The sequence below is a fragment of the Anguilla anguilla genome, chromosome 2 (assembly GCF_013347855.1).
Source record: "Anguilla anguilla isolate fAngAng1 chromosome 2, fAngAng1.pri, whole genome shotgun sequence".
NCBI lineage: Eukaryota > Metazoa > Chordata > Actinopteri > Anguilliformes > Anguillidae > Anguilla > Anguilla anguilla.
This window is the reverse complement of record NC_049202.1, coordinates 24735518-24879696: the sequence shown is the minus strand read 5'-3', so window position 1 is coordinate 24879696 and position 144179 is coordinate 24735518. Positions and strand designations below refer to the sequence as shown.

The 144179-nt window shown below is 42.5% G+C and overlaps 1 protein-coding gene across 1 annotated transcript; it reads right to left on the bottom strand.

Annotated features, from left to right (window-relative positions):
- Positions 1-30124: 30124 nt before the first annotated feature.
- On the bottom strand, positions 30125-117969 carry LOC118219076 (gamma-aminobutyric acid receptor subunit pi-like). The gene is made up of 10 exons (XM_035401939.1): positions 117768-117969; positions 113268-113346; positions 73206-73318; positions 69713-69780; positions 69362-69579; positions 69060-69142; positions 38125-38262; positions 37647-37799; positions 37008-37201; positions 30125-30788 (listed from the first exon to the last, which is right to left on the bottom strand). The coding sequence occupies exons 1-10, from the start codon at positions 117934-117936 to the stop codon at positions 30465-30467; spliced, it is 1539 nt and encodes a 512-aa protein (XP_035257830.1). The 5' UTR covers positions 117937-117969; the 3' UTR covers positions 30125-30464.
- Positions 117970-144179: the final 26210 nt, after the last annotated feature.

Sequence of the window (144179 nt, the reverse complement as noted above, 5' to 3'; positions counted from 1 at the left end):
AGAAAACTCAACTATATCACTCAGAGTATTATGTAAATGTACTATGTATGCGGCCATATCTGTGTCAGAGACCCCCCTGAAATTAAACGGCCTGTGTAAAACAAGACTATTAAATCGAGGTCTTGCCACTATCGTATAATCGCTGACCACACCACCCTCTCTTACCAACCTTTCTATATCCACATTGTCTAATGCCATGATTAAATGAAGCGTCGGTGCAACCGGCCCCGTTTTACAGAGTATGTAGTGTGTTATTGAAACTAGCAATATCATCAGGCGTACGGTAAATGGAAACATCATTCATGAGGCCGTCTGTTAATGTGTCTGGGTCTCGGCCGCTATCCTCTACATCTAACAATGCGTTAATGGTACGCAGAGTGTTTTTGAACTCTGCAATAGACATAGCGTGTTCGCATTCACCATCTGGGGTATCAAGCCTTCTACGTTTGGTTGGCTGTGACACTGTGGTGTCCATTTGTCTATTTGTTCTGACTCGCAACAAAATTTTTACCTTTTAGTTATTTAATGAAATTAAATGTGTTCCGACAAAGTGGTTTCATAAAAGAAAATAAAAAGCATAAAAGACCTCTAAGATTCACACAAGTTAGCCTAGTTAAAAGAGACCTGCATTAAGAACATCAACTACGGGAAATGTTTGAAAGACGGCTTAAAACATCTGACAATGCACCCCAATCCACTTTACACAATGTGAAAACTTCCCGGATAATCTTTGTCTGATTGTTCAATGTTCTAGTCAACTCCTTGTATCTACGCTCCCATCTCTGATTAGCATCAACCAATGTCTGTATAGCATTCTTTATCCCAACAACATTCTCTGCCAGCTTTTCAACGATCTTGCATTGCCTCTCAAAAACACACACGTTTCTGTCAAACAATTCCGAATAATGATGGAGTTCGCCAATAACCGTGTTGCAATCATCAACTATATCCAAACACAACCGATCATACCTTTGACGGGAATCTTCAACATGTTCTTGGTTGTTGCGTAATCCAACATCGTCGGAATCATCCGCAAAGTCTTTAATAATTCCCCCCAGCGATGCGCTTTCCGTAGACCGATTCCTTGTGTCAGTAGGTGCCGGTAGGCCAATATCATTGTTCTCCTTCGAGTCCATTTGTAGATCCCCAAAGCCAGCTTCATCCCAGACTTTAATTTGTGTATCTGTCGATGTTATCCAAATCCACAGCCTCAGTTTGTGGTGTCTGTTCACACTCTTCAGACAGGCCGGGGTCTCCTAGCATGGTATCCACTGTGTAAAGATCTGCAATTCAGTGTAATAATAAATACTGTGGGTAGTTCAGCACTATCGATCTAGATTTCTCTTTTTCACCCAGTTCGATATTAAGGTCACAGTGTGTAGGATTAGTGGGATCTATTTGGAGAAATGAAATATAGTATTCATAAATATGTTTGTCGTTATCTGTAAGTACGCCGCTTGATGTCACCATCCTACACAATACATCTTTTAAATGACCATGATTATAGGCATTTAGATTTGATCTCACCTATGACATTGTCCTCCAATGAATTTGAATGCTTTGCCAAAACGCCAACCTCCGCATCTGTAGTCTTGTGCACAAGATCTTTCCGCTTAGAACCCCCTCCAGCTTTACCATCAGCAGGCGCAGGCCTTTCCAGTGATTGGCCTGAAAGCTTTCTTGACTCCCCTCGCTGCGGTCACTTGAACCCCGGCAGAGTGATGGACCAGATTTCGCAGACCTATTAAATCGCATTCACCAGCGTTAGTAATAGAGTTTTATCACCGAAAATGGGTATTCATGAAAAAAGAGATAGAAGAATAGGTCCACGCTTACCAAGAGGCTGCTGTTCGGGCACCCCTTGATCACACAATACAGGGGTAATAATATCACCAGACACTGAAAGGTATAATAAAACAGCTTTAATTAATAGCAAAATAATAACACTTGTCAAAATGCTATTTTCTTTCATAGACACAAATGAATAGACCATACTAACCAAGAGAGTCCAATCCTTGAATTTCATTGATTGCATTAATGGTATCGCATTCAGCAGCACCTATCAAATAAATAGGCTACCTGTTAAATAAAACAAATCAGACATAATGCTAAACATGCAATTCTAAATAAAACAAATTCTGTAAGAACAAATAAATCAACTCACTCAAAGTGAAAGAATCCATCATAAGCTTCTCAAGATGCGCTTGCCACCAGGTCAACTCGATAATTAACCTCACGGGTCCCCAGGCATTACAGCCAACGACATGCCCCGGACAACACACAAAGCCAACAGGTCGGGCCGACACATGTTACTACATGCTCGGGCAACACACAAATGTATAGTGTCATATAAATGTATAGTGTCAGAAACCTCACTGGCAAATGGATGTCTCCTTTTAAACACTGACTGGGGAGGTGTCAGAAATCTCACTTACAAACTGACCTGTCAATAAAACTGACCTGTCTGTCAAACTGACCTGTCAATCAAGCTGACAGGGGGGGTCATATATCACAGGGGTCATAAATCATTTTTGACAGAAAGTGTAGGATATTTACTAATCTCTTGTTTAATTCAGTGAAGTGAAGTGAGTGTTGGTGACTTCATGATGGAAGTCGAAGCATTTGGTCCTGGAGGAGAGAATAATGAAGACGAACACCCCTGGCCGTACCTAAAGGAGATGGTTCATTTTCTTGGGGCGAAGGAATCATCATATCTGATGAAATGTCTCCCAAAATGTTTACCCAAAATAACTGAGATATTGGCGTTTAAGAACTCGCCATCAAACTTGAAGAATCGTGTTGAGGTAAGTCGAGCTAGCGTTAGTGTTAAATAATGACAATCAATGATTAAATCTATTTTAATGTAACAAATTTGTAAATATCTGGGAAAGACTAGTTCAGCTTCTGCGCATTTATGTTCGTTTAAAAATAAGCCTTTGTGCACAAGAATTGCGCTTCCCAGCAGATATAGAACAACTGGTCGGGCTAGAGCACATAGGCTAATAGTTGTCAACTCTGGATTAATCTAGAGCACTGTATGCTAGACGTGGACCTGTTTTAACTATTTATTTACTGTGCACATCACAGGCACTATATCCTAAATCACAGTAAGCCGAAAGTGCTATGACATGTTACCACCCATCACAGGTAAGTGTAAACACCTCACAGCTAGACCAATGAGGGTTTGTAGCTGGAGGGGAAGATACCACGTGTTTTCCCTTGGGTGGTGTGATTCAAAACCGGAGATGTTATTTATTTTTCCTCTGTTCGTAGGAACAGGGCACAATTATACTTACGAATACACTGGTTCCGTTGCCACGGGTCAGATATGAATGCGTTGCTTCATATCCCGCTTAAGACTGGCCTGAAACGGACCAGTAACATTCTTGTTACTCTCCGTTCACAAACGGGGCTATGCTGTCATCAGAGATATATCTGACTTGTCGCCGGACTGTCAATATTCCAATGGGAGCATCAGAATATTCACAAATGAGCAGAACAACACATCAAATATATCCATGACCACAGCAAGTAAGCGTAGCAGTTACTATGGTTTACTCTCGTAATAATCTGACTCCAAATTAAATTAGAATTTAAAATTTGGTTTTAACCTTACGTGGATTACACTCGACTCTATCTTGTGCCATCATTCCTCAATATATGCTCCCGGGATTAGCACTATTGTTAAATCTCAGTTCGGTGAAGCCTACAGAGGGTAGGAGGCTGACCCACCATAATACATGCCTTCCTTTGTGCATAGATAGTTATGAGCCCAGGACAGTGTGCATTTTTCGGGCTCCTTAAGGCGAATTTGACAAGAACTGGCGTATAACGCCCATGGGTCCAAAACTCCAGAACCAATGCAACACCAAGCGGGCAGATCATGGTCGCCTGTCTAACTTGAGGACCTCACTAAAGACTTTCGCTGTACTAGACCCCTGATCAGTAGGTCCTAGTCATAATTGTCCCCCTGAGTATTTAATCGGAATTTCGGCTGAAAAGAATATAAAATGGATTAGAGTCATGAAGACCACGCAAGTTAAAAATAAGAAGAATTTATTAACAGGCAGGTAGGTCATTAGCTTCAAATTCACAGTCAATTTAAAATACGGAAGGTTTTAAAACATAAATACAGAGTAAAAAGTTCTTACCCAGCCTGTTTAGCTACACACGAAATCACAGAGTATGCGCAGTGTGGGAAGTCGATTGCGATCTTCCCTGTTCAGCTACGCACAGAACACAGAGTATGTGCAGTGTGGGAAGTCGATTACGATCTTCCCTGTTCAGCTACGCACAGAACACAGAGTATGTGCAGTGTGGGAAGTCGATTACGGTCTTCCTAGATTGCTTTGTCTCCCTTCCTTTTAAGCCAAATCCCGCGTTTGATCTAGGCGGCATTGCCATAAATTAACCTGGACGAATGATAAAATCTGGAATTTAGGCCCCCACCGTTTGGAGGCTGTTGTCAAAACAATTAGTGGGGAAATTGGAAAAAGGAGATGATTACCAGAGAGGACATTCCATTGGGATAGTTTTTTCCTGAGTTTCTGAAACTATGTTTTATCATATTCTATTTGGTATGAAACATATTTCATTCAATTTCTCGAATTTCCCTGAATACGTCCATACCAAACATGTCAAGGGGATGTAATATTATGGTGCAGTTGTCATGAAAATACCCTTTTGTTGAACCATTTTACATGCAATCCATGTTATTACTACATAAGGCATAATACAGCAATATAATGAAAACATGTGCATGGTTTGTCAGGTTTTACGGGGTTTGTGAATATGATAAACAGATGGTTTAGAGTCCAGATCCAGGAAAGAAATAAAAAGTGAAATGACAGAGGGGCCCACATAAGGGCACTGTGGTACTGTCAAGAGCAGTTGCCCCACCATTTTGCCAGAGGCCTGATGATCTTTTCACCGTTAATGGCCCCAACACACACACACCCACAACCATAGACAAAGAGACTAGTTCCCCTTATCTTAGTCTTGTCCAGATGGCAACATTCCAGAGAGCCAACGGCTTGCTCACACAACCATATACAACTAGTCCAGTTCCCCTTATCTCAGTCTTGTCCAGAGGGTAACATTCCAGAGAGCCAATGGCCTGCTCATCCAGAGGAAGTCCGAGTAACCTATTGTTTTATCACACGGCTCTCGGGTCCTTTGAAGCACAGGATGAGTCCCAGCCCCCAGGCTCGTTAAAATGCCAGCCTTTTCTGGGTCCCAGTTTGACTCCCGTCTACATAAGTGTGTGTGTAATGTCCGAAATGCACCGTGTTACCGGCACGCTCACTTCCCCTTCCCTCTCAGTTTCCAAAATCAAAATCGTATAGCAGTTCTCTTTTATCGTCTCGTTTCGAGATCCACCTATGGGGAATGACATCTGGTCATAACTCCTCAGAAGCATCCAATTGCACCAAGTCTGGCTCTCACAGACAGTAGCGCGTCCAATGCTACAGGAGACACCGCCCTCCTGTAGAGCATATAGGATGCTGCAGTGCTGCTACTCATCAGGTCACATTCGCTTTTCGCGATCGTCCAAACTGAGCTCACAGCCTTGGCCTTGCATCTCACAAGAACCTTATCACTTGATTGGCTAAGATGGCACCTCGGATGGCTGCCTCGGTGTGTTGGTGCGCATTGTTTTGCCCTGTTTTGTTTGTAAATTCAGTGTTTTGCGATAGTATCCGGAACTATTTCACCAGAGAAGAGCTCATGAATATCAGGGAAACAACTCCTGTGGATTTATTTCCCATTTTTTTTTTTCCCAACTTTATTTCCATCTGTGGAATTACTGGTCATTTTGGTCAAAGGTACGCTCACCCTTGTTCACGCAGTGAAATGCCGGAGGAGGGGGAAACGTGCCGGTGCGCTCGTGCAGACGTGGTCTACGCACTCTGTTACCGGGAATATTTCTCTCTAACGTGCGATCACTGTGCAATTAACTGGACGAACTTCAGCTACTGGTGGAGAAGAGCAGAGACTTTCCTTCATCTTCCGTTTTGTGCTTCACGGAAACTTAGCTGTGTGAATCGATACCGGACTCTGCGCTGCAGCTGGCAGGCTTTCAACTATTCAGAGCGGATCGCGACACAGAGCTCTCCGGCAAAATGAAAGGTGGAGGTATTTGTTTTTATATTAACAGTGGCTGGTGTAAAGATGTTACAGTGATTATGCATCACTGTTCTCCTGTTCTGAAAACTTTTTTCATTAAACTGTAAACCCTTCTACTCCCCCCACGAGTTCGCTTCATTCATTCTGGTCGGTGTTTACATTCCACCGCAAGCCCTCGTGCAGGAGGCACAGCATATGCTCGCCGACCAGATGTGTGGAGCGGACAAACCCGGACTCTTTCGTTATTGTCCTCGACGACTTTAACAAAGGGAATCTCAGCCACGAACTGCCTAAATACCGCCAGCTGATTAAATGCCCGACAAGAGAGGAGAACACTTTAGATCGCTGTTACACTACAATCAACTGTGCCTATCACGCCGTCCCCCGCGCTGCACTGGGACACTCTGACCACATCATAGTCCACCTGATTCCTGCATACAGGCAGAAATTAAAACTCTGCAAACCTGTTGTGAGGACATCTAAGAAGTGGACAAGTGAAGCTATGGAGGATCTTCGCGCTTGCTTGGGCTGTACTGACTGGGATGTTTTCAGGACTGCTACCAACAGTCTGGATGAGTACACAGAGGCTGTGACGTCATACATCAGCTTCTGTGAGGACAGCTGTGTACCATCACGCACCAGGGTTAGTTACAACAACGACAAACCCTGGTTTACAGCTAAACTCAGACAGCTAAGGTTGGCAAAGGAGGAAGCATTTAGAAGTGGGGACAAGGACCGGTTTAAGGAGTCTAAATACAGGTTTAGCAAGGCGGTGAGAGATACTAAACAACTGTACTCTGAGAAACTTCAACAGCAGTTCTCAGAAAACAACTCAGCCTCTGTCTGGAAGGGCCACCAACTACAAACCGAAAGCCCCCCACTCCACTAATGATTTGCGCCTGGCCAACGACCTGAATGAGTTCTACTGTCGATTTGAAAGACAATGGGACAGTCCTGACACCATCCCCCGTGACCCCATTCACCAGCTCCAGACCTCCTCCTCCCCCATCTCAGCAGGGGCCCGGGCCTCTCCACAATTGCCCACCTCAGAGGCCCCCTCCCCCTCCCCTATCACAATGACCACTCTCTCCCTCCTGGAGAGGGACGTTAATAGACTATTCAAGAGACAGAACCCCCGCAAAGCAGCTGGACCAGACTCTGTCTCTCCCTCCACCTTGAAGGACTGTGCCGATCAGCTGTCTCCGGTGTTCACAGACATTTTTAACACCTCACTGGAGACATGCCATGTACCAGCCTGCTTCAAGACTTCTACCATTATCCCCATCCCCAAAAAAACAAGGACCACAGGACTCAATGACTACAGACCCGTCGCCCTGACCTCTGTGGTAATGAAGTCTTTTGAGCGCCTTGTACTGTCCCACCTTAAAACCATCACGGACCCATTCCTGGACCCCCTGCAGTTCGCCTACAGAGCCAACAGGTCTGTGGACGATGCCGTAAACATGACCCTCCATTTCATCCTCCAGCACCTGGACACTGCAGGAACCTACGCCAGGATCCTGTTTGTGGACTTCAACTCCGCCTTCAATACCATCATCCTGGCTCTACTACAGGACAAGCTGTCCCAGCTGCACGTGCCTGACTGCACCTGCAGGTGGATCACCGACTTCCTGTCTGACAGGAAGCAGCACGTGAAGCTGGGGAAACACGTCTCCGACTCCTGGACCATCAGCACCGGTTCCCCTCAAGGCTGCGTCCTTTCCCCTCTACTCTTCTCCCTGTATACAAACAGCTGCACCTCCAGTCATCAGTCAGTCAAGCTCCTGAAGTTTGCAGACGACACCACTCTCATTGGGCTCATCTCTGGTGGGGATGAGTCCGCCTACTGGAGAGAGATTGAACATCTGGTGTCCTGGTGCAGCCAAAACAACCTGGAGCTCAACGCTCTAAAGACAGTGGAGATGGTTGTGGACTTCAGAAGGAACCCAGCCCCACCCGCCCCCATCACCCTGTGTGACTCCCCAGTCGACACTGTGGAGTCCTTCCGCTTCCTGGACACCATCATCACCCAGGACCTCAAGTGGGAGCTGAACATCAGCTCCCTCACCAAGAAGGCACAGCAGAGGATGTACTTCCTGCGGCAGCTGAAGAAGTTCAACCTGCCAATGACGGTGCACTTCTACACCCCCATCATTGAGTCCATCCTCACCTCCTCCATCACCATCTGGTACGCTGCTGCCACTGCCAAGGACAAGGGCAGACTGCAGCGTATCATTTGTGCTGCTGAGAGGGTGATTGGCTGCAACCTGCCATCCCTCCAGGACCTGCACACCTCCAGGGCCCTGAGGCGGGCAGGAAAGATTGTGGCCGACCCCTCCCACCCTGGACACAAACGCTTTCAAACACTCCCCTCCGGCAGGAGGCTGCGGTCCATCAGGACCAAAACCTCACGACACAAGAACAGTTTTTTCCCGACTGCAGCTGGCCTCATCAACAAGACCCCCACTGACACTGTCTGTTATCCTGACCCCCATGGACACCAAACAGACAGCACCTGTACTTACTCTAACACTTTGTCCCCTTGCACTATTGTTTACTGTTTACTGTTTGCACTATGTTTATGTTATTGCACTGTTTATTTATTTTTGTTTATTTTATTTTATTTCATTTTATTTATTTTATTTTATGTTCACTGTTATGCATCGCCAGACCAAAACAAATTCCTCGTATGTGAAAACCTACTTGGCAATAAAACCTGATTCTGATTCTGATTCTGATTCTGACTTAACTGTCCGTAGGAGGACATATCCTCAGATCGGCCTCTGCCAGACGTGAAAGGTTCGAGAGTTCGGTCAGTGCCATAAAGCTCGCTAGCTTGCCGCCCTCACTCGCTAGCTCCCTTCTGTATCGGGCAGCCTATGCCTTCTAAGCCTGTCTCTCTCGAATTCTCTGAATAGCTACGCTTGCAAGCCTGCTTAGCCACTTGCGGTGCTCTCATCACCGCCAAAGATACCCATTCTCTCTGTGTCATGTGCTTGGGTTTTCATCATGCCCAGGAGGCCCTTGACACTCCGGAGAGTTGCAGCCACTGCCTGGATTTGCCCAGGAGGCTGTGGTGGCGGAGACTGAGAGTCGCTTCTACCCACGGCAACAACCTCGGTCAGGAGGACTCTGATAAAGAGGACGATTGCACTATGGCCCCTCGGCCCCCGCAAGGCCCTCTGACCCTGAGCTGGGCTGACCAGTTCGACCCAGACATGTTGGGCCTTCCCCTCCCCCTCTCTGGTACCCCTATACTGGAGGGAGAGGTGCCTGAGTCGGAGCACGATGACACGCCAGTTGCGTATAATGACTCAGGCGAGGAGGACGCCATTCCTTCCGCCCGGTTAGCACCAGCTATGGGGACGGCTAACGCCCAACCACACGCTGTGCTTCTGGAGGTGTGCGAGCGGGCCACCGCCCGCCTCCACATCGATTGGCCAGCTCTCCTAAACCCCGCCGATGAGGAGCGGAATGTTAATGACAGGAAATTCCTAGACCCTCCCCTGGCCCCTCGGAAACAGCTTTTCCCAGTCCTTCCTGCCTGCGCTAAACACAAGGCACCATTGGAAGGATCCCCTTGACTTCAAGTATGGCTTTTCCGGCCTAGAAGACATGGCCACCCACGCCATGGGGGAACCCCCAGCTGTCGAACCCTCCATAGCTCAACACCTGAACCCCACGCAGGGAGGGCTTTTTGCACCACCAAAGCCCACCCGACCAAATAAGATGCTTTACAGCCTCCATTCACCAAGCTTCCTCAGCCCTCGCTCTTCGAGCCCTCAATGTCGCCTCTCTACTCTTGGGTTACCAAGCCAAGCTGATTGAGATGGGGAAACAGCTCGAGAAGGGGACCCTTTCCCCCATACTGTGGCAAGAGATTGTCACTGTTAATAGCCTGGTTCTGCGCAATGCTTGCCAGTGTGTCCAGACCTGTGGTCGCCCTATGGTCCTGGCTGTAGCTGGTGAGCGAGCGCTATGGCTTAATCTCTCTGGTCTGCCCGACAATGAGAAGAGGCGCATCGCAGGTGCCCCAGTTAAGCCAGTCCAGCCTCTTTTTGGCCCTGTGCTGACTCTCATGCAGCAGCGGTGCGATGATAAAAAGAAAGACGATGAGGCCTTCAAACTCTGCCTCCCCCGCAGAGCTATGCCTCAGCTGCCGCCTCCCACGTGGCCCCCACAGCCTCCGGCTGTGAACCGCCGTGCCCATCCAAACCCCAGGGAAAAACCCTAGGCCAGCAGGGTAACCCCCTCCCAGGCCTAGGGGTAACATGACCTTCGCTGTGGTCGCAGCAAAGAAACCATCACCCACCCCCGCTGGCCCCAAGTGGAAGTGGCCTGCCTGACTAGCTTCCCCGCTGGGGGGGCTAAGTCCATGTTCTAGGGTGACCAGCCCTGTGGACACATGTTCATCTCCCCTCTTCAAAAAGAGGAGACTTCAAGTTCAGGGGGACAGCCCCTCTCCTCCCAGGGGTTCCCACCCCTATGTTTGCTGTGGTCAGGGCACCAGTTCCCGTGTCCCCCAGCCTCAGTCCCCCCTCTCAATGCCCTGAGAGGGAGACTCTATTCTAACCAAATTCAGTGTGCAGAACAACACCAGGCTATTTCTAATAAAGGCTTCCACCCTGAAAGGCCAAAAAAGAAAAAAACCGCGTGAAAAGATTCTCTTTAAAACACACGAGGCCTCACCTGGTTTCGCCACTAGATGAAGCGCCGACACCATTATTCGATTTGGCCTCACCTGGCCAAATTTCCCCGCAGTCCTCTACACCGGCAGGGGCTACATCGTAGCTTGGCGTGCTGTGTCAGCCCCAGAATGGGTCCTGAGCACAATAGTCAAAGGCCACAGACTCCAGTTCAGAGTGAAACCACCACGTTTCAACGGAGTCATTTACTCTCAAACCAAAGAGAGTACGGCCCATGTTTTAGAGGAGGAAATCTCTTCTCTCTTACACAAAGGGGCGATCCGTGTGGTTCCACGAGATCAAGCAAAACACGGCTTTTGTTCTCGCTACTTCCTGGTTCCAAAGAAGGGCGGCTCCCTACGTCTGATCTTGGATCTCAGGGTGCTGAACAAACATTTGAGGCAATACAACTTCAAAATGTTAACGTACAGCACTCTTCTATGCTCAATATGTCAGAACGATTGTGTGGCAAGTGAGTGCCACCCCTCCTGGTCCAAAACACACTCACGGGAGACACTGTTTTCGCTATTAGCACTTCCGTGCTCTTTTATTCAAGCTCTCGGCTTTTTTCCGGACAATCATTAAACACACAGGTTTTGTAGCCGTCTTGTCACCGGCGCTTCCCTTTTCTCCGGCTTCCGGTCTCACTTTTAAAAAACCCCAGGCTCACTGTTGAAAGCAATCAGAGGGAATCAGCGCAATTAAACAATTGACAATTATCGGCGCTGATTACCTCCAGCTGACAGTTGTGACGAAGGATCCGCTCCTCTCACACTCTCTCTCTCTGCAGCCGACGCTCAAACCACGCCCACCCCACCACAGATTGGTTCACATCAATTGATCAGAAAAATACCTTTTTCCACGTAGGTATCTATCCCTCTCACACAAAATTTCTCCGCTTTGCCCACTGCGGTGTTTGCTACACAGTTCTACCCTAAGCCCACGGGTGTTCTGTCTTTGCGTAGAGGCGGGTCTGGCTCCATTCAGACTAATGGGAGTCAGAATTATGATGTATATCGACGATTGGTTCATCATCGCCAATTCGAAAGTCAGAGTTGTGCAGGACACACAGCTAGTTCTGACACATCTATCGTCTCTTGGTTTCAGAGTGAACCTCCCCAAGAGCAAGCTCTCTCCATCCCAGAATGTAACTTTCTTGGGACTGGACCTAAACTCTGTGTTGATGCGAGCTCGGCTATCAGCAGACCGCATCTTATCACTCAGAGTCTGTCTCTCTCAGTTCAAACCGGGCTTGAGAGTACAGTATCGCACATGCCTGAGGCTGCAAGGGCTGATGGCTTCAGCCTCTCAGGTCCTTCCACTGGGGCTATTAAGAATGAGGGGCTATGAGGTGGATTTCATGCCTCCACCTCTGCCCCGTGGGCGACCTCCATCGCCGCCTCTCGGTGATACGCGAGTGCTACCAAACTCTGCATCACTGGGAAAGCATAGACTTTTACACTCAGGGAACCCCTCTCGGGATCAATCTCATGAAGAAAGTCGTGACAACAGACGAGTCCCTCTCTGGGTGGGGTGCCACTCAGGAGGGACATATTGTGAATGGGATGTGGCCAATCCAGCTACGCTCAGCTCACATCAATTATCTGGCGCTAAGCATTTAGATAGCTCTCAGATATTTTCTCCCCCGTCTAAGGGGACATCATGTGCAAATCTGCTGCGACAACACGACTGCGGTTGCATATGTCAATCGGCAAGGTGGCATGCACTCCCTCCAGCTCCACTGTTTAGCCCACAGACTGCTGGTCTGGAGCAGCCGTCACTTTCTGTCAACATGCACGACCCATGTTCCAGGCATTCTGAACACGGGCGCAGATCTGTTGTCAAGGGGAAACCCACTTTACGGGGAATAGCGGTTGCATCCACAAATTGTGGAAATGCTATGGCAGAGATTCGGCCATGCGGCCGTAGATCTCTTCGCCTCGCACAGAAACACCCACTGTCCTATGTATTTCTTGCTACGGGACGAAAACGCACCTCTTGGCGTGGACGCACTGGCCCACCCATGGCCCGATGTGCTCCTTTATGCGTTTCCTCCCCTCGCTCTCATCTCTCCCACTCTAGCCAGAGTGAGAGAACAGCGCTTGACACTGATCCTGATAGCACCCAGGTGGCCAAAATTGCCGTGGCTGGCAGTGATTATCCCTCTCCTTTATTCACAGCCATGCACACTCCCGTTATGCACGGACCTACTGTCTCAGGCGAACGTGGAAATACACCACCCCCGCCTGGAGCGAATAGGTCTTTGGGCTTAGCCTATGAAAAGTATACCCTTATTGCATTAGGGGTCCCCTCTCGTGTGGCTGCTACATCCAATGCACGAGAGCGCCCTCTACCAGGTCACTTTATGAAAATAAGTGGCAGGTATTTAAAGGATGGTGTGCCTCTCGTCAGTCAGTGCCTTACCAGTGCTCTGTTGCTGACATGCTGTGCTTTTTACATAACCTTATTGATAAAGGGAAATCCTTTTCAACCATTAAGGTCTACCTGGCAGCTATCACTGCTTGTCATGTTGGTTTCAAAGACTATGCAGTGGGGCAACACCCCCTCATTCGCAGGTTTATGAAGGGGGCTCGCCGTTCTCTGCCTGTTGCTAAAACGTACATCCCTTCTTAGGATTTATCACTGGTGCTGGAGGCTCTGTCTCTACGGCCATTCGAGCCTATAAATGAGATCGAGTTAAAATTGCTGTCTCTCAAGACAGCATTGCTGCTCGCTCTAGCTTCGGCTAAGCGAGTCAGTGACCTCCATGCGCTCTCAGTGCAATGTTCTCCCCTAATAAGGATAGGGTTTCTGTTAAGCCCAATCCGGTCTTCATACCTAAAAGCTTTCCAGCTTTCATGTGTGCGGTGTTGGAGCTTGCTGCTTTTCACCCATCGCCTTACTTCTCTCAAGAGGATCAAGGCTGCATATGCTATGTCCTGTGCATGTTCTCCACACGTATATGACAAGGACTAAGGCTTTCAGAAAGAGCGACCAGCTCTTTGTCGCCTGGGGCCCTCCCTGCAAAGGGAAAGCCATCTCTAAGCAGCAGCTGTCTCATTAGCTTGTGGAAGCTATTTCTATGGTATATGACTCAAAGGGGATAACACCCCCCTCGGGCCTGAGGCCTCATTCTACGAGGGGCATAGCTGCATCGTGGGCCCTATATTGTGGGGTCTCCTTGCAGGAGATTTGTTCAGCTGCAGGCTGGGCTTCTCCACATACCTTTGCTAGGTACTACCGTCTGGACTTCACCAGGACTCCTGTAGCTTATGCAGTTCTGGGGCTGAGCTCTGTGTGTAGCTCACGCATCTCCCCTCACCCACTTTGTGTTTAGTACTTCCTTACATGGGATGTGCCAGGCATGCCCTCTCCTCAAGGGGGGAGGCTGCCCTTGCTGTGAGCATAGGGCAATCTGGGAGTTGTCCATATCTCCCCATAGGTGGATCTCGAAACGAAATGATGAAAGAGAACTTTAGGTTACTATCGTAACCCCGGTTCTCTGAAACATTGAGCGGAGAGATCCACCAAGACTGCCCTGCTTGCCACGCACGAGAAGCGAATATGTTCACTGATGAATAGTAGCGCTGCAGCGTCCTATATGGTCTTACAGGAGAGCAGTGCCTCCTGTAGCATTGGATGCGCTACTGTCTGTCAGAGCCAGACTTGGTGCAATTGGATGCTTCTGAGGAGTCATGAGCGGATGTCATTCCCCATAGGTGGATCTCTCCACTCAATGTTTCAGAGAACCGGAGTTACGATAGTAACCTAAATTTTTTCGCCGAAAAAAAATTAAAAGCCTGTTCCAAACAGAGACCTATGTCAAATAGTGGGCCGGTTGCACAGTCGAGCAAAGTTTTACTGTAATCATAATCATTTTCACTATATGTTAACCAGACTAACACAGCGTTGCTGCACGGATTAGTGTTGATTAGCCAGCTATTTTAGTTTTTAATTGCATTTCAGCTGATTGAAGTGTAAGTGTTAATACTAAAGTAATTAGCCAGTCTAATTTCGTATTATTTTCATATTATAAAGAAAGCATGCACACCATGATAAGAGATATGCAGAACTGACATCAAACACACTGAAGGGAAAATGGTCAGAGATGGAGACTGCTTCCACCAGAAAGTTACACTAAGCCCACTTTACTTTCATCTCTCATGTATTTCAGGTATTGAGTATATCAAAGGGCACATTGAAAAACCCTCACTGCAGCTAGGCGAAGCCACAAGGTCCAGTTCATCGGATGAGGATGGTTACCTTTCCTCTCTGAAGTCATCTCATACACAAGAAACTTCCAAGCAGCTGGAAGGGTACTTAGCCTGTTCAGCGAATGGCATGAATTTGCTCCGGTCTTTTCCAGCTGTTTGCAAATTGTTTGTGAATTTGAACACACCCTTGCCTTCCCCTAAAGCCTGTGAACAGCTCTTAGGTACCACTGGACTTGTCTTCAGCCGCAGAAGAACAAGACTGGATTCTCAAAATTTTGAAAACCAGCTTCTTCTGAAGTTAAACCATAAATTCTTCAACTTCACATTATGAGAGCCAATACTTGATTTAAGAGCCTTTATTTAAGGGAGGAAGAGATAGAGGGAGGGATGAAGAATAGAGTGAAGGAAAGGAAGGCAGACATGGAAGGAGGGATTAAGGTTTGAGTGAAAGAAGGGAGGGAAAGAAATGGACGGCAGGAAGGGAGGGAGCGATGGATGGCAGGAAGAAGGATATAATAGAAGGAAGGAAAGGAGTGAGAAATTTAGGGAGGAATGGAATCATGGAGAGAAAATGGGAAGGAGGATAGTGTCATGGGTTTGGGGTGCAGTTCCATTTTTTGGCCTCCTGGCCTGCTTATTACCGCATTGGATGCACCTGTTTCCAATTATTCCCAATGCTGTGATTTCTGCCACCTGCATCGTGCAAGGCTATTTAAGACGCTGTCTGACTTCAGTCCTTGCTTCAGTGTCAACTTACGTTTTCATTGAGCAGGTAAGGTATTGCAGAGCCTGTTTAATAAATCTCCTGTTCTCACTTCTCAAGAAGCGTTCCCCCCCTTAGAAGGTTTGTATTTCGGTCTGTGTTTCTGGGCTTTGTGCCGGCAGACTTTTAGGGCTTTACCTTCTCGTTTTCCTAAGCTGCGTCTTAGGTTCTTGGGTATCTCAGTGTTCGACACCAAGTTTTCCTTTTGTTTTGGGTCTGAGCTGCGACTCAGTTACGTTGGGTTTCCCTGGTTTCTATCCCAACTATTTTTCGTTCCTGAGCGGTGCTCAGTGTTTTTATTTCTCTGTTACTCACCCTTGTTTTTACAGGGTTGTTTTCTGTTTGGCTGTTTTTTAAGGCTTGACAGGGAGTTTGAGTTTTCACTCCTGTCAGTCTGTCTTATTTTTTTCCCTTCCTTGTTTCCTCTAGTGGCTTATCTCCTCGGGGATAAGCTTTTCGAGTCCCTGTACAGTTGAATGTGGTCCTCTGACACTCCCCCCTCCCTCACAGTACACTGAAGCCTCATGGAGGCATCAGCGACTGCCCTAGACGTAGAAATGGCTACGTCTAGGGCAGTCGTCTCACTTCACCTACTTCCTTGCTCCTGTCTCTAGCAGCTATTCCTGTGCCCACACAATACTCCCATAGCAGAGAAGAGCCCATGCAGGTCGACAGCTCGACGCGCAGTTCAGCAAAGGGGTGTAAATCCGGGGAGGAGTTTTGCCGGTATTGCAAGCGCAAGGGGCACACCATTTCCACCTGTGCTAAGCTGCGGGCAAAAGACCAGCCTCATTAGTGGGGTGAAAGTCACTAGTGAGACCAAATAATGAGTCTAACATTCGCACATTCGTTACCGTGGAACTGGCGTGGAGAGGGTTTTCTGTTCAGGCTAACGCTTTTTTAGACTCCGGTGTAGTGGAAAATTTTATTGATGCCGGTTGGGCAAAAAAACTGAAGCTACCTCTCCATTTACTCTCTCATCCTCAACACATTACCGCGTTGGACGGTCGCCCGTTGGGTACTGGCCTTGTCAAACGAGTCACTAGTTTTTTAAAAATGAGCATTCTGTTCGATGGTCACGTGGAACGGAGTCATTTCTTTTTAGTGGATTCCCCAGCTTACCCCTTGGTCTTGAGCCATTCCTGGCTGCTTGAGCACAAACCGCACATCAATTGGGGTAATAGTTAGAATCCTTTCTTACAGTGGGGTCCCCAGTGTGGGGCTTACTGCAACAGATTATCTTCCCGTTCCCCTAATCTTCTGAATGAGACTGATATTGGGTCCGAGGGCGATGAGGCGGAGGTTGGGGTGTCCTTTGGCCGTTGTTTCTCTCCTGTTTCCGAGGAACGGGAGGAAAGCCTAGCATGGGACTCCGTTTGCGACTGGGGCCCTCCTGCAGACGAATGGTCCCGAAGTGATGGTTCAGATTCAGAGACCAAATCTAAGGCTTGGTCCTCCGCGTGTTCGGAGGATGTCAATTTAGTCGGTGCGATTTCATTTCCTCTCCCAACCAACGTTCCGGAAGTCTATCTGCCGCTTGCAGGTAAGTCTATCTTACCGCCGCCCAGACCCTATGACTGTGTGGTCGAATTATACCCAGGCACGGTTCCACCTAGGGGTGCTGTCTATTCCTTGTCTGTCCCAGAAGGCAAGGCCATGAGAGAATATATAAAGGAGGCGTTAGCCAATGGGTTCATTAGACCCTCTACGTCGCCTGCGGGAGCCAGATTCTTCTTTGTAGAAAAGAAAGACGGTAGTCTTAGACCCTGTATCGATTACAGAGGTCTTAATAGCATCACTATAAAGAACCGGTACCCGTTACCCCTCATGAATTCGGCTTTTGAACAATCTGCCTCTGTCTTTACTAAGCTCGACCTCCGTAATGCGTACAACCTTGTGCGCATACGCGAGGGAGATGAGTGGAAGACAGCTTTTAACACTCACACCGGGCATTATGAATACCTGGTAATGCTGTTCGGTCTCAGCAACGCCCCATCGGTATTCCAGGCTTTTGTGAATGATGTGCTCTGAGAAATGCTGGAGAAGTTCATTTTCGTCTATCTTGACGACATTTTAATCTTCTCTAGCAATCTCAGTGAGCACATCAAGCATGTTAGCCTGGTGTTAACTCGCCTTCTGGAGACTCGCCTTTTTGTCAAGGCTGAGAAGTGCGTGTTTCATGCGGAAACTGTCTCTTTCTTGGGTTTCATTGTTTCTGCTGGGAAGATCCAGATGGATCCGGAGAAAGTTTCCGCTGTACGGAACTGGCTAATCCCAGAATCGGTAAAGCAGGTTCAGCGTTTTCTGGGGTTTGCTGATTTTTCAGGCGGTTTATCCGCAATTTTAGTTCTGTAGCAGCCCCCATCACTGCTCTTACGAAAAAGACAGCATCGGCACAGTTTATTTGGACCCCTCGGGCGGAGGCGACGTTCGTTGAGTTAAAGAATAGATTTTGCTCTGAACCTTTTCTCCTTACTCCAAATCCGTCTCTCCCATTCGTGGTAGAGGTAGATGCCTCTGAACTCGGGGTCGGTGCCGTCTTATCGCAGCATTCTCCCGTAGATCAGAAGGTCCATCCCTGTGCTTATTTCTCTCGGTCTCTCTCCCCGGCCGAGAGGAATTATGACATTGGGGATTGGGAGCTGCTGGCTGTTAAACTGGCCTTAGAAGAGTGGTGTCACTGGCTCGAGGGGGCCGACTATCCCTTTACGGTTTGGACGGACCACAAAAAATCTGGAGTACGTCCAAACTGAAAAAAGGCGCAACTCGCGACAGGCCTGCTGAGCATTTTGTTTTTTGTTTTATATCGCCCGGGGTCAAAGAACAATAAGCCGGATGCGCTATCCCGGATTTTTGATAAGTCCGATGAGGACCGCCCACCGGAGCCAATCATTCCCGGCAATCAGATTCTTGCTCCGGTTATGTGGAGTATCGAGACTGTGGTGTGGGAGGCTCAACGTCTTGAGCTGGATCCTGGGGGGGGTCCTCCTAACTGTCTTTTTGTCCCCATCGGGGTACGGCCCCAAATTCTCAAATGGGGTCATTCTTCCCGCCTCACGGGCCACCCTGGTGTTCACAGGACAAGGGACTTTCTGGCCAGGCTGTTTTGGTGGCCAGGGATGGAAAAGGATGTTCAGGAGTTTGTGTCGGCCTGTTCGGTCTGTTCCCGCAATAAAGGCACACAGCTCTCACTTTTACGGGGCTTTTACGGCCTCTACTGCCCCGAGTCGCCCCTGGAGCCACATAGCCCTTGATTTTATTACTGGGCTACCGGCTTCTGATGGTCACACCATTATCCTGGTGGTGGTGGACTGTTTTTCTAAGGCTGCCCATTTTATTCCTCTGCCCAAACTGCCATCTGCACCGGAAACTGCTCGACTGGTGGTCAGTCATGTCTTCCGGCTGCACGGCTTACCGCTGGACGTGGTGTCGGACCGCGGCCCTCAATTCATTGCTCGGTTCTGGCGTGCGTTCTGCTCACTTCTAGGGGCTTCTGTCAGTCTCTCATCGGGTTTTCACCAGGAGATCAATGGACAGACCGAACGCACCAACCAGACTTTGGAGAACACTCTCCGCTGTTTAGCTGAGTCCAACCCTACCTCGTGGAGTCGGTACCTCACTTGGGTGGAATACGCACATAACACCTTGCGGAATGCGTCCACAGGGCTCTCTCCATTTGGGGCTCAGGTGGGCTACCAGCCACCACTTTTTCCTGATCTAGAGAAAAATATCAATGTGGGTCTGCGGGGCAATTTGTCCGGCGTTGTCGAGCAACATGGAAAAAGGTCCGTGCTTCTTTAATAAGCGCCACCGCCAACCGAAAGAGACTGGCCGATAGGCGTCATCGCCCAGCACTGTCCTATCGAGTGGGTCAGCGGGTGTGGCTGTCCACTCGGGACCTTCCGTTGCGAGTTGAGTCCCGTAAGCTCGCTCCCCGCTACGTGGGTCCTTTTAAGATCATTCGAAAGATTAACCCAGTCACTGTGCGGTTGCAGCTCCTGCGATCCATGAGGATCCACCCCACATTCCATGTCTCCCGTCTTAAGCCAGTACTTGCTAGCGCACTGGCTCCGGCTGATGAACCTCCGCCTCCTCCTCGACTCATTGACAGAGGTCCGGCTTATACTGTGCGTCGCATTTTCACTGAGAGATGGGTAGGCAGGGGTAGGCAATTCCTCATTGATTGGGAAGGCTATGGTCCCGAGGAGCGCTCGTGGGTTCCCCCCTTAGAAGGTTTGGGGAACTACATATAAAAAGTGCTGTAATTACTACATGGTGAAACCAAAATGTATATGAATACCCTTTAATAAAAGCTCTGAGTCTGTACTTTGACCACGTGTGAATTGTTTGATTACAAACAGAGAAAATAAAATATTAAATCAGAAAAAAGCAGAAAAATGCAGGTGGTTTTAATGTTGTGGCTGATCAGTGTATAATGTATAATGATTGGATAGCCCAACATCTGCAAATTAATAACTGGATACATGATTAGAACAAAGGGCACTCATGTATTGTAAATCTGTTGCTGGACAGAAGAATGCCCATGCTTCAGATATTTGTATGTGATTGCTGAGGAAATCCTTGATGTTTTAGAAATCCGTGCATGATTGGATTCCTTACTGTTGACACATAATTCTAATGTGTGATAGGATGGTACAGCACCAACATTTAAATCTGATCTATAATTGGATGGCACAGCATTGACCTATAAAACATCATCTGTACAGTAGTTTGGTAACCTCAGTTTTCCCACTTAAATTTAGCCTAAATAAATATAATAACAGAAATGAATATAATACATTGATTTAGAAAGAAGTTAATAAAAGTTAACTCAATTAAATGCCAAATTTACTGTGTGGAAAATGATGTTAAAAAGAACCACTTTTTCTGCAAATATTCCCATCTGGGCATATGATTCATAACACAGATATTTCATATGGAGAGACTGAGTAAATGAAAAATATAAGTTCTTATTTGTACAAGGTGCCCATCCCAAGGTAAGATGCTTGTATTGTCAAATATTGCCCCCCTTTGGTAGGAATGCGTAATAGCAAGACTTTGCAAGCAACGAGCCCTGTAGAACAGTGTTGCTCAACCCTGGACCTGGGGACCCACTGCCCTGCATGTTTTAGATGTTTCCCTGCTCCAACACAGCTGATTCAAATGAATGGGTCGTCATCAAGCTCTGCAGAAGCCTGATAATGACCCATTCATTTGAATCAGGTATGTTGGAGCAGGGAGACATCTAAAACATGCAGGGCAGTGGGTCCCCAGGACCAGGGTTGAGAAACACTGCTGTAGAATATTTTTACCAGTTTACAGCCATCTGCTCACCAACATGAATGTTTTCTAAAAATGAGTATTTAACCATTTATTTAAAAACAGATCATTTAGCCACGGGTTATCAGCTAACATTTACAGGAAGTGAGTAGTTCTTACAATTAATTGTCAGCCCTTGGGCTCAAACTTAATTTAGCATCAACCTGTGGTTTAAAATTAAGGTTTGAGGACAGAGTTGGAACAACGAGAACTTGTTGCTAAGTGTTTGTATTTACAATTAAAAATCTGTATCAGTGCACCATATAAAATAAAAGATTTGCTTATTGTACTGAATGTATCTTACCAGATAAATGTAAAGCATGCACACTACAGGGTCAACAAAAGAACTGCAGAAATTAAGTTAATAAAGCCAAATTTTATTACCAAGAAACATTAAATGAACATGCATAGATGTAGCAATACTTTCCAACGGTCTGAACAACCATAAGTCTTCTTTCGCAAGCTTATTAATTCATATTCATCATCCAAACCTTAAGGGGTTTGCAGGTTTATCTATAGCTGAGAAGGACACAACCTCCGGTCTGGCATCTGGGACACTGTGTTTGTGGATATCTGTGGATTTGCATATTTGGGTGTGTATATGCATGTGTGTGTCTGTGTATGTGTGTGCGCATATACACAATATGCCCTTGTCTGTGACTGTGCGTAGGAGTGTGTTTATGTATGTGTGAGTAGTGAGTGTGAATGAAAGTCCGTACATGTTTACATTTGACTGTTTAATGAATATTGGCCTGAATCTTTTTTTTTCTTTTTAAAATTTTTATTTTGTATGAATACAGAATTACACAATACAAATACAGTACAACAATGCATCACACAAACAAAAAATAAAATAAAATACATCATTCTTTATATATATACATATTTACATATAAAGGATGAGGAACAAGACATAACAAGACAGACAAGACATGATGGGTCAAGACAGACAAGACCAGACAAACAGGGCTGATGGGGCAAACTGCACACTGTGTTTTCTTGTAGGTTTGTTAGAGCAGAAAGAAAAAAGAAGAAGAAATAAATAAGTAGAAAAATAAATAAATAAAAGTAGAAAAGAATAATAATACTTATAATTATTGTATGGATGTGAGTCATATATTAGGAGCCATTTGTGGGAAGAGGAATCAGCTTTGAAAGTATTGTAGAAAGGGGGGTTTTCATAGGATTTAATGTTGTTTTTCAAAGATGCGGTAAGTTTTTCTAGATTTGAATGGTCTGTTAGTAGATTGAGCCAGTGGGTTATGGATACCTTGGTTCTGTCTTTCCAGTTCAGTAATATGGTCTTTTTGGCAATGGTTAGTGATATTAATATGAATGGTTTGAGATTTTTCGGTGTATGTAATGTAGAGATGTTGCCAAGTAATGCAATGATGGGACATAAGGGAATGCTGAGGCTGAGGATCTCAGATAGCCTGCTCATGACCTCCGACCAAAAGTTTTGTACGTGTGGGCAGAGCCAGAGGGCATGGAAGTAATCATCTGTTGCGGTTGGACAATATGAACATGTATTATTGGCCTGAATCTTACTCACACACAGTTATATTTTGAGAGAGAAAAAAACTTAAAAGCAGGGATTTGAAGATAATTTGTTTACATGTGAAGGTCTACAAAATGTATTTGTTTGTACATGGTATGCTATGTTATAAACTTATGGCTCGACTGGATTTGAGTTTTACTTTTAGATGAATGGCCTTTAAGTAGTGTTATTTATAGAGCAGCTTGCAAGTTTAAAAAATAAGTGGTAAGATACCCACATATCTCTTCATTAGCATGAATTATTAAATGCCCAGCAACTGTACTGACTGATATTCAGTTTTCAGCTGGATCCAACCTAATTAATTCATAAGAATTTTACTTTAAATAGAAAGCAGTCAGTCCCCAGAGAAATACTCTAAAGGAGGGGACTCACCTTCTGCTTGGGCAGGAGATGGCATACCCACCATAGATAGATGGAGGTCAGACCCTCGACTGATCAGATAACGAAAAATGTATAAAACCGTAGAGAACCATAGCGCTAATTCCAGATTTAAGGGAGACTGTATTAGCAGCTAAGGTCAGACTGTGAAAAACCTCTCTCTCCTGTGCTGCTCCTGATAAAATTAGCTTCTAAAAGAGGGGATCTCAATAATGGTCTTGGCAAGCTGCGGGGTCTGGTGCCGTTTGTTTTCACCTTAAAATCAAGTAATTCAGCTTCAAGAAATCGGGTCCGGTGAGGTAACTGAGTGATCCACAGCTTTAATTGATCAATTAAATGCTGAGTATTGACCAAATACAGCAGTCCCTGTAGCTCTCCAGGACCAGAGTTGCAGACCAGTCATCTATACACACATTTGAAGCCACTTGAAGAAGAAAAAAACAGGCTGTAATCAGTTGTATGCTTATAACTAATGAGCAAAACTATTGCTAAACTCTCAGAGACAGGAAGCAGAAAAATCAGCTTTTTGAAATTAGCATCTGTTTGTTTTCAATGTGATTGTTTGATATTAAATACTTTAAACAGACTCTATTCCCCAGAAAGAGAGCTTATTACCTCTAATCTATAGAAAACCAAGTGCAATCATGCAGAGTACAAAATATTTTTGTGGTCAAATAATGACATGATTTCCTCCATATTACATAGGAGAAAGACATTAATAAACATTGCTGTTGACATACTTAACTAGGGTTGCATGTGATTTTTAAATGACCTGCTTCTGAAAAAGTGAAGGTATCTAACCGGAGAAATATAGAAAACAATATTACATCTGTGGTTGGAAGATCATTACAAATCATTCAACAAGGATCATATACGTATATACATATGTATAACTCTGTCCCATTCTTACTACAAAATTAATTTAAAAAAGCAAATGTATGTATTTTGAGCCAACATAAACATATAAGTAATTAAATAACAAGTAAATTAAATAGCAAAAGTAAAATTGGGCACACATGGACCAAATAAAGAAAGTGCCAAATAAAGAAAATTCTGTTTGTGATCATAACTTAAAACCACCATATGTCTTTAAGAACTGTGCCAAATTAACAGTTATGAAACTAGGCACACTTGTATATTCATCCTTTCTTTAATATCATACTCTTAAATAGATTTTACACCCAAAACATGCACTGCATGCTGGGACTATTTTCCCTCTACTAAGTAGCATATGCAATATTTTATTCAACAATGTATTATATAAGTTCATTAACATTATAAAACTATTAATATAAGAGCATCATGAAATTGCATACTCGAATATTCCTAATGAAACAGAACCACCCTTTCACATTTTAAAATCTGTTTTCAAAGTATTGAATTGAAAATGACCTGATAAGGACATTTGTAAAAGAAAATAAAAATAAGAACCTTTGGTCCTTCAATTTGTTCTATTCAATCATATACAAGTGGGACGCAGCTGTAGTGTAACCTAGTGGTATCTTTTAAATCTCCAAAGCTTCATTCAACATGTAGTCAGATTTAGGCCACCTGAGCAAAGAGCATTGTACTTGTCAGCCACAGGGTTAATTCATATTTAAACACTACATAAATTCTATAGAATAGCTATTCTGACATTTCTAAAAGAATGCAAAATTTTCTACTATATAAATATGTAAGGGACCCATCTTTATCCAAGAAATGCACAAATGGAAAGACAGTGGTGTTCTCTGCATATTCCAACTATTATGATGGATATTTTATTCATATCTGCATTCAAACTCAAGTGACCTGAATATTGTAGTGCATAACACATAATTCTTCTATTGCTTTATTTTATGCCTGTGTTTCATGCACGATAATTCATTTTGAATGTTCATGAGCTTATGTCATTTGTGACTGCTAATGACATTAGAATTCAAGCTCTAAATGAAGCACACAACATGGACTTCTGTAATACTGCTCCAAGCCACTTTGTATGCATGGAAACAGCAGTGTGGCAATTTAGGGCAGATTGAAATCTCTTCACTATCTTTTGGATCAGACATTAACCAAAGACTCACTGTATTCAAGGCTCCATGGAACGTATCACAAAAAGTAGGATGCTCCTCAAGTGTCTTGGGAAAATGTCCAACCTGGGTCTCTTAACCTGCCCCCTCAGACTATAGTTTTATGCAGTGGTAACCAACCATGTTTCTCCCTACCATCCTGTAGCTTTTAATTTCAACCTTTACAAAGCAAACTTCCTTCAACAGCTAGAGAGTCAGATGTTAGTAGAGCCAGGTGTGCCAAATTAGGGTTGAAATGGAAACCTACAGGATGGTAGATCTCCAGGACCAGGTTTTGGCTACCAATGTTTTAATGGGATAAGATTCTCTCCCTCCTCACATCACGTGATATGTGATGAGTGTTCTGGTGGGTGGAAACTCACCTCCACCACCAATGTGTAGCCCTCCCACACATCGCCCATGGAGGGCTACACATTGGTGGTGGAGGTGAGTTTACACCCACTTCACAGTAAACCCCTTTGAGATCATGAAAATGCATTGTGCTTCATTAATGCACTCCAATAATAATAATAATAATAATAATCACTTTAAGCAAACAGCTAAACAGAAAAAAGAGTGCAGTTGTCCCTGCAGAAGACAATCCAACTGTACCTATACAAAATACAAAAACTGCTTTCATATGAGAAATAGACTGTACAATACTGTTGTACCAATGTAAAATAATAATTTTGTATTCATAGGGGAAGACAGTGCAGCTGTATTTATAGGACAGTGGAGATCCCAGCTCCAGTCTCAGCACATTGACACCACCATTACTGTACCTCCCTTCTGTGTGTCTATCCCTAACTCAGGTTCCAGTAGCCTGTGACCACATTTACATGGCTCGTAACCTGACACTTCATGGACAAAATACAGTTGAGACCAAAAGTACAATACATTTAGGCTAATGATATTCAAACTCAGTTTTTCACAACTCCGCCCATTTCATGACACCATACTTTTTTGTTTTGGCAAGTCAATTACGGCATCTACTTTGTTCACATCAGAGGTAATTTTAAAACAACCGATTAGAGACAGGTTTATTTCAGCTTTAATTCACTATATCAGAATTCCAGTGGGTCAAAAGTTTACATACACCAAGTTGACTGTCTCTGTAAACAGTCTGGAAGACTCCAGAAATTGATGTAATGACTTTTTAGAAGCTTTTGATTGTCCAATTTTCATAATTAGGAGTTAATTGGCACCTGTGTATTTAAGGGCCTACCTTTAACCTCTTAGCACAAGCTTAGGCATGCATAGATTGCTCAATTCAGACATTCTGTGCTTCTGCAACCAAATTATGAGTTAAAAACACAAACTCGGTGTTCTAGCTTTATTAGTAGACAATTCAGGACAACTATGCCAAATACGGTGTTTCGCAGCGCCACCATTGTCATGCTAGTCCTGCATATGCCAAGCACGCCGTCCCTGCTAGCCTCGCGAGCCAGTCTCTTTATTCACTTCGTTCAAAAGAGCCTGGCCGATGCCTTAACGTTCTAGGCATAAATGAAGGAGGCTACCTTCCCGGGACAGTTGTATTTTTCCAACCAATCAGAGTGCAGAGGGGCGGCGCTCCAAATGTGGTGACAATTTTGGCCAGGCGTGGTCTGAAACGTGCACGGGAAAAACATTACCGGAGGCAAACTTTTCCACAGACCAGCATCAGTTTGCCACTATTTGGGGAAAATGGCTAACGTTAACGTCAGAGCACCGACCAAACCATCAAAGTTTATCACCGAGATATACAGAGTCTGCGGTTCGAGGTTCGATAATAAAAGAAACGAACACAATTTATTTATCGGTGGTAAATTTATTTACTTCCTTTTTGGTTCAATAATTCCACTTGGTTCTCCATTATTGATTGTAAGTGGCAAACCAGCGTAAAAACCATTGCTTCTTCTGGCCATTTTTCTGGGTATTTATTTGGTAGCAGACTGCATACCGTAGGCCACGCTTAAAAAATTAAACTTTTGCCAAATCCTGTAGGCAAGCAAGTGAGTACATCTCTGTTCGATAACAGCATAATTCTGTTTTTAGCAGATAATTTGGGTTAGCTCAATAGCTTTGTCCGTTTTGCTGCCGTGTTTCAGTCGGGCCTTGGATTACAGCACATACGGAACAGAGGGAGTGTCAGGGGGGGGGGGGGGGGGGGGGAGAACCGGCACACTGAGACAGACAGTTCGATTAACGCATGTACTTTCCGGGGCAAAAGGGAGGAGCCTCAGCAGCAGAGGCTCCTCCCTTTTGCCCCGGAAAGTACATGCGTTCCTCCAGACTACCTCCCTGCACTTTCATTTGTAACTACAACCCCCACGCATGACACACTGGACAACAGTGTCGATCTGGGCATTCATAAAAATATTCTTTCACCACTAAAAATTTGTATTCTGTCGTAGCAACAAGATAAAGCCAACAATAGCCGAAGGTATGGCAGTACCGCTGTGAAACACGCTGCTCACTGAACACTGAAATAAACAAGATACATTTTTCAAAAATTATACCATGTCATTCTACTTTAAATATCTGTGACTAAAAATGGAATAAATATAAAACCTTATCATTGGTTTTACGCGTAGAGATGTTCCTTTCCAGACGGAGTGGTCATATATTGTCTTGGACAATCCATTTGTGAAATATACGCTCATTTGTGACGCCTGGGTACCTTCCAAAATACCTGTGTAATACCACACGTGGTTTTCGGTGTTGTTATCCGTTGTAGTACAATCTGGCTTGATCGACAGTTAATCAAACAAATAGGTGACCCGAATATGCTTTCTAACGATGTATAATATGTCTAATTTTACTTTTGGAATAGCGTTTTATAGCTCAGCGTAACTGGAAGGTTTGTCTCATTATAGCTGCATTACACATTCAGTCTGTGGTAGCAGGAAAATACACTGCACCTGGCGAAATTTTATCGATGACTTTCATTATTTCTTGGAAAATACTATTAGTCTTGAGAAATTCTGAGTATGGCTAAGGCATATGTTTTCTGATATACCTAGCTAATATACTGTTTAGAAGTTTGTTCCAGTTAGAACTGGAAAGCGACAGGATTCATTCTGGCTCTGTCTATATCTACTGAACACAGATAAGAATTCATCATCCAAATGTAAGTGTTACTGGTGAAAATATTTTGGTTATATACGTTATTCTTGAAATTGAGTGTCTTTAAATAGGTATGGTATTTTAGAATGAGGATATTTCACACTGTAACATAAGCGTTCATTGGTTTGCTTGTAGTTTGTGTTAAATGTATGTAGCGGATATGACCTCAAATGGAACATTGCCAAAACATAGTGGACGGTTGAATATTGTTTCAATGTCGCCCCATCCCCATACAGAAAAACATCACATACTGTAGAATACAGAAAAACATACAAGAGTTAATAATTACACATTTAGGTACTGTACCACAGTATGATAATGTGTTTTGCATTATTTTTTAAATCTGATATCAATGTTTCACCTTAAACCATCATAAGGGGCACATGTACATGCTTTATAATGGACAAAAAGCATTTTATTCATTTTTGGAGAGATTTTGGATATGTTTCAGGACCCTTAGATATTTAAAGCCACTGTACTGATGGAAAGCTTGTAATTCCCACTTGAAAATGACAGTCAAACAGTTGATTTGCAGTGAAATACATGATTATGTTGTGATTTACAGCAATGCATAATTTAAACATTTTGGATAGATTTGGAGACACTGGGTACACTCCTTACTTTTTGATTCATAGATCTTTAGTAGTTCTGCATATCCACCCTTAGATTTTATGAACTTGTGGTCAAGGAGTTTTTGATCCAGGACATGTATAGTTTAACCTTCTGTATATATGCAATCTCTCAGTATTTCATTGCAAACTAAAAAAATGCAAATTCACCGTGAACCAATGCACTTGTTGTACGTCGCTTTGGATAAGAGCGTCTGCTAAATGCCTGTAATGTAATGTAATGTAAGTTAGTATTGTAAATGGTACAACTGTCTTGCTTAATTTAAGCCATTTTTCAAGTCTCTGTGATGCTTACATCTGGAGTTATAAAGCTTTAAATAGGGTACCCCCTAAATGGGCAAGGATTGGTCAGATTGGGCATTTGCGCTAAGGGGTTAAAGCTACTGCCTTTTTGCCCTTGATACCATGGGAAAATCTCTAGCAACTCAGCCAAAACCTCAGAAAAAAAACTGGACCTCCACAAGTCCGGTTCCTCAATAGGAGCAATTTACAAACAACTGAAGGTACCACATGCATCTGTACAAACAATTGTATGCAAATATAAAAATATTGAGACCACACAGACACTGCATCATTCAGGAAGGAGGCACAAATTAATTTCCAGGGCTGAAGGCCTGAAAGGCTGTTGCGCAAGGAAGAAGCCCCTACTCCAAGACCGCATAAAGCCAGAATTAAGTTTGCAGGTAATCACCAGGACAAAGACCTAGCCTTTTGGAGGAGTGTTCTCTGGTCAGATTAAACAAAAATTGAACTGTTTGGCTGTAATGATCAGCACTATGTATGGAGGATAAAGGGAGAGGCTTTTAATCCGAAGAACACCATCCCAACTGTGAAGCATGGGGGTGGCAGCATCATGTTGTCGGGGTGTTTTGCTGGAAAAGGGACTGGTGCACTTCAGAAAATACATGGCATCATGAGGAAGGAGGATTATCTAGAAATACTGAAGCAACACCTCAAGACATCAGCTAGAAAGTTAAAAGTTGGTCGCAACTGGGCCTTCCAGCAGGACAATGATCCTAAGCATACCTCCAAAGTTTTAACAAAATGGCTTAAAGACAACAAAGTGAAAGTACTGGATTGACCATCACAAAGCCCTGACCTGAATCCCATAGAAAATTTGTGGACTGAACTGAAAAAGCGTTTTCTGAGCAAGGAGGCCCATAAACCTGACTGAGTTACACCAGTTCTGTCAGGAGGAATGGGCAAAAATTCTGTCAAAGTATTGTGAGAAGCTTGTGGAAGGCTACCCCAAGTGTTTGACTTAAGTTAAGTAATTAAAAGGCAATGCCACCAAATACTAGCGTATATGTGAACTTTTGACCCACTGAAAATCTGATATAGTACATAAAAGCTGAAATAAATCAGTCTCTTAGCTATTATTTTGAACTATGGAACTTATGGAAATACTATGGAAATAAAGTAGATACTTTTCCTATGTTAAGTCAATTAGGGTATGGTAACATGAAATGTACGGAGTTGTGAAAAATTGAGTTTGAATGTCTTTAGCCTAGGTGTGTGTTAACTTTTGGCTTCAAACGTATGCCCATTAGCAACATATCTTTCACACCCATACTCATCTACATCAAGCACAGAAACACACACACACACACACACACACACACAGACTGTTAAAGTCTTAAAGATACAGATAATATGTCCAGTAGAGGAAGTTAATGAAGATAAAGGACAGAGGGAAAGAGAGGCGGGAGTAGTTATCAATATAGTGTGGATTCTCCACCCGGCAACAGTTGAGGAAGCAGAGCACCCTCTGCAGGACGGTCAGGGCTTTATAGCAGGGGCCCTGCGGCTCTGGCGGCCTCGCTGCCAGCTGCTCGCTCTCAGAGGGGCTCCTCCTGCTGGCCAGCACTTCCTGCTGCTTCCTGACTTGGAGGGTGCTGCTGCTGATGGCTGTGACGATCCCATTCATCTCATCCTCCCGTTCCTGCATCTCCTGTCCGTACTGTAGGGGGCGACACATATGCAGGTCAGGGACAGCGCGTCCACACACACAGAAACATGTCCACACTTTCTGCCACGGTGAAACTCACCCACTCGCACTAACACAGTAGCCCTTTTTGCACATGCTGCCTGAACCATTTGGCGGTTGTGTGGGAATAAGAGCCAGAGCTGACATTCTACAAAAGCTGCTCCAGCAATTTGCCGGCTCAAGACCTACTGTAGTAACATTTACAGAAATGTTTTTGCATTAGCATGACTGAACACAAATGCAACAAACGGATCTAGCGTGTAAAGCTCATCCATCTAGCTATGCTGTTTCTTAGTACTGCCTAAAATAGTAAACAGTGCAAGTACACCAAATAAATGATAATTAGGTAACTAGCAACACAGTGTATGCAGCCACTATTACATATCCATGACATATGCTTGTAGCCTACAAAAGTTCTAAAGTTTGCATAAGTGTGCATGCACATTAACCTCTTTGCGCAAAGCCCCTAGTGGTCGGCACGTTGGCGCGCCGAGATTACTGAACTCAGACATTCAGTGCTACTGTAACAAAAGTGGGAGTTAAAAACATAAACGCGTTGCTTTAGTTTCATTAGTAGACGATACACGACAACTATGCCGAATACGGAGTTTTGCAGTGCCACCATTGTCGCTCTGGTCGTTCATTTAACACGCACCCCCTCCCTGCAGTCTCATCTAGAAAACACCCCCCACCCTTGACATAATGGACAATATTGTCCATCTTGGCATTCATAAAAATATTCTTTCGCCACTAAAAAATCGTATTCTGTCATAGCAACAAGATAAACCCGACAATAGCCCTAAGATATGCCTATACAGCAGTGAAAACGCTGCTCACTGAATCACAAAATAAACGAGAAAAAGTTTTTAAAAATGATACCATGTCATTCTACAGTCAATATTTGGGACTAAATATTGAATAAATATACAACCTCACCATTGGTTTTACGCATAGAGATGTCCCTTTTGTGACTGAGTGGTCATATATTGTCTTGGACAATTCGTTTGGGAAATATACGCGCATGTGTGATGCGTGGGTACCTTCCAAATTCGCTGTGCGTAATACCACACTTGTTGTTTACGGCGTCGTCGCCCTTTTTAGTACAGTCTGGCTTGATTGACAATTCATTTATTCAGTAGGTGAGAGTATAAGCTTTCTAACGATGTATAACACGTCTAATTCTGCTTTTGGTATAGCGTTTTATAGGTCAGCGTAACTGGAAATATTCTTAGCATCGCATTCACTTCACTCTGTGGTAGCTGCACCTAACGAAACGTGGTCAACGATTTTTTTGTAATTTCTTGGAAAATACTATTATTATTGAGGACTTCTGGACATAGCTAAGCCATATGTTTGCTGATAGACCTAGTTGACATCGTTTTCTGGACAAAACAGAAGCGAATAGAACAGTATCATTGATACTCTCTCTGTCCCCATCTACTGAACATAGATGAGATTTCATCATTGCTATGTAAGTATTACTGCTCAAAATATTTCGGTTATATACGTTGTTTTTGAAACTGAGTGTCTTTAAATAGGTTAGTGGTGTTATATAATGTGGATATTTCACACTGTAATGGAAGCGTTGGATGGTAGTGTGATAGTTTTTGTGAAGCATGCAACAGTGATGACGTGAGAGTTGGAACATTGCCAAAACGTGGTGGACGGATGAAAATTGTTTCATGTCGTCCCATCCACATACAAGACAACATACGAGAGTACAGAGTATAGAAATGCATACAAGAGTTAATTATTACACATTTAGGTACTGTACCGCATTGTGTGACAATATTTTTGCATTATTTTTTAAATCTGATAGCAATGTTTCATCTTAAATCTTCATAAGGGGCTCATTTATATGCTTTATAATGGACAAAAAACATTTTATTTAATTTTGGAGAGATTTTGGATATGTTTCTGGACCCCTAGATATTTTAGACCACTGTACGGACTGAAAGCTTGTAATTCCCACTGGAAAATGATGTAACAGTGATTTTTTTGAGTCAAAACAGTTGATTTGTAGTGAAATACGTGAATATGTTGTGATTCACAGCAATGCATAATTCAGACATTTTGGATAGATTTGGAGACGCTGGGTACACTGCTTAGTTTTTGCTTCATACATCTATAGTAGTTCTACATATCCACCCTTAGATTTTATGAACTTGTGGACAAGAAGTTTTTGATCCAGCACATGTATAGTTCAACCTGCTGTGCAATCTCTCAGTATTTCATTGCAAACTAAAAAAATGCAAATTCATTTTAGATTTTTTGTCTAGACAATTGCATTTGTGGCACTTTATTTCTTTATTATGAATATAAACTAATCTGTGTTCGTATTGTATATTGTACAAATGTCTTGCTTCATTTAAGCCATTTTCCAAGTCTCTGTGATGTTCACATCTGGAGTTATAAAGCTTTAAATAGGGTACCCCCTAAATGGGAAAGGATTGGCAAGATTTGGCATGTGCACTAAGGGGTTAAAATTAGAGCCCGACCGATGCCAGATTTTTGGGTCCGATGCCGATCCCAATTTTGGAGAGTCCTAGCCCACCGATTACCGATGTTTTGACTGATATTTTGTCAAAAAGTGCAACATCAAATCAATTAGAAAAACTTATATTTTATTAAAGTTTCTATATTTAAGAACATTTAACTTACAAGCAAACAAATAAAAATAAAAATAAACACATAAAGAACTTTTTATATTTAAAAGATGATATTAAATTAAATATATATATTAACACCATCTTTAAGTGTGTGAAATCAAAATAACTCCACACCTTGCTTTTACTCCTTTCTTTTCCAGCCATCTATAAAAAATGAATTTAAAAAAATCAGTTTTCCAGTTTCAAACATGTATTTTTATGAATATTATTATTATTGTTGTTGTTGTTATTAATTTGTTATTATTATTTCTTAGTATCTATTCTCAGTAAATTAATTATATTTTCTTATTTTATTCCTACTACATGATTTCAAAGAGTAACGCCGGGCACCCACCGCACGCGTCGCGTAAGCGTCGCGTAAGCAGCACGGCGAAGCAGCACGACGCGGCGCGTATCGTGTCTCCACTGGTTCCGTTTGTGTCGCTCTATATTCCTAGTAGCTCTCGCAGTCTGCAGTGGGATTACATTGTGTATTTCACGTTTGTTCACGACTGTTGATTATGGGTTAAGTGAATACTTTGGTGAGAGACCTTTTTCAGTTTGTTAATTTGGTAACATTTCGTTAACTCGTAAATACGTGAGAAAGTAAACGCTTTCAAGAATTACCATAAACTTAAATCGCAACGTAGCCTGCATAGCAATCAGTCTCAAACTGTATTAATTTATTTGCTTGGTTAACAAGCGTGCCAATTTCATGAAGAATATGTAATGATCATAATTATACATAATCCGTAATCAACCATTGGGAATTCCCGTGTTGTCTTGTCATTCACGTCAAAACATTTATAGGATCAGATTTAGTAAAATCAGCTAATCATGAAAAAGACAGTAACAGTTTAATCTTGAAGGGATATGAACACCACAACGCCATGAACACCCGAAGCTTTGAAGTACAAGTGCAATAAAGGCTTGCTTACAACTTCATTTATAAAATAGGTGCATTTTCATCGGCAAGACCACTAAATAATCTGATTTTTTTAAAGCTCTGTGGATTATCAGATTTTTATTAACAAGCCCTTTTTGAAAGCACGGCGAACGAAGACATCGGAGAAGTCAAATAGGCTGAGCAATGGTTGGTTAAAAACTACCTTCCAACACTCGAGCTAACAAACCGCTGCTCGGTGCATTCACTTCTACGTCATTCAATAGGCTACGTCTTTCTGTGGTGTATTTTCAAATTTACCCCACCCCCTCCGCAAAATAAGACAGCGAAACTAAGTTTGCCTTTTCCCCAGGTTCCAGTTATTTATTTATTTTTACAAAACGAAAAGGCTTGTATTTTTTTTTGGTGCTTATAAAATATCTGGGAGGTAACTAGGGACACACCCCCAGTAATATAAGGATGAAATATAAATCAGAGCATGTATACCTAGCATTTTAGAGCATATTTCTGTGTATAAACAGGCCATCGTGACGCGCGACAAGCCGAAAAAATAGAACTGAAGCGAAAAACTACGCTTCAGTTCGCTTGTGTCGCGCGAGCTTCGCAGCCGGTACGCGACGCGTTCGCATCTGGTGGAGACGACGTCGCCCGCTGCCGTTGTAATAACAGTACTTCAACTACGCTTCAGTTACGCGCGTAATACGCGCGTAGTGCGCTCGCGGCCGATACGCGTGCGGTGGGTGCCCGGCTTAAGACTTCATCTAGCGAGCTTCCCTGTCCATAAGAATTCTGTGGGGAAAATAACTACAATGCCCTCTGACGCGTGACTAGATGACACACTTGCTCGCAATAACGCAGCCTCATTATTTCTTATTATATATTCTCAGTAAGTTAAATGAATTATATTTTCTTATTTTATTTCTACTACATGATCTCAAAGAGTAAGACATTATCTAGCGGAGCTAATGAGTGAATCAAGTGTAATGTTAGATGAAATTAAACTGACTGGATGAAATACGTGAAAAAAACTACAATGCGCTTTCGTGCAGGTTACCCGCGCTAACTGTTGGTTGATTCACTTCTCCAACAGCAATCCTTCTCTCATGTTATCACGACAAAGCTAGATAACATGGCTTAAAATGATCCACGTTAGAAGTGTTTTATCGGCGTTTTTACTGTCTGGTTAGCTTGCGTCGATGACGCGTGACTAGATGACACACTCGCTTGCAATAACGCCTTGGCTATTGACACAGCATCATATAGTAGCTAATATCATTATCTCAGATTTAAAAAAAAAAGAAATGTGTGATGCATTCAATCACCATTTTATTTTGGCTGGTTATTTATTTGAGAATACAGCGATGTCCTCTGAAAATGTAGATCCTACGCTGCTTATGTGCTCACTGCCACTTCATAAAGGCTTGCTAGCCAGCTAGCTTGCTAAAGTGAACCAAATATGTTAGCTAGCTCGCTCACTTGATAATGAGGATTCATAAACATAGTGGTCGTATAAACGCATTTAATTAAAAACTTTCACTAAATATACATACCTTTATTGCGGCAATCGAATCTGTGCAGGCAAGTCTTGCAGTGGAGAATATTGGATGAGGCATGAGTGACAAACATCTTATTACAGAAGTAGCGCATCAGCTGCTGCAGTTCACACTTGTACTAGAGCTCCCTCTACTGGATAATTCTAGTAAATAGCAATTACAACGTTTGAACAGACAAGTACAGATAAATAATCAATGTTTTTTTTGTTTATTATACTTATTTAAAAATCGGGACACATCGGCTGCATAACTGCCGATCCCGATGTCGTCAAAAATGTCAAATAATGGCCGATATATCGGCCAAACCGATATATCGGTCGGGTTCTAGTTAAAATATGGCAGGACATCAGCTGCTATGATTCACTTTCTCTTTATTAGCATGCTTCTTAGCTATTTTAGCTAGCTTCTCTGGCTAGTAGGACAAAGGTAACAAAATCATACATAGGTCAAGAGCATATACATTTTTTCAAACATCAGTTACTGGCACCATCATTTCAGAATGCCACTGAATCATGAATGCTGTCCAGTTAAATACCGGACAGTCCTTGGTAGTGTGAACTAAAGAAGGAACTGGTTTGCTGGAAAAGTTAATATGGTGATGTTCCATGTTCCATCTATTAAAGTGGCTAGTCACAATCTACTGAATAACTGCTCAGCCCTGTTCCTGAACACTGCTTATTCTGTCCAGTGTTCATGTGCTACCGGTGTTGTACTGCTCATTATGGTGATGATGATGATGATGATGATTGTGGTGGTGGTGATCATGATTATAAACAAAACAATTTTGAGTACTGATTCAACTCAAGTTTATTTGAGTTGGAGCTGGTTAAAAGGCACAGTACATTCACACTGTACATTTTGGTACTGTATGTAGTGAAGATGATGATGACAGTGATAAAGTCAGTGCTGGTGGTGATGATGTTGTTTATGGCAATGATGTTGCTAATGATAATGACAATGTTGATGGGGCAGTGATGATGATCCTGACAGTGGTGAAGATGGTAATGATGAGATGGAAATGGCAATGTTTATAATAGTGATGGTAATAATGGGGATGATGATGGTAATGGTAAAGTTGAGTCCTCACCATCAGTGCATTAGCTTTGTTAGGCTGGTGTAGGGTGCAGAAGTGGGCAACAGCGTATTCAATCAGAGCGCCAAAGATGAAACTGAAACAAATTCCCAGGTAGACATCAATGGCCTTGATGAAGCAGTTGGCATTGGGGAGAGATGTACGGGCACCCATCATCAGAGTAGTCATGGTTAGCACTGTGGTCACACCTCAAAAAAAGACACACAACCAAACCTTAGAATGAGCTCCCAGGACAGGAAACTTCACTGCTAGCTGTTTCATTCACAGTACATCAGTTAAATTTGAATCAGTTTATGTTGTGCTCCTAAATTATGATATCTAACAAGTTTTATTTTCATTCTATACATATACACCTATAAACCATTTAAAAACAATATAAATACAAATATAATGCAAATTTGCAATATTAAAATTCCCAAACTTTGTGGTTTAACTTGAAAGTAACTGATACTGTCATTACTTATCTATTACTTGAGCTTAAAATACCTTGTTCTCACAGATTGAATGCAGGTAAAAGTAGGCATTACATTTACTGGTATTTTTACTGAGCTAAACAAGCCATTCAAACATAATTATTTAGGAAGTCAACAGTCAAGTTACCTATGAATATTTGGGTGAGGACAAGAATTTTACCTATGCAGATTCGGGCAGGGACGGAAGACTGACTTATCCAGAAGGACACCCAGGACAGCACCACCAGCAGGCTGGATGGGACATACGTCTCCAGGATGAAGTAGAGGATGCTTCTCTTCAGCTCAAAGTGGAAGATCAGTCTGGGGTAGTGACCTGAGAGGTGGCAAGGTGGAGTTGGTCACTTTAATATTTTAAAGCTTCCTAAGGATTAATATGCATTAATATGCATGCCATTGAAAAATCCAGAATTTTTCAATGGCATTTACTTTATTCAAAATGTAAGGCAAGTTAAAGTGTGGAGGTTATTTTATGCAACAAACAACCAGAGACAGATTTAAACATTCATTTAAAATAAATCAAACAGAACTGTCAATTCATCAGCCTGAACCAGAATAAAATTTTAAACATCCGAAAAGTCTAAACTGCTATCTGTCTTTGTATGCCACAGCTTTAATCACAGACAGCTTTAATCCCCAACCTGTCTCATAGACTGCTTCCGATTCAGATGTGTAGTAGTCCTCCAAGGTGTATTGTGCCAGCTGTAGTGTGTCCAGACCACTGACGGACTCATTTCCTCTTGTCCAATAAAACATTACATCATTAACATTATATCCCCCTGAAGAGAGAGAGAAACATTTCAGTGCAGCAAATCTCCATGCCACATACACACATAGGCTATACTGTACAGTACAACACAATAAATCACCACGCAGCTAGTCACATACAGTGCCTTTCAAAATTATTCACATCCTTGATAAGCATTAGCAAAGAAGGCTGCATAAAATAAATACAGGCAATGAACTATTTTTGTTAAAAATGTATAAATATACAAATGTCTCACATGGCTAACTGTTTAACAGGGGTATAAAAGCGAGGTGACATCTATCAATATGGGAAAGACAAAGAACTCCAAATTAATAAGACAAAAGGCAGTTGACCTCCATAGGTCATGAGATAGTTACAAACAAATACATGTAAAAACTATCAAAAAGATACCACTTTCCATAATTATGCCAATAATTAATTGGTTGAATAACATGGGAGTGGCTGCAAATCTGTATAGACGTTCAAAAATATTGCCCTCTGTCCGTTTGATATCCATTCTACGATACAAATAGTACTATATGAGGATTTGAGATTAAGATAATGAATTCTCAAATGATTCATAGTTTGGAATATATACAATGGCCTTGTTATATGTAGTTATAAAGCACACATTCATAAGTTACTACTCTGCAAATCAAATCGCATGTATTCTCCATGTACCGCTGTATTTGTATAAGGGCACAACACAAAGAGCAGCTTTTGAATATTTGTGTGTTTGTAAACACAGTTTATGGTCATAGTGGTCATCTGGGTGTATCTAACTCTGTACTGTACAGGTATGGTATATAAAAGCCAAACTTATAAGAGCCCAAGTAAAAAATTTTAAAGAATTTTTTAAAGAATTTTCAGCAATGAGAACAGGTCATTCAGTTCATAAATTTGCCATTTTTCCTATTGTCTAGAAAGTATCCAGCACTGCATAAGGCCTAGACTTAAATATATGCCACTACCAACATATACCTCTAATACAACTCTAAAGGTCTCTGTCTATCTATCACAAAATCTAGCAAGCTGTTTAAAAAGCTTCTGATATTAGTGCAATATGTATCTTGTATGTATTGATTTTTGCGTATGTCATTGTTCTCCTGGCAGAATTCAACCTGCAAACTTTTGCACTTTATGACTTTATGACATGCCATTGATGTCAGAAACTTGACAATGTCATGACATCATACTCACAGAGGTTTTATCAATGTTGAAACTCAATTTTGTTGCATACAGTTTGACAAATAGTGAAATAAGTGTACCAAGCTTATCACAACAGTTAGACATACCTTGCAAACTACCACTTGGCTAACCCATATAAAAAATGGAAAGTGTGGTCTTTTGTTTTGATTGCACACACACGTGTTGTATAACATTATAGAGGGATGAAACACACAAATATAAACAAGGCTAACCATACTGCATGAACAGTTAAACCAGCAAACTATGTCTACTTCTGCACAGATGAACAGACATACATTACATAAGCTAGCTAATATTAAGATCACTTGTACTCTTGCTCTGATTGGATGTCCACAGGACCACAGCCTTTCAACCACCAAAACAGAATAGAAGATTGCTGAATGAAATGAAGAAGCAAAATAATCATAGCAAGAGGACATAGTCCCTATTTTGCCTATGATAAATTCTATAAATAGTGGTTAACAGAGAGGAAAGCCAAATATTAACTGGAGTCAGATAATCAATTACTTAGATAACATTCTTTAATCCTGTTGTGGTTCCATGAAGATAAGATTGCATGCTATCCTTCACAGTTCAAACACTTCTGATGTGTCTGAGTGGAATCCTACACAATCAAAATGCTACCAAAGAGTCAAATGAACAGGGGAGATGAAATTGATGTTTCAACATCAATGATGTCTTCCTCAGATTCAAAAAACACAAAATCACACAGACGTCATAGACATCAGGTGAGTGTAGTCTCACCTGTTCATCAAATAGTGTCTTTTGCTCAGAGCTTAATGCGCTCCAGTGTTCCTTATTTCGGACCAGTCCCCATGAAGTTGTTCGGGTAAGAAGTACTTCTCTAGTTTCATTGTCCTGGCTGTTGAGCACTTATTTAGTCCTGTTTTATTTAGCTGGCTTGAAGTGCGTTGGAAATCTTTCTTTTAATACAGTATAGCATGTCAGTAAGTAAGTTGCATTTATTAATTGGTTAAAGACATGAAAAGAGCTGGAGCAGGAGCCACACCTGGTTTGTGACTTCATGAAATCTCACCCAATTCTTTCCACATACAAAGGTGATTTTTTGGTAATGCATTGTTTTGCCTCATTTCTTTTCCCTATAGAGAGTTACAGACCATAAGAGGCAAAAAATGGGCCAGTCAGCCTCTTAATTGCTTAAACACTTTATCACATACACCGATCAGCCACAACATTAAAACCAAACTGCCTATTATTGTGTAGGTCCCCCTCGTGCCGTCAAAACAGCTCTGACCCGTCGAGAGTTTTTAAAATCATGTGGAAATAATTCACCCTCTAACAATATCTTAGCTTTTTATGGCCCAGTAGCAACTAATAATGTAATAAACTACCAATAGTGTAATAACTCCCAATAATGTAATCCATTTTCTAATTTTTTATGTAATAAAAACTAGGGATGAGCGAGTACACCATTATCTGTATCTGTTCAACCATAGACATATATACATAGACGCCGGATTGGCCTTTAGATCGTACGTCAACATCGCCACCATACTGGACCAGGCAAGACTGGCCTGAACACAAATACAAGTAAACGGGGGAGCTGCGGTTTTTATGGATAAAAGCACTATAACGTTTACATTTCTCAACCGATTTCAATGAGTCGTTTTTATATTCAAGGGTTTATGATCTACGTGGAGTACAAAAAACGTTTTATCTCCATTTACTTAGAATCTCAATAGTTAGGCTATAATCGCTGCTAGACGCTCAAGAGAGGAGTGTGTATCAACGTTAGGTTTACATGAACTGAATTACTTATGTGGTGGAAAATATTTCACTGTCATAAGGAATTGCCACAGTTAATTTTAACCTAAATTTAACCTGGCAGCGACGTTGAGGTATCGCAGCGACGGGCCAAAGCTAGTGTGTTGTTAGCCTTTACTGATCCCCGTATGAGGTTTATATGATACAGCTAGCATAAGCCAATAGCACTAACCCATAAAATTAGCTTTTAACGGTACTTGATCAGTTGAACGATAAAAATGAAAGCATTTGATTACGGTCAACAGCACCAAAAATTTCTGTTGCACCTTCAATAAACGGCAAAAGTCCCACTATAGGATTGATCATAGCACATCTTTCAGCTAGCGACTGTAATGAAGCCAGTGGTGGAGCCTGTACCAGCTCGCTTGGAAGCATATGAATCTATTTTATGTTTTTGAACTTTTGCATAATTTGGTTCATGCAGGCTAAATAAAATTTCCATTGCATCTACAGTATACCTTTACTGCACCTCTTTTTTCACTTTCTGCATAATATGACATATTGTTCAAGTGGTAAAACATATACTCACATTGTTTTTTCTTGGCTTTTAAAAGTAATCTTGATTCTATAGTAGTATACAGTAATTCATTTAGTTTGGGAAGTGGGCAGTGGCAATGACTGGGGGCGTGGGGTGGATGGGTAGGAGGAGGTTATACTGAAAAAGAATAGAACAGAACTTTAAAAAAAAAAAAAACTGAAGAAATGAACGTGAACTGGGTCATTCTCTGAATGCGGTGCCTTTTCTGTCCCTTAGACCTATTTTTATACGATCTATGCCTTAGACAGATCTAAAATTACTATTAAAATGTGGATTAAAATTGCTCCCAATGGGATGGTGGTTATTTTGAGCTGTATGTTTACTCTAACACATTTTTGAAAATACTTACTTTAAGGCGTTTTAATTACTCTCTTATAAGAGGATCAACGTGTTTTCCCCATGTCCCCTGGTGCTATGTGTCACCTGATGTATTGAATCTCTGTCATAAGAAAATAAAATACCATAATTTTTTTTCCCTAAAGTCCAGTCACTTGTTTGATATTTGTTAAACAAACCATGTTATATCTTTAAAAAAAAACTTTCATCAACATTATTGCATGTTTTCTGTCTGTCCCCAATATTGCGTTCCACCCTGTTAGTAGGTACTAATTCTCCTTTATGAAATTAGCCAAACCCCCTATGACATCAGTTTTTGTATGTGACATCACATTTGGAGGGAAATTCAGCTGGGACAGCCTGGTAATTCTTATCACTCCTCTTAATTTGAGATATTTTATGTTTTCTCATCATAGCCTTCTTGTCCCACTCATGTACATTCTACCCTGTTAGCACAGTTACATGGGAAATCAATATATAAATATACATTTTTTATTAATATGGAGCACATAATATTAATATAGAGCTTCAAGGCACTCATTGAGTTAGCATGAGACAGTTTAATGTTCATCCAGCCATGAGAAAGTCCCTGCTCTTTCAATCGTCTTTGATTGAAGAAATTAAAAGACAAGTATCGAAACTCCAAGACAGAGAGAGAGAGGCAGAAGATTGCTTGTATAGTGATGGGGAAAATAGTCAAAAAATACTGACTTCAGAAACACACCCAGGCTACTATTGGGTTTTCCAAAAAGTGAGCAAAATTGAGTGCGAAGATGCCTTATGGATCTCTAAGGGAAAACTGTGTCTCACTAGATTGCAGGAAGTGCATTGAAACATTTTTCTCAAGGGATGACGTAAGCAGGATGACCACTGGAAAAAAAACAAACCAAAACACAAAAGAAGAAGAAAATGCAAAAGAGATTACTGACCGACACCATGAAAAACATACATAGGAAGTTTATAGCAGAGTATCCCTACCAGATATCCTGTAGGCTTTGTCCTATTTGGGTAGTCCCCCCCCCACAGAAGCTGACCGAGACACGTGTATGTGCAAGACACATGAAAATCTGGGCCTAATGGTGAAACCCCTATACAATCAAGGACTTCTAGAGAGCAAGAATCTTGAGCAGGTGGCAGACTCCACGATGTGCAATCCCCAATCAAAATCATGTGCATACGGGGAGTGCCAAGAATGCCTGTATTTAACGAGAAACCCCCAAAGACCCCTCACCAATACGGAAATTCCTGTTGTCCAGTGGGCAGTGGAGACCAGCCAGGTGGATAAAAAAAGGTCACTGTCAAAACAGAAAAGATGAAGACGAACTGTTCAGCCAGTTTCAAGAGAGGCTGTTCATTTTCAGGCGTCACATTTTCAATATCAGGTGGCAATATTAAGCCTACAGGAAGCTAAGGAAAGACCTTAGCCAAAATGAGTGTCTAATACACGTAGACTTTAGTGAAAACTATGTGTGCAAGTATGCAAACGAGGTGCAATCCGTCCACTTTGGAGGAGGTCATCAGCAAGTGAGCCTGCACACTGGAGTTTTGTACACTTGTACACAAGACTCACTGCTGGCCTTCTGCACAATCTCCCCATCACGAAGACATGACCCCCCTGCAATATGGGCCCACCTTCACCCAGTCATGACAGTGATAAAGGAAAGGTTCCCAGATGTTCAGCGGCTGCATTTTTTTCAGTGATGGTCCTGCTAGCCAATACAAGCAGAAATTCAATTTCTTTTTGCTCTCTACTGAACCCTTTAAACAAGGGTTTAAAGAGGTTGTGTGGCATTTTTCGAGGCCAGTCATGGGAAAGGTGCACCTGATGGGGTTGGAGGGTCACTGAAGTGAACAGCTGACAGACTTGTACGCCTTGGAGAGGACCTCCCAGATGCTGTTGCCTTGTTTCAGAAGATGAAAACTGAGGAATCCTCTGTGGAGCTCTTGAGCTCTATGTTCCTGAGTCTGAGGTGGATGCAAAGGTGCAGGAAATGCTGGTGGTAAGTGTGCCTCTAGAAATAAGCATCTACTAATGTAATATATATGCTGTTTGTTTTTTCTTAAATCACCTGATTAACTTACACCATCTCTCTTTATAGGTGACACATCTCACTCCTATAAAGGGCACCATGAAAGTCCATGAAGTAGTGAGTGTGATTCCAGGTCTGATCAAGTACAGAGATGTGACCTGTCTCTGTCAGTGGAAGCAAGGAATCATGGACTGTCCATGATTTCAGTTGAAAGAGGCCAATCTGAACGCTGCCAAAGTTCCATCATCCTCATCTGATGTAACTGGACTAGACCAGAGGCTATTACTACACAGCATGTAGGCCAATGGTGTGTGGTGTCATATGACAATGACCCATACCCTGGGGTCATTATCAATGTGGAGAGGGACAATGTCCAGGTAAAATGCATGCACCGCAATGGCATTAACAAGTTTTACTGGCCAAGTCTTTGACCCGACATCAGCTGATATGCTGACAACCAAGTTGTCTGTCTAATGCCAGAGCTGCAGGCAATTAACAAAAGATCAGTGGAGGTAGAAAAAAATACCTGGATGTACATACAGAAACATTTTGAAAATGCTTAAATTTGGAAGTGGAGAGGTTAAGGGAGAAGGATGAGGTAAAACAAGGTAAAGACAAGAAAATGAAATGATAGGGCTTTCAGAGAAAATACTAGAGCTTTTTTAAAATGAGTTCAAGGTTTTAATAAGATGTGGTTATTTCAAACATTTTGCTGAACTGATATCTTTGTATTTCACTTTTTAACATTTTTATAGGAACTGCTGTTATGAAAATCTTATTATTATCATTATTTCCTAAATATTGTGATCAATTTTGGTGTCACTTCCACCATGATAAGACACCCGTCAACCCTGTTGGGTCACCCTGTTATATTGTTGTTTTGTTGAGATTATTAAAAAATTATACGATAAACTGTATACTGTTTGGACATTATATTGGACATTAAGTGAGCTCCCATGAATTACAAAAGTTTTTCATTTTGCTGTTATTTTGTCATCTATTTTTAAAATGTTGTAGCTCATGTAATAGATTGTTTATGGAGTTGTCGCAGCATTCATTAAATAACATTTGTTTTGAAATTCTTTCATAAATAAAAATGTATTTGGTACACAAGGTGACGTCATGTTATTTGTAAAATGCATGTTTTAATGTATTTAAGAATTTGTAATATTTACATTCAGTCCCCTGCATGTCCCCTAACAGGGTAGAAATACCACAAGGTACAATTCATACTTATAAGTTAATAAAATCTAGGGTTCAACAGCTTGAGCTCAACTACTCGTTTTCTGAACAATAAATACACCCTTTTGATAATGTAATGTTGAAAATGTGATCCACACAACTATATTATAGGACGGAGTGTAGCACAGTGGGTAAGGAACTAGACTCGTAACCGAAAGGTCGCAGGTTCGATTCCCGGGTAAGGACACTGCCGTTATACCCTTGAGCAAGGTACTTAACCTGCATTGCTTCAGTATATATCCAGCTGTATAAATGGATACAATGTAAAATGCTATGTAAAATAGTTGTGTAAGTCGCTCTGGATAAGAGCGTCTGCTAAATGCCTGTAATGTAATGTAATATTTTCAAAAAGTTATGAGATCCAAAAGGCACTGCATTTAGAGAATGACCCAACTAATTCATTTTTTGGGACTGTGAACTTAGTTCAAAATTCAAAATAGTGAACTATGAACGTGAACTAGTTCATTTTAATGTGTGTGAACTGAACTTTGAGCTTGCTCTTGTGAAGTGTGAACTTGCACAACACTGATTAGATGTGATGGGAGTAAATAGGATTTTTGCAACGTGTATGCCAGCTAAAAGGTATTGGCACACAGAGTTAGTGACTAATTAATGGGTAAACTGGTTACACTGTCTATATATGAGCAAACAGTATATTGCAGCCTTTCTTGTTGCCCTGTTTCGTTTCCCTGCTGAGGACCGGAACATAGCAGCCTCATTTCTTCCACTGAGCACTGAGCCACTTACTCATCTGCTGAACTCCAAGTCCTGTGCGTTTCCACTAATAGGCTTCACAGTGCACCACAGGAAATCCCAAATGACAAGACATGGGCTTTTTAAAGCAAATGACCCACAATTAATATCACTCACTTTGAGCAATACATTTTGTTAATCAATAATGCATGCTCCTTTAGACCTAAGCCATGTAATAAAATATACACCGATCAGCCACAACATTAAAACCACGTACCTAATATTGTTTAGGTTCCCCTCGTGCCGCAAAAACAGCTCTGACCCGTCAAGGTATGGACTCCACCTCTGAAGGTGTCCTATGGTATATTTGGATTTCTGTATATATTTGTATGTACTGTAAATTTGTATGTGATTGTGATACTTTCTTGTCTTTGATGCTGCAACAGTGCAAATTCTGCCTGGGAATCTTCTTCTTCTTCTTCTACTACTACCACTACCACTACCACTACAGGGCGACACATTATATATTTTCTGAAACGTTATCGATTCCACTTGGCCACAGTGAGTGAAACTAGGCGATCTGAGCGTATAGTTTCTATGTAAATTACGTCAAAAGAATTCAGCCTTGTTGTTTGCTACCTAAACTTCACAGCACAGTCATGGCCGTTATCATGATTGTAGCATAAAGTGTCTATTTTCAACCAACTGCCATATATGAGCGCGTAAAATCAACCAAAAAATATAGTTCGCCAAGTTGCGCTGTGGGTCTGGACGGTTTCGTGCTTGTTTTTATCTATAACAGAGACACCATTGACAGATAAAACAGGATTGATTGGAAGCATGTGTGTCACAAAAATGGCTTTGTTTCAGTAGAGGGAGCACACTATTAGGTATAGCCTCACAAACCATTTGATATTCTTTCAGTGACATTGCTGGTTGGAACATTCTCATAAAATTATTATGAGAATAAAATTATCCACAGAGTTTAACTGTTAACCCAAAAACAGGATGTTTTCCTTAAACCAAAGTTCCAAAATGAGGGATCTGTTTTTGTATGTAATATTATTATTAAGCATGCATTTATGAGGAGAAAAGTTATGTTTGTACAGGAGAGACCAGCAGCCGAGCACCTGTTTATGGAAATTAAAAAGTTTTAAAGGAAGCTTATTTACTTTGTTAGGGCATTGTAAAAAAAGAAAGAAAAAAAAAACATAAATATAGGCAATTTAATTCATATTGCACCTGTTGGCCTTTTAAAGCTTCAGACATTTCCATCATAGCCTTTTTTCTTAATGAATGCACCAACATTACATGGCTAAAATTATGTAACCTTCAACTCCTGCCACTCCCAGTCCCTCGACTCACTTTGCCCTCTTGTCTCCAAACCAGCACACTCCTCACCCCCCTGCCCATGGCTGACTGAGTCACTACGCTCCAGCAGAACATCACTGCGGGCTGCAGAGAGGAAGTGGAGGAAATCCCGATCCTCTGATGACCTGACCGCATATCATACCATGCTGGCTACTTTCACATCTGCCCTCACGTCAGCGAAAGCCTCATTTTTCCAATCTAAGCTCAGTGCATGTGTCTCTAATCCACGCAAACTATTCTCCACCTTCTCTTCCCTCCTCATTCCTCCTCCACCCCCACCTCCCTCTTCCCTCTCAGCAGATGACTTTCTGGCCGCCTTTGAAGGAAAGGTGTCTACAATCCGGAACTCCTTCGCCCATCCAGTGAGCCCCCCAACCCCCCGGGACAAACCCACAGCCACACTGACCTCCTTTGAGATGCTGGAGGACTCCGATGTATTACAACTCATCACCTCTCATCGTGCAACCACCTGTCCACTTGACCCCATCCCATCTAAAGTTCTCCAATCCATTTCCAGTGAGTTCCTTCCCTATCTGTCCTCCATTGTTAATTCCTCTCTCTCCTCTGGTCATGTTCCCTCTGATTTTAAGATGGCTCGTGTTACCCCACTTCTCAAAAAACCCACCTCAGACCCCTCTGATGTAACGAATTATCGACCCGTATCGCTTCTACCCTTTCTGTCCAAAACCCTTGAACGAGCAGTTCTTAAACAACGAACCTCTTTTCTCCATCAGAACAACCTGCTAGACCCTCACCAGTCTGGCTTCCGATCCGGGCACTCAACAGAGACTGCGCTCCTAGCTGTGACGGAGGCACTTGCCACTGCAAGAGCCTCACGCCTCTCCTCTGTCCTGATCCTTCTTGACCTGTCTGCAGCTTTCAACACGGTCAACCATAAAATACTCCTCTCCACCTTGGCTGGGATGGGAATCGCCAGGACTGCCCTGTCTTGGTTCGCTTCCTATCTTGCAGATAGGACCTACCAGGTCACCTGGAAGGGGTCTACATGGCTTTTCCTATCATTGTTATGCAGATGACACACAACTCTTCTTTTCTTTCCCCCCCTCAGCCACACAGGTCAATGATAAGATCTCTTCCTGCCTGGCTGACATCTCCACCTGGATGGCCAGCCACCATCTGAAGCTCAACCTCAAAAAAACTGAGCTGCTCTTCTTCCCGTGCAAGACCTCCTTACTTTGTGAGCTCTCAATCATGGTTGATGGCACCACAGTGACTGCCTCTCACTCTGCCATGAGCTTGGGGGTGGTCCTGGATGACCAACTGGACCTCAAGGAGCACATCAAGGCAACATCACGGTCCTGCAGATTCCTTCTGTACAACATCAGGAGGATTCGACCATACCTGACGACGCACTCCACCCAGCTGCTCGTCCAGGCTACGGTGACCTCTCGCCTTGATTACTGGAACTCTCTCCTTGCAAGCCTGCCAGCTTGTGCTATACAGCCACTACAGATGATTCAGAATGCCGCTGCCCGACTCATCTACAACCTTCCCAAATTCTCCCACGTCACTCCTCTGCTGCGATCACTCCACTGGCTACCGGTCGCCGCCAGGATCCGGTTCAAAGCCCTGACCCTTGCCTACACTGCTGCCAACAGGACAGCCCCCATCTACTTGCAGGACATGACTCGATTCTATGTGCCTGCTCGACCACTCCGCTCTGCGGCAGCAGGGCGCCTTGTAACCCCTCCCACCCGCCCAAAGGGATCACAGAGCTTCTCCACCCTAGCTCCCCAGTGGTGGAACGAACTCCCCGTCCCTCTCCGAACCTCCCCCTCACTACCCATCTTCCGCCGTGGCCTGAAGACTCATCTCTTCAGACTATACCTAGACTAACCACCACCACGCTGTATATTTCACTCTTTAAACCCCCCCCCCCCCCTTTTCATGACACTTGTTACATGTTGCCCCATCCCAGCACTTTTTGGTAATTTGTATTTGTCCTAATACTGTAGCTTATTCTTTTGCCTAGTTCGCTTTGCAGAGGTTAGGTCAGAATAGTGTTCACTGTGTTCTTGGCTAGAAATAGCTGTACAAAATAAGTATTGTACCTTACTGAACCTGTGTTTAGCAGTTGTCTAAGACCATGAAATGCACTTTTTGTACGTCGTTTTGGATAAAAGCAGCTGCCAAATAAATGTAATGTAATGTAAAAATGTAATGTAGATGCCCCTTCTAATTGGTGGGTTTGGCTACTACAGCCACACCCATTGCTAATAGGTGCCTACAATCAAGCATACAACCATGCAATTTCCATAGACAAACACTGGCAGTAGAATTGGTTGTAATGAAGAGCTCAGTGACTTTCAATGTGGCACTGTCAGAGGATGCCACCTTTCCAACAAGTCAGTTCCTGAAATATCTGCTCTGCTAGAGGTATCCCAGTCAACTGTAAGTGCTGTTATTGTGAAGTAGAAACATCTAGGAGCAACAACAGCTCAGCCATGAAGCAGTAGGCCACACAAGCTCACAGAACAGAATTGTCCAGTTCTGAACTGTGTAGTGCATAATAAATGGTCTGTCCTTGATTGCAACACTCACTACTGAGTTCCTGACTGGCACTGGAATCAACGTCAGCACAAGAACTGTTTGTGGAGAGCTTCATGACGTGGCATAGCCTGTTGTTAAATAAGGTGTTCTGAAACGTGGTGGTCTGCAGTCACTATTGCTTCTAGAAAGTTAAACATATAGTTGATTACAGGTTTTTTTCAGTTGTTTACCTGTTTTTAGTATTTGATAAGCATTAACAATGGCTATGGAACCTAAATCCCTTTTGCCCATAAACTGTCTTATGAATTATGGTTTTGCTAACCATGGTGGTTTTCAGGAACCTAACTCTCATAGGTGGCAAGGGACTGCTTAATTAAAATGTGGGTATTTTGAAACTATGCAAATTCATAAAAATTATAAAGTGAAATGAGGATTATTTTCAGTGCAAGCACAACATAAACAAATATATAAAAAAACGAAATGTTAATGGAACCTAGACTTATTTTATTTTGTGAAGTAGGCACAATATGTCATTAAATGTAATCATTGCCAATTGGTTTACTGAAGGGCTACCCAACCCTGTTCCTGGAGATCTCCTGTCCTGCAGGTTTTCACTCCAACCATAACAAAGCACACCTCATTCAACAGCTTGGGATTTCGAGCTGCTAATTAGTACTATCAGGTGTGCCACATCTGGGTTGAAATGAAAACTAACAAGACAGTAGATCTCCAGAAACAGGGTAGTGCAGCCCTGCTTTACTGTTTCTACATTTATAATCTGTTGCTGTAGTGTCAATACTTTTGTAATTTTCTCCATTTGAATATTTGTGCAGAAAAGAGCATCGGTCAAGTTGTAAATAATGCTATGCCGCCTTTCTAAGCCGTCAATCCCTTTTGTTAGTTGACAAGGGATGTCCACATACTCTGCCAGCCTCATGATTCAAGATTTTGTGATTTCAAATGGCAGTCTATTGTTCCTTTTTCACATTGTTTTGATGACAAATTGCAAGTTTTGCTAAACAAATTCACCATTGTATCCATTGGTGTACAGTTTATCAGGTGGTTTTTGTTGTACTCCTGCTTACATTCATTTTTTTTCAGCATGGTTGAAGCCTCCGTGTTTATACTAGCTCCCTGAAAATGTCAGTTTATAGACATACACCGTTGTGAAAACATGTTTTTCAGTACAATCCTTTGTCTGTTTACCACTGATCACTGCACTTTGAGTAGCTACCTACCTAAAGTGACTGATACCTTAATGACTCAAATCAAATTGCAGGAAACCAATTTCACAAGATGAGCTACAGAAAACTACAGAAAAACAATGTGCTTTTCCTGGCTGATAATTGTACTCTATATTTGAATGCCTACCAGTCTGGGTTTAGGCCTGTAGATAGTTCAATTTCAGTTACTTCATTAGTCCTCATTGACATTGTGTGCACCTAGGATAAAAAGCAGCACTGTGTTGTTTAATTTGTAGATCGGTAAAAGGCTTTTAATTCAGTGGACCATGATCTTTTAATAAGCAAACTGATACTAGAGGATTAGATCAATATACAGTCAATTAGTTCCATAATTATCTTAAAGACAAAACTCATTGTGTGGTGGTGGATAATGTTAGATCTCAGTTCCTGGACATTACTAAGGGGGTACCACAAGGTTCTATATTTGGTCCTTTACTTTTCACTTCATGTATTAAAAATATTGTCAACAATAAAATTGTAAGCTTCATTTTTATGCTGAGGATATGGTGCTTTACTCTGCTGCCCCTTCTGTTGAGGAGACACCACGTCTTCAAACTGCTTTTGATGTTCTCCAGTCTCTGTTTGACCTGAAGTTAGTGCTTAACCCTCTGGGGTCGGGAGCTCCGCCAGCGGAGCTCGACAAGATGAAATTAACTTTCGTTAACTTTTGATTAACTTCACGAGCTGTTATCATACAGACGCAACAAAAACATTGACAGAAACCTTAGAATCGCTACTTTCCAATGCGCCCATTGGCAAATAATATGAACTGTTTTAAAAGTTTTAAATTTGATTAATTAGACCATGTATGCTTTGTTAGTCCTTACTCATTACTATGTGAATTTCGCTCAGCAGGAAGTCCGGCCAAATCGCATTCACATGTTAACGACATTATAATTACTCTCCATAGAAGGGGACTAGGGGAGGGATAATGCAAGATCCATGTGAGAAATGCCAAGCCTGCGAAAGCGGGATAGAATGTCAAAGCATATAGCCTAATTCACTTCTTTTGAATTTTGGAAAATAGCACGGATGACTGGACTTCACATGCTTCATGCCTTGTTGGAGAGCGATGATGAAGACATGAACAACTCATCAGGACTGGTCCGCCCGGACACTGAAGCCGACACTGATGAAGATGAAGAGCGGTGTCATTTTGAACAGCGAACTGATCCAGCTGAGGATCAACTTCATGAGTAAGTATATTTCATATTGGTAAATATGTGTACTGTATTGCAACGTATCTCTGTGTTTGTAGGAATATCCAGCAATATACGCGTTTGTAAATTCCCACACTACAAACTATTCAAACTAATGCATCTCAAAATTATAGGCTAGGCTCTCTGTCTGGTTGTGTTAGAAGTAGCAGGTAGACTGTATTTTTTTCGATCATATTGGTAATAAATAGCCCATGCCTGGCGTGTAGTGGCGTGGCTGTAGTGTCCTCGCACAATCGATATTAGCACACTATGTAAGTTCGGGAAATAGCAATAAAATAACCGCTTAGCTAAACAGACCTAGCCTACTTCAGATTGAAGCATTGTTATTGATGAGTTGCGTGTAGTTGAGTTGGAATATAAATGTTTATTTAGTTTAGCTAATGTTGTTTTGTTGATAGCTTGCATTATTTGTAAATGTGTGCTGTATTACATTCTCTGTGTGTTTGTAGGAATATTCACTAATATGCGCGCTTGTAAATTCCCACACTACGAACGATTCTAACCATTGCATCTCAAAATTATAGGCTACCTCTCTGTGTCTGGTTGTGTTTGTTTGGTTCTTTGTTTGTATATGATGTAACTATGTCACAGTTCCTAAGTTTTGTTTTCATTAGTTAGTGGTTTGTCCCTTTTTTGTAAAGCACATTTAATTTTCACCTGTTGAAGGAAATGTGCTATATAAATAAAGTTTGTTTTGATGTCACATTTCCTAACAATTTGGTTTTTATTATATTTACAGAGATGCTGATCAGGAAACACGGCCTAGTTCACCACTAGCTAAGAGGCCACGCAGGCGTCACAAGAGTACACCAGTCTCATCTTATCTTCTATGCATATAGTTTACTTCAATAAATGTTCCAAAATCAAAAGATGTCTTTGTTTCTGTCTTCTAAATGGCTCATTGAGTCTTTGTCTTCGTGGTTGGAGGCATGCGGCCAGGTGTGAATAGCCTACTTAGCTGGCAGGTCCTCCTACCCAATGCATATTCATGACAGAAAGGCCATTTGCCCTCCCATTCTCAACTGGTGTTGAAAAATAGTAATCACAACACTAACTTTTAGCTATTTATTTTATATTTCTCATTGGATTTGTTAAAATATTTTGTCATCTTTTGATACCCAAGACCTTGATATACACATTTCAGTGATCCAAAAACTTTGAGACTATTGTTTAGTGTGTTTTATTACAACATTCCTGTGCATGTTCAAAACTACTGTTTACAGTTTGTGTGTTTTTAGAGCAATTTACAATCCACATATGATTATGACCTACTTACTGCTGCCATATTATTGTAGCTGAGTTTGTGCTGAAAACAGAGATATGAAACACTTTGGAATCACTGCATATAAAGTTGATGAAATTTACACAAATGTCAGAGCATGGCACAATCACCAGTGTGCCTCATTTTACCCTCAGACACCAGAGGGTTAATACATCCAAAATCCAATATATGATTTTCTCAAGAGCTTGTAAAAATGAAGCAAGTCATTTGAAAGTATGTATATTAAGTGGTGTCCAAACTGAGAAGAGTGAATTCCTACCCAGTACTTGGGATCTGGACTGATAATAATCTTTTAAATTACGTATAGATGAAATAACAAAAAAGTTGAGAATAAAACTTAAATTCTTAAATAGGAATAGAATTTGTTTTAAAATGAGACAGAACAAAAAAAGTTCAATCCTTAGTTTTATGTGTATCATAGTATGGAGATAATTATTATGTATACGTGCACATGCATGCAGCATCGTCCACACTAAAACGATATATGAAATATATGTTTTATAACAGGGGCTGCATATCGTACCCATCACTGCCATCTTCATCAGGCTATAAATGCCCCCCTTTGAATTTAGGAGGAAAGAGCATTGGTTCCTGTTTTTTATATATCTGGTCTGGGGCTGTATTTCATGGTTTGGGCGAGGACCCATAGTTCTGGTGAAAGCAAATCTTAATGCTACAGATACAATCGCATTCTAGACAATTATGTGCTTCCCCAACACTTCCAGTTGAGAAGTGTTGTTTTTGCCACCAGTTTTTGATTTAGTCATAGTCTAGTCTAAAATGCATTTTAGTTATGGTCACATTTTAGTCATGCCTTCTTCATTAATTTTAGTCAAGACAAGAATAACTAAAATCATATTTATTTTAGTCAACGAAAATAACAAAGTATTTTAGTCACATTTTAGTCCTACTTAATTTGTAATTCACATGTAATTTCTAGCCTCCAGTAGTTAAATGCCCTAAAGATAGTCTACAAAGGTAATGACTGGTACTCACAGATTATCTAACTAATTTAGAAACAACCTGTTATGACAGAAGCGTCTGCCCCTTTTACACAAGTGAACTCTGCTTCAAATGTACATACGGCATTGTCTGCCAGCAGTGTGTCGCCCTGTAATAAAGCAGCTTTACTTTTTAAAAAGACAATAAAGACATTAAAGATTAATGTAAAGCATTTCACTAAGTTTATTTAAAAACATATAGCTCCTTAGTATCAGAAAATGATACTAAATTACTGAACTAGTAGCTATTAAGCCACTAGTTCTGACTGGATGTTTAATGAAGTTACTTTTGAATTTTATTAACTAAAACATGAGCCAGTTTAGGCCCAGTTTACGCTCCGCGGACAGAGCATAGCACAGTGGGTAAGGAACTGGGCTTGTAACCGAAAGGTTTCAGGTTCAAATCCCGGGTAGGACACTGCCGTTGTACCCTTGAGCAAGGTACTTAACCAGAATTGCTTCAGTATATATCCAGCTGTATAAATGGATACAACTATGTAAAATGCTATGTAAAAGTTGTGTAAGTCGCTCTGGATAAGAGCATCTGCTAAATGCCTGTAATGTAATGTAAAGTCAGACTAGTGGGTTTCTGGAGCCTACATGAGTAGCTATACTTGATGTACTAAAAGTTGTAAAGAAGTTCAAGCATAATTCATCCGTAGTTAGTATATAAAAGGTAAGTGAGCACCAGCCACGTTCCTGGGTTAATGAAACTGTCTGCACAGGCGAATATGTCATTATTGAGAAATCATTGAAAATATATGGAAACAGGACCTTATTCCTGAACTCCCCTCAGTGCTAGAAGAACGTCAGACAACCCAAAAATACATCCCAGTTTAAGTAAGCTTCAAGTATTCACGCCTCTTTGTATATAAAGTTACCAATATGTCATTGTCCACTTCTAAATCCTTTGGAACTGCTCAGGTGTCTGAACCATTTGTACTGGTCAGGATGGATCTTGCGGGGAACTGACGGGAACTCCAAGAGGCAGTATGTACATATGATTAGCCGCGTTTCCACCGCAGGAACTTTACCCCGGAACTAGGAACCTTTTGAGGAACTCAGTGCGTTTCCACCGCAGGAACTAGGGTCTAAATTTAGTTCCGGGGGCTTTATTTTACCCCCAAAAAAGTTCCTGCTCGGGGGGTAGTACTTTCCAAAAGTACCGGAACCTTTGGGGTGGGGCGCAAGCGCTGAAAATTTCTGATTGGTCGACTACTTGCAGTGTTATTTGTTTTATTTAAACCGCCATGTTTAAAAATCTGCAGCCACAAACCGATTTATTTTCATAATAACTTCAAATCAAACTTGTATGTTATGCGGCGCAGTAGCCTAGTTTTGGTTATAGCCTGCCAACGTCTTGAAATTATAACGTGTGCTCTTCTGTTCTTTTCTTGCTTTAGTATTCGTTTTATAAAATGCTAAGCATTCGTGCTGGGACAGCATATTACGTACCAAAACATTCAAACGGATTAATTCGGTTGCTGAATATTTTCTTCCAGATTTTCTTTGTTAGCCCGTTGTAATTGACTCAAAACATTTGATACAGTTATGTGAGGTATGCGGTAGTTCTGCGTAATTCACATTGGTGATACAGTAATAGCAAACTGGAAATCACCTTCCGCACTTTTTGTCAGGGTAAAATAACAGGTTAATTCTAGTAATCGTCCCTTTAGCTTTTTCAGACTGCCGTAATTTTACTCTGCCATTCTTCAATTCCACAAAAAGACCAGGAAGACTATGGACTAATTTATGGTGCATGGTTTGCATCTGGAGGGCACACTTCGCTGCTCGGCTAGCAGTAACTTCGAAGGAAAGCAAACGGTGGCTGTACCACTACTAATTTAAATTTTCACGCAAGTCCGTGTTTTCGTTCTATTCTTGTCATTTTGCGATTAGCCTATATGGAATTGACGATGAGAAAGTAATCAAACAGCAAATTGTTTACAACGTGTGCATGTTTTCTGCTGTTGTTGCCAGTTATATTGGAAATGCGAATGCATTCTGTCGCCTCAGATGTCAAGACATGAAAGTGAATGTTCACATAAAAACATAATGAATGTGTTTGAGAGGATATATAAAACAGTTACAATCTGACTATTGGCCTGTTATATCCTATTTGTTGCATAACAACGGTCCAAGTTCAACTACCAACGACAGTTTTGCTTGACAACGATAAAATATGCCCAAACGGCTGCAGAAGAATATTTCAATTCCAGGTGATTAAATCGATAAAAATCAATAAATACAAAAGTAACCATATATAGTCATTGTTGGTAACCCGTTGTATATAAGTGGAATAAACCCCTCCGGGCTGTCCCGGTTATTAGAAAATAATGTAGGCTACTTCGGTGGTAGTATGGGGTTACAGAAGAAATCATAGGACAGATGGACCGACGATAACGTCGCTTTTTCATACGTCAGTGGGCTAATTTGCCTAATCTTCGCGGGACTTTAGACCGCGGTGGAAACGTAGACAACAATGGGCTGAAGGAACCTTTTAGTTCCTTGAAAAGTAGTTCTGGGTACTTTTGGTGGAAACGCGGCTATTGACTGAAATACAAAATGGGCCTAGGCATATCCATTAAAGTCTAAGCAAGCGTAGGATATAGCATAATGCATTGTGGATTTTGTCTACAGGATTGGGGCTCTTAAAATAATTATCACTGTCTGAGGAGGGGAATTTGGGAATAAGGTCCTTTCCTTTTATCCTACTACTTGAATAGCCAGTTTTTCACTGAAGGGTAAGAGTGTGTGTATGTATATACACACACACACACACACACACTCACCGGCCACTTTATTAGGTACACCTGTTCAACTACGACTTTGAACGTGGCATGGTGGTTGGTGCCAGACGGGCTAGTTTGATTATTTCAGAAACTTCTGAGCTACTGGGATTTTCACGCACAACCATCTCTAGGGTTTACAGAGAATGGTCCGAAAAAGAGAAAATATGAGCAGCAGTTCTCTGGGTGAAAATGGCCAGACTGGTTTGAGCTGATAGAAAGGCAACAGTAACTCAAATAACCTCTCATTACAACCGAGGTACGCAGAAGAGCATCTCTGAACGCACAACACGTTGAACCTGCTGAAGCAGATGGGCTACAGCAGCAGAAGACAACCCGGTACTAGCAAGGTGTACCTAATAAAGTGGCCGGTGAATGTATATATATATATATATATATATATATATATATTAATTATATATATATATATTAATAATAATATATTAATATAGCCATATCAATTCAATTACAAAATCAGCTTGCTACCACCTAAAAAATATTGCAAGAATCAGAGACTTTATGCCTAAACAGGACCCAGAAAAGCTTATCCACGCCTTTATCTCCAGCAAATTGGATTATTGTAATGGCTTATTTACAGGCCTATCAAAAAAGCGATTCGCCAACTGCAACTTATTCAAAATGCCGCTGCTAGAGTGTTAACAAAAACAAAGAAATTTGATCACATCATGCCAATTCTTAGGTCTTTGCACTGGCTCCCAATTAATCAGAGAATTAACTTCAAAGCACTGCTGCTTGTGTACAAGTCTCTAAAAGGGCTACGGTCTTCATATATCTCTGATCTTCTCGTGCCATACAAACCCCCCAGAGCCCTAAGGTCATCTAATGCTGGCTTATTAACCATTCCAAGAGTTAAAACTAAACATGGAGAGGCAGCTTTCTGTTACTATGTTACCAACAGCTGGAAGAAACTCCCAGAAGATATTAGAAATGCCCAAACTCTAACCACTTTTAAAACTAAGCTAAAACATTCATGTTCTGTGTCGCATATATTTAAATCTTTACGGACTGTTTTAACTGTTCTTTTTCCTCTTACGTATTAAGATTACGTATCATTCACAAATATCTTCCTACGTTTTTTCTTAAATTTACTCTTAAGAAAGGTCCTAAGAAAAATCTACATCAGATTCACGACGTGTTCTTAAACCACAGAATTGTTCGCACGTGTTCTTAAAATGATGAATCCCATCGACCTCGTAAATGTAAAGCGCGTGCCAGTTGTTCCTAATTAGCATAGGTAAACGCCCCGCCAATCCCCATAAAAGGGCATGAGACTGCAGGGCCGTGTGCACACACAGAAATCGAAAAGAAAAGTTGAGAGCAAACAAAGTCATTAATGCCCAAACAAAAATCTAAAGAGGGTGGAGCACCGGACTCCAAACGTAAGAAAAACTTCAGTAGTTCTGAAGTGGAGGTATTGCTGCAGGAAGTGAACAGCAAACGACCTGTCATATTTAGTGGATATAAAATAACACAAAAAAAGATGCATGGGATGCTATTACTCATTCAGTGAACGCTGTATCTGGAGAAGGGCGCACAACTGACAAAGTAAAGAAAATGGTTTGATGTCAAATCAGACATGGTGGGAGTGGGCGCAAGGAATTGCATGTTATGCATTCAAACGACAAAGCGCTTCTCGTCACATTAATACCGCTAATTAAATCAACCGGCAGTAAACTGCATCGGAAAAAACCCGTCGCTGCACAAAACACTGCACAAAAAATGTATTGCCAGTCATTTTGGTGTCACCCACCTAGTGACGCCTCTGAATAAGTGTTCTTCTTCAACATGTCCATGTGTTTAAAAAGTGTTACCTAAGTGCTTAGTTTATATTCAAAATTTAAACATTTGCTTTTTCAGTATAGACCAAACATTGCATAATTGAAACCCCCAAAAATAAAAGGTCACTACAATGGTTTGTTTTTTATCATTTATTTACAGATGAAATCCCACTGAGGCAACCACCCTCTGAGGCGGAACCTGGCACCTTAATGCTTTGTAAAATAATGAAAATAATTATTTAAAAAGATATTATAAATGATAAAAATATTATTGTAATTTAAATCCGATAATATTATACAACTGTAGAATTGAAGAAAATGCAATAACCAATTATTTTGCACAAACATGTCAGCGCTCAGTGTGCTCTTGAGTGTGTGTAGATTCTGATCTTACCTAAGAACAAATTCCAAATAGGAAAAAACATTGGTGAATGTCAGAATCTTTGTGAAAACTGCGTAAGTGGGTTTTAAGAAGAAAATTCTTCTTAAGAACGGTTGGTGAATGAGGCCCAATGTTTTTAATTCAAATTTTTTTTTTAACAACATTTTTATGTAAGCGCTTGAGTTGTTTGTTTTTAATTCTAAGATTGTTTTTAATTCTAATTTATTTTAACAACATTATTATGTAATGTCTTTCTATGTCTATGTAAAGCGCTTTGCCATGTGCACGAAAATGTGCTATACAAATAAACTTGACTTGACTTGACTAAGTTCCACTTAAGTGAAACAACATTTCCAGACCAATGAGTATATGTGCAACATCCTTAAAATGCTTAGTGTAAGTAGTCATGCCAATTTAGAGCCATAATACGAATACAATACAAATAATAAAATAAATAAATAAAAATGCATAATAATAATAATAATAATAATAATAATAACGCATTAAAATCATGGGGCTCAAGTTTAACAATCTAAGCACACGGTTTAAAGTGCATGGCGCAAGTGCATTTAGGGTGTGTCCAAATCCACTTTTGCTAGTTTAACGGCGGATAATCTGAGCACAAAGTAAGGCGCATGGTTCAAAGGGGTTGTACTTAGTCTCTTAATTAATCATAGGCATGTTTTGGGCGTAACATGAAATAAACCAATCAGACTGTCATCTCCCATTCCCTTTAAAAGCCAGGTGCGCTTGCACCTTGGCGGATTGCTATTATAATGGCGGATTTGCCAAGTAGTAGGAAAGAACGCTTCTCTGCAGAGGAAATGGATCTGCTCGTGTGCAAAGTGAAAGCGCGCGAGCAGGCCATCTACGACAACAGCAGGATTCCACCAAATATCATATCATGAATATTCTGTTAATATACATAATATAATATTAATATTATATTACCAATATTATGACTAACCATTATGACATGTATTTTTTTAAATACTGCGTGTTGTGCACCTGCCTATGTAGGCACATATTACTATCTTAATAATGCGGCCTTAAAATAACAGTAAAATACTGCGCCTATGACTTAAGACCAGGTTTTTGTCGGTCAATCGCGCAATCGCTTTCCGCTGCCTCAAGATAGCAATGCGCCAACAATGCGCCTGGCAACACCTCATTTTAAGACCAACACGCCCATGGGCCCTCAGATGGGTGCAAGTACATTTGCTATTTAAACAACGTGGGCGCTGGATGGGGAAATGACAACTTGCATTGCGCTTGGCGCCGCTTTCCGCTGGGTGTAAGATAGAGCCCATGGAGTCATATAGGTGGTATTCATACAGCTGGCTAAAAACTACAAAGCATGCTATAACAATCTGAAAATAATTACATAAAATATACAGTAGGTTGCAGGTTATTTGCAATCACTTTCAACATACTGTATGTAAATGTCACCCCCTCCCCCCAACACATACTTTTCTCTCCATTTTATAATGCATAATTGTACATACAGTATGTGTATAGCTGGAACCTCCACTATTGATTTGGAAGTGCACAGACAAGCATGTGCTCCCCTCTGAAGCAAGCCAAGCTCAGCTACTTATTACACTAAAACTCGCAAGTTGCTAAGAGCTGAGTTGGAGGAAGACATTTCATGTGCAACTTAAGAGGTGGATCAGAGATCCCGACCACTGGTGGTCGCTAGACAGGGATGTAACCCAACTCCTGGCTCAATTACCTCTCCCTGATCAATGCCACCACCACTTATATGTCACCCTGCAGGGAGACTGGAAACAGTTTGACATGGTTGTGATTCTGTCCTAGACTGTGGGGGCCATCCATACACTGGAAATGTGCGCTTGCCAGATGAGCCCCCCCAACAGCCTCTGCAAAACACTTTATTTCTCATGAAAGTCTCAGGGAGTAGACTATTCATTTTACAATGGTTTCATACAGATAATAGATAAATATGTAAACTAGGGCTGTCAAATTAATACATTAATTTTGATTAATTAATTACATAATAAAAAAAATAAAGCAAATTAACGCATATAATATTATTTAATGTTTATGTTAATTAATTGATGTACCAATGTTACTGTAAGTTGCTACATGTTGAATAGCACTACCTAAATTGCCAAATAACCCAACCATCGCATTTTGCCACACTTTCAGCCATTATGGGGTTCAGACACCCTTCAGCTAGAGTGGTCAGTGTGGCTCTGAGCCTCTGAGCAGCGCTAATTTCTAAACGACAAGAGCACTCAGGGTGCCACTGACACCACCGGAGTGAATTTGCGAACGCACCCCTCTGACACCATGTGTCGCACAATTCCAACCGGTGGTGTGTTAGTTGCGCATGTAAATAGTATTTTAAATAGTTAAACGAGCATGAAACCGTGCAGACCCACGGCACACCTATACAAAGTGTCATGAGTAAAACTTGGCTAACTATATAGCTAGCTAGCTATGGCATGTCCTCACCTCTATAGCGGTGTTTGTTGTCCTCTGTGTGTCCACACATCTGTATCGGTGGTACGCGCTAAGTAGGTTAACTAAAGTAGGGAAAACGCTAACATGTTAGGGTGAGCTAAAGTAGCGTTAGGCGATAAAGCTGTGCTTAAAAATCTTGTGCCAATCGAAGAGGTGATTTTGGGAGATGCATCTGCGCATGCGTCCTACTAAACGAAGCACCACCTGCGCATGCGTCCCACCAAACGTCCCTCTCAGGTTGTCCGTGAGTGAGTGAGTGACCACAATTTGCCATGCATAGCCCACGGCGGCAGTTCCTGCGCGCTGTGGGGAAAAGACTGTTATGTCCACATTGGTGCTTAAGTTATAATCTTATGTTAAATAATAAAAAAAAACTGTTATGGCCACATTTTAGGCTAAGTGATAGGCTTATGTTCAATGATAAAAAGACGTGTATCTGGAAAAATGATTGGAAATAAAACAATTTATTGATGCCCCCTTTTGATATTTCTATTCAATGCTTTACTCATGTGCCATTTGCTTTTCCAAGCAAATATTGATATATGCGATTAATTGCGATTAATTCGTTTAATTAATCAGCATATCATGTAATTAATTTGATTAAAAATTTTAATCGATAGACAGCCCCAATGTAAACATAACAAACGTTTTGTAATACAGTAAATTATCACAACAAACCGTTTAAAATGTGGTTTTGAACTAAATTACTGCACAGGCCACCATCAAAAGAAATAGTTTGGCAGTACCAAAGGCAGGAACATCAAATGCATCTAAACGAAATAGCAATTCTACACAGCTTCACATGTTAATTGGCTCTGTTAGGGCAACGTACATTGATAATAGCCAAGCAATAGATGCTACCATTGACACAAGAATCGTTGAATTACTAATTTTATTTAGATAGGATATATTTTTGTTTTGGGGAAGTAATGATTCCATTGTTCTCCAGTACCTCTAAGCACTGGTCCCTTTTTGAGACAGTGGTGCTGCCATAGTAGTGTGTGTTATTTCTGTGATTAATGCATTTTAGGCTTGTACTGTTTTGCTTATTAGCGGCTTTATTTCCATTCTAGTGATATTTTAGTAACCATAGCAGTAGCAGTCAACTGATTATTCAACTGATTGAGCAACTGAGTAGCAGAGTGCATTTCCTCAAGTGTGGCGTGAACTACTGGTGTTCATCTATATTAAGGTATGGATCATTTGTTATTAGCCATATTATTATGAGCTGCTGTTGTTATTTTATGCTTTATGTAATTTTTTGTTCATTGCACAGTTTTTTAGGGCGCTGTTTGTAAAATTGTTTGCTATTGGCAAACTGGCTGGGTGTGTTTCCATAGCAGTCATGTTTTAGTTAACAAAGAAGTGGTGTTTATTAATCAGTTAATTGAGCAGCTTAGTAGAAAAGTGTCTTAACAGCTGCAATGTTCATTTCGTTGTTAGTAGTGCTATTTAAGTAGGTTTTCTAAAGTACAGCAGAGTGTCTAGTGACAGTGGACAAAGACTAGGTCAGACAAAGACAAAGGTCAGCCTACAGGACAAGGAAGGACCTTTCGACCTTTCTACTATGTCAATGGTCTATTATTATAGGTTCAACTATTACGATATATTGCTCACATCATAGTCAGCTTACATCTAGTGCTTTATTTATGTTACACTTACACTTAAAATATATTTTACATGTAGGTTATGTGATTTCATTAAATAATTATTATTTAAAATGAGAATTATCAATTAAATCGCCATATTCATTGATAGGTCAGTCTACAGTGCACTGGTGGAATCAACCAACAAGTCAAAACAAGCTCCATACCAGGTTTTAAGATTAAATAATTGAATTCAATAAGAAGCAGTCAATTATATTAATGAATTGAAAATATACATTCTCTGTTGAATACAGGCACAGTACTTCTAAATTACACAACAGAAGACATAATACAAAATATTAAACATTTAATCTAGAAATACCAGAAAAGAGAGAGAGACAGATAAGCCAGACCCTGCCAATGTATCACCCACTTCCAGTATAAGCGCCACAGGAAGAAAGGAAACCAGCTAAAAACACACAACTAAGAAACCACCACCAAAATAAAAAGAGGAAAACTGTTCTTCAAGGCTCCGAAACCAAACGCAACACAACAACCTTTTTCCTGTGGCAATCTTAAATACCTTACCCAGCATGGCTTGAGGATGTTTTGCCCTGATCGGGTGATGCCGAGTTAAGGTTTAGGAGAAAAGGGAAGGGGGGTCAGACTAATTTATGACAAGGACTGGCCTACCTAAAGATTGCATTTAAACTTAAAGTAATGGGAAATGTTAGGCATACAGGGTCTCCGACCCCTGATATGGTGTCCTGTGTCATCTGGTTTGTCTCTCCTGAGGAGGTGAGACCCACAGATTGTCTGCCTAGATTAGGGCATCAGTGGGTTTTAAATGGCCCCAATCACATTTGCTTTGATGCTTGTGAAGGGGAGACCAGGCCACAGTCTTATTCACTGTTTCCCTCTATAAGGCCAAAATCTAAACACTACATATCCTACAATCTACTCAACGTTCTTTCAATGGATAAATAAAAGCAATGTAATGTTTTAATGATAAATACATTTTATATAAATTTTAAAAAGACATTAAATAAATGACATTATTATTAAAAATCATTATAATACTAAAATGTAAAGAGACTTAGGGCAGCAATATAGTGTAATAGTTTGGGAACTGACCTTACACCTGGGGCACTCGAAATGTATCTTTGAGCAAGGTACTAAAAGGTGCAGTATGTAAATTTGTTTTAGAAAACTTTTGTTCATTGTTGGTTTGGTTTCCTTCATATCACAACAGATCAATAAAAAACTATAAAAAATATTTTCTCTCTGACTGGCCAAGGCTCTGAAATCAGCCACTACAAATTTCATCGTGCCTGAATCTTAACAGCCGATCAGGACAGCTCTCTGCAGGGTGGCTTGTGTGTTCACCAAGCTGCCAGAGCAGGCAGGGTGGGGCTACACACACAAGAACACAGCATAGATACTGCAGAGATAGTGCTAAAGCTAGACCTCCAACTGACACAAAACTCCAGTACTACCTTGTCATCTTACATTTAAAACTTAAAAAATATATCTTTTACTCTGAATTCAATATTAAGACATACAAAGCAAAGACATTTTTAAAGTAAATCAGATTAAACCCAATACATAAGCTTGTAGCCGTGAGTACAGTTAATGTGATGTGACTGGTGACTGGTGACAAGCTGGCTAGCCTGAAAACGATGCAAAAGTCCAGTACTACCTTCTCATCTTCTTTGTCAAGCGTCAAAAATATATTTTACACTGAGTTTGACATTGAGACATACAGATCATGAAAGCCAAGACATAAAGTAGTCGCTATGTGTGACTGGTGACAAACAGCAGTAGCTATGGTCACAGTAGCCTAACAAAACTCTGGTGCTAGCTTGTCATCTTACAGTATGTTTAAAACCATTAAAACTATATTTTACACTGAATTTGACATGAAGACATACACTGATTATGAAAGCCAAGACAATTTTTGAGTAAAATCAGATGAATCCCATTAGCTTATAGCTGTGAAAGCAGCTGAGGTGATTGTGTGACTGCTGACAAGCTTCCAAACAATGTAAAGGTCTGGTGCTGTCATCTTACGTTTAAAAGCTTAAAAACTATACTTTTACGCAGAATTTGGCATTAAGGCACACATATTATGAAAGCCAAGATATTGTTCTACTAAAATACTAAGAAACCCTAACACGGTCCAAAATTTGACAGATGAAATATTTGACATCAACATTGATTAATATGAAATTGGCCATAGTGACTTCCAACTGATTATGATAAAACAGGTCACATATGTCCTCTCTCTGGTACTGAGATGTCAGGCAGCACCTGTGCATGTGTTTGGAGGGATTTGGATGGAGAGCTGAGGGGAGGGGGCAAGAGGTGGTGGAACATTTTTTCAAAATCTAGCTCTCTTGCTTGTTTCTCCAAGCTTACCTACGGCACATTTAACATGAATTTTTTCAGTAAATATCCATCTGTTTAAATGGATTGCATGTAGAAGAATGCAAGCTGTGTAAGTTCTGAATATTCTTGTCTGTTAAAGTATAAAACATAAAAATCTTATTATAAGGTTATGAAAACACCTATGGAATGTTTCATACTGCCAGTTAAATATCATCCTGGATTTGTAGTTCTCTTAACTCAGATAACCCAACAGACAATACAGTGGGCTGTGACACATGATAATGAAGTATTCTTTTTATTGCTGACTTCCTCTTGGTTATTGTGTTCTAAATCTCTCCATTGCTGAAGCAGTGACAGCTCTGGCTTTGGTTCAGTAAACAGTGTCAGTATCTACCAGTATTACATACTTCACTGTTACAGATAACTCCTTATCCAGCCCCTACTCTGAGGGTAGCAGAAACGGGTTATATCCCTACAACAGAAATATGAAACCTACAGGTTATGTCCAACTGCACAGCAAGCTGTTCAAGCAGCATGGCGAAAGTTAATTCTGCATGGAGCCTCAGGGAACCAGACTTGTTTTGCACCACATATCTGAGTGATAAATTCTCTCTTAGTAGGCGATGATCTATTCAGTACTGCAGTGGGCTACTGTGTAATTACACCCTTTCATAGGAGTCTTACTTTTTGTTGACACACTTAAAAAATGAGACAAACGGCACCATCACAGAGAGAAAGGAATTGGTTCAGATTTGGTTCATGTAAACTTGTCTTACTTCCTTGTGTTATAATGTATGAACTAATTATTGCTTCAGAATGCAGCTTACAAAACAGAGGAACTGGACTAAATTATAAAGTGACATGTACTGTACTCATTTTGGCTATTTGATCAAATAAATAAAAGAAACTCCGCGAAATACCTGTTGGAAGGGTTGATGTTAAATTTAGATGGCTTCCTGAAACCTTTCCCTGAACTTATTAAGTGTAAATCAAATATGATAGTGAATTTTTTATGAATGTGATCATTAGTCCTGGAAGTGCTAGATAAATATTTAACTTGTTTCACAATTTAATTGAGATGTCTTTCACTCTGTGCTGATAGCTAAAAAGCTGTGTAAGGAATTCTAAAATATACTATGGAAATGTATATTTAAAGTCTCTGCCTCGTATATATTTATATGAGGGGTAGGTGCAGGGGTGAGATGCAGACTGTTGGCTGAACCTGTACCCTACTGAACCCATCCCAACCTGATCATGATGTAAATATTGTATTACCATGCAGCTGATTGTATTTGAAAAACAAAAGACTGTAAGCTTTTTAATGTACAATTTATCTGATACATTACACGATCCAATATGTGCAAGATCTTGTGTGTGTGTGTGTGTTTCTTACATGGCCAAAAGTATGTGGACACCAGACATCCAACATCTCATCCCAAATTATGGCCATTAATATGGAGTTGGTCCACTCTTTGCTGCCATAACAACCTCCACTCTTCTGGGAAGGCTTTGTACTAGATGTTGGAGCATTACTGCAGGGATTTGCTTCCATTCAGCCAGAAGAGCATCAGTGAGGTTGGGCACTAATTGGGCGATTAGGCCTGACTCGACGAAGTTGACGAAGTTGAGGTCAGGGCTCTGCGCAGGCCTGTCAAGTTCTTCCACACCATTCTTGACAAACCATTTCTATATGGACCTGTATGCTGTGGCGTTAAGATTTGGCTTCACTGGAACTAAGGGACCTAGCCCAAACCATGAAAAACAACCCCAGACCAAGGGATATCCAGATACTTTTGGTAATATAGTGTACCAGCTGAGCCTGAGGTTTTGCTTGGAAACTGTTGCTGCTAACATTACCCAACTTACAATGCCACACATTATACAGTGAGCTCTATATTGTTTGGGACAAAGTCATATTTATTGATGTGGATTTGTACTCCGTAATTTTACATTTATAATCAAACACTTCATATGTCATTAAAGTGCAGATTATCAGCTTTTATAACCCCCCCTCCCCCCACCCCCCATTTCAGCACATCATGATGTTTTGGACAAATGGCTTCACAGGTGTTTCTGATTAGTCAGGTGTGTTCAATTGCTTCTTTAGTTCAAGTATAAGAGAGCCTTTGAGCATGAAATGCATAGAGCAAGTTATGGCAGGAAACTCTCGCTGCCTCAGCAAACACAAGTTCTCATATTCAACCAACTGCATACACACATCACTACATGTTCTCATACTCAACCAATCGCACACACACATCACTACATGTTATCATACTAAACCAATCGCATACACATATCACTACACGTTCACATACTCAACCTATCACATGCACACATCAATAATGGAGTGCCTTTTTTAAACCGACAGTCAGACCTCTCAAGTGCTGCTCATTGCCTGTGCTGCTTTTGCATGCTACACTTGCTGCAGCTTACAGAATTGCACTCACCCTCCACCACCCCAGCTTCCACCTGTTGTTTGGATCTGCTTGTAGGTACTGGGGGGTTTTGGTATTTCTCCTGTTTAGTAGGGGATACATATTGTGATCCCTGTTTGATAGGTTAGTTATGTATTTAAAGCAGATGCATTCAGCACCAAATCATAAATAATTGCTTTGCATTTTCTTTAATATATTTAATCTAAATACGTGAGTTGTCCAGAGTGAAATGAGATGCACAATTTTTCAATAAATATGTTATTGGAACTGCTGACCTCCTGAGGGTTTCAAAGTAATTTGAAAGCATTTTTTTTGACAATCCACAGAATATGACCAATTGAACAGGCTAGCTGCAGCTAAATATTTTCATATTGGTATGCAGCAAAAAAAAAAAAAAAAGAGCAGAACTCTAAAACAGTTGGCATGTTCACTATGAATAATTGAACTGTAAACCTCTTATTTAATGCTGAAGTGTTGTGTAATGATGGCGGCCTTACAGCTCTCCAGTTGCAGGGTGCACATCTGTTTGTCCATGGGATATTTTGTCAGATCCATGTTGCAAGCCACTGTTGTGGTAATTCTGGAGCAAAGTCACAAAAGCTGGTAAACATCATCCTAATGCCCCAGGAATACCCCTCCCACTCACCCTGATTATAGAAACATATCAATTTAATCAATTTCACCTTAAAGCCTGACCTGTCCTCTGTATTCACACTACACAGTGTCTTCCAATACCCCACTGTTCCACCAAATCCCCCTCTACTCCCCAAGAGATTTAGGGAGGGCCCAGCCGACATACCTGAGGGCATACAGAACTGTCCCATTTGGAAAGATCCGGATCAATCTGTTCTCCACAGTAATGTCATGGAGGAAGGATTTCTTTGAATCGACGATGAAAGTATCTGGAACCCAGAGCAGCTCCACCAGCCGGCCATCCAGACTCAGGCTCTTATTCCCATTGAAGCACAAACGTTCATCTGTCCAGCGCTGCCTCAGAAAAATAGTGGCAGTGTAGTCCTGCACAAACACACAGAGACTGTGTTCTTCCTTTCAATGTCACTATAGTAATTGCATTTGAATTAATTAGTTGATTTATTGATCAACCAGTGTTTTGAATTGATATATTATGCAACTTATGTATTGCACTTACCATGTTTATCTCTGATATGGTGTCAATGCTGGCAATATCCAGACTCATTCCAACTGTAACAGGGCCATCTGAGAGAGAGAGAGAGAGAATTTGAATTTTAAAACACCTTTATTAACAACTCCTTTAAATTAATACATCTAGGTCATATGAAAAACTATGTGCAACCAGAAACAAAAAGCAAGACAAAAAAAAAACAAAACACAAAACAACACAAAACAAACCCAAAACAAAACATTTCAAACTAGACAACAAAAGAAACTAGAAACCAAGTGACAAAATTCCTTCCTCCTCAAGTGTGCATAGCATACCATTAACGCCCCAAATCCTCACGAACCCCTCCAGGTTACATGTCAACTTATAAAAAGCATGTTCTACTCTTAGTCGAGCAGCCAGCAGCCCCCTCACTGTCAAGACCATGTCTGTTGAGCCCCGCCCCTGGATCTGGTTTCTCCGCGTCTTCCAGATTGCCAGCTTAGACATACCTGACAAAAAGTTCATCAGAATTAAAAAAGGCTTTCTGCTCAGGGTGTATCGAGGCCCAAAAATAAACAAATCAAAAGAAAAAACCTCCCCCAGCCCTTCAAACCACTCCTTCAGCAGCCTGAATAGCCCGTCTAACCTGGGACAGCAGATGAATAAGTGGGACAGGGATTCAGATGCAGAACAGAAAGGGCAGCCCACCTCTGTGTTAGGATCCAGGTGTGCCAGGTGTCTGTTGGTTGCTATTGCCCCATGAACAATCCTCCACTGGAGGTCAGCCACCCGTTTATCAACAGGAGGCTTATATAGGGTTCGCCAGCAGCCTTTCGGGGAGGCCTCTGGACCAAAAGACTCAGTCCACCTCGACGCCTTCATCCTTGCCAGAGAGTGTACGTGCGACACCTTTACACAAGTATAATATGCCGCCTTGTTCCCCACAGTCTCAAACTCCCCCAGCTCTGGAGTTGTGAAAGAAAGGAAACTCCCCTCCCCCTCCTCCCATTCCCCCACAGCAGGAGTGACATTCAGGGCTGGGAAGCTGTACTCACACTCCTCATCCCATAGGTCAGAAAGAGTACTGTTCTCAGCATACACTCTGGCAGGGTCCCTGGCAGGGACGCACAGACCTCCTCCACAACCCGATGACTCTTAATAAAAACATCTATATTGTCTGCATATGCTGACACTGTTATAGAAGGGCTCTGTGGTAGGCCCGGTAGGGAGAGCCCTGTCAGCTTCTCTCTTAGCCTGCATAGCAAGGGTTCGACTGCCAAGCAGTACAGTTGACCTCAGAGCCTTGATTTGGAGCATAAACATTGACAAAACATATAACAGAATCTTCCATCTGCGCCTTCACTAACACCACCCGCCCCTTTACGACCTCAGTGGTGGACAAAACTGTTATACCCAAACTGGGAGAAAAAAGTACAGCTACCCCAGCACTGAGATTTGTCCCATGACTGAGGATATGCTGCCCTTCCCACCATAAACCCCAGTCTACCTCATCCGCCTCATCACAATGAGTTTCCTGCAGAAAAAGTACATCTAACCTCTTCTGCTGAAAAACCTCTGTTACTAGAGCCCTCTGTCTATCCCTCCCACCGTTAATATTTAAAGACCCAATCCTCAAACCCTTCATAAAGAGGCTTGAAAAGGAGATTAGAGATAGAGTCAGTAAGAAAATACAGGAAAGAGACAACACCCTGTGTAGCATGATCATTGTTAATATTTATTATTTGAACTGTTTTAGCTTTTTTGCCCTTTCATCCATCCTAGACTTCTTGGGCCTTTTCCTTAACGCCGTCATGTGCTTTCTCAAACGAAAACTTTTTTTCTCATCTAAGAGATCAAGACCAACCACCTTCTGTAAAGCAGAGACAGACCTAATAAACTTATCTGTGTCTGGGAAAAATTTTTCCACACTCACCGATTTTCCAAACGTTTCATCGAGAAAGTCATTTACCTCCTCTAGCGTGTATAAATCACCAGCCTGTGACAACGTATCCACAACAGACACGCTGTCCGACTCGGACTCATTATCCATATCGTTGCCAATAATCGCCCCTCCCTCGGGAATAGACGGCTCTAACACCGTCCCTCGCTAGATTGAGCAGCCTGGCACCGCTTCCTTCACTCCTGAAGAGTTCGTATCCCCAGCCGTTTCATTCACTGCTGTGCTCTGGGCTGCGGGTGTTTCCAACCGCGCACCCTCTATTTCTTGAGCCAGTTCTATTGATGTAGCTAACCTATCTGCCCCTCTGTCAGGTTCAGCCTCCTGTGGTGCAGGATCAGTGGCATAGCCGTCATTCTCCTCAGTGGGCTGTCCACTACCTCCCTCCCCAGAATCAGCCTCAGGATGTGGGGCTGCCTGCTGCCTGTGCGGGCAAGCGAACAGCTTGTGTCCCACATCCCCACACTCAAAACATTTAATGCTCCCTGAGCTTGCATATACCATGTAAAACCCCTCCTCATATTTAACTCTAAACGAAATATCCAACATTTGTGTTGGTGAATCAAAAAACACCTGTCTTCGCAGAGACTGGACATGTTTTAATTTAACGTCTTTACACCCAAGGCTCACTGATCTGAAAACACTCGCAAACTTCCCGAAACGCTGCAGCTCTCTCTCCACAGCTTCAGTGGGAATGAATGGAGGCACCCCCGAGTAATCCTCGTTGAAGGGACAGCAAGCGGTGAAACTTGCACAAATACATCGCTAAAAAAACGTCTGTCTCTATCAGCTGTGAGACAAAGCGTTCCTCTTTTAAAAACACAACCACCGCTTTGTTCATACGAGAGGCGCAGGAAATGTTTTCGTGACCAACCTGTTCAACTGCGGCGAGGAGTACTTCCTCCACCGTGACACGTGGATCGGGAACAACCCTGACTCCATGCCGGATAGACAGGGACGCCATCCCCACCACCCCCGACTCAACCAGCCAAAGCGCACACAATACCGCAGCACTAGCGCTCAGCCTCGCAAATACAAGTGTAAAAAACAAACCAAACAATTATATCATGCGATTCTAACAGAAACAGAAAGAAAAAAGGAAAAAACAGCAAAAAAGCACTCGCTCTCAGCAGCACACTCTCACACACACCCAACTCCCAGCATGCAAGGGAGAGAGAGAGATTGTATTGCATGCAAAATGCTGAAGTTCTTAGCTATATATTTTTATTATCATTGGTACAACCCCAAAACTGTCTAACAATATACAATATACAATATTACTATATTAATATGATTTTTGGCATAGACGTACAGGATCATTTGAATGACTTGAAATTTAAACCACCTTTGCCCCCTTTGAAGAATATGTTTTTTGAATGTCAGTGTTCTGGAACCACTTTGCTTTCAGTCTCCAGTAGTGATTGTTAGAATGTTCAGTTAAGAACGTTGCAGTCACATATTTGTGATCTTACACCTTAAAGGCTTAACACATGCCATGATCAAGTGATATATCAGTGATATATAAGTGATTTGCTACATTGCTTAAACTATCAATGTCCTTACTGTCAAAGAATGGCCGGAGGTATTTATTATATCCTTTCATTAGCTTGTGAATTGTGGGGGGCAGGACATCTCCCTCCTTCACTTCAGCACGGAGCAAGGAGTCCTCCATCATCCTGAAAATAGCCAACACAATCAACCAATTAGACATTCTGTAATTCACACTAACAGATCCTTGCTCCCATATACTGTATAGAATCTAACACAAATAGTACAGAACTTATTTTAAATATAATTACAGAATCACACTCACATATGCACAATCTCACTCACCACACACAAATACAGTATCTCACTTACATATACAGAATCTCACTCATCTCACGCCCATACAGAACCTCACTCATATATGAAGGATCTCACTCACACATATGGAACCGTACTTATATACAGAATCACACTAATCTCACACACACAGATCTTTAAATCTGACAAACATGACCTCTTCTGTACACGTCAACAAGATCTAACAGAAAATCCACCAGAGCAGAACTGCAAATGTGATTGGGGTGCTGAATGACTGAATAAAATAGGTTAATTTCATTATGTGTGAGTAAAGTAGATCTGTTGGCATCAGCCAAAGAGGTTCTGTTTATTTGAGTCTAAAGGGTTCTGCATGTGTAAGTTGTGTATTATTTAAATTAGCAGGGGAATAGTTAAGAAGACCCCATACAGCAGTAAGAGCAAAGCACTCCATAAATATTCTAAAGAATTAAAGCCCATTCTGCTGAAGAGACATTAGCACATGGGCACAGCCTCTACGCATCTCTCCTCTCCTCCAAAAACTGCATCCTCTCAACTGCAATATAGCACCGGTAGTCAGAAAACAATCTTCACAGCAGCGGATCTGATGGGGTGCTTGTGCCAATCTCCCCACAGCCACTTGCTGGCCTCTTCCCCACAGTCTCCCCAACCTGACTGTCAGCCTCTCTGCTGCAGCTTTGATCCATATAAGACAAGGGCACAGGTTCACCACTCTCTGCATTTACAGCAGTTTAAACACTGGCCCGCAGCGCAACAGCATGTAGATTCAATACAAGCCATCACCTCAAATGACCCTGCATCCCAAAATATACTTTCCCTGTCAAGACAGACTGTGGCTATTATAATAGGCTCTTCATATAGCATTATCAAACGTTCATGAATTTCCAAGCTCTTCTCACTGGCCTTATATAATCTTTCTCTGTTCCTCTGGGTTTTTTTTCATGCACTGTACATTTTTCCATGATTCACATTTAATTGTGAACAAAACACCTACTGCATTTAAGACCCACTATTTAAGCCCATTCAAAAATTATAAAACTGAGCTTACAGAAAGCGTCTGTGTTTAACCCTTTGACTCCATCTGTCTCCCCTGTGACTCCAAGGACTCACATTTATATCACACTGACAAAGTATTCGGGCCTTCAAATTCTCACATTTTACTGAAATACAAATTAAATATAAAAATTTCTTCTGTGTGATATTTTATTCAGAAACACTGAAAATCAGAATGTATCTTTTAAAGATGGCACTGGTTTTATTTTAGAAAATTCAACCCCTGTGCTCTTGAAGTGACATGGTTATGCAGATTTTTTTTTTTAATTGCCCTAACAAGGGCACATTGCCTTCCTATTGGCCTCTGCCTGTGAACCAATAAAGTAAATGTGACATTTTCAGGATAAAAACCCCACTCTGTTTCAGGATCATTGGCCAGGCTGTGAATCTGATAGAAAGGTGAGAAAAGGAAGACTAAAGAGCATTCTATAGACGTTAGAGATAAAGTAATGAAAATATATAAATGCTGAAAAGGGTACAAAATAATATTTGTGTTTGGATGTCCCACTAAGCACTGTTGGAATCAGGAATTGGGATATAGAAACTGCATCACACCACCCAGACACGTCTAGAAAAAACCCTCAAAATTGAGGATCCAAGCGAGAAGGAGACTTGATAGGGGAGGCACGGAGAGGCCAACACTCACTTTTAAGGAGCTACAGTTGGTAAAGATGCACCAGTCAGCAACATCAAGAGTTTTCCATAAAACTGGCTTGTATGGGAGTGTGCCAAAAAATAAGCCATTACTCAAAAAGTACCATCTTAAAGCCTACTTTAAGTTTGTCAGAAAGCATGAGAGCAACCCACCTAAGATGTGGGAAAAGGCTTTGTGGTCATATGAAGCCAAGCGCTTTTCGGCCAAAATGTAAAGTGGTATGTGTGGTGCAAACCTAATAGTAAATTATGCTGGTGGTAGCATCACGCTTGGGAAATGCTATTCATCAGCAGGGATTAGGCGTCTTGTTAAAATTGAAGGAACTTGCTTTAGTCTGCTAAAAACCTGAAGCTGGGAAGAAAGTTCACCTTCCAGCAGGACCATAATCCCCAGATCAAAGCCAAAGCAACATTGGAGTGAGTTGAGAATTAAAAGTTGATCGTCCAGCAGTGGTCCTGATCTCAGTCAGTGGCACAATTTGAAAATTGTGGTCTAAAAGAGTCATCCAACCAACCTGAACAACCTGGAGCAAAGAATGGGCAAAAATCACTCCCGGAGTGGGAGGTGGCACAGTGGGTAAGGAACTGCGCTTGTAACCGAAAGGTCGCAGGTTCGATTCCCGGGTAAGGACACTGCCGTTGTACCCTTGAGTAAGGTACTTAACCTGCATTGCTTCAGTATATATCCAGCTGTATAAATGGATACAATGTAAAGTGCTATGTAAAAAGTTGTGTAAGTCGCTCTGGATAAGAGCGTCTGCTAAATGCCTGTAATGTAATGTAATGTAAAAAGTGTACACAGCTGGTAGATACTACCTGGAAGACTAAAAGCTAATTTCAGCAAAGTGGCTCTACCACAGATGATTTTTATGCGCTACACGCTTCAGTGCTTGGCGGTCCTGTTCTGTGAGCTTGTGAGGCCTACCACTTTGTTGCTCCTATATGTTCCCACTGCACAATAACTGCACTTACAGTTAACCGGGGCAGCTGTAGCAGAGCAGAAATATGATGAACTGACTTCTTGGAAAGGTGGCATCCTATGACAGTGCCATGTTGAAAGTCACTGAGCTCTTCAGGACGACCCATTCTACTGCCAAAGTTTGTTAATGGAGATTGCATGGCTATATGCTTGATTTTATGCACCTGTTAGCAATATCTATAGCTGAAATAGCCAAAACCATTAGAAGGGGTGTCCACAAACTTTTGTTGATGCAGTGTGTATAGACTATAGAAGGTGTACAATAATAACAGTTGTCGTAAGAAAGAGTTCTGGCTTGCAGGGCTTACAAGTGACAGGTTTGTAAGAGACTGCTGGACTGGATGGGGAGGGGGTACAGTCATGATGTTTATGAGGGTATGTGATCAGAGTATACATAATGACAATTATGTAAGACAGTGCTGCATGGGGAGAGCACAGTAAGAACAAGTGTGTAAGAGTGCTGGATTGGGGCATATAGTAATGATACCATGATAAGAGGCCAATGGTAGGATTGTAAAACAGTATTGCATTTGGGGTACAGTCATAAAAGGCATGTACAGTAAGACAATGCTGGAAGTGGAATCAGTGAATCATGGATGTGGTTCCATCTCATGGTCATTTAGCACTACCTGTTACTCCACATTATCATCAGCCAGAACTGCCTGCCACTGCAGATTACCCTCAGCCTCACCCACGCACAGCCATCATCAGCCTCTGAATCATAATCAGATGCAGCCCACACTTCCACCTAGAGCCCATATTTCTAGCTAGAATGTACATTTTCAGCAAGAGTGCACATTGTCAGCCAGAGCAGAAATTTTCAGCTAGAGAGGGCATTTTCTGCTAGAATGGATATTATCAGTTAAAGACTAGCAGGTATTTCAGTGCAGCAGAAGATGCCGATCCTGACTGGGGGATGGAAGTTTATTGGGAGATGAAATAGAACTGCTGATTGGGGCATGGAATCCAGCTACTGTTTTGGGGATGAAAGGGAGCTTCTACCTGGGGCATGTCTTCCACACAGAGAGAAGGAAACAGCTCTTCACAGTATTCAAAAATACAGAGATCTTACTTTTTTCAGTGATCCACGTACAGCAAACCCCATCATATTGCCCCACTGTTCCACCAGTAGGTGCCCTTTAGTGATTTGTAAGAGTAGGCAAACCAGACCACCATATTGTGAATATGTATAACTTGTGTTTAATATGCTAAAAAACACTATTTGAACAATTTCTGCCCTACCCAATAATACTGAGTATGTGAATGATCATTTAGGTTAAATGCCATTGTGGTGGGGTGGGTGTGGTTTGAGCGTCGGCTGGGGAGAGAGAGAGAGAGAGAGAGAGAGAGAGAGAGAGAGAGGCAGGCAATTGCAGAACTCAGCGTTAGGGCAGACTAGAAAGAAAAGGGGCGGAGCTACAGCGCAGCATGGAAAAGGGGAGAATGGTTAATGTATTAGTATAGTGATTTAAACTATCAAAAACACAAAACTAGTGTTTGTTAATCCATTAGTAATATTAACATGTTAGTATATTAATGAGGTTAGTACTTTACAATCTATAGGTTAGTAAGGATTAGTAGAAATGAGTAAAACTAGATATAAGCAGGAAGTAAGTAAAACGAGGCTGGAAAGAAGGGGGGAAACCACGAAAACCCGGAACCACCCGAATAGTGAAATCACGCAAATACAGGGGAGTGAAGCAGCTCAGGGAACACAGACACAGAGACGGCACTGGGGAGACAAGTGACCGGGAGAATGAAAATACTGGGACGGAGGATGTGAAAAATAATAAACTTACAGAAACATAAAATAAACACTAACAGCAAACAGATACTAATACAGACTACAACATCATAGGTATGAGTGCATGAGTGAATGGTGTGTATGCCCTGCGATACACATTGGCGACCTGTCCAGGGTGTATTCCTGCCTCTTGCCAAATGCATGCTGGGATAGGCTCCAGCACCCCTGCAACCCTGACCAGGATAACCAGGTATAGATAATGGATGGATGGATGATCCCAGAGCAACTATGAACAATCAATTTTCCTTCTACTGAGTACAAGAAATCCTATAAACACCACCTAGTTATAAACCACTTCACTATGCCAGTTGGGCTTTTGGGTGTTTTCTATACGGTGCTTTCTCATGTTCAAAATGGCCACTTTGGCTATCCCAACCACAAAATTTACCAGCTCTACTTTAGTATGTGCTGCTTGAGTGTATGCTAGGCAATACATAAACATTAATCTTTCAAAAACATCATTGAGTGTTTCAAGAGTGATTGACAAAAAATGAAACAGCTGTGGGCATTCGAAAGTATAAAATCATAAGTTGTGCCACCTCCACATCCACAGAAAACACACTTTGAGTCACTTCTGGGATCCGCTCTGTGCAGTGGAACCTGCGGGTGGAAATAATTCCATTGAGGACCCTCCACTGCAGATCACCTTTTCTGGCAGTGAGGGTTTATAGATTGTTCTCCATGCAGTCAGTTCCATGCCCTTCTCCAAACACTCCGACCACTTAGATCTGGGTAGTGTCTGAAAGGAAGCTGCGTGCACAGCAGCTTCTTCTCTGCCTCATGGAAAATTACAGGCAGGGAAAGGCCCCTTCTTGAAACCCATCCCTGCTTGGGCTATACAGACAATCTCACCCAGAAAGTAGGGTATTCTATGTCTGAAGCAGTACTGTGCCCCCCCAGCCAGTGCTTGCTCATTCAGCTCCAGCACATTCGGAGGAAAACCAACCAACCTAACTGCCAGAGTCTCAGCCACCAGCAATGCCAACTTTCAAAGCCCCTTGGTGCAGGAGGTCCATAGGTCTTGTGACCCCACCTTGGGTAAAGGTGTGGAATGAGTCTGTAAGGCAGCATCTGTGAAGAGAGAGTTGAAAAAAAAAACTCCTGGAGAACAGAATCCCCAGTTACCATATCTTCTCTCCTCTCCACCTTCAGTAGCTCACAGGCGTTCAGCACACTGCAGTAAACTTCTGGCAGCACATCTGTACTGAGCCTGGAGAGGTCCACTCCAAACAGTTGCCAGTCACAGCCCAGGCACACCACCTGTGTCAGGAACAGGAAGGCTTCCAGTCTCCATCTCAGTTCTGTGGCATATAACAGTCTTTGAGCAGCCTGCAATATGAATGCAGCCACCCTTCTGTGCAGACCCACTAGATCTTACCCCCCATCCATCACTGGTAGGTACCAAATGACCGGCTGCAGCCAAAAAAAAGGACAGCAGCACTGACTGGGTTGTTCTCAGTATCCCAGCAGTAAGATCCAGGCAGGCTAGCGTGTGCAACAGTATTGATGCCTCAAGATTATTCATCACCAGGACCCACCCTCTGTAAGACAACTGCAGCAACAACCACCTCCACTGATACATTCTCGTCTTAAACATTTCCAGCACTCTGAATTCTTCAGTTCACACTGAATCACTCTTTTTCTCAATAAGTACAGCAGAGGTCCAATAGGCAGCACATATATCATCCCTGTCAAAGGCCAACCTTACTGAATACCCCTCTATAGGAACAGGAAGACTAGGATTTATAGGAATGAGAATACTTGATTTATTTTGTCCAGGCTTGCTATGTTGTTGTACATAAAATTTGGTCAAAAACCAAATAAGTCTAGAGTCTCAAAAAAATAGCCTTGATGCACACAATCAAAAGCTTTTTCCTGATCCACAGCCACTCTCCCATGTTTAATGTGACAGCACACCAAAAAATGTTATCAAATATAGTCCTGCTAGGTATACAATAAAAATAATCTTTGGATGTGGACATGTGGATCATATGTTTCAAAACTTCATTGAGCCTATTAGCAATTAGGAATTGTTATTATATTCAATGCACAGAAATGTGACTGGTTACCAGCTTTTCATGTCCTTAAAATCTCCTTCAGTGAGATTTGAAGGACATGAAATTACTGCTCTTCTGCCGCTCTGAGGTAGTTCATTATCTCTAAATGGATTCCTTATAAACCTCAAAAACATCAGACCTCAGCTTTTTCAACAATTCTGTAAGGAACAAGGCCATGAGCTCTTCCAGGTGGCATCTGTCCCATTGCCTGAGTGAGCTCCTTCAGTGTAAAAGGAGCTTCTAGAATGTTTTTGTGGAAGAACAGTCAGGTCACTGTGAAGCACAGTGATCTCCTCCTCTCTGATGGGCTCTGACAGAAACGGCTGGCTGTAAAAATCAGCTGCCACTCCCAGCATTCTCGGTGTCTGTTTCCTTCAGTCCCAGCAGCCCAACACAGAGTATTCTACTACCCAATGCTTTTCTCTCCAGATTAAAAAAGTATTTGGAAGGGCCATCCATGATTTTGTATTGAATAAAGCAAAACCATACCATGGCTCCCTTTGCGTTTTCACCTATTATTTTCCTCAAAATTCCAAAAATTTCTTTACAATTTTATTTATAGTATTACCGGTGAGACTTATATCACTTTCCATACTCATAATCTCCCTCTCCATCTCACCCACCCTCTTTTTCTAATCATTACTACTGTTCTGTGTATTGTATTCATACCTGTTCCACATCCCCCACTGTTTTAAGCAAGTATACTTTAAGTGTTCTTTTGGAGTCTCCAAATAGCCTTTTGGGAAACCTCCTTCAACATAGCTTGGAAAAAATAATGAAGAATGCTCATTTTTAGTAGAATTGTCATAAATTTGGTCCAGCATTGTGGCTGTGGCTCCATTGTGTTTCTAAGCCCACCAGACACAGCCACAAGCATCTGTACCCAGTCCAAAAATCTTTTAGCTAAGAAAAAAACACTTCTGCTGTGTTTGAGCTTCTGTTACTTTGTTTCAGCAATATTTAGAGTGATTCTGAATCTTGGAAAACAAATTCCCAAGGGTTACTTTTCATAAGAAACCAGGATTATGCCTGTAATCAAAAGAGTTCAAAAATAGTAATATAAAGAACTTTGAAAACTTTGAAACTTTGAAATTAGAATCTTTTGTTCCCTTAAACTTAAAAAAAAGGTATTATACATGGATTTTCTTACTATTTTACGTACTTTCTTTGATATATCCTCATATGATGTTTTACTACTGAATGAAAACGTGATTGAATTGTAATTGTCTGTTTAAAGTTTTTCTAATGTTTTTGTTTGCAGGTCTCTCACAAAAGAGATCTTGATCTCAACAAGACTACTTGTAAAACTAAAGGATAAATAAAATAAATAGAAATTTCCCTCATAACTTTGCCATACCAGCTCAAAGCATTAAGGAGCATTCCATCTTCAACATATGGTGGAACATTCAAAAGTATTATCTTTGTCACCAGTGAAGACAAAAGCAATGCCACCACATAATTTCCTTTAATCACTAAAGTTTCCATAGCAACTTCATGCACAAGGGTCTCAGTTGCTAGAAAAATAACCGCTTTGTTCATTCTAGACACTGTTTTCATGTTCTCACTTTCTCCCATCGCCAAAGGACAGTCTTCAACAGAAGTATTGGGAAAACATTTAAAACCATGATTCCTACTTAACCCCCATCATTTTTATCTTAAAACAAGCTAAATGTAGCTCGACCAGGGAAAAGTTTGTTTTCCAACAGTTTTACCAAAAACAAGGTGAAGGTAAAAAAACAAGCTTGCTACTACAACACAACTCCACTCACCCAGACTACCACTCCCCACCCACAATCCCCAGAGGGACAGAATGAGACATAAAGGGAGAGAAACAGAGAGAGAGGGAAACTCTTGTTGTGTCTTGCTCACAGGGCTTGATGATGAGAGCAGATGGAGGGATGACCAACATCGGCCCCCCATACCGCCCCCCTTCCCCAAACCCCCACGGCGCCTTTGATCTGAACAAGATAGTCCCCACCCTGCCATCTGAAGAACACACTGTGAGGGTAGGATGAAAATGGGCGAAAGCTAGTGCCTTATTCAAGAGAAAGCCAACAACAATCTGTCATCGAAGTTACATCACGTGTGCTTATGCAGGTTGCATTAGCGTCACATTTTATTTGCATTCTTTTAGCATGTTTTTCAACACGCTTCAGTTTGCTAGCACGGCATTATACCCACACCATATATGCGCCCTGTGCTCGCAATGTACTGTATGCACCATGTTTCATTCTGTTGGGCATGCACTACTTGGCTTCGTCCACTACAGCTTAAATGGGAGAACTTTTGTTTCGCTCCACTGACAGAATTGGTAAACATGTTTTTCTTGTGCATTTGCTGTGTGCGTGTGCTACAGCTCAACCTTAAATATTTTTGAACGATAGCAGGTGAAAATCCATGAATGGACTTCATGGAGTTAATTTTCTTCAAAGCAGAGCTGTATTCAAACCTACAGATATGCATAAATTTGTCAATAACTGATTGATGTATACAATTTGCCCCTCATTTTAAATCTTGAACTTAAATATACAGTATAAAATACAGAAATATCAGGTTCTAATTTAGTAATTTCTAACTGACAATACTGCTCACTTTCGTTGTGTGTGCATGCATGCCTGCGTGTGTGAGTGCGCATGTGTGTATGTATGTGACATACTTGAACAAAGGTCCAAGTGGACCAAACCAAAAATATAAACAAGACCAGGTCAAAACCTAATATATGGCTGGACGGCCGACCAATGGTGTAACTTCATCACTCACTCAGTAAGTCACAGACATTCGTGTTTGTAGGGTTGGCCCCGCTGTTGCAGTCCAGCCAAAAAGGGGTACAGACCAGACTCTCTGGCCTGTCTCTATTCTTGAATGAGCCACCTCAACACATTGAGCTGGCATGTACAAGTCTGGCTTGTCTCAAGTATTTGAGGTCTCTGCCTGTTGTTCTTGCTCTCGCTTACTTGCTGATTTAACCTATTTCCTTAGCTTTTTTGGTGTAGATTAAGTTTAGGTTCCATAGCTTGCTGGCACATCTTGGGATACCTTGAAAGAGACATGCTGTGGTTTGGCAGCCTCTTTCATTCATTTCCTTTGTGATTACATCTCACCTAATTTTCTTGTCCACAGTGTAGTGTTTAAAGGGATTGTTCACTTTCTGCTTTTTTAAATATTATGAATTAAATATTATGTTGTTACCTAAAAATGTATTTTCTTTCTTTAAAAAACTCAAGGCCACAGGCTGGATATGGCACCCCATGAATTTTGGTCCAGCCCACCTATCAATCCAGACAATCATTTACATTACAGGCATTTTTAGCAGATGCAACTTACACAACTTCTTCTTTTTATTTACACAACGCATCCATTTTATACAGATGGATAGATACTGAAGCAATGTAGGTTAAGTACTTTGCTCAAGAGTACAACGGCAGCGTCCTACCCAGGAATCAAACCTATGACCTTTCGGTTACAAGCCCAGTTCCTTACCCACTATGCTACACTCCTGCCCACCAATTAAATTTGGCCTGTGAAATAGTGCCGATGTTTAGTCCCTGGCAATACTCATTTGCAACCCACGAAGCGCTGCGCACACTGTACAGCATTCTCTCCCTCCAATACACTCTCACTATCAGGCCCAACTACGTTTCTACTTTCAACAGACAAACTAGCATAAAGAAACAGTTGATGCAGAATGCAGGCAATGTCAATAGGAGGCCAAGCATTTCTTTACTGAATATAAAATATAAAAGCCCATGTCTTATTTGCCAGGAGATGTCAGAGTATGTCAGAATATACAGTACTGTGAAAAAGTAATTATCCCCTTCCTGATTTCAATCAATATTTCATATTTGTCACACTGAATGGTTTGAGATCTTTAGACAAAATTTAATGGTAGACAAAGGGGACCTGTGTAAACACAAAAGACATAAAAAAAGATTTCATTTATTTAATGAAAAAGTTACCAAACACCCATATCACCCATGAAAAAGTAATTGCCTCTTTAAACTTAAAGGAGTAACATGGTGGTTTTCACACTTTCTCGGTTTTATGTGCTATTTGCACAAAAGGCATTGAAGAAACACGATGAGTAAAGTATTAAATATGTCCGTTCTTTATTTTTGGAGAAATATGTGTTTTAAATTTATCGCCCTATTTTCAACCGGTTGAGAATGTTACCGACTTATCACAAGTACAGTAACCACTCCCCTTTCCACGCCTCGTAAAGAAATCTCACTGGACACACCGTTAGCTAGCTATGTAGTTTGCTTTCATAATGTAATGTAATCGATAACGTTAGCTAGCTAGTTTGCTTTCATAAGGACGTTATAGTTGTGGTTTTATCTTAACTTGGCTAGCTAGCTAGCAAAAATTATTATTGGATATAAGTCAATGTCCTTAGCTATCAATACTTGATATACTAAGTTAGCTAGCTTGTGAAAATTCAGTCTCCCAAGATGAGCGCGTATCATGGAGGTAGCTATGGTAACGGGGCACGGGGCGTCAATCATAGCTAACTGACAGTTCTCATTACCACGCCCAGACAGTTCGGGTGAACTTTTATAGCGGGAAATTTAGGCTTAGAAAAATTAAAATAAAAAAAAAAGTTTTAAAATACATTTAAATGACTGAATAATAAAACATTATGCACATTTGTTTTGTTGTTGCCTAAAGACAACAGGCAAGTGTCACAATCAACCACCATGTTACTCCTTTAATAACTGGTTGCACCACCTTCAACAGCAATAACTGCTTCCTATAATCTGATATCAGTCTTTCACATTGCCGTGGAATGGTGTGCACCTGGGAAGAATTGACTGCTTATCACTGCACCATACACCAGAATTCTCTCTGTAGAAATGCCATAGGCATGGAGACAAGGTAAGGACTGTTATTATTAAAGTCCATTTCATCCTTGCACAGGGGTTTAACCACCACCAATTTAGGGCACTTTTAGATGAGGAACAGTCTGTGCATGCGGATATGCCATTCCATACAGGGATGCGAAAGCCAGGAGACAGTGTTGCGCAGATACTAGACATTCAAGGAAATCACCGGTCTTGAGGATGAAAAGTAAGTGACCTGGCTTTTATGTGTGACATAATGGAGTATCTCAGTACCCTGAATATAGAACTGCAAGGCTGAAAGCAGCTGATCATGGAATTGCATGATGCAGCAAAAGGTTTCCAAATCAAACAGCACCCGTAGGAGACAGATGCATCAAGGCAACATGCTCACTTTCCGACCTGCCAGTCAGCATGCACGCTTGCTACATCTTGCAGTGTAGCCTCTGTAGTTCTGTTCATGAAGTATTCTGCAGACAGTAGTCACTGACACATCCATGCCTGCCTCCTGAAGAGTGTTCATGATCTGTCTGACAGATATTTTTTCATTATGGTAATATTCTAACTGTAGAGGTCTTCCTCGGCCTCTCAGGCCCTTTGCGATTACTGAGCTCACACGTGCTCTATTTCTTCTTAATGATGTTCCAAACAGTTGAATTTGGTAAGCCTCGGGTTTGGCTTTCTTATTTCTTAGCCTCACAATGACTTTCCTGACTCATTGGCACAACTGTGGTCCTCCTGTTGACAAATGACAATAATAAACTGAAAGGCAATTAAAAGCCTAGAATCAGGACTAGATAGTGAGAACTCTCTTATAACTGCACTAAGGAAGCAACTGAACACACCTGACTAATCAGAAACACCTGTGAAGCCATTTGTCCCAAACATTATGATGCCCAGAAATGGTGTGACTATGTATAAAGAATGCTGTAATTTCTACAAAGTGAAACCAAAATTCTTCAAAATACCCTTTAAGAAAACCAGAAAATCTGCACTTTAACCACATGAGTCATTTAATTACAAATCTAAAATTGTGGAGTAAAGAGCCAAATCAAGGAAAAAAACGCCCTTCTCCCAAACATTATGGAACTCACTATATATGGTCATAATTACAGTTTTTCTCTGCAGCATGTCCATGGTAGTAGGTAATCAAACTGAATTTAATATGCTGCTTGTAATTTTTATTTACATCACAAAAGTGTGCATATTTTATCTACATAATTGAAAATTGTGAATACATGAAATATTCTCTCTCTCTCTCTCTCACACACACACACACACACACACACAACAGTTTACTAGGGTTGGATAGCTAGAATGGTTTCTGTTGAAATAAAATTTTATGTCCAAACAAATGCAGTTACATTCTCAAATTACCTATGTTTATTATGTTTTTGGGGGAGGGGGGCTGGTGAAAATCTGAATGCCAGATGAGTTGGCTAGTGATCTCAGTAATTTGCCATGAAATGTGCCAAAAATATCTGTTTCAATATCGAACATTTGAGACACAGTCAGTAATTGTGGTGGGGTTACTGTGGATTTTTTTTTTTTTATCCTGTCAGAATGCTTTGCTGGAATTACACACAAAATAAAATAAAAAATAGATTACAGGACCTCTTGGGTAATACTTATCCCATCAGCATAGAGCTATAGTCTTTAAAGTAGTGATCTGGTAGGTGGGGATAAACATCTGTTTGGCTATTAGTTCATATTCATCCAATCCTGGCTAGGCTACACAAAACAAGTAAAATGTTATCTTATATTGCCTTGATCATCACTGTACTCTTTTATTTTTGCCACTTGATTCAATGCTCAGACATAAAGTAACATAGTTTTCAGTTTGAAAGGTCATATATTAGGTTGTAAAGTTAAAAGTGCTGCAGTGATAGGCTTAGGCCAGGTGGGGGTACTGTGTGACTTGACTTAGAGACCTTATTATAAGGGTAATAATAATAATGATGATGGTATCATTGTTATCATGTTTTCTTTTTTCTCTTTACATTAGTATATATGCACACACGCCACTTGTTCATTTGCACTTTATGTTAAATTTTGTTTGGTTTATAGTAAAATTTCTATATACAAAGTTAATCGGGAGCCCTCTCAGGTTAGTTAAAGTGACAATCTCGAAGATTTCAGTTTCGTTCTCTATGGCAGTGCCAATGGCGAGAAGCGGTAATTGCAGGTGTGTTTTTGGACCTCACTTCCCATAGATCCAACCGGATCCAACCAGTGTCGCCTATGTGACGTCAGTCAGTTGGCACACCAACTATAGTACTTACTATTTACTGAATAAAAAACGGTTGTTATAAAAGTAACGTTATGTACATACTCATTCATTGTCTAACATTAGGCTAACTCAAGATGTCTTTACACTGCCGAGCCAGGCTAAAATTCTGTAGCAAACCTGGGGTAGAATTAGTGATGATCAATTTCTGCAAACGTTCTTTATCCACCTTTTGCCCGGTATGAACATCTTTACACTGCAGAGAAGAATTTGCGGGATTCGCTGTGGCTCGTGCAATTATGTATCTCGTGCACAATAAGCAGTCGTGCACAATAAGCAGTTTTTCGTGAATGATTGTTGTGTGGTATTTTTGAAACAACTGCCTTGCAAAATGTTACCCCTGGTGTTTCTGGTTTTGCTAGCTAAACTGTTCGAGAATAAAGCTGAGCTGGGTGTTAAATTATCAATCAGAACAAGAAACAAAGGAGATTTCATCAAAAAGGGCATAAAGGCTGAAGGAACATATGAGGAAGCGTAATAAAATAATAACAATGCTAATTCATACTGCCGTATTCTTTTATTTAGTTTTCTCCTGCATGACGTCTTCAGAAATCAGACCCGGCTCCGCTCCACATACCCCAGCTTTATTCCGATCATTATAATATATTGATGAACTCGATGGCAATGTAAATAACGGTAACGTTAATGCCAGTTCAGATCAATAATTCGCAACGAGGCGAAACGATTTTAGAATGTTGCAGAGAAAATTGCAGCGGTGTGAACTGGCTAGTAGCAGAACCGTTGCCTGCCCTGAGGTTTTAAAAGGCCGTCCTTGTCAAATTGCCAAGTGCAGTTTTAGAACGTTTACAATCAGACGCCTTGGAATTTTGCAAGTTGCACCCAGTCTCTTTGCGAATCATTGATCTGAACTGGCCTTAAGTTAGCTACACTGCAACGTTGCAACAAGGTAGCATTGCATTCGAGAGACGGTTTGTGAGGTCGGTACCGGTCGGTAGCGTTAGCTAGCGTTTTTTTCTAATTGTTAGCCGACATTAGATTGTGTTAATTACATTAGCTACCTAGCTAACGCAACGTTACCTGATATGAGAGATGGATACTGTGCGCAACGTTGTCTAAACTAATGTTGTCTTTCTTGACATGGCCCGGTAGCTAGCGTTAGCTGTGCAAATAGCTATTTAGTAAAGTTACATTGTCATTAAATGTAATACGAAATCTACATCAACAAATAATATGATCTCTCATGTTACACAAAAACTTTTTAGGGTTCCATAACTCCCCCAAACCCCCCTTTCTCTGTTATTGTAACGCATGCAGACACTGGAAAAAACAGTACGCCGCTCACACACAAGTGAGTTGAAGAGCGAGCCTGTTGCGTTAGTACCGCCTACCCTCTCTGGCGGACTAACCACTGATGGGTGATGAAAAATGCGTCACTAACTGTGCGCCGCTTGTGATTTTTTCCCGGGAATGTCGCCACAGACACCAAGTTTTTTAATCATGAATTATGATAATAATAGTATAAATTAATATAAAAATAGGCTCAATCACCATTGTGTTACCCAATGCAGCGATAGATAGTGGCTTAAAAGACATTTATTTTAATGAAAATCTTCGAGATTATTACTTTAATGAGAGTTAAACTAACTGCATATTTCATCACAATCCTGAAAGATAATGACTGACGCATCAAATAGTAATGCAAAGATAGGAGGATCTGCAGTCCGCTTTACTAGCTGGAACGTAAAAGGCCTGAGGGGACCAGTGAAACAGGCTAAAATATTTGCTCACCTTAAAAAATTAAAAACGGAAATAGCATTGCTACAAGAAACGCATCTGACAACAGCAGACCATATCAAACTTAAAAAACCAAGGGTGGGACAATGTCACGCCTGGCACCCGCCCTGTGTTTTTTCACCTTTTATTTCCTATATTCATTTGAGTAGGTAATCTATGGACGCCATTCGTGGAAGCCCGCGATTACCTTTAATTGCTTCCAGCTGGGAGGTGAGGCCGTGGATTGCTTAACCGTGGTCAGCTGGGATCATGCTTCTTAAAGGCTGCGAGTTCTACCAGCGAGGGCTCTCTCTTCTCATTTTCACCTGCGTGCCTTTCTGACTCACCTGCACAGTAGCTTGCTAGCTTGTCAATTCGCCAACTCACTGCGCTGAACATTTTTGGCATTTCCAGCTAGTTCTTTCGTAACTTTTTGTTTTTTTTGTGTAAATAAACTCGTTATTCCTTCACTCGGTTGTCGCGTGATTTCATGTGTCCTACGAGTCGGTTCGTCACATTTATCATTCGCATTTTAATACTATGGCAAGGGGAACAGCAATATTAATCCATAAAAAGGTACAGTTTACCCTTAACGAGTCAATATCAGATCCACAAGGCCGAATCACCATAGTGACTGGCTCCCTTTTTAATACTCAAGTTATCCTTGCTTGTGTGTATGCTCCAAACTGGGATGATGCCAGTTTTATGAATAGGATCATCTCTGTATTTCCCAACATGAATTCGCATCATCTGATCTTTGGTGGTGATTTAAACTGTGTTATCGATTCGGCCTTAGATCGTTTAAGCCCCAAATCAGTATTTCCATCCAAGATGGCTCGTGCTCTGTCTACATTTATGAACGAAGGGGGTTGCATAGATCCTTGGCGTTTACTTTTTCCACACAAAAAAGAATTTTCATATTTTTCACATGCACATCACTCATATTCAAGAATTGATTATTTTTTTATAGATAAAATCCTGTAAATTAAATTCTGTTAAGAAAACTGACTATTCAGCCATTGTGGAATCGGACCATTCACCAGTATTGCTTGACTTATGTTATTCCCTTAACCGTACAGAATGCTCCAATTGGTGATTTAATTCAACTTTATTGGCAGATGAAGATTTTTGAAGATTAATATCCACCGCTATAGATAATTTCTTACAAACAAATAAATCAGACTCAATATCACCATCTATCTTAGGGGAGATGCTCAAGGCTATAATTAGGGGAGAAATAATATCGTACACTGCAACACGCAACAAAACCACAAAGCTAAGACAGGAGCAACTCATAGATTCAATAATTGATTTAGACTATAGATACTCCATATCACCTTCCCCTGAACTGTATAAAGAAAGACTGGGTTTATAAATGCAATATAACCTACTATCAATGGACAAAACTGAACAACATTTACTTCGATCCCAAGGTTTAGTTATGAGCATGGTGAAAAGGCGAAAGGTTGACTTTTGGCCCACCAGCTGAAATGTAGATCTGTTGCTCAACTTATACCACAGACCCGGAAGATTCTGGATGAGTGTGGCAAACGAGCCTGCCACAGGCCACCGAAGTGGCTTTCCAAGGGGCCCTCCAGCACAGAGACACAAGGAGATGATGTTCAAACAGTCCACGTTTATTTACGAGGGTGGCAAGATGTTACAGCCAAAGAGCACTGTCATGACAGAGGCTCCCCCTTTGTGTGGGTGGGGATGGCAGATTTAACCTGTGCGCACTGATTGCCTCACTACGCACAGGTGCAGCCACCCCTGTTCCCGGGTCCAATTAGCCTGGCCAATTATCTAATTCCTAACCAATTATCTAATTAACCAGGTCTAATTAGCTTGACCCAGGGCAGGTGTGGCTGCTTAAACCAGCCATCCCCACACCACAATGAGCTAACAATTGACCCTGTTGAAATAAATAACACTTCCAAAACATTCTATTCAAATTTATATACATCTGAATTCCCAGCGGATGATTCGGATATGCTCGAATTTTTAACTTAGATGCTCTCCATATGCGTCCATAGATCCTGATAAAACGAAAGATTTGGATGAGCCCCTTACACTAGAGGAAGTCATCAACTCAATCACAGCAATGCAAAGTGGTAAGGCCCCCAGACCAGATGGCTACCCAATTGAATTTTACAAAAAATTCTCATCTGAATTAGCTCCTCTTCTGTTTGAAATGTTTAAGCATTCTCTGGATCAGGGGGCCTTGCCACAAACACTCACAGGAGCTACTATTATACTTCTATTAAAACCCGGCAAGGATGCAAAAGAATGTGGCTCGTATCGGCCGATATCACTTTTGAACGGAGATGTAATGATATTAGCCAGGCTTCTTGCTACTAGATTAGACACTGTTATGACGGACATAAGTTCCACAGGTCAAACTGGCTTCATCAGGGGTCGTCATTCTTTTACCAACATATGCAAGCTCCTTAGTGTCGTGTACTCCTCCGCATCCTCTGAGACTCCTGAGGTGGTGGTCTCTTTGGATGCGGAGAAGGCGTTCGACCGAGGTGATTGGCCTAATTTGTTTGCGGTATTGGAAAAATTCAGATTTGGACCAAAACTTATATCATGGATTCGCTTATTATATGCCTCGCCTAAAGCATCAGTAATAACTAATAAATTATGTTCCAAGCCCTTTCCACTGTTGAGGGCTACGCGGCAGGGTTGCCCTCTCAGTCCACTCCTTTTTGCTTTGGCCATTGAACCACTGTCTATCATGCTGAAAACCTCACAACAGTTCAATGGAATTTACAGGAAAAATATATAACACAGTGTCCTTATATGCCGATGACCTATTGCTGTACATTTCGGACCCTGTGCCGTGTGCCCTGGACATTGTAAGTATGTTACATCAATTTGGCAGTTTTTCAAGATATAAATGAAATTTTTCCCGGTTAATAACTCAGCTCTTCAAATCGCAGAATACAGACTTGCCCTTCCGTCTTTCTAGGTCAGGATTTACATATTTGGGAATTAATGTTACCCATATGCTATCTGGTCTTCATGACAAAAATTATATACCCTTGATTAATAATCTTAAAATTGACCTCCAGAAGTGGAACATACTAAATTTATCCCTTGTTTTAAAATGAACATACTACCCAGATCTTTGTATTTGTTTCAGAACATCCCCGTTTTCCTCTCAAAATCTTTTTTTAGATCTGTTGACAAATTGATATCGTCATTTTTATGGGGTAACAAGAATCCCAGGGTTCGTAAGGAGCTTCTTCAGAGGCATAGGGCAGAGGGGGGATTGGCCCTACCCTATCTAATGTACTATTATTGGGCGGCAAACCTACAAAAAATAGTTTATTGGATTCAGACCCCAAATGCTAACTGGTGCCAATTAGAAACGAATACCTGCATATCATCATCACTCCCTGCACTAGTTACTCCAAGCTCTCTTCAACAATACTCCTCATGCCGTATTGTAACCTCAACTCTTAGGACTTAGGACTCAAAATTTCAATCTGACAGATTTTTCTGTTTATGGTCCCATATGTAATAATAATAGCTTCCTCCCAGCCAAATTAGATCCTGTCTTTTCCCAATGGCAAAGGGCAGGCCTTGATAAATTCAGTCACCTCTACATAGATGACACTTTTGCCACCTTTAATGCCCTTTCCACCAAATTTAAATTGCAACGCTCAAGCCTTTTCCGCTATTTTCAGGTGCGTCAGTTTGTTCAAACTATTTTCCCATCATTTCCCAGTCTACCGCCAAGAACAGGACTAGATGTTGTTTTGCAAATTCCTGCACACCTTAAGGGTCTTATCTCAAATATTTATGATACTATCATGTCACTGTCACATGTCATAATATAACACTTGATAAGATCCGAGCAGACTGGGTAGAAGAGCTTGATATTAATATATATGATATTAATCAGAGGTTTCAATCAAGGTTCTTCATTGAACTCATTATAAGCCGCGTTTCCACCGCAGGAACTTTACCCCGGAACTAGGAACCTTTTGAGGAACTCAGTGAGTTTCCACCGCAGGAACTAGGTAGACCCTAGTTCCTGCGGTGGAAACTCACTGAGTTCCTCAAAAGGATTTAGTTCCGGGGGCTTTATTTTACCCCCAAAAAAGTTCCTGCTCGGGGGGTAATACTTTCCAAAAGTACCGGAACCTTTGGGGTGGGGCGCAAGCGCTGAAAATTTCTGATTGGTCGACTACTTGCAGTGTTATTTGTTTTATTTCAACCGCCATGTTTAAAAATCTGCAGCCGCAAACCGATTTATTTTCATAATAACTTCAAATCAAACTTGTATGTTATGCGGCGCAGTAGCCTAGTTTTGGTTATAGCCTGCCAACGTCTTGGAATTATAACGTGTGCTCTTCTGTTCTTTTCTTGCTTTAGTAGCTATTCGTTTTATAAAATGCTAAGCATTCGTGCTGGGACAGCATATTACGCACCAAAACATTCAAACGGATTAATTCTGTTGCTGAATATTTTCTTCCGGATTTTCTTTGCTAGCCCGTTGTAATTGACTCAAAACGTTTGATACAGTTATGTGAGGTATGCGGTAGTTCTGCGTAATTCACATTGGTGATACAGTAAAAGCAAACTGGAAATCACCTTCCGCACTTTTTGTCAGGGTAAAATAACAGGTTAATTCTAGTAATCGTCCCTTTAGCTTTTTCAGACTGCCGTAATTTTACTCTGCCATTCTTCAATTCCACAAAAAGACCAGGAAGACTATGGACTAATTTATGGTGCATGGTTCGCATCTGGAGGGCACACTTCGCTGCTCGGCTAGCAGTAACTTCGAAGGAAAGCAAACGGTGGCTGTACCACTGCTAATTTAAATTTTCACGCAAGTCCGAGTTTTCGTTCTATTCTTGTCATTTTGCGATTAGCCTATATGGAATTGACGATGAGAAAGTAATCAAATAGCAAATTGTTTACAACGTGTGCATGTTTTCTGCTGTTGTTGCCAGTTATATTGGAAATGTGAATGCATTCTGTCGCCTCGGATGTCAAGACATGAAAGTGAATGTTTGCATAAAAACATAATGAATGTGTTTGAGAGGATATATAAAACAGTTACAATCTGACTATTGGCCTGTTATATCCTATTTGTTGCATAACAACGGTCCAAGTTCAACTACCAATGACAGTTTTGTTGAAAATATGCCCAAACGGCTGCAGAAGAATATTTCAATTCCAGGTGATTAAATCGATAAAAAGCAATAAATACAAAAAATCAATAAATGCATATATAGTCATTGTTGGTAACCCATTGTATATAAGTGGAATAAACCCCTCCGGGCTGTCCCGGTTATTAGAAAATAATGTAGGCTACTTCGGTGGTAGTATGGGGTTACAGAAGAAATCATAGGACAGATGGACCGACGACAACGTCGCTTTTTCATACGTCAGTGGGCTAATTTGCCTAATCTTCGCGGGACTTTAGACCGCGGTGGAAACGCAGACAACCATGGGCTGAAGGAACCTTTTAGTTCCTTGAAAAGTAGTTCCGGGTACTTTTGGTGGAAACGCGGCTATAGTAAGGCTAGACTGTCCAAGATCTACCCTAATGTAAATGAAATATGCGATTGTTGTCACACAGAAAAAGCAGACCTAACCCACATGTTCTGGTCTTGTAATAGGTCGAACAACTTCTGGACGACTGTATTCCGGACTTTATCTGAAGCATTTGAAAAAGATATTCAACCCAGTAATTATTTGTAATTATTTTATTTGTTATATGTAAAACTGCCGGTCAAAATTATTTAATTATTTACAAAAGGTGTCCACCCCCAATTTAACCCCTGGGGAGGATATATTAATGACAAATAAAATAAATTAAAAAGTGTTTGCCTTTGCTACTCTCCTTGCCCGGAGAAGGATTTTGTTGGAGTGGAAATCGGTACATCCACCCAAAGCTTCGGCTTGGATGAATGACCTGATACTATTCCTTAAGTTAGAAAAGATAAAATATTCTATTAGAGGGTCAACTCAAAAATTCCATACAACATCGGACCATTCAACAGTGTCTGTCCTGCGGTAGATATTTTAAATTCTAAATCACCTCCGTTGTGCAAATTTACAGGGGTAACATATTACATGTGTAGCAGTCGGTCTGCCAGAGAGGCGGATTGGTCTTGGCTGCACCGGCTGGTGGAGAGAGCACACACACCTGGGCTGCTCTCCACAGTTCAGGGCCAAGACGAGGAGCTAACACCGAGAGCGCAGATAAGATTTTTATTTCATTTCATTTTGAGCACTAAAAAGGAAAGGAATCCTCAGCTGGGATGCTGGAGGAGCTGGACCTGGCCGGGAAGCAGGGGCGTGTTTACGGGTGGGCTGGGGTGGGTGTTGCCCACCCAGAGATATCAGACAGACATGGTTCAGTGAGCTGCAAAACCTGTTTGTAGCTAGCTGCTCTCAGCAATCCAATTAAAACTGTTAATACCTTTGATTCTTGTTCATTCTTTTCTCTGGTTCTTATAAGTTATATTAGTAGTCTTGTATAGTTTCACATTTGAGTTTGCATGTTTTGCAAGCTGCGTGTTTCTTTTAAGTTGCCAGCTCACTTGGAGGCCATTGGTTTAATGATTAGCCAGCTAGCTAGCCAGCATTTTTGTATAGCCGTTTCCGTGGATAAAATCGCATTTATAATTGTTATTTTCTGTTAAAAACATTTCATTCATATTCAGGGAGGTAATCAACTACTTGCAAGGTAGATGACACGTGTAGCTGTTTACTAATACTATCGCACCATTTCAGGCTGGAAAATAACCTGTTAAACCAGAGAAATTGCCGAGTTGTCTTAGAATCTTTATCGCCGCAGAATGCAGCAAGGCTGGGAGCATCAGCATAGCAACGGACGCCACAACTAAACTTCAAGCACGTCACAACGTGTACAACAGCTGTTTTAGAATGTCATTGCATCGTTTTTGTAGCCCGGATCAAGCTCGGCGTGACAGTACCAAATGAGACATTTGTTTAGTGTTACAGAGTTAAATTATTTTTTTCTTTTTCACAGGGTAATGGGCCCGGACTCCCCTATAAAAATTGGATGCTGTAATTGTATTCCTTTTGTCCCACCCTTCTCAAAATTATACTACGCCCTTGTTTACGTACCCTATTTAGGAAAAGCAACATTTTTGTTGTTGCCCACCCAAATAATCCAAATGCCCACCCAAAGATAACATCCTAGTAACACCTCTGCCGGGAAGGCAGGTCAGCTACAGAGTAGGGAACTGAAAAGTCACTGCTCTGTTTTACTTTCTTTTGTCTTTGATATTTTAGCTTGTTGTTTTAGCCTGTAACCCATGAGGGGGAAGGGTGAAGGTGTCCATTTATTTTATTTCATATTTGTGTGGGTTCGCTCTCTCTCTCTCCATGTGCCAGACAACGATGTTGCCCGGTAGGGCAGCATCCCCTTCCCCGGGGTGTCACACTTGGTGTGTGACAACATGATAATATGGAAAAAAGCATTGTTATTGGCCTATTGTCGGACAAGCAAGGATTAACTAAAAATGTTTATTTTCTGAATCCAGCGGTTCCAACAGTCAATGTCCTTGTTAAAATGTTTAGCTCTCTGAATACTGAACCAAGCGATATTGCGTGCTAGAACCCCTCACTTAACCTACATGTAAAATATATTTTATGTAATTTAATTTAATAAATTCTACTTCTAAATTGCACAACAGAAGACATACAACAAAACATTAAATAATTAATCTAGAAATACCAGAAAAGAGAGAGAGAGAGAGAGAGAGAGAGAGAGAGAGAGAGAGAAGGATACGCCAGACCTTGCCAAAGTGTTACTCACTCCCAGTTTAAGAGCCACAGGATGAAAAGAAAACCAGCTAAAAACACAACCTAGGAACCACCACCAAAATAAAAAGAGAAAAACTTCTTCCAGGCTCTGAAACAAAACGCAACACAACAAACCTTTTCCTGTGGCAATCTTAAATACCTTACCCAGCATGGCTTGAGGATGTTTGCCCTGATCGGGTGATGCCAGATTAAGGTTTAGGAGAGAAGGGAAGGGGAGTCAGACTAATTTATGACAAGGACTGGCCTACCTAAAGATTGCATTCAAACTTAAAGTAATGGGAAATGTTAGGCATGTAGGCATACAGGGTCTCCGACCCCCAATATGGTGTCCTGTGCCACCTGGTTTGTATCTTCAGAGGAGGTGAGACCCATAGATTGTCTGCCTAGATTAGGGCATCAGTGGATTTTAAATTGCCCCAATCACATTTGCTTTGATGCCTGTGACGGAGAAACCAGGCCACAGTCTTATTCACTGTTTCCTTCTCTAAGGCCAAAATCTAAACACTACATATCCTACACTATGATTTCTCTATTCCAAACAAATATAAAAATACTACATAAAATGTACCCTTGTAACTATTTTATTTCAACACGAATGAATGCCGGGGTGTCTTGTGGCGTAGCCTGTAGAGCACTGTTCACATGCTCATTACAAGCCACAACGTTGGCGGTTCAAATCCCAACTGCGCGACCTTTGTCGCACGTCTCTCCTGTCTCTCTGCACAAGAGGTTCCCAACATTTTACAACTCGCGGCCCACACGACCGACCACAAAAGCTTCCGCGGCCCCCCATTTTACAAATGCAATTACATATGTAATTAAAGCCGCAAGCGGCGTTGGGAGGGGTCCAAGCATTGGCACCATCGCGCCCCCTATTTAGCGATTTTAAAATGCCTTCGTCCTCATGATCATATACCGTCACCCAACATATCTACTGAACATCATGATGATTGTATAAAAAATGGATGACTTATGGCCAATTTTGTGCTAAGAGACGCTGTCGAACGACTTAGTTGCGTCGCCATGGATGTGTCCTGGCCGCTTCCCATAAAGGCCTTTACTATGTTGTAACACTTGGATGGCATGTCGTAACACTTAGATGGCCCAGTGTGTATGTACAGCTGCAGCGCTTCCATGCCGCAACTAAAAAAGGTGTCACACTAGTGTTGTCACGATACCAAAATTTTTATTTTGATACCAATACCAGGTTTAGTATCACGATAATTGATACTGAAACGATATTGATTCAATACTCGGTACCAAACAATACTGAAATTACCTTAATAGATCAGAAACATAATGTCCACAAGGGATGACCTCATTAACAGTTTATTAAAAGCCTGGGCTGCGTTTCCGAGTTTCGATGTACCTTAACGTTTTACGAAGGTTCTTAAGGTATACCTTCTTAAGGGAAACCGCTTTTTTACGAGTGTTTCCCAGATTATACCTTAAGGCAACTCTTAAGGTACAACGTAAAGGTACATCGTAAGGTGGAGCTGGCCTTCACTGAGGTGCTGAAAAGTTTATCAATCGATGCCAAGCGAATCGATTGTCTCACTTGTAAAGGCCTGTGAATGACGTTTTAATATAACAAGTGTTGTCATAATCATTTTACATCAATCTAATATTGCAGAAGAGGAAGCTATGCCTACTAGAGATCATCTGCTAATCTCTTTAAGAGTCCGTTAAGACGAGACCTTGTGATAGTTTCAATAAATACGTACATATAGGCTACAAAGGATAAAATAAAAAAAAGCATCAATTGGGACATATAAGCCATAGTCTGGGACTTCGTGGAAGCCCGGGGGAAAGGACATAGGCTACATATGGGTGAATTATTTTGTTCTTATTGAAACAAAGGTCTAATGTTAATTTGTTTCTGTCACACAATATATAGGCAACTGTAGCAGCATATCACTACACTGCACTGATTCCCGCGAACTTTTCTCTGCAATGAAAAAATGATCGTAGAAAGGCAAAAGCGCGTGGAAATTGACCATGATGAATTCTGCCTTATGAATAGGTCTACCTGTTAATAAGTAAAAAAGTAATTTGTTCATCCACCTTAATTTGCTGTTGGATAATCTTAAGTTTAACCAAGAATATCATTATTGGGTTGTTTACCGAAAATCGTAAAACAACATGGTAAGAAAAATGTTCCGTAATGTTGATATTTACCCTGTGCTATTTTGTTTTATATAGGAGGTGTGAGCTAAAGGAAGGGGATGTAGATCATTTGGCTATGTTTGTCCATTATGAGCCACTGTACCTGTATGTGTGTTCATGGCTAGGCCAATCAATGTGTTCTAGTTCAGTCATGCAAGTAGACTCACTCAACGTTGTTTTTGCACACACAGGTTTTATATTCTTAATAAACCGGCGGTTTGTTCCAAGTCAGTGTGATCATTGACTCGCACACAAACGAACTAATTTCTACAGGGTATGCAGTCAGAAAAGCCATATCCTAAGTTAGCGCCAATACGTATAAATTTAAAAAAAACTTTTTTTTTCTTTTCACAAATTGGATTAGTATCATGGATAGGCCCTATACTTAATTACCATCATGATGTGGATAGACAGGTAAAACGACAACATTCTCACGACGTGCTATGCACAGAAACGTTGATTGGAAAATTAATTTTTGTAAAAAGTAAATATTAAACTATCTATGTAATTTTCGCATGCAGATGTGCTACTAGATACTAGATACTAGATACTAGATGTGCTGTAGTACAACTGTCGATTTGAAAAGCAAAATGTTGGCGTAATAAGGCTGAAACCGCGGAGCGCAGCGTTAAGGGACAGCTTACGAGTGCCCCAGACCCCCCTTTTAAAGGTATACCTTAACTAAGGTATACCTACACTTAGTTAAGGAGACGCTGGGAAACAGCTCGAGAGCTAAAGGAAGAGCTTAAGGGATAACTTACGACGCACGTAGCGCTAAGGAGACTCTGGGAAACGCAGCCCTGGTTTATTAACAACCTTTAAGTCGAAGCCTGTTCAACATATCAATAAGCATAGGAATATAGTGTTACAACACTAAACCATAGAAAACTATATTAAATATATTTCAAAAATTAAACAATTGTAAAGTAAATTATCTGTAAATAGGTCTTTCACTTTAAAATATATCTAAAAACAGCATATTTCAATAACAATACAGCATCTTCCTATAATAAAATATTTACAAATTAGAACAGCTATTGCTACTGAAGTGAACTGAGTCTAAGCTTGCGCTGTATCAACCACGAAAAAATACACAAGCGCAGGTCACCTCACTTGCCAACCTTAGTTGCTGCTGCCATCTAGCGAAGATTCTGACAAATTACACTTTTCATCCTCTCAATCGGTAACGCGGGAGACACATGTCCCTGGCTTTTACATTTGACGCAAAACTACCGAACGTCGGAAAATTCTAATACCGAACCGTGTCTTTTTTTTTTTTTTTTTTTTTTAAGTACCGAAAAAGTGCTGAAGTGTCGGCGTACTGTGCATTACATTACATTACATTATAGGCATTTAGCTGACGCTCTTATCCAGAGCGACTTACAACAGTGTAACCAAACTCAGGATCAAGTCCACTTAAGTCCATTGAACAAAATGCAGATAAAAAGCCTTTACTATGGTAGCATACATTAAGGAGAAACAAAATAGTCTGAACCAAAAATTTTTTTTTTTTTTTTTTTTTTTTTTTTTGATAGTTATGGGAGGGGGTTTAGGGAAGAGGAGAGGTACACAGAGAAGAGGTGCGTCTTGAGTTTCCGTTTGAAGGTGCTCAGACACTCTGCTGTTCTGACCTCCACTGGAAGATCGTTCCACCATCGTGGGGCCAGAACTGCAAAGAGTCGAGACCTTGTTGCTGCTCGTGTTGGGGGAGGAATCAGCCGCCCTGTAGTAGCCGATCGGAGCGATCTGGCCGGCTTGTAGGGTCTGATCATCTTCTGCAGATAACCAGGAGCTGACCCCTTGACTGCTTGGAAAGCAAGCACCAGTGTCTTAAACCGGATGCGAGCTTGCACTGGTAGCCAGTGGAGGGAGATGAGGAGGGGAGTGACGTGGGAGTCACGAGGGAGGTTGTAAACCAGACGTGCTGAAGGGGTCTGGTGGCTGATGCTGGGAGGCCAGCCAGGAGGGAGTTGCAGTAGTCCAGACGTGACAGTATCATGGCCTGGACCAGGAGCTGTGTGGAATAATTGGTGAGGAACTTTGCTGTGCTGTGCAACACTACATCAGACACAAACCTATACAAATCCATGGCTCAGTTTAGCAGAGAATGCACATTTCAGAGCGCCACAGAGACAGATAGAATAATAACACATAAATACACACTTCAAATAATAAATACGACATTGGGAAAAAACGAAACAAAAGACGAGGAATCAAGTTGCGACCTACGCGCAGAGCAGCCTACCGTTTTATTTATGTAGACACTGGCATATAAGAAATTTTTCGGTTACGCTGACCTATAAAACGCTATTCCAAAAGCGAAAACAGACATGTTATACATCGTTAGAAAGCTTATGCTCTCACCTACTGAATAAATTAATTGTCAATCAAGCCAAAGTGCACTAAAAAGGGCGACAACGCCATAAGCAACAGGTGTGGTGTTACGCACAGCTATTTTTGAAGATGCCTAGGCGTCAGAAATGCGCGTAGCCTATATTTCTCAAACGGATTGTACAAGACAATATATGACCACTCATTCGCAAAAGGGACATCTCTACGCGTAAAACCGATGGTAAGATTGTATATTTATTAAATGTTTAGTCCCAGATATTGACTGTAGAATGACATAGTATAATTCAAAAAATAATTGTCTCGTTTATTTCAGTGAGCAGCGTTTTCACTGCTGTATTGGCATATTTTAGGGCTAATGTCGGGTTTATCTTGTCGCTACGAAATATTACATAACATTACATTACAGGCATTTGGCAGACGCTCTTATCCAGAGCGATGTGCAACAAAGTGTATAATCATAATCAGGAACATGTGTGTCGAAAACCCTAGAGAGAAGTACCGTTCCAAGTGCAGGGAACAACCGCATAGTTCAACTTGGACCCTGTAGGTTAAACTGATTAACACTAACACAAACAAGAACAGCAACAACGCAGTCTATGCAAAAATACAAGCAATAGTTAAGACGAGTTAAGACTAAGTCACCGACGAAACAGCTACCTAGTTACAACCCTAAGCTTACAGTCAATTTAGAGATTAAATTGAGAATACGATTTCTCTCAGCAAAATGACGGATTTAAAGACTAAACGAACTCACCCGATATTGTCTTCAAATGGACCGTATTATTTATTTAGACATTGGCAGACTACAGCATAAATTGTGTCTTTTGTTTATATTCAATATTAGTAATTGCAGCGAGAAACTGCAGCTGTAGGTCGTTATGTTATGGTAGCAACGGAACGAAGCGGACTATATATGTATTAGGCTACCGTAATTGTTTCATTATACCAGCGTGTTTTCGCGCGTTTGCACAGAAACTCAGAACCTATCAATGAAATGGTTTAGCTATTTCTTAGCATAATGAAAGATTCAATGACTAAACGAACTGACCCGATACGGTCTTCAAATGGATCCAGGCTCAAGAAAAGTAATTATTCATCCTCTCAAAAAGGTTTTACTAAAACACTTTTGGTAGCCTAGCATGCATTCTGGCTGGGACTGTCTTCTATTGCCTCCCCGACGTTCAGACCCTCCCCTCACTGATAAAAACTAGACCCTAGGGTGTTGGAATACTTGCGTCGCCATGGATGTGGCTTGCCGTAAAGAAGTTTACTAGATGCCGTAACACTTAGATTTGGAGCTCCAGCTCTTCCGCACCCCAACTAATAAAAAAGTCCAAATGGCGGGCAAACAATATGGCGGACATAGGTGCTCCTATGCAAAAGCAAAGTTGTAGAGCACATTCAGATGCATCGGTCGATGAAGTTTTGTGTTGATCTGACTTACGGTGTGGGAGTTATGACCTTTTAAACATGACCCTTTGTTATAGCGCCACCATCTGGTCGACATAGGTGATTTTTCGTGCCTCAGTAGTGGGGGGCCATAGGAACCCACCTACCAAATGTGGTTGGTCTACGACTTATGGTTGCTGAGCCTCAGACATTTTAGCGGAGAAAACTTCCACGCCCCAACTAAAAAGTGTAAATGGCGGGCAAACAATATGGTGGACATAGGTGGAGCCAATGGCAAAGTTGTAGAGCACGTTCAGATGCATAGGTCGATGAAGTTTTGTGATGATCTAACTTATGGTGTGGGAGTTATGGCCTTTTACGCATTACCTTTTGTTATAGCGCCACCATCTGGCCGACATACGTGATTTTTAGTGCCTGAGTAGTGGGGGGCCATAGGAACCCACCTGCCAAATTTGGTTGCTCCAGGACTTATGGTTGCTGAGCCTCAGACACTTTTAGCGGAGAAAAATAATAATAATAAGAATAATAATAATCCTAACAAAAACAATAGGGTTCCACCAGCTTCGCTGCTTAGACCCCTAATAATCGACACTGAAAATCACGGACAGACCTACACAAGACAACACGGCTTCACGCTTTGATAATTGTGATTGGGGGAGCTACGGAGGGGCTGGGCTAATTAATTTTGACGCAACAAACAATAAAAAATTATAACACTATTGTTACAGAAAAAAAACATTTAATGATCCCGGGCTAATAGGGTGCTACTACATAACTGAAATGCACATTAACCAGTAGCAACGCAATCTGAGTTTGTTTTTAAAAAACTCGATCGGCTTGGACACATACTCGGTATGCTTTCTCTCCAGAAGACGCCGTAATTTATTGGGTTTCAAAGCTTTGTTTGATAAAACTTCTGAGCGTACAACATATAGCGGTAGATACTCATTTTCAGTTCCTACGCACGTGAAGCCTAGGGCTAGGTGCTCACTGCTGTATTTCCTTCGTTTTGCTTTATGTTTCTTTTCAGTGTCAGACACTGGAGCTGTTTCCTTACCGGTAGATGTACCAGCCTCTGAATCTTTACCGTTTGTAACCACTTATCCAAGATAAATTCCAGTTTGAATAAATTCAAAAAGAGAAATGTTTTAGCACTGATGGTTTAGCTTGCAGCCTTGCACTCGATCAAACAATTCTCCAACTGCCAAAAAAATGACAGCCCCCCTGCAGTACCACAGGTTGAAAACCTCTGCTCTACACTGTTCTGTCCAATAAAGCTGAACCCCCCCCCCCCAAAAAAAAACATTTATGAATGTCAATGAGTCTTGAACTTTCCACGACAATGAGAAAAAAACCCTACCTCGCCAGTTCTATGGATGCAGTACTGTTTCAGCATTTTCGACTCAAGTAGGCTTGAGCCTATATACATATATGGACACTAATGTCAGCTTCTCACCCAGAGATACTATATGCTATTATGACAACAAGAACAAAGCCTAAAAATATATTGTGAGCTTTATTCTAAATAGAAAGTTATTCATTCACAAACAGAGGTTTGCTAAATGTATTGCACAATTCCAATTATTTTTTTATTGAGGTGGCAATGTCAATAAAGACATACTATGCAGGATTTTTACCTTGAAAATGTTATAAAATAACCATACTGAGGCATATCTATGATGTACTGCCAATCTCTGTCTTTATACATTTTTGCCGAATTCATGCACCTTTACCTGTATCTGCTATTGTAAAATGTGTTCAGGATGTTTCTGAGCATGGCACTCTTTTCTGTGTGGGGAAGGGTGGGTGTGGCTACAGAGCCTGTGGAAAATTTGAGCTTTTCTTGTGAATAGCTGATGGTGCGCTGACCAAATGGGATAAATGTTTTCAATAAATTTTACTTTTTTATCTGCATAACAGTGTAGGTGCAGGCCTCTTTTATTTTTATGTTATCTGTGCCATATCTATTTTAAAAACCATCGCTGCCTGTTTTAAAGTCACCTCATTGTTCAACATAGGGGCTCTAGTAGTGTTATTCTTGTGAGCTTTCTACACAGGTCGGTTTTATAATTTAATTAATACCCTACATCAGCGTTTCCCAACCTTTTTCCTTCCGCGGCACACTTTCCAAATTTACAGAATCTCATGGCAAACCACTCTCAAAAGCATAAAAAATAAACACCCTGCAGCCTCCCTCCACACACGCACGCACGTTGGCCTAAATGTTCTTTTGGGGTTTTAATTAAGTGATGTGCATTCTAATGACATTAAATGGTACTGTGGTGGAGTGGGCGTGGTTTGAGCGTCGGCTGCAGAGAGAGAGAGAGTGAGAGGAGCGGCTCTCGGACCCTTCGTCACAACTGTCAGCTGGAGGTAATCAGCGCCGATAATTGTTAATTGTTTAATTGCGCTGATTGCCTCTGATTGCTTTCAACAGTGAGCCTGGGGTTTTTAAAAGCACGACCGGAAGCCGGAGGGAGCGAGAGGAGCGCCGGTGAAGACGGCGAGAAAAAGCCCTGTTATTACTGATTGTACAAAGAAAAGCCAAGGGCTTAAATAAAATAGCACGGAAGTGCTAGAAACGAAAACAGTGTCTCCTGTGAGTGTGTTTGGTTTAGGAGGGGTGGCACTCTTTTGCCACAGGTACATTTGTATAATAAACCTTATACCAGTGTTTCTCAACCCTGGTCCTGGGGACCCACTGCCCTGCATTTTAGATGTCTCCCTGCTCCAACACACCTGATTCAAATGAATGGGTTGTTATCAGGCTTCTGCAGAGCTTTATGATGACCCATTCATTTGAATCAGGTATGTTAGAGCAGGGAAACATCTAAAACATGCAGGGCAGTGGGTCCCCAGGACCAGAGTTGAGAAGCACTGCCTTATACCATGGTCTGGGTGAGTACTCAATTCTGATTGTATGGAAGGTGTGCATTAAAAACTGATAACAGCACACCTGTGGGAAGTAGGTCAAGACAAATTAACTGGTCACCATTCTAAATTCATACACGGAATATTGGTGATTGCAGAAGCTAAAATGTACAGTATGTACGTAAACAGTAAGTTAGCTAAGCAGTTTGGTGTATATGTAAGGGATAATTATCTTTTTTATACCATGGACTCCTACCATAAAATCAAATTCAGTTATTTTTTTGGATTCTTTGCTTTCAAAATTAAATTCTATTGACCAAGAGAGTCATATATGACCCATCACTCATTCTAGCCCATCTCATCTAGTCAAGCAGCAAGCCAGCATTATGCTAGGTTCATTATTACTCATGTAATTTAGTATTAAAGTTCAATTTGATCTTGGAACAAAATGGTCTGACAGTATGTATTTAGTCGTGGTTGGCCAGCTAATCATAAACTGCATTTGCTGAAAAACTGAAGCTATACTGTCATAGCGAAATAGTACTGTTCAATTGAGCACTTATGTCATGACCTGGGAGCCAACATACCCTAACAACATGGCACAACATAATTTGTAGACACCCACAAAATTTAATAAATATGGCACATTAATACTGGCTTTAAAAAAGTATTTTGATTAGGGTAGGACAAAAAAGGAAAAGGCTGTTCACTGAATCTGTATGGTCTTTTAAATGACATTAGTTGTCTTTCTGCCAAGATATGGATTTTTTTATAATTATGCTTGTACCCTGCTTCTTTTGTTGATTGTTTCTTCCCTGTGTTGTAAAGTGTCTTTGAGACTATGAAAAGCGCTATATAAAATAATAATAATAATAATAATATTTATTTAATAATATTATTATTATTATTATTATTATAAGAAATGTTAATAGACTACCTTCAGTTTCAAAACCGTTCATCAGGATTCAAAAACTCATCAGGATTCTGTCACTCTTTTCCTCTCTCCTACTAGCACTGACCATTCAGCTACAGTTGAGGCCAAAAGTTTGCATACACCTAGGCTAAAGACATTCAAACTCAATTTTTAACTCCACACATTTCATGTTACCATACATTTCCTGTAATTTAGGGTATCTATTTTATTTCCATAAGAGGTCATTTCAAAATAATAGCTAAGAGACAGATTTATTTCTGCTTTTATGTACTATATTAGATTTTCAATAGGTCAAAAGTTTACGTTACACTTTGTTAATATTTGGTGGCATTGTCTTTTAATTGCTTAACTTGAATCAAATATTTGGGGTAGCCTTCCACAAGTTTCTCACAATACTTTGCCGAAATTTTTGCCCATTCCTCCTGACAGAACTGGTGTAACTCAGTCAGGTTTGTGGGCCTCCACAAATGGTCTATGGAATTGAGGTCAGGGCTTTGTGATGGCCCCTCAATACTTTCACTTAATTGTCTTTCAGCAATTTTGTTACAACTTTGGAGGTATGCTTAGGATCATTGTCCTGCTGGAAGACCCAGTTGTGACCAAGTTTTGACTTTCTAGCTAATGTCTTGAGGTGTTGCATCTGCATTTCTAGATAATCCTCATGATGCCATCTATTTTCTGAAGTGCACCAGTCCCTTTTCCAGCAAAACAGCCCCACAACATGATGCTGCTACCCCCATGCTTCACAGTTGGGATAGTGGTCTTCGGATTAAAAGCCTCACCCTTTGTTCTCCATACATAGCGCTGATCATTATTGTCAGGGTTCTGTGTCTTCCCCCTGTCATTCCTGGTTGGGCCGCCAGATGGCGGAACCTCTGCTTTGTGTCTTGTTTAATTGTTTTATTGTTTCCAATTATTCCATTATTAGTTGCTTATTGTCTCGTGTTCCCTTCCCTCTCTGTGGCCTGATTGTTCATTGTGCCCTCCTGTGTCTCGTCTGCGTCAGATCTATTTAAGTCTCCATTTTCCCTGACTCAGGTGCTGGATCCTTGCATGTTTGTTGCCTGCCTGTTGCCTGCCTGCCTGCTTGTTTGTTTGTTGCTTGCCTTTTGTAGCTTGCCCTGTTTCCTTGCCTTACGCCTGCCCGTCGCCGGTTGCCTGTTCCTTGTCTGCTCTGTTTTCCTACGTTTTGGGGATTTTTGTATTTTTGTTTTCCTGCGTTTTTGAGGATTTTCTTTGTCTTTGTTTTAACCGTTTAAGTAAAGTCTTGGTTCTTGCTACCCCTTGGAGTTTTGTATTTTTGCACTCTGCGTTTGGGTCCATTCCCGCGCCCCCCCCCTGACAATTATGGCCAAACAGTTCAATTTTTGTTTAATCTGACCAGAGAACACTCGTCCAAAAGGCTAGGTCTTCGTTCTGGTGATCACCTGCAAACGTCATTCTAGCTTTTTTATGCCGGTCTTGGAGTAGGGGCTTCTTCCTTGCACAACAGCCTTTCAGGCCATGTAGGATTCTCTTTACGGTGGATGAGATACTTTGGTACCTGATGCCTCCAACTCCTTCAACAGTTCCTTTGTTGTTGTCTTGGAGTTCAGTTGAACCTTTCGGACCAAAGTTTGTTCAATCATGAGAGTTCATTTGTGCCTCCATTCTAAACAATGCAGTGTCTGTGTGGTCCCAAGATTCTTATATTTGCATACAATTGTTTGTACAGACGCTCGTGGTACCTTCAGTTGTTTGGAAATTGCTTGGATCTTCACATGGTATCAAGGGCAAAAAGGCAGTGGCTCTAAAGGTAGGCCCTTAAACACAGCCACAGGTCCCAATTAACTCCTAATTATAACAACTGGCCAATCAAAGTTCTAAATAGTCATTACATCAATTTCTGGAATCTTCCAGACTGTATAAAGAGACAGTCAACTTGGTGTATGTAAACCTTTGACCCACTGAAATTCTGATATAGTGAATTGAAGCAGAAATAAGTCTGTTTTAAAATTACCTCTGATGTGAACAGTAGATGCCCTAATTCACTTGCCAAAAGAAATGTATGGTAACATGATATGTGCAGAGTTATGAAAAACTGAGTTTGGATATCTTTAGCCTAGGTGTATGTAAATATTTGGCCTCAACTGTAAATTCAAATTGCATGCTGCAACTCCTGTCAAGAAGGGAGAAGGTATGTGCATACGATTTCAGAAGATGCACAGTCAGAAGCAGACATCATTACAGTTGTTCATGCAGTTTAGTCATTCTGTAATTGATACTGCATGTGGCTACTTTTTAATAGGCAACATTTACATAGAACAAAGCTTAAAAATGGTATAAATGTTTTAAAACCCATCGCCACAGTGATGGGAAATTAACCATTTGGATTTTCATGACAGCAGGTATGACAGTTATATGGTCTTGACAGCCGTAGCTATAGCACTGTTCAGTGTATATTAAACCCTTTAGCCCTGCTCACATAATAAACTGATAGCACTGCTTCGGTCTGTATGTTCTGACACTGAGAATAGTGGAGCAAAGCAAGGTGATAAGATTCCCCAGTGCATTCTGTTGCTTCTGTCATAGTGCACAAGCTGTATGGGCTTCATTTGTCTCATTGGTCCTGCTTGAACCTGTACATTAGGTTCACTTAGGAGCAGCATTGCTACTCATTTTGTATGACACAGAAGGGTTATCCTGAGTGAAAAATTGTGTTCAATTTCTCATTTGGAATGTGATTGCTTCATATTTTTCTTCTGTTACGCACTCGGATAAATGCTTAGAAGGACCATTTGTAAACACCTCTGATGTGCCAGAGGTTCTTTTTATGAGATACCCTAACATGGAACTAAGTACCCATTCAATGAAAGTAGTTGTGCGACATAGCATTGCAGTTGCTGTGGATACACTGTAAAACTGAAGCAAGGTACTGTGTAATTAAATCTTTAAATGGCTTGTGTAGTTCAGATTTATATATACCCATGATTACATAAGAGATAAAAAACTCAAGCACTTTCTTTGAACTGTCTTTTATAAGAGTTATGCTGTATATCTCCTTCATAGGCAGTACATAGCACCTTCACAAGCACAACATATACATTCAAGAATATCTTTTTGTGCCTGAGGTAGCATATCCGTTTCATGAACAGTTTACAGTGAAGGATTGTAAAGTTAGCTGGCTAGCACTAATTTTTAAACGGACATAATCTTTTTTGTAAATAATTACATGCTCGCACCAACTGATGACAATTACTGCTGCCCAGGAGGGACATGGTAGCACTCAGGGTCCTTAAAATTTGGATACAACCTAGATTTACTGGGCCATATTTGATGACGTCACAGTAACATCCCTGTTTTTTCTGGGAAGAGATCAGGCAGCAACATCTACCTCCTGCAGTACAGCCATTTAGCTGCCAGTCTACAGGAATTAACTTTAATTCCATCTTACCTCCTGTTCTTCATGATATTCATATTTGTACATCCATATTCAATCGTAATGTAACATGGGTATGATAAGGCTCAGCCCTGCCCCCTTTCTGTAGTCCACTCATCATCTGCATGCCCTGTACTTTCTTTACTCCACTAAACACCTGTATAAACGTTCTTTAGTTCACTCAACACCTACAGGTCCTGCACTCCAAATTTAGGGATTGGATGTATTTGTAGCCACTAGTATTTTTAAACATCTGCCATTGTATCTCCTCAGTGGAACAAAAGCGCATGCATGCTTATTTAGGTGGATCAGATTCGAGCAGATGTTGCACTCCAGAGATTCATCACTGTAACAATCTCTCTGGAGTGTCAACATGTCCACAGACTACAACATTAAGTTACAAACATAGTAAGCTCGGAAACAATGTTGCCAGAAACAGCCATTTTAAAGTAAAACTAAATAAATTGTTCTTCATGAAATTTTATATAAAGTGGCTGTACCTTTCACTGCGTGAGACAATCTTCTCAATTCTGATCCTTTTGAGAATTCAAAATGGAGCATTTTAAAAAGCAAGCTGGCTGTCCTAAATTATCAGATACAAAACCAAGCCATAGGCATCTTTTCTAAGAAAAAATGAGCAATAAACAGTTACAAGTGATAGACAATATAGGCTATGACAGCTAATGTCAGCAAGCTAACACTAATAGTCAGAATAATCTGAATTAATAATTAGAATTCCCCCTGTGGTAATGCTGTCTTTAATCATTTACAACAAATGCTACTTACAAGTGCTAACAAGTTGGCTGCCAAAAACATAACGTGTGCAAGAGGCATCTGACACATCCAGAAAGCATCTTTTGCAAGCTTTATCATTTTCTTTAGTGATCATATATAGGGAGTAAAATAGCCTGTACAAGTAGAGGTAAAAACTTTACTAGCTGGTGATATTATTTTGCCAAATAATGTCTCAATTAATCTAGATCTAGATTTACAATCTTATCATGGTGAGGGATTCATCAAGAGCAGGGAACTGTAATGTACTGGTCTTAGTTGAAAAAATATTTTGCAACCTGTCAATACATGTTTGCTTGCTGGGCCAAAATAACAGAAATGGCAGAATCCTGCTTGCTTCCATATTTTTAATAAATTATTATTATGACAGACCCCATGCATAGAGATGAAAACATGGATAAGTGTTGTGTTCAGGATTAGCAGAAACATGTATGAGCTTTGTCTTTTGGGTCATAAGTACAGATGACAGTGGCGTTTAGGATCAGCAGAAGAAAAGATAACCATAGATAAGCATTGTGATTAGCATAAACACAGATTTCCTTTGTGTTACACTGTAGGTTCAGTAGTCACAAAGATGTTCACTGTGTTTAGGACCAAAATTATTGATGGAAAGGTGCTTTGAGCGAAAATGGTCCGTGGGTTTTGTGTGGTTTCTAACTTCTAACTTCTAACATTTTACATGATGGTAAATGGACTGCATTTATATAGCGCTTTTATCCAAAGCGCTGTACAATTGATGCCTCTCATTCACACATTCACACACACTCACACACCAACAGTGAAAGGCTACTATACCATGCAAGGTACCAATCAGCTCGTTAGGAGCAATTAGGGGTTAGGTGTCTTGCTCAGGGACACTTCGACACGCCCAGGGCAGGTGTAACTGAGATGCTAGCTTTCTGTAGCCTTCCCCACTAATGCTGTCTATGAATATTATCTGTTTACTATTCTTCTCCAGAGAAACTTTAAATTGGCAGTTCTTATTTATCAATTCATTTTTTCTATTTTTCATTTTAACATTTAATAGCAGGTTGGTGTCTATGACTATCCCCCCCTACCCCCCCCCCCCCCAAAAAAAAACAAATGTGAATCTGTCCCTAAAACCCCCCATTAGCCAACAAATATGATTTTCTGCCCTTTCCAGGACTACAGGACTACTTTCATTTGCTGATATTGTCAAAGTCCTCTTTGGGATCCTTATAATAAGGCCAATATGCTGGAGAATCTGTTGAGAAGTGTTTCCCAAACTTGGACCTGGGGACCACTGTATACGCTGATTTTTGATCCAACCACAACTGCAATCCCAGAATTTTAACAAGCTGTTAATTTTTATTAGGTTTAGATAAATTGTTTACCCACTTAAGCCACATTATGTCAGAAATAGCTGTGCATGCCACAAAGAATAGTCCCATGCTCACATTTGGCTTATTGTGTTATATTGCAAACAACCCGGGAAAGACGGAGCTAATCTTTATTCCTGCTCTATCCTCTCCCCTCCTCGACATTTCCATTTCCCTAGGGGACACCTTAGTGACATCATCACCCTGTGCCAAGAATCTCGGAGTGGTGATGGACAACAGGCCGTCCCTCTCCAAGAACATCGCAGCAGTAAGCCGGGCATGCAGATTTTTCCTGTATAACATCCGGAGAATCCGCCCCTTTCTCACCACCTACTCAACCCAGCTCCTGGTCCAAGCAATGATTCTATCCTGCCTGGACTACTGCAACTCTCTTCTGGCTGGACTACCGGCATCTGCCACCAGACCCCTGCAACTCATTCAGAATGCTGCGGCTCGTCTGGTCTTCAACCTCCACAGACACTCCCACGTCACTCCCCTGCTCACTACCCTCCACTGGCTGCCTGTTATAGCTCGCATCAAATTTAAAACATTGGTCCTAGCATACCAGGCAGTCAAGGGATCAGCCCCAGCATACCTCCACAAGATATTAAAACCCTACATGCCAGCCAGATCCCTCCATTCTGCTACCTCAGGACGCCTGGCACCTCCCCCTCTTCGCACCTGCACTTCCAGAACACGTCTCCTGTCTGTTCTGGCCCCACGATGGTGGAATGACCTCCCCGTGGAGGTCAGAACAGCTGAGACACTGACCCATTTCAAACGACGACTGAAGACTCACCTCTTCAGGCTGCACCTCTCCCCATCCCTCCCTATCCCCCTGTAAATGACTGTAAGCTTAGGGTTGTAACTAGGCAGCTGTTTCGTAGGTGACTTAGGTGCATTAACTGTCTTAACTACTGCTTGTATTTTTTCCATAGACTGCGTTGTTGCCATTCTCGTTGTGTTAGTGTTAATCAGTTCAACCTTCAGGGTCCAAGTTGAAATATCCGGTTGTTCCCTGCACTTGGACCGGTACTTCTCTCTAGGGTTTTCGTCATACTTGTTCCTGGTTATGGTTATACACTTTGTTGTACGTCGCTCTGGATAAGAGCGTCTGCCAAATGCCTATAATGTAATGTAATGAAATGTTATGTGATCAAAAAAAAGTCTAAGGTGAATCAATAAGCTAGCAAAAATTCTAGGATTGCAATTGTTATTAGAATGAAAACCAGCATACACAGGAGTACCCAAGGACTATGTTTGGGAACCACTGATGTAGGGGATGCTGCATGAACCTTACCTGCTGAGGATGATGAGCTGAAACAGGGCTCCTCTGGGGTTACACACACGCATGGTTCTCCGTCTTTCTTGGTGTTTATCTGGAAATGAAGGAAGAGACCACAGTCAGAACCTTCCTTTTGATGAATGTGTGATAATTAAAGATGTCATGATGGCAAAGGTGGGTCGGGACCTATTATTACATAACATGCATCAATAGCCACCTTTTTCTCAAACATAATGAGGCAGTTTACTGAACCTGGAAAAGAAGATCTGACCCTTTTGTTGCTTTTGTTTATATATTTCTGCCAATTTAAATGCCCAATTACTTTTTTGAAAAAAATAAATAAATAAATGAAAAACAAAAATCGGTATATGTTCTGTTGAGAGCCTTCAAAAGTAATGTTGTATAATATTCCTGTAGGAGCACACATATAATATTCATAAGGGCAATCATTCTTGAGTGATGGCTCAGAATTAGCTGATAAAAATAGTTCTAAATCTGTTCATTTAAAAAAGAAACTGTATTCCTAGTTGCAAGAGAAACTTGTGTGGGAGTCTTTGCTCTTACCACAGCTCTTTCTCCTTATGGTGAGTGATTCACTATGAAGTGGTGATTATTGAATACATTTATTTTATTAAGCTCCAGTCAAGCTTATGATTTGCATCTTCGGTCATCAAGTGTTATATGGGCAGACCTGATTTCCAGCTGATTTGTTTGCAATGGTTTTGGCTGGCAGGTAATTGGGTTGTAATGTACTGTACTGGCACTATTAAAAGGTTATGAATTTAAATATTATCTCTTCCCGTCCGCAGCGTAAGTCGCATTATGAGGCAAAATTAGACAGGATATTGAATGATTGAACTCCATTGATTTAGTTGAGCTTTTTTTGAAATATAAAAAACCGAAGATCTCAGTTTGTATGCACTTCATCTAAATGTGTGTAGGCTTTATAGTCAGCTTTGTTGATGAAATTGCAGAGATTATATTTTGGCACTACTGTTGTCTTATTTGAAAAACATACATACCAGCAGGACACTTGACAGTTTTGTAAGCCAGCACAATCAGGGTAAATCTTGCAAGAACAAACATATTTTAGCATTCATCATAAACTGTAACTTCCCTTTTGAGGGGCTCTAGAGATGCTGTACAATGCCTGGGACTGAGAGTGATGCAGTACAGTCACATAGGAGCCAAACGCATTTTCTTTCTCTCCTCCAAATTATCAAATTTCTGGCGTGTTTCCTGTCACACCTCAAGAACACAATGACTAACTAATGATGCAGAGACACACAGCAGGCCAAGAAACAGCTGAGCAGCCAATTGCCCAATTACTTTGTGTGTCCTAATATAGGGGAGATACGTACAAAAATGCACTTTTGACAGTCTGCACTTTAACCTCATATTCACAGTTTATTTTCTAATCCAATGTGCACAGTCAAAAGAACAAAACTTTTGTCCCTGTCACAATACTTCAGGACTGCACTGATTTTATCAAGATGACAGGGGTAGCATCTGTCACCCCTGATCGAACATCTCTGATTTTTCCTTTTCTTTTTTAAAGGTAAAATATTTAAAATTTGGCTAATTACTAAAAATGTCCAGAAAGATGAATAATAACTTGATTTGATCAGTTGAATTTGTGTTCTTGTCATCATTATAAATGGATATTAATTGATAAAACTATTTTGAGATAAAATGTATAATTTGCAATCGAACCAGCCTTGCGCCAACACAATGACACGTCTTTGGACAAACGTTATTTTAGCTACTGATGGGTACATCAGAGTACAGAGTGGCAGCCATGTGTCAGTCATGTGGTGTTGATGCAGAAGGTCATTTCAGTGTGATCATACATGCTCAACTACTGTACATGTCAAAAGCACCCCAAAAGATATGAGGACGTCACCATTTTAAAAGAAGCAGTTTTTTCCACGAGAAAGGACTGCATGATATATTTTCGATGCTAAAACAAGTGTATGTGGTATACCTGACCATGCTGGTCACATCTGCTTCAGCAGAACAGGGCTTCTCAACTCTGAGACAACTACATACAATGATGATGGGTGTACCATAAGAGTGCCAAACCTGTGGATTTTCCAGATAGAGAAGGCACACAAGTCACTGAAAGTTTGCAGGAGTAGAAGGCAAAAAGCTCCAATTCTCCACATATGGCAGGGCTCATTTATTTATTTGATGGATGGCTAAATGCTTCATTCAGCTGCAATGTTGTGATACAGACATGTCGTTGATGCTGCAGTGTTGTCTAGAATGTGTGTGACATAGGCTATGGGCTACAGGCCTGCTGGTGTGCTCACTGCGCTGTATGCACAGGTGCAGTTTATAAGTGAGGCGAGATGTCTCAGATGCTGATGTTATCATATCATTTGGCTATATAGCCGAGTGCTCAGATCCAGTCAAAGTCATATTGGCATCTTTTGTTTTTGTTTTTGGCTGTGTGATGGTGCTGTTCATCTGCGGTATTTGGAATATTGTGCAGCGCATGGTGGGGTCTAGACAAATGCACTGTTTCAAGCATTGCGCATATTTTTGTTTACTTTACGATTGAGTTCGCAAAAGATTTCTTATCGTCAAACAGGAACTTTTCTTTGTGCATCCAGATGTTGCTGAAGGTCTGTGACTGAAACGTTTGTGTTTGTTTGCTCTTTGTTTTTGTTTTTTTGTTCAGAATTTAGAGCATTTTGGACTTTACTTTATAATAGATAGTATATTTCTGTGAAGGCTCCTCGTCATATTTTTACATTTTTATACACCAGTGTGTGGGTCTTTCACATTTCTCCACTGTATTGTAAAACTTCTCACAACTGGTATTATTACTGCAAATAGGCATAAAATTGCCTGTATTTACTCTGGACACCGCTTGGTCTGGGGCTGTATTTCAAGGCCCCTTAGTTCCAGTGAAGGCAAATCTTAATGCTACAGTATACAATCTCATTCTAGATGATTCTGTGCTCCCCAACATTTTGGGGAAGGCCCTTTCCTGTTCCAGCATGACAATGCCTTCATACAGCAAGGTCCATATAGAAATGGTTTTGTCAAGAATGGTGTGGAAAATCTTGATTGGCCTGTACAGAGCCCTGACCACAACCTCATCCAACACCTTTGGGATCAACTGGAAAACCAGGCCTAGTCGCCCAATCAGTGCTTGACCTCACTAATGCTTTGCTGGTTGAACTGGCAGCAAATCGCTGCTGCAATTTTCCAACAACTAATATAAAGTCTTAGTACCTTATTTTTGGGATGTACTCCAGTTTCCTCCAAAAGACATGCAGGTAGGCTAATTGAAGACTCTAAATTGCCCATAGGTATGTGTATGAGTAAATGGTGAGTGAATGGTGTGTGTGCCCTGCGATAGATTGGCGGCCTGTCCAGGGTGTGTTCCTGCCTCTCGCCCAGTACATGCTGGGATAGGCTCCAGCAGCCCCCGCCACCCTGCCGAGGGTAAGCGGGTATAGATAATGGATGGCTAGATATATATGCATAAACACACATACACATAATATAGTTGCTGCACTTTAACTAGAATATAATCATAATCAGGATAATAGCCTCATCTCTGAAGGCCTGTGATCCCTGTGTAGAGACACAGGTGCTCTGATCCATGAGTATTGTTGTTACCCATATCCTTCTTCCCATTTTACTGCCTTGTAATAACAATTTTATCTATTTTACCTCAAATTAATTTTCGTTTTATAAATTTTTAATGCGCAAACACGTTTGCATATTACACAAGGAAAAGTAAAATCTCCAGTGTAAATACAACTCTAACAGTGTTAATTCTACTCTTAACAGATCAGTTAAGAGTTGAATTAACACTGTTAGGGTCTAATTAACGCACGCCATTTTACTGTGTACTTTCTGAGGATACATCTTACAATCACCAACCACGAATAACCTATGTTCCCACAACAATCCAGGCAGTAGCGTGACTGTACAAACTATGGGTAAGTTATTGCTTAGACTTGATATAGTGTTACAGTCTCAAACAGGTCTCGGGCAAAAACGGTTTTACATAACGAGGAGATGAGCAGTGCGGGTATGTTGCAGATACGTGTCGCACTCTTTAGATCCCAACTGAGTATCCATTTCATATACTTCCACCTAAAATTTCGCAGTCTACTGTATGTTCACCTGACGCTATTCTTTCCAAGCGCTACTTGTTGGGCGAGAGACGTCCTGGTAGAAGAGATTGTCAGGCAGTTGTCCAAAGTAGCAGTCTCAGCAGCGGTGCGTGCGGGTGTACGCCCGTGTGTGGGAGAGAGTGAGAGACATATAGCCAAAGCAGTTCTCTCTCCTTTTCTTATTTTTTTCCGTATGCGTATGCATCTGCGCGGGTGTGCATGCAAAAGCTCATGTCAAACTGCTAGTGACTAGCCTTCCTGTATAAACTGAACATGCAGTCACTCATAATGTTAGAACTGCTCACACAGGACCACAGCCTAGATAAAGCAATCTACTCCAAAGTTAAACTCTGTCAGAGATGAAATGTTTGTCACTTACACGTAGAGGTGTGTCGCAGTATGCATTTCCTTACAAAGTCTAGCTGCGCAAAATGCAGGTGTAAGTATCTAGCCACAGCTGTCCAGTGATAAACGAATCCACGCTGATATGTTTTCCGGGGTAATGAAACGCTTGTGAAGAAGTGGTCACAAATTCCACTGGTGTGCATCCATTCGCCAGCAAAAACAACTGGTTGTGTCCGTGGTACCACTGCGCGCTGCGCTTTCTCACTCACGGGGCGGGGGAGCGCTGTGACAAGCCGATGTCTCACTTTGTCGGACCTTTACCGATCATGACTGACACTGAATAACGTTTTAGTTTGCAACATTACATTACTCAATATATTGACCAATAAATCAACCCAACGAGTAACAAACCAACTCCCCAAACAAGCAGCAAACCAGCTCACCAGCCATACAATTTGTTAAGCCATAAAATGTATAATTTCGCATTCTTACTTCAGTCAACATTTAAATGAACAAGCATTCGTTTAACTGAACAAAGCAAGGAAGGACAGTATCCTAAAATCTGGCTTTAACTACAAAGTATCACCTTCTCTTAACTCAGTCAAGGACTGAATTTCAGTATGTATGTTTCCCTGACATTATATACAAGTGTGTAAATGAAGGTGTGATACATTTTATAATGCACAGCCAAGGTGTGTTAAAAGGTATAGCAACAGTGGGTAAAGCTGGATCTGATTGCCAGTTTGTATCTGAGGGAGTTTATGAGGCTGGAGGCTAAAGATTGCCTTAATATGAACCCAGAATCATATTTTCCACAAGTCCCAGGGAATCGCAGCATGCAGATCTGAGTCTCAAGAGAAGACATAACAGATCCTTCCTCAGATGTCTGATTTCCACCTGCAAGCCAATTTTCACACTGTGAAATCTACCTCACTGCTGTCTTAATCATATCAGAATTTACTTGCACAATTTTTCTATTACAAGGTAGAATAAAATAATAATAAAAACCCTTTATTAAAACAATTTCCAACATACATCCACATCTTGTCAAAAAACAGTTTACATCAGAATACTTTTCCCCCCAAAATTACTTTTTTTTCACAGCACAACTTTTCCAAAGAAAGGAGGGAAGTACATAAAAAGAAAAATATTAAATATATTATAAAATTACAATTCCAGTGAACAAATATTTTATCACAAGGAAAAAGATACATTTTAATCACTGAGGGTGCTCACATTACTTGGGTACCACCAAATTACACCCTGCCGTCAGCTCCCCCACCCCCTTGGGATCAGTGATGACCACTCTGACAGCAAAGTGGGGAAAGTGCCCCCTACAAGGCCACAACGGTACTTCCATTTGACACTGACATCCTGTCTCAGGAATTCTCAGTCTGGGTTTACATGATGTTTGAAAAAGTCGATTTATTGTATTAGTCCGGCTAAAACTGGACTAAAAATCGTGTAAACATCGTAGTCCGACTGAAATCGTACGAAGTTGAATTTTTCAAAGTTGGACTAACATACCTAGGTAATGCCGTTCAGAGTCGATTTACTACGCCATGCATACGCTTCAATCGAACTACAATTGGCCTAGGCGTTCTGCGCATGTTCCGTAATTTACATAGGCTAGCAATATTACGCTCACGGTGGCCAAGCTGAATCGATAACGTTTCAGAAAATATATAACTTTAAAAGATTTAATTCAATCTTCTACTGGGACTTTTAGCGTTTATTGACGACGTGACTGAAAATTTCGGTGCCGCTGACTATAATCAAATGTTTTTCATATTTACCGTTCGATTGAGCAAGTAGCCTGCCATTTAAAGTAGGCTACATTTTTATGGGTTAGTGCTGTCCGATTGTACTTCACATTAACCTTACATTACATTAACCTCACATTAACATCAATAAAGGCTAACAGCACAGTACCACTTAATTATTGCCATTTCTATCACCACTGTAATGAACTAAAAAAAGGCGACAAACGACCTTTTCTGTGAGAAATGCATTGTCGAGCTCACATGCATACACTGCTGGCAACATTCTAAAGCTCCGTTTTGCCCTCCCTAGTATCATGGCGAAAAAAAAACACATTTCTGGACGGACAAGTAGACCAACTTCATGCTATCGCAACTAAAGGAGTTAAATATCCTAAAATACATGGATGGAAGAAAAACGCAGAATGACGAACTATTCAAAAAAAAATTGCGACAAAATTGGAGGAAGCAGGATTTATAAGAAGCCTTAATCAGACACACCTCGGTCAATAATTCGATTCTTTCCGAGTCATGTATATTGGGACAACGACAATAATCCAATTAAATCTCATTTTTGGCCAGATCGAGCTATTAATATATCTCGATTTCAACTGTGGATGTAAACGTACTGAGTAACACGCTTTTTCAATAGTCTTGTTTCATTAATCTCAGTAAAAACCCCATGTAATGCCTTGTCTTAGTAGCACACTGGCATCCGCTCAACTGCTCCTTAGCCCAGCCATTCAACTAAATCCCTTCTACTCCTTTTCTCTTCTTCAAATTGAAATACATTTGCTTTATTGGAATACGTGTGTAAATGTTGTCAATGTGCACAGATCTACTTTTAAACATGAATTAATCACAGATTAACCAGAATAATCAATTATATAATTATATGAAACATAACTGTGGCAACAGGAATCATAACAAATATAACAATGAAATTGACACAAGATATAATGATTGATGAAAGAGGGACAATGTTGTAATAAAAATCTTATCATATTGATACTATTGATATATTTATTATTATTATTATTATTATTATTATTATAATATGAATTAATTATTTGATAACCAAACTTTTATGGCACTTGATTAACATGTTTAATATTCTATTATGAATTAGTTTTTGTATCAAACTTTTTTGAGGAAATTTACAGATTCCGTCGATTGAGGAGTTCATTTTTCAGGACGGAGATGGCTGTTACTGGAGCAGGGAGATAGTTTATACAGTAGGGGGGAATTGACTGTTATGAATGATGTGGCCTCAGTTTTGCATCGAGAACAGCTTTTAGATGTTTTTTTATAATTTGACCAAGAGTAAGAACAATAAGTTTTTTTCTGAGGCAGTGGTACAGTACACGCAATAGTGGAAAAATTGAGTCTTATTACCATATTAAACAGTTATAACTGTTTAAATATTAATGCTATTAAAACATTTGAGGCAGAGAAAGAAGAGTCAGACAGGAAGCCATGGCCCTGAAGCAGAATGACTTTCTGTGTCTGAAAGAAACTACTCTTCTTCACTGCACTCAATCATAATCTATGCGAACCAACTCTACTCCACACAATTCTGCTCTTACCCTTTTTGCTCCACTCCACTTTTCTCCATTCTACTCGACTCTATTGGTTGTCATAGCTTACATGTCATGTATTATATATTTATCCCACTGGATATGTACTGAGGCAGCAGTGAGATCTGTGTGAATGCACATATGAGCAGTAATAGAAATGCAGAGCATCTGGACTTCCATATGTCATATCCTGCAGCAATGTGCAAGCTCTCAGTTCAAACACTAAAATGGGTACAGAGGCTTATGTAAGGGAATAAATGTTGAGAGAAAACAAATACAGAAAAAGTCTCTTGATGAGAGGTAAAAACTAGTCTGTTTATTCAATGGTTCTTATGTGTGTATGTGTGCGTGTGCATGCGTGCACGTGCATGCATGCACACGTGTGTGTGTGTGTGTGTGTGTGTGTGTGTGTCTTTTTACATGCACATGTGTTGGAGTTTGTGTGTGAGACATGGGATACCTGGGGTATTTATACTGGTGATATTTCAAAAAATCCTGTAACTTTACAATAAATTACTGGCAGCACAGTATATGTATATTTACAATACAGTCACTCCATATTTACAGAATATTACTAAAATTACAAAAACTGCAAAAAGCTGTATTATTAATCAATAAATCAGTAACAGTAAATTACTAGCCATTTACTACAAATATATATAGGTAATTTTAGGGTATGTGGGTCTCCAGAAAATATTTGCAGAATCACTGTTAAGTATACAGAACATTACCAGTATTTTCAAAAATGGCAACCGTTTAATTAGCCGCGTTTCCACCGCAGGAACTTTACCCCGGAACTAGGAACCTTTTGGGGAACTCAGTGTGTTTCCACTGCAGGAAATAGGGTCTAAATTTAGTTCCGGGGGCTTTGTTTTACCCCCAAAAAGGTTCCTGCTCGGGGGGTAGTACTTTCCAAAAGTACAGGAACCTTTGGGGTGGGGCGCAAGCACTGAAAATTTCTGATTGGTCGACTACTTGCAGTGTTATTTTTTTTACTTTCAGCCGCCATGTTTAAAAATCTCCACCGATTTATTTTCATAATAACTTAAAATCAAACTTGTATGTTATGCGGCGCAGTAGCCTAGTTTTGGTTATAGCCTGCCAACATCTTGCCTGCAAAGGGACGACATGGCACAGGAGGTATGAGCGATTGTCTGGCAGTCGGAGGGTTGCCGGTTCAAACCCCGCCCTGGGCATGTCGAAGTGTCCTTGAGCAAGACACCTAACCCCTAACTCCTAACTGCTCTGGTGAATGAGAGGCATCAATTGTAAAGCGCTTTGGATAAAAGCGCTATATAAATGCAGTCCATTTACCATTATAACGTGTGCTCTTCTGTTCTTTTCTTGCTTTAGTATTCGTTTTATAAAATGCTAAGCATTCGTGCTGGGACAGCATATTATGTACCAAAACATTCAAACGGATTAATTCGGTTGCTGAATATTTTCTTCCGGATTTTCTTTGTTAGCCCGTTGTAATTGACTCAAAACGTTTGATACAGTTATGTGAGGTATGCGGTAGTTCTGCGTAATTCACATTGGTGATACAGTAAAAGCAAACTGGAAATCACCTTCCGCACTTTTTGTCAGGGTAAAATAACAGGTTAATTCTAGTAATCGTCCCTTTAGCTTTTTCAGACTTCTGTAATTTTACTCTGACATTCTTCAATTCCACAAAAAGACCAGGAAGACTATGGACTAATTTATGGTGCATGGTTCGCATCTGGAGGGCACACTTTGCTGCTCGGCTAGCAGTAACTTCAAAGGAAAGCAAACGGTGGCTGTACCACTACTAATTTAAATTTTCATGCAAGTCCGAGTTTTCGTTCTATTCTTGTCATTTTGCGATTAGCCTATATGGAATTGACGATGAGAAATCAAACAGAAAATTGTTTACAACGTGTGCATGTTTTCTGCTGTTGTTGCCAGTTATACATATAAATGTGAATGCATTCTGTCGCCTCGGATGCCAAGACATGAAAGCAAATGTGTCAGGCTGGGGACTTGAACTCTTGTCCCCCATGTGGCAGTCAAACACTTAGTCCACTGCACTACCAGAGACTGGAGGTGACTCAAGTGCAGAGCAACACAAGCAGGAGTTCAGCAGGTTTTAATCCACAACAAAAAACACAAATACAAAAACTCAGAACTAGAAAAGAAAACACTCCTAAACAGGGAAAAAGTTACAGGCAGGCAGAACAAGTCCAATACGTAATCCAAAATCAGAGTCCAAAAACAGAGTCAAAGTCAAATACCACAGATCAGTCCATGAGACAAGCAAACACACCAGCAAAGAGAAATCCAAAAGAGAATACCGAAAACAGTCCAGGTCAAAACAGGCAATTATTCAGTGGGGTCAACAAGTGGCTTGAGCTTGAGAAACACCAGGGAATCACGAAGACTTAGCAAAGACATAGACAGAGGGCCGGGCTTAAATAGACTGAGAAAACAAGCAAACAAGGCACATGACAGAGACAATGAGGTACAGGTGGGCAAGTTAACAAGAGGGCTGGGTCAACATAACAAGGGAGGCTAACCAGTGTCCAGAACAAAAAGAGTCTTTGGCACCCTCTGGTGGTTAAAAAGTAGTCCAACCCGTGACAGAATGTTCGCATAAAAACATAATGAATGTGTTTGAGAGGATATATAAAACAGTTACAATCTGACTATTGGCCTGTTATATCTTATTTGTTTCATAACAACGGTCCAAGTTCAACTACCAACGACAGTTTTGCTTGACAACGGTAAAATATGCCAAAACGGCTGCAGAAGAATATTTCAATTCCAGGTGATTAAATCGTTAAAAAAAAAAAAAATACAAGTAACCATATATAATCATTGTTGGTAACCCGTTGTATATAAGTGGAATAAACCCCTCCGGGCTGTCCCGGTTATTAGAAAATAATGTAGGCTACTTCGGTGGTAGTATGGGGTTACAGAAGAAATCATAGTACAGATGGACCGACGACAACGTCGCTTTTTCATACGTCAGTGGGCTAATTTGCCTAATCTTCGCGGGACTTTAGACCGCGGTGGAAACGCAGACAACCATGGGCTGAAGGAACCTTTTAGTTCCTTGAAAAGTAGTTCCTGGGACTAAAAGTTCCGGGTAATTTTGGTGGAAACGCAGCTATTGTAAAAACCATGAACTATCATATATTTCTCTACAACAAGATCACATCTAAGTTCATTCCTTTCTTTTCTTGTAATTTATTGCTTGGCTATCTTATCAGAATCATCTTATCATTGTTTCCTGGGTAATTCCCACATGCCAGACAATTTAATAAAAAGGGTTACACGTTAAAAGTAAAATGTGAGGTACAGTCATGTATTGCACTGAAAGCATGAATGACATTTGCATGAGCCACAATCATTACTGGGTGACAAAACTCACATTTCAGTTCTAATTAGCTAATTAGGAAGGTAGGCTACAAGAAAGCATGGACATTACATACATTTACTGGGCTCTGTTTCCATGATATTGCAGCTTTTGAAGACTGAAAAAGTGCATAAGTTACTGAGACATAAATTAATTGGATACAATGCCCTGAATTAATTATTGTAAAAGGAGACCATTGGACAGTATCAGTCTTTCTCTGAGCACCCAGAATTCATTGTTTGAAAAAAAAAAATGTAATCCAGTAAAATCGTAGATTAATGTTAAACATTTGCTGTAAATTTGTGTCTGTAAAAAAGCGCCCTGCCTGACAATCAAACGTAAAACCCAGAACCATTCCTGTTGCTTAGCCACTACCACCATGCATCTGCCTTGTTGCAGAACAGCTCCATAATGCAAGGTTCATTATGATAGAGCATTAAAAGCAGATCTGTAAAGTCAATTCTCAGTCATGTGGACAATGTGAAAAATGTCTGCAGGGAGATGTGTCAACCGCTCCTCCTCCCTATGCTCCGCAAAGACAGAGCTGTTGACCTTTATGTGTGTAAAAAATAATAAACAAGTCAATGTTTGAACTGCACTATGGAGACATCCTTACTAAAAATGAAGTGAGGACAGTGTAGAAGCAGGGGTCACAGAAAGAGGGCTGTAGTCAGAGGGTTGTCTTGCTGCAGCCCTGAGCATGGCGCTTGCACAGTGCTGTTACGGTACACTGCATTAACAGGTAATATGTAAACTAAGCAAATAAATAATGTAATAAAATAAGTAATGTACTAAAAATAAAAATAAATGCAGTAAAAAAGGAGAGTGCATGCTTCCGGATGAACAGGAAATTTTACCCAAGTGCATTTTTGGCAGTGGCTGTGAAAATAAGAAAGGGATGGGAACTTTACTTTCATTGTTTACCATTTCAGGGTGAGTGGCACCTCACTGCTGCGCTCTACTGTAAAAAACATGCCCCATGAAATACTTATTTGCTAGGGAAAACAGGACATTAACAGGTCTATAACAATAATCATAATGCCTCAAAGAATGTTTATTCAAAACCACAGTGAGAGAAATGTGAACAGTTGAGTAACCAAAAGAACACTTCAGATCCATTATTATGGATATTGTTTTCATCTTTCCATTATGGGGAACTTGCCATTTGGGCAGTTAGTATCTTCCCACCTGTGCCCTCCCCACTGCAGTTCATCAGTAAAAAAAAAAAAGCAAAAAAAAAACAGCACCTTATTCTGTAACCATGGGAACTGCTGAGGGTGAAATGGCAGATGTGTTACATCGCCTGCCGCGCCTTCACCTTGTAGATCTTTTCATTTTTTTCGATCTTTGGAGGCGTGGTTTGTCAATGACATTTCTCAGCTGTTACTGGTTTCTCACTCAGCAGGCATTTGCACGCCCTTCATTCATTACTGTTATTGTGTGCACCTGTTTTCCACTGTTTATATTCCCCGTTCACCAGTCACTCAGTGCGAGATTGTTGCCCCAGTTTACTGAGAAAGTCAAGCGTTTGTTCCTGTTATTCTGATTGCCAGTTCGTTTCGATCCTTGCCTGTTTCCTGACCACCGATTTCTCCCTGCCCGTTTCCCGACCAGCCTGTCTCGTTTTCACCGATTCTTCGCCTGCGGTTTATGTACCTTTGCCTCGGACTGCCCTGTACACCAACCTTCACATGTTACTGGACTACGGACCTGCTTCTGCCCCTTTTGTACTGTTGCTCCGCTGTCGGATTTATTGGATTACGAACTTTGCCTGGACTTCGATTTACAAGACGTATTGCCCCCTTTTGTACTGTTGCATCGCTGATAGATTTCCTGAATCACGAACTGTTGCCTGTTATACTGACTACGAGTGTGCTTATTCCTCAAATAAATCTCCGTTTTCACTATAACCTCAGTTTCCGTCTGCATTTGGGTCCAAAACTCTCCAGTTCGTCACAAGATGCTTTATTTTCCATCTGTGATCCAAATGTGCGATCTGCCTAGACTCTCTCTCTCACTCATAAAATCTTTGGTTGTCTGTCGTATCTGATTATGGCTGTCTGATAGAGACCATGATTCTGGATGGAGTGTAATTCTGGATGCACTGCTGTGGTTGCAGGCTGTGCACATGAAAGCTTGATCGGTATGTCCAGGGGCAGTGCAGTGGGCATACCTCGTTGTATGCTTCTGTATTGAATATAGGGTGCATTGTTCTTATAATTTTCCAAACCCATTTGAACAGTAGGCTCCCCAGAGCATGGGACTGTGAACGCATCTTATGAAAAGCTGATTTTAAAGCAATTTTAAAGTTGATTGAAGATTGCACCTCTGTAAGGTGATTTTCAGTTGGTCCTAATGCAAAGAGGGGTTTTGAGAGGGATGAGATTTGAGAATTGAGGAAAGGCTCTGTGTTGGTGAAGTTTGTGCACTGGAGGATTTCAGTGGCACGAGAGGATGTTAAGGATTATCTGGAGATATTTGATGTCTTTATGTCACAGCTACTGCACAGAAGGGTCCAGGTTTCACACCCAGATTGTCACGGTACGGGTGCTGGGACCCAGGCGCAGAGTGGGAAAAAACCACGAAACTCAAAAAGGGGAAAATTAACAAAGACTTTACTAACAGGCAAACAAACAGGGAACAAACAAGGCCACAATGGGCAAAACCACAAACTCAAAAAATATCTAAAAGCAGAAAACAAGGGGGACTCACAAATACAGGCAGGGCAGAACACGGTCAGGGCAGAACACAGGCAGGCAGAACACAAGGGTAATTCAAACAAACACAAACAGGTCACAAACACAGGCAGGTACATACGGTCGGCGCAAACATACGTAGGAAACAAACACAGGAACAAAGGAAATGCAGAAACTCCAAAAAACACTAGAAAACCAAGACATGGGCAGGAACACATGGGGCAGAGGCTTACGCACAAACAATCTGACATAACCACAAGGAACCAGCACCTGAGTCAAGGGAGGGGGAAACTTAAATAGACAGGGGTAACAAGACACAGGTGAACTCAAAAAGCAATCAAACCAAAAGGAGGGGATAAGACACAGGTGGCAACAATGATGGGATAACGAGACAATGAAACAATCATACAATTAACAGGGGGGGAGCAGGACACAAAACAGAAGTGCCGCCATCTGGCGGCCCAACAGGGGAAACACAGACAGGAAAACAGGACCATGACAGTACCCCCCCCCCCCCCAAGGGACGGCTCCTGACGTCCCAGGAGGCCGACCCGGGGAGGGAGTCAACAGAGGGTGGGGGCTAGAGACAGGACTCAGACAGGAACAGGGACTGGACTGGACAGGACAAGACTCAGGGCTGGACTGGACAGGACAGGAACAAGACAAGAACAAGACTCGGGGCTGGACTGGGCAGGACAGGAACAAGACAAGAACAAGACTCGGGCTGGACTGGGCAGGACAGGAACAAAACAAGAACAAGACTCGGGGCTGGAGGGGAACTCGGGGCTGGACGGGAACTAGACTGGGGCAAAGTAGACACACCGGACTAGACATGACTAGACAGAACACCGGACTGGAACAAGACGAGACAAGACAGAACACTGGACTGGACGTATGACAGGAAGCGACAAGACTCAAGACAACAGACAACACCAAGACCCTACATAACAGATATCCACACAACACAGGACTGGGTACAAACACGACGAGACCTAAAAGGACAAACAAAGGGACAAGCAGGCAGGGAGGCATACTGCGACACCGACAGACACACAAAGGGACAGACAGACAGGGAAGGAGAGGGAGGAACCAAAAAACTGGCACAAGGACTGACAAATAGGGAGACAAGACAAGAAACATGCGGATTGACACGCAGACAGACAGGCAGGAGAACACATTGGCCGTCGAGCTGACGGCCTGGGGAGCAGACAGACAGGCCAACATACTGGCTGACAAACAGGTGGGCAGACAGGCAGACAAACAGGCGGGCAGACAAATAGACACGGGGGCTGGGGAACACACAGACACATGGTTGGGAACACTGGGTGGCGTGGGAACATTAGGTGGAGTGCGGACTCTGGGGGGAGGACGGACACTGGGGGGAGGGCGAACACTAGGGGAAGCACGAACGCCAGGGGAAGCACGAACGCCAGGGGAAGCACGAACGCCAGGGGGCAAGGTGTGGACACTAGGGGGAGCGAGAACACTAGGGAAAGAACGGACACTGGGGGGCGTGAGAACACTAGGGGAAGCACAAACGCCAGGGGGAGCACGAACGCCAGGGGAAGCACGAACGCCAGGGGAAGCACGAACGCCAGGGGGCAAGGTGTGGACACTAGGGGGAGCGAGAACACTAGGGAAAGAACGGACACTGGGGGGCGCGAGAACACTAGGGGGAGCACGAACGCCAGGGGGAGCACGAACGCCAGGGGGCAAGGTGTGGACACTAGGGAGAGCAAGAACACTAGGGGAAGAACGGACACTGGGGGGCGCGAGAACACTAGGGGGAGCACGAACGCTAGGGGGAGAACGAACGCCAGGGGGAGCACGAACGCCAGGGGGAGCACGAACGCTAGGGGGCAAGGCAGGTGGCTTAGCCTGCGGGGCGGCCAGAGCAGTCTGCGGCGAGCCCTGCGGGACAACAGATGGGACCGTTGTCCTCTCCGGGGCTCTGGACCGCTCTGGAGGCCTCTCCGGGACTCGAGGCGGCTCCGGAGGCCCCCCTGGGGCTTGAGGCGGCTCCGGAGGCCCCCCCGGGGCTCGAGGCGCAAGTAAAGCCCGAAACTTGGGTGTAGCAGGCGGCCTCCGCGGAAGGGTCAGAGCAGGCGGGGCCTCCGGGGCAGGAGGCGGCTCTGGGGGCCTCTCCGGGGCTGGAGGCGGCTCTGGGGGCCTCTCCGGGGCTGGAGGCGGCTCTGGGAGCCTCTCCGGGGCTCGAGGCGGCTCTGGGGGCCTCGCCGGGGCTCGAGGCGGCTCTGGGGGCCTCGCCGGGGCTCGAGGCGGCTCTGGGGGCCTCTCCGTGGCTCGAGGCGGCTCTGGGGGCCTCTCCGGGGCTCGAGGCGGCTCTGGGAGCCTCTCCGGGGCTCGAGGCGGATCTGGGAGCCTCTCCGGGGCTCCAGGTGGTTCTGGGGGCCTCTCCGGGGCTCCAGGTGGCTCTGGGGGCCTCTCCGGGGCTCGAGGCGGCTCTGGGGGCCTCTCCGGGGCTCGAGGCGACTCTGGGGGCCTCTCCGGGGCTCGAGGCGGATCTGGGAGCCTCTCTGGGGCTTGAGGCGGATCTGGGAACCTCTCTGGGGCTCCAGGTGGCTCTGGGGGCCCCTCCGGGACTTGGGGCAGAGCAGGCCGTGAAGGCCGCTCCGGGACTTGAGGCAGAGCAGGCCGTGAAGGCCGCTCCGGGACTTGAGGCAGAGCAGGCCGTGAAGGCCGCTCCGGGACTCGAGGCAGAGCAGGCCGTGAAGGCCGCTCCGGGACTCGAGGCAGAGCAGGCCGTGAAGGCCGCTCCGGGACTCGAGGCAGAGCAGGCCGTGAAGGCCCCTCCGGCACTCGGGGCAGAGCAGGCCGTGAAGGCCCCTCCGGCACTCGGGGCAGAGCAGGCCGTGAAGGCCCCTCCGGCACTCGGGGCAGAGCAGGCCGTGAAGGCCCCTCCGGCACTCGGGGCAGAGCAGGCCGTGAAGGCCCCTCCGGCACTCGGGGCAGAGCAGGCCGTGAAGGTCCCTCCGGCACTCGGGGCAGAGCAGGCCGTGAAGGTCCCTCCGGCACTCGGGGCAGAGCAGGCCGTGAAGGCCCCTCCGGGACTTGGGGTGGAGCAGGCCGAGGGCCCTGCCGTCTGGGCTGGGCAGAGGACAGGAACACAGACCACAGCTGTAGGGAACCCGGCTGGGCAGCCGGACGGGACCGGCGGGACCCCCGCGGGCCGGACCCCGGAAAAATGGCAAGCCGAGACCCCTCAAAAGGGTCAGGATCCGCCTGCTGAGCAGCTGGAGGTCCGGCCGACCGGGAGGCAGCCCGACCACGGCGCCTCCGCGACCGCCCGCCCCAGGCACTGGGAGGCTCAAGCTCCCACCACCCCGATGGCATGTTAAACAATAAAAATAAAAAAATAAATAAAAAATAAAAAAAACTCTGCTGGGTCCCACACTGGCTGGTTCCTTCTGTCGCGGTACGGGTGCTGGGACCCAGGCGCAGAGTGGGAAAAAACCACGAAACTCAAAAAGGGGGAAATTAACAAAGACTTTACTAACAGGCAAACAAACAGGGAACAAACAAGGCCACAATGGGCAAAACCACAAACTCAAAAAATATCTAAAAGCAGAAAACAAGGGGGACTCACAAATACAGGCAGGGCAGAACACGGTCAGGGCAGAACACAGGCAGGCAGAACACAAGGGTAATTCAAACAAACACAAACAGGTCACAAACACAGGCAGGTACATACGGTCGGCGCAAACATACGTAGGAAACAAACACAGGAACAAAGGAAATGCAGAAACTCCAAAAAACACTAGAAAACCAAGACATGGGCAGGAACACATGGGGCAGAGGCTTACGCACAAACAATCTGACATAACCACAAGGAACCAGCACCTGAGTCAAGGGAGGGGGAAACTTAAATAGACAGGGGTAACAAGACACAGGTGAACTCAAAAAACAATCAAACCAGAAGGAGGGGATAAGACACAGGTGGGAACAATGATGGGATAACGAGACAATGAAACAATCATACAATTAACAGGGGGGGAGCAGGACACAAAACAGAAGTGCCGCCATCTGGCGGCCCAACAGGGGAAACACAGACAGGAAAACAGGACCATGACAGTACCCCCCCCCCCCCCAAGGGACGGCTCCTGACGTCCCAGGAGGCCGACCCGGGGAGGGAGTCAACAGAGGGTGGGGGCTAGAGACAGGACTCAGACAGGAACAGGGACTGGACTGGACAGGACAAGACTCAGGGCTGGACTGGACAGGACAGGAACAAGACAAGAACAAGACTCGGGGCTGGACTGGGCAGGACAGGAACAAGACAAGAACAAGACTCGGGCTGGACTGGGCAGGACAGGAACAAAACAAGAACAAGACTCGGGGCTGGAGGGGAACTCGGGGCTGGACGGGAACTAGACTGGGGCAAAGTAGACACACCGGACTAGACATGACTAGACAGAACACCGGACTGGAACAAGACGAGACAAGACAGAACACTGGACTGGACGTATGACAGGAAGCGACAAGACTCAAGACAACAGACAACACCAAGACCCTACATAACAGATATCCACACAACACAGGACTGGGTACAAACACGACGAGACCTAAAAGGACAAACAAAGGGACAAGCAGGCAGGGAGGCATACTGCGACACCGACAGACACACAAAGGGACAGACAGACAGGGAAGGAGAGGGAGGAACCAAAAAACTGGCACAAGGACTGACAAATAGGGAGACAAGACAAGAAACATGCGGATTGACACGCAGACAGACAGGCAGGAGAACACATTGGCCGTCGAGCTGACGGCCTGGGGAGCAGACAGACAGGCCAACATACTGGCTGACAAACAGGTGGGCAGACAGGCAGACAAACAGGCGGGCAGACAAATAGACACGGGGGCTGGGGAACACACAGACACATGGTTGGGAACACTGGGTGGCGTGGGAACATTAGGTGGAGTGCGGACTCTGGGGGGAGGACGGACACTGGGGGGAGGGCGAACACTAGGGGAAGCACGAACGCCAGGGGAAGCACGAACGCCAGGGGAAGCACGAACGCCAGGGGGCAAGGTGTGGACACTAGGGGGAGCGAGAACACTAGGGAAAGAACGGACACTGGGGGGCGTGAGAACACTAGGGGAAGCACAAACGCCAGGGGGAGCACGAACGCCAGGGGAAGCACGAACGCCAGGGGAAGCACGAACGCCAGGGGGCAAGGTGTGGACACTAGGGGGAGCGAGAACACTAGGGAAAGAACGGACACTGGGGGGCGCGAGAACACTAGGGGGAGCACGAACGCCAGGGGGAGCACGAACGCCAGGGGGCAAGGTGTGGACACTAGGGAGAGCAAGAACACTAGGGGAAGAACGGACACTGGGGGGCGCGAGAACACTAGGGGGAGCACGAACGCTAGGGGGAGAACGAACGCCAGGGGGAGCACGAACGCCAGGGGGAGCACGAACGCTAGGGGGCAAGGCAGGTGGCTTAGCCTGCGGGGCGGCCAGAGCAGTCTGCGGCGAGCCCTGCGGGACAACAGATGGGACCGTTGTCCTCTCCGGGGCTCTGGACCGCTCTGGAGGCCTCTCCGGGACTCGAGGCGGCTCCGGAGGCCCCCCTGGGGCTTGAGGCGGCTCCGGAGGCCCCCCCGGGGCTCGAGGCGCAAGTAAAGCCCGAAACTTGGGTGTAGCAGGCGGCCTCCGCGGAAGGGTCAGAGCAGGCGGGGCCTCCGGGGCAGGAGGCGGCTCTGGGGGCCTCTCCGGGGCTGGAGGCGGCTCTGGGGGCCTCTCCGGGGCTGGAGGCGGCTCTGGGAGCCTCTCCGGGGCTCGAGGCGGCTCTGGGGGCCTCGCCGGGGCTCGAGGCGGCTCTGGGGGCCTCGCCGGGGCTCGAGGCGGCTCTGGGGGCCTCTCCGTGGCTCGAGGCGGCTCTGGGGGCCTCTCCGGGGCTCGAGGCGGCTCTGGGAGCCTCTCCGGGGCTCGAGGCGGATCTGGGAGCCTCTCCGGGGCTCCAGGTGGTTCTGGGGGCCTCTCCGGGGCTCCAGGTGGCTCTGGGGGCCTCTCCGGGGCTCGAGGCGGCTCTGGGGGCCTCTCCGGGGCTCGAGGCGACTCTGGGGGCCTCTCCGGGGCTCGAGGCGGATCTGGGAGCCTCTCTGGGGCTTGAGGCGGATCTGGGAACCTCTCTGGGGCTCCAGGTGGCTCTGGGGGCCCCTCCGGGACTTGGGGCAGAGCAGGCCGTGAAGGCCGCTCCGGGACTTGAGGCAGAGCAGGCCGTGAAGGCCGCTCCGGGACTTGAGGCAGAGCAGGCCGTGAAGGCCGCTCCGGGACTCGAGGCAGAGCAGGTCGTGAAGGCCGCTCCGGGACTCGAGGCAGAGCAGGCCGTGAAGGCCGCTCCGGGACTCGAGGCAGAGCAGGCCGTGAAGGCCCCTCCGGCACTCGGGGCAGAGCAGGCCGTGAAGGCCCCTCCGGCACTCGGGGCAGAGCAGGCCGTGAAGGCCCCTCCGGCACTCGGGGCAGAGCAGGCCGTGAAGGCCCCTCCGGCACTCGGGGCAGAGCAGGCCGTGAAGGCCGCTCCGGGACTTGAGGCAGAGCAGGCCGTGAAGGCTGCTCCGGGACTTGAGGCAGAGCAGGTCGTGAAGGCCGCTCCGGGACTCGAGGCAGAGCAGGCCGTGAAGGCCGCTCCGGGACTCGAGGCAGAGCAGGCCGTGAAGGCCCCTCCGGCACTCGGGGCAGAGCAGGCCGTGAAGGCCCCTCCGGCACTCGGGGCAGAGCAGGCCGTGAAGGCCCCTCCGGCACTCGGGGCAGAGCAGGCCGTGAAGGCCCCTCCGGCACTCGGGGCAGAGCAGGCCGTGAAGGTCCCTCCGGCACTCGGGGCAGAGCAGGCCGTGAAGGTCCCTCCGGCACTCGGGGTAGAGCAGGCCGTGAAGGCCCCTCCGGGACTTGGGGTGGAGCAGGCCGAGGGCCCTGCCGTCTGGGCTGGGCAGAGGACAGGAACACAGACCACAGCTGTAGGGAACCCGGCTGGGCAGCCGGACGGGACCGGCGGGACCCCCGCGGGCCGGACCCCGGAAAAATGGCAAGCCGAGACCCCTCAAAAGGGTCAGGATCCGCCTGCTGAGCAGCTGGAGGTCCGGCCGACCGGGAGGCAGCCCGACCACGGCGCCTCCGCGACCGCCCGCCCCAGGCACTGGGAGGCTCAAGCTCCCACCACCCCGATGGCATGTTAAACAATAAAAATAAAAAAATAAATAAAAAATAAAAAAAACTCTGCTGGGTCCCACACTGGCTGGTTCCTTCTGTCGCGGTACGGGTGCTGGGACCCAGGCGCAGAGTGGGAAAAAACCACGAAACTCAAAAAGGGGAAAATTAACAAAGACTTTACTAACAGGCAAACAAACAGGGAACAAACAAGGCCACAATGGGCAAAACCACAAACTCAAAAAATATCTAAAAGCAGAAAACAAGGGGGACTCACAAATACAGGCAGGGCAGAACACGGTCAGGGCAGAACACAGGCAGGCAGAACACAAGGGTAATTCAAACAAACACAAACAGGTCACAAACACAGGCAGGTACATACGGTCGGCGCAAACATACGTAGGAAACAAACACAGGAACAAAGGAAATGCAGAAACTCCAAAAAACACTAGAAAACCAAGACATGGGCAGGAACACATGGGGCAGAGGCTTACGCACAAACAATCTGACATAACCACAAGGAACCAGCACCTGAGTCAAGGGAGGGGGAAACTTAAATAGACAGGGGTAACAAGACACAGGTGAACTCAAAAAACAATCAAACCAGAAGGAGGGGATAAGACACAGGTGGGAACAATGATGGGATAACGAGACAATGAAACAATCATACAATTAACAGGGGGGGAGCAGGACACAAAACAGAAGTGCCGCCATCTGACGGCCCAACAGGGGAAACACAGACAGGAAAACAGGACCATGACACAGATAGCAGGGTACAAATGCAGACTGCCTTATACACATGTATTTGGTGCCCAGGTTGAAGTTACTGTTCTGAAATACCCTTTTCCTGAAGCGGCTGAATGCAGCAGATGCTTGCTCAAGGCATTTTTTGTAAGTCTGGCTTGTTTAAGTCTATTGTGCAGCTCTGTCTGGAGGCTTCTAAGGTACCTGAATGTCGTGACGGTGAATACATTGTTGTTCTCTATTTTAAAGGCTGTTTGAAGGCTGTTCTATTTTAATTGTTGCTTCATAATTTGAAGGCTGCTTGAAGGCTACGTTCTGTATGGATCAATTCTGTTCTATTTTTCTTTGAATGTTGACTGTTAGGCCTATTCATTTATTGGCTTTGCAAATTGCTATTTCTGTCAGGACCACTGTCATCAAAGTAGAACTTTATTGACAATAAAGGCAATACAGTTATGTTTGGCGGTATGGCTCTGTTCTGGAGCTCCCGCCAACCACGCAGCCCTCGTGGATAAGGCCGGGAGGCCAGCAGCCAAACCCCCCTAGAGGGGTACACACAGAACAGATCCAGCAGCAATGCAATCTCTTAACACATAGGGATGGAGCAATACAAATTCTTAACACATAGGAATGGAGAAATGCAAATTCTTGACGCATGGGGATGGAGCTGGGGTGGTGGAGGGGATTTACGAAGCAACGTGCAGCGCTTGCATGCAGGAGGAGCAGCCGAATGAGTAGAGGGAGGCTGTTTAAGTAGACCGCCCTGTTAGTGAATGTACTGTGATAGGCAAACATCACTCAGCTGAGCCATCAGCTGATTCAGCCGGAGCGCTTGACTCTCGTGGCCTGCCAGAACTACGCGATGCTCCATTTCTGTCAGGACCACTGTCATCAAAGTAGAACTTTATTGACAATAAAGGCAATACAGTTATGTTTGGCGGTATGGCTCTGTTCTGGAGCTCTCCCGCCAACCACGCAGCCTGCATGGATAAGGCCGGGAAGCCAGCAGCCAAACCCCAAAACAACCATATGCCGACGTGCTATTAATAAGTGTCTCCAGCTGATGTGATGACTATGTGTATGACCACCTGGAGGAAGCCCTTCGTCCAGTCAAGCCCTTCGGCTTGAGGCCGTCTATTTTTTTTTTACATGGATCAGTGGTTATGTGTACCAACAGCATGTTGGACGTTCCCCTGAGGCCAATAGTTAGATGAATTATTAATTAATAAACCAGGGGAACATACTATGTGAGATGTAATATTAGGCTATGTGTACCGACAGCTTGTCGGTATTTCCCCTCGAGATTTAAACTAAACCGGGGGAAATATGCTACTACATGCATCAGTGTAAATGAATCCTCACTCACTGCCATCCATACAAGCATGCATGGACAAGACCAGGAGGGGGCAGCAGCAAAAACCCGCAAAACAACCATACACCGACATGTTGTTAGTACTTAGTCTCCGGCTGAAGTGATGACTGTGTGAAACGCCATTCGGCTACCGGAAGGGCCCTTCATCCGGTCAGCTCGAGGCCGTTCTAACATTGTGGGTCAGTGGCTATGTGTACCAAGCTTTTTTTGGCCTTTCCCCTGAAGCAAGAGTAAAATTAAACCAGGGGAAAATATTATTTGTAATGTTGAAGGCTATGCCTACGTGTATGGCTTTGGCTTCTATCAATCAAATTTATTTCACTGAGACCTGGATCACACCAGGCAACACTGCAACCCCTGCAGCCCTCTCCTCCTCCTTCTCCTTCTCTCACACCCCCCGCCCATCTGGCCGTGGTGGGGGCACAGGTTTGCTGATCTCTCCCTCCTGGAAATTCTCTGTTCTCCCCCTCTCTCACCTCTCCATCTCTACCTTTGAATACCACTCTGTCTCAATCACCTATCCTGTTAACTTGTATATTGTAGTTATCTATCGCCCTCCAGGGCCCCTGGGAAGCTTCCTTGATGAGCTCGACACCCTGCTGAGCTCCTTCCCAGAGGATGGCACCCCACTGATCCTCCTGGGAGACTTCAACATCCACCTTGATGCCTCCCACTCTGCAGCCTTCCTGCCCCTACTTCACTCATTCGATCTCTCCCTAATGCACTCCCCACCAACACACAAAGCTGGCAATCTCCTAGACCTGGTTATCCTGAGGAATTGCTCCTCTTCCAATCCCACAGTGACCCCTCTGCACCAGTCTGACCACCACTTCATTTCCTTCTCCCTCCCTCCCCTCCACCCACTCCTACTGTCATGGTCCGCCGTAATCTCCGCTCCCTCTCTCCCTCCTCTCTCGCTTCCAGTGTCACTGCTTCACTCCCCACTTTTGAATCCTTCTCCAACCTCCCCACTGACTCTGCATCCTCCACTCTGTCTTCCTCGCTCTCCTCAGCACTTGACTCTCTCTGTCCTCTAGTCTCCAGGCAGGCACGCTCGTCCCCTCCCAGTCCGTGGATGTCTGACCCCCTCCGAACCAACCGGGCCAGCCTACGTGCAGCGGAGAGGAAGTGGAGGAAATCCATGGCTCAATCCGACCTGTCTGCCTACCAGTCTATGCTAGCTACATTTTCTACCGCTGTAACCTCTGCCAAAATTAATTATTATCAAACAAAAATTCATAAATCTGCCTCTAACCCTCATCAGCTGTTCTCCATTTTCTCCTCTCTCCTCAGCACTCCTTCCCCACCTCAGTCCTCCCTCGCTGCAGATGACTTTGCAGTTTTCTTCGATGAGAAAATTGCAGACATCCGCAGCTCCTTCACGTCCACCACCACCCTTCCCCACTCCCCCGGCTCTGTTCCCTCCCCTTGTTTCTCCACTTTCTCTCCCCTCACTGACTCTGATGTTTCCCAGCTCCTACTCTCCCACCGCCCTACCACCTGTGCTCTTGACCCCATCCCTTCCTCTCTCCTCCAAACCATCACACCTGACATCCTCCCATATGTCACCTCCCTCGTGAACTCCTCTTTGTCTTCTGGATGTTTCCCCTCTTCTTTCAAGCTGGCCCACGTCACCCCACTGCTGAAAAAGCCCACTCTGGATCCCTCTGTCATCCAGAACTACCGTCCTGTCTCCCTTCTCCCTTTCCTATCCAAAACAATTGAACGAGCTGCTTCTAATCAACTCTCCTCTTTTCTCTCCCTGAACAACCTCCTAGACCCCTACCAGTCTGGCTTCAGACCTGGCCACTTGACAGAGACCGTACTCCTCTCGGTCAATGAGTCGCTTCACGCCGCACAAGCAGCCTCCCATTCATCTGTCCTGATCCTCCTAGACCTTTCTGCTGCCTTTGACACCGTCAACCATCCCATCCTCCTGTCCTCCCTGGCAGCTATGGGGATCTGTGGCACATCACTAGACTGGATTGAGTCCTACCTCTCCGGTCGCTCCTTCCAAGTCGCCTGGGCTGGTGCAGTATCAGCACCTCGCCCCCTTGCCACAGGAGTTCCCCAGGGCTCTGTCCTTGGTCCCCTCCTATTCTCCCTGTACACCCAATCTCTTGGTCCTGTAATCTCTGCCCATGGGTTGTCCTATCATTGTTATGCCGATGACACCCAACTCTTTCTCTCCTTCCCGCCCTCTGACACTCAGGTCTCTGCTCGCATCTCTGCTTGCCTGAGGGACATCCAGAGCTGGATGGATAACCACCATCTTAAGCTGAACCCAGGCAAGACGGAGATGATCTTCATCCCTGCTCCATCCTCTAACCTTCTTGACTTTTCCATTTCCCTGGGGGACACTGTGGTGTCATCATCACCCACCGCAAAAAACCTTGGAGTGGTGATGGACAACAGACTGTCCCTCTCCCAGAACATCACGGCGGTGAGTCGAACGTGCAGGTTCTTCCTGTACAACATCCGGAGAATCCGCCCCTTCCTCACCACCTACGCAACCCAGCTCCTGGTTCAAGCGATGGTCCTGTCCCGCTTGGACTACTGCAACTCGCTACTGGCTGGTCTGCCAGCATCCGCCATCAGACCCCTGCAGCTCATCCAGAATGCTGCAGCGCGTCTGGTCTACAACCTCCCCAGACATTCCCATGTCACTCCCCTGCTCACTGACCTCCACTGGCTGCCTGTTATGGCTCGCATCAAATTTAAGACCTTGGTGCTTGCATACCAGGCAGCTAAGGGGTCAGCACCAGGATACATCCAGAGGATCATCAGACCCTACACACCAGCCAGACCTCTCCGTTCTGCCACCTCTGGACGCTTGGCACCTCCCCCTCTTGGCGTCTGCACTTCCTGCTCCCGTCTGCTGTCTGTCCTGGCCCCTCGCTGGTGGAATGACCTCCCCGTGACGGTCAGAACAGCAGAGAATCTCACCACTTTCAAACGCAGACTGAAGACTCATCTCTTCAGGCTGCACCTCTCCCCACCCCTCCCTAGCCTATAGTTCAGCTCACTGTACCTAGCTAGGATAATTTGATTATGTTAGTGTATCTGGCAGGATTGTTTTTGTATGATTAGGTGTGATTCCAGTGCTAGTTTGTACTTGGTAGGATTCTTGCTTGCTGAACAAGTTTACTCTACAGGGTTGGAGTCCTGATCGATGTGGTCACTTCTGGCACTACGATCCTTACTTCACTCTAGTGTTTCTTTTGCGCCTCTACATCATGAAACCTATGCACTTGTTGTACGTCGCTCTGGATAAGAGCATCTGCTAAATGCCTATAATGTAATGTAATGTAATGAATTGGTAGATAGCTACCAAATATGTTGTGCTAGGCTATTGGAAAAGGGATGTTTCATATAACATTAACATTAGCTTAGGAAGCAATACAAGCACTGCGGTGGTTCGTTTGTTGTTCATAAAGTGAATAAACCCAGAATCTATTCATAGTAGGCTATTATGACGTGTTTTTCCATACAATATGGCGCAACTCCATAGCTCATTGGCCACGATTGCCATTTAATGATAATCACGTGCTATTTGATTACAATCATCTGTTTCCATATATCTTCTTTGCGTACATTGTCTTTATAAAAAGTATTTTGGGGATCATATAATTCTCTGTATTTCTCTACTTCTGTTGTTAGCTTAATCTATGCTTATCCATGCTTATGTTGTCGGAGAACATGAGGCCAGCGGAGAAAAGCGCAACTGGTATGAACACAAGGGGGCGGAAAAAGGCTGCACAAGCGCTCCGCGTCCAGTGTGTAGCCTGTGTAAAATTCACCCAATCTGAAAATTATGGTAACTCCAACCTGTTCACCCATCTCCCTCTGTAACAGTGTAGTCAAACTTCCAAGGAATATGCTAAAGAGAACGAGTGCTAGCACATATCTCTGTCGATATCAGATGGCACAGTGAATAGCTGGGGTTCCTTACCCTCAACCATCACTTGGGCCATCATTTTGGAATGTAGTTCTTATAGGAAGAATCTGCATTCAGAATGTTAGATGGTCTTTTTTGTAATGTAGTCATCCTGACTGAGTGGCCACAATATTTCACTTCCATATAGCACAACTGGCTGGACAACACTGAAACATTCTAAAGGGATCTTTAAATTTATAAATATTTACTTTACTTTGATTGCATAAAAAGCTATACATCCCTTTTCTTTTAATGCATTGACTGCTAGACACAAGCTTCATGTACAAATGATTTGTAGTCCCAAGTTAATTGTAACTTAATGTGTGTTCTAGGGCTGTTTTCTAAATTACATTACATTACGTTCTGCCACCTCTGGATGCTTGGCACCTCCCCCTCTTCGTGTCTGTACTTCCCGTTCGCGTCTGCTGTCTGTCCTGGCCCCTCGCCGGTGGAATGACCTTCCCGTGGCGGTCAGAACAGCAGAGAATCTGACTACCTTCAAGCACAGACTAAAGACTCATCTCTTCAGGCTGCAAATCTCCCCACCCCTCCCTAGCCTCTAGTTTATCTCAATGTACCTAGTTAGGCTAATGCGATCTTGTTAGTTTTGTATTTGGCAGGATTGTTTTGTTTATTTGCAGAACATGTGACCCTACAGGGTTGGAGTCCTGATCTATGTGGTCACTTCTGGCACTACGATCTTTACTTCACTCTAGTGTGTTTTTCTGCACCTTGAACTGATGCACTTGTTGTACGTTGCTCTGGATAAGAGCGTCTGCTAAATGCCTGTAATGTAATGTAAATTAGCCATGGCTTTCCTGATAGCTAGCCTTATTTTGAGAACATACTGTAATGCCTGTCTTTCAAATTTCTGATTTTGATTTGTACTGAAGACACTGGCATTTAGAATATAGCAGACAACCTATCCCAGGTTGGAATTCACACTCTCCTCAATAATTACTCATTTAAAATTTGCCTCCACTCAAATTGGAGATGTGAGCTCTTCATCCCAAATGCCAGGTGTAGTGAGGTTTACTCAGATGAATGGAGTTTCAACAACCAATCAAAATTTGAGACGTCAGTAGAGCCCAACTTATTGAAATAACATGGACACGATAGCGGCTTATAAATAAAGAATATATATTTATTGGTAATGATACTGAGTTGGTAACAGGCTAATTGAAAACAATATTATAAATAAGATTAATATTAATGCGATGGCTAAACATAAGAGGTTGGCAGCATTACCATTTAACAAAGGTTAGTTTGAGTTATTGGTTAGTGACACGCTACTCTATGTTACTTGGTTAATTCGTTATATCAGTCTCATAAATTAAATTTTAACTACAAGGTCATGGAATTAGCTATTCCCGATCAACATACGCACAACAAAAACAACAACAAACAGCAATAAAATAACCTAAACAGGTATTTCAAATTGTACTCTATGCTACACCTTGACGTCAGTGTCAAATGCATTTCAATACTTAACGGTGATAGTAAGGAAGGCCAGTCCTTAATGCCGTTAGGTGATGCTCATTCAGCTCGTCAGCTGGTCCTAGGGGCAGGTGTGCAGAGATGTGGGAAACTTCTGTGAAGTCGAGGTCACGACAGCTTCCAGTCAAGACAACGGATGTGCACAAATCTTTTACTTGAGTCCCGGCCGCAAGGGAGATACAAAGGAAAAGTATGCAGATACGTGTTCCTCAAACAGCTGTAGACAGGAAATAAGCCAGTTTGGTTTATTTCATGGACGGTGGCAGGCCAGCTCAGGAAGGTATTCAGCGAGGTGCAAGTTGGGAAGCGCAGCAAAGTCCGGCAATGTCCTTAAGGTGTCAGGGTCTTGGCGGGTTGGACCCAAGCGCAGAGTAAAAAAAGGGAGACTCAAAAAGGTATATAAAACAAAGACTTTACTTATAACAATAAACAAAACAGGGAACCAAAAAGAGGCCACGATGGGCAAAACCAAAAAACACAAACACTAGAAAAAAAAACTTGGAACAAGAAAACAAACGACAAGGACAGAAACAGTGAACAGAAACAGGAAGGCAGAATACAGGCAGGGCAGAACACAAGCAGACAAAAAACAAGCAGAACAGGCAGGCAGAAACACAAGCAGAACACACAGGCAAAAATACAAAGGCAGAAATACATCAAGAAACACAGGCAGAAACAAAGTCAGAAAAACAAGCAGGTCAAAACACGGGCAGGCAGAAACACACATGAAACGCAAGGAACCAGCACCCGAGTCAGGAAACAAAGAAATTAAATAGACAAGGGTAACAAGACACAGGTGAACTCAAAGAACAATCAAACCCGAAAAGGAGGGGATAACAAGACACAGGTGGGAACAATGATAGAATAATGAAAACCAATAATACAATTAACACAGGGAGGAAGAACAAACTGAAACACAAAACTGAAATGCCGCCATCTGGTGGCCAAAAGGGGAAAACAGAAATTGAAAATACAGAACCATGACTTAGGGAGATGCGCGTCTGGTCGGTTAGGCAATGCCTTACCTCGTAGCAAAGTTGTTAGGTTTTTTGATGACTTTTATCCTCAAAAGTCACTGATGCGACTGAACCGCACGTGTGATCTCTGTAATGTGATTGGTTTATTATTTTGGCCACACAAACATATGATTTGCTTGTGCTATTGGAGCGGTCAATGAAACGGATAAATGAAATGGATAGATAGACCATTGATGACTGCATTAATGTTTAAAGGATTAACATGGTGGTTGAATGTGACACTTGCCAGTTGTCTTTAGGCAACAACAAAACCAATGTGCATAATTATTTTATTATTCAGTCATTTAAATGTATTTTAAAACTTATTTTTCTAAGGCTAAATTTCCCACTATAAAAGTTCACCCAAACTGCCAGGGCGTGGTAATGAGAACTGTCAGTTAGCTATGATTGACAGACCGTGCCCCGTTACCACAGCTACCTCCATGATACGCGCTCATTTTAAGAGACTGAATTTTCACAAGCTAGCTACAGTAACTCAGTATCTCATAAAAACACGTTTTCAACGTACAAAAATGCCAAGTTACTCACACATACAAGACATACATCGTCTATAACTCATTCATTCAGACTGCCAAAATCCAGGCCTGCCATTAAAAGTATTGATATCAAAATGACGCCAAGTTACGGTGCTACAAACAGTATAGGCTATCTTGCCTCACCGAAATTAAATAAGATGTATTCCAAAGCAATACTACCCAATATTTCCTCAATTCTTTCATGCCCAATGGGGAGACATGTTGTTAGTGGGATAGGCGGCAGGAAAAATAAGAATGAGAAGAAGAAGAAGAAGAAGAAAACACGAAATCCCCTTAGTTTGGGGCTTTATTGTGTGGACATGTGAAGTTGTTTATGAATTCTGTCCTTTGAAATGGGGTGAGAATGTACAGAATTTAATGTTTTTAAGGGCTGAGTGTCTGTGGCTGTTGTGGTTATTTCTGTGGGGAACCCTGAAAAGTGCCAAACTCTCGGTGCTGTATAGGTATGGGGCATGCCCCCGCCAAGGCATACCTGCCATCCCAATATCAAGTATCGATAGGTAGCTAAGGTAAGGACGTTGACTTATATCCAATAATAATTTTAAGACAAGTTAAGACAAAAGCACAACTATAACCTTATGAAAGCAAACTAGTTAGCTAACCTTATCGATAACATTACCTTATGAATGCAAACTACCTAGCTAGCTAACGTTAGCTAGCTAGCTAAATGAATATATGATAATCTAATAGTCCTTACAAGGTACTCCAGGGTTTCCGCCAGTGTATTGATAGCCCGGCGGCCCGCCG

Bases quoted from the DNA above. Each gene is read 5' to 3' on its own strand.
- LOC118219076 (XM_035401939.1), bottom strand. From the start codon at position 117,936: ATGCACACCAGTGGAATTTGTGACCACTTCTTCACAAGCGTTTCATTA. The intron at 113,347-117,767 runs GTAAGTGACAAA...CTTCATTTCCAG, and splicing joins ACTGCGACACACCTCTACGT to ATAAACACCAAGAAAGACGG. The intron at 30,789-37,007 runs GTGAGGACTCAA...CGCCCCCTACAG, and splicing joins ACAAAGCTAATGCACTGATG to TACGGACAGGAGATGCAGGA.